Raw genomic sequence first — 121,896 nt, forward strand, 5'->3', positions numbered from 1 at the left:
CGGAAAGGTTTTGCCGCCAAAAGCATGGACGCCCCAAGTATATGTCGAAGCTCCGAGCGACGCTTTCCCCTCCGCAGTCCCGCGCCGCCTTGACGTCGCCACTGTATCTACAATTATTTGTTTTTGAATTACAACAAAATGAGAAAATCGCTACATGAGAAGTCTAATGAATATATTTAATGTTGTAAAAATTTGAATTCAAACGCTCATATAAATTCAATTTGACTTTTTCAGACATTTTTTTTTTAGACATTTTTGATTAAAGTAGATAATCTTAGAAGGAATCTTGTATTACATTTTAAAATATTTGAAAAAGAGAATTTATGACTTATGCAGTCCTTTTTAAACAAATTATAAAAACAATTTATTGAATTTAATGATTCACTAAAAATTTAATGAACCAATCACGGGCCACTAAATCTTGTTTAAGTGACCATTAGCTCACTATTGATCACGGACTTAGATATCTTAGTCCGTGCTATTGATTCATTCAATGTTTTGTGCAATCCAACATGGTATCATGTCTACACATAAACCAAAAATGCAGTTCAAATGTTTTTCTTGTATTATCATGTATTTATGTACGATTATATTGTTCTATGATCATAGTGCCATTGAAACACCACGGGGCACGGAAGATCTCAAGTCCGTGGATTGAATATGATAATATTTAAGTTATATTTTGTTACAAATGTTTGTATAATAATTCTTGTGAAACAACTAAACTATGGAACAAACATCCATTGGAATAATTAATATACGTCAACAAAATATGTATAATCATAGAATAATAGGTATAATGGTATAATAATATTACGCATTGAAACAAAATATGTAAATAGCACGATTAAAAATAATCATGATTCCTGGTAAAATAGGAATATTCATTATATAAACAAAGGTAAAATTTGGTAATTAATATCGTTGGAAGAAAATGACTTGGAAAACAATTTGTGGAACAAAAGGTAGTGATTCGAAAACTCTGTCTTCTATAAATTTATCGTGCAAAAAACATTTGTCAACCTGGATCTTATATGGTTTTATCACTTATCATGGCGTGTTTTTCAGACGACTGACTTTCAATTTCATATTATTTGAACACGTTGCTTGGTTGTTACTTGGTAATTATTACATCATCTGAGATTAACTGTAACAACTAAACACTGATTATTTGGTTATTATTACACTTAAGAGGACGCTACCCATACATTTGTTGTATTAGTCTTACATATCAAATTGTCGTTCACTAGTTTCAATAGTGTGCTGTTAGTTTTGATAGTAGAGTGAATAGGTCACTATTATAAAACTTTTAGATGAGAAGATTAAATGTGTTTCAGCGATTTTTTGAAATTTGCATTTTCAAGCAAAATATGCTTATGTGAAATTTCAAAAATTAAAAATGCTCATATCTCGCTTGAAAATTAAAATATTGAATAAAAACCAACGCTTATGCACAGATAATGTTATTATTTTAATAGTGGTAAATGAGGTATTTAAGCTATAAATATAAATACTTCAATAACAATACCGTGGACCGTGACCGCTAACGAGAACATTTTATATTTTATGTTATAAGTTAATGTATATTTGTATATTCGTAAAATATTGTTCATTATAATTTATAAATAAATCTCAGTTATAATTCATTTTCGATTATTGTTATTATTATTATGCATTTTGTAATAAAGTAATATAAATCATATAAAATAATATTAAATCAATACTAATTTTCTACTAGTTGCTGAAAATGTAACAATAATTGTTTTTGTGTCTATTAGTTACATCTCTTAATATAATAATATCTCTTTCGATACTTATATCATACTTATAAATTTGAATATCATTCTTGTGTCATTATTGTTCTCAGACAAGCTAAATGCGATGATTAAAGTATTGAAGAAAATTAACGTTCGAAGGTTGCACAACTAACAGGTATAGACGTATACTGAATACTACTTGTTCCAATTTATATAAATTTGGGTAGGTACACATCTTCAGTAACTACTAGTTTAAGATCATCAATATCAAAATTTTCTTTAATTTTCTTTAATTTTTACTGTGCAATTTTTGGCAACAAGCTATTTTTCTTATCTAAGTGAAATAATTTTTTTTTGATGTAAACAATTTGATGTTTTTTTTTTAAATTAAAAAAAAAATTCCCAATTTCTTTAACAAATAAAAATTCGTTATAGAAAAAAATCACAAATTTGTCGGCATTAAAAAAAAATTATGTATTTCATTAACTTGTTATGAATTATGAAAGGTTAATAAATATTGATTATATTAGAGAAGTAACACATAGATTTTGAAAATTGTATGAGGAGGCTGTGTCTTGAACACCACTTCACCCTGCTTGTTCACGTAATCCGAATAAGACAACGAATATATGCATTGAAATCCAAATCTTTCAACAGCTTTTGCAGTAAAATGACTGGAGCATTCCACGTACATCATTTGATACCCTAACTCCAATGCCAACTCTCTAGAAATTAAGTTATTATTGTATTAATATAAATCAAGTATAGGTATCACCAATAGTGTGTAAATATAATATGGTATGGTTGTATGGACATTGGACAATACATTATATAAATAATTGTATGTATTTTTTTAAATAAATAATTAGAAACTAATGTTTTAGTGTTTTTTTTTCGGCACTTACCACTTTTATAGTTTATTTCGGGCACATACACAGTCAAATATATTTTTTTTTCTGTTAGGGAAGGGGCTAATATTAATCATGATTCATGACCAATATATAAATTAAAAATTAGAATTTACAATAGCTATATACAGCCCATATAATATGTGCATAAGTGAAAAAACATTTTGAGGGTTTTGAAACATTGATTTCCAAAATCGGTAGAAGTCATAACGGCAATAACAAAATAATGGTGACTGAGAATGTTAAAAGCATTTGCCAGGCTCTGCTCATCTAGACAAGAGCTATTGAGTACTTACCTACCGACCTACCTACTGATAAATATTAACTGTCAACAATTTGAGAGCAATGACGGGTTATTGCCTAAACATAATCTAACTTAAAAACTCTGAGAATAAATAATATATACCATCATAATGTTTTTTATTTATAATTTTAACTAACACAAATAAAAAATTGCGAAAGATATAGATGAAAAATTGGTACTTAAAGTCAACAATAATATTATTGATGTCTAGAATCATGTATCAATATTGTCCTGCAATTATTATTGTTATGTTATTATAGGAACAAATTATTTTTGATATACTTGGACTTGTTGATGAGGGCTTTGCAAATCCCAAGTCCTCTATATTCCTCATTAACTGTAATAATCTTTAACTCCATCATACGATCTATGTTTGGATACTGCCCAAATACATCAGTTTCTCGTCCAGCTTTGTCTAAGATAACCATAATATCATTATATTTCGAACTTTTGTTCTCGTCACCGTATTGTTTTATTTCGTTACTCCTGCACACTGTGCTATTCAACGCGGCACCCATCATTTCACCTGTATCTACAGATATTGCCATAAACGATACTCCTAAATAGAAAAAAATCGTATTATTGCTTATGAATGATACCAACTTCAATTTAAAATAGACACACAATTCTTATTATTCGGCTACTTTTTACATAACTGTATTCATATTATTTGAGCCAAATTCAAAACATGTTCGATATTACTTAAATTACAATAAAATAACTAAAATCTAAAATAATATTTAATTCCATCCAAATTTTAACTTAAAATGTTTATATATTTTTGTTACAAAGTATTTTTTTCTGTAATCATATTTTTGGGTTACATAAGCGTTGTATAGGTAATCCAAAAAAATCCATCGGTCTTTGGTAAATAAAACGAGGAACATAATTCCGAATTTGGAACATAACACGTATAAAACCGACATTATAATTTATAATTCATCTATTTAAATTTTTCATCTCCCAACACCGAAACATATTAACACATTATGACATTATATTATTGTATTATTGTAGGTATAAGTGTATAAATAAGTATAGGTACATACAAATACAATAATGGCCATAGCCATTGATGTCGGCGTGTCCATTATCCTCCAAAAATGAGACACTGTTTTCCTCAAAACTTTTTTTTGTACTAGAATTGTGTCCATTTTCCATTTGCCAATATTCTTATAAAGAAAAACCAAATATGTGGTTCAATATTGTAAAACAAATTCAAACAAATATTTTTGTAAAATAAGAAGTATTCATATTCCAAAAAAAATTTAAAAACGAGCAAACAAACGGCGATCAATCAATATAATGTACCTAATTGTCCTAATTATTAAATTTGAAAACGAAGAATCTATTAAGTAACACAAAAAGTAAAATAGTTCATCTGTCTAATATTAAATTTTCTTTTCTTCAAACAGGTGTTGCCGAACTATTGTAAAATTTAAAAAATATAGGTACATAATAATTATATTAATAATTCATAGGTACATTTTTCTTTTAAATGTTTATTTGTTAAAACTTATAACTATTTTAATAACTATTATATTTGTAAACATAAACATAATTTTTATTCTTGATTCCTTATTGGAGAAAATGGTATCTCATTTTTGGATGAATAAAATGGACCCGCCCATAATAATATCATACATTCATACTAAGGTAAACCTACTACAAAGTGGATAATAATATATATTATTTATTATATTTTATAAAAGTAATAACTTTTCTTTAAAAGCTATATTAAAATAAAAAATAAATTTATGTATAAGCCATTAGATAATAATTAATATCTATTAACTCACCATATTTTATTAAATCAGTGCAAAAATTTTCAAATTCTATTAATGATTCTCTTTCTTCTATTAATTCTAAGCTTACACATAAAGGTTCATCGTGGAAAAAATACTGTCTTAACGAATTCTGGATAATTTGTTTATCATTATCTGTAATGGGGACTATGTTAAAAGAAACTTTGTTGTTTTTGATTTCATCCATATTATTTTTCAATATCTGAAAAAAATAAATAATATTTGGTTTACAATGTATAGCTCCGAACCACTTTTAAAATTCATATTTCAATACATAAAAATCGAATTTAGGATGAGTAGTTTACAAGTTAAAGGTATTTTAAGTAAAGATGAGTGGACCAACATGTTGTGCGATATAATCGCGCACCACTCCACACCCTTCATGTGAATTTGAGATTAGTAGTTATAAGTTATAACTCATAAACAACTCATCCTAAATTTGATTTTTATGTATCGAAATACTTAGGAAAATATTTTGAAATTAAAACTGTACCTATTTTGTCATTCAAAATAGTAAAAACCTTAAAAATGTTAAGGATAAAAAATATTAAAAAATATAGATACATATTTTAAAAATGTTGTTTTTAACGACTAGAAACTATGTAAGTGATTTTTTTTTAAACACATTGATATTTTTTGAAATATGAGTATCATTTGGTATACGACGGATGATAATAATATCATGTTTACTTTAGAGATTATTCAATTCTAATTGATGAAATATAATTCATAAGTACATATAGGTTTATCAATATCAATTTAATTATTGTATCGTTTATAAAACTCAAGTAGTGGTATTAAATTTAAATTCAGGTAAGTTTTTAATACGAATCTGTGTTGTATAATAAAATTGTATTTAGTTAGTCATAAAAACTTGTATTTCTTAAAACACGAATTATTATTTAATATAAGTATTTAATTAAGTAGGTATACAATGTTTTTCGAAAAAATATTATTTTGTATATACCTAACTAATAAATTATTTAAAACTAGTGTCAATTCACCTTCATTAGTTTATGTATAACCTCAGACTAAGTACCAGGATAAACTTACCTTTAATTTTCATAAATATTTATTTTTATTTTATTTATTTATTTTTATACTAACGCATGGTGGGAAATAGTACAGGGGACATAAGTATTAATATTCAATTGTTTACAAATTGTATACAATGTGGCATAGTAAATAAACATCATTATTTATTACAATAATAAAATTATAATTTATAATTAATAGGGCTATTTAGGACAATATTTTGTGTACAAGTTGGTATGGTGAACGTATTTTCTGTGCGATTGTTCATCATTGGAACCTAAAAATTAATCTCATTTAACAAGGTTAGGTTGAACATGAACCTCTAATAAACCAAGATTCCTAATCACCTTAGCACAGATAATTTCAATAAGACTTTCAAAAGATAAGTCAAATGATAGAATAATTCCTAAAGCTTTAATTTTATTAATAATCTGTAACATAGTTTCATTAATTTGGAACTGTAATTAACTGGATTTAGTTTACGGGAGAATGTAATTTTCCTGAATTTTTCAGCATTAAGTGACATATTTATACCGTTTATTTTGAGCCATTCAATTAAATTATCCTGGTAATTTTGGATTTTAGCACAGACATCTAGATTATTAATCGGTAAAAATATTTTTAGATTGTCTGCAAATAGTAAATAGTTAGAGAGTGTAACGACTGTAAAGACATTTTAAATACTAGGAATAAAAGTGGCGATTAATGTCCACCTTGTGATACACCAGAAGATAGGTAATGAATTTGTATGTTTAATTTGACTATCTGTGTTCTAGCAGAGATAAATTACGACAACCACTGAAGAAGTTTTCCATGTAGGACATAGTTATTCATTTTTTTTATTAAAATATTTTGGTCCACAGAATCAAAGGCCTTTTTTATGTCTGTACGTTGACTACGACTAGAAACATTATCAATAAGGTTTGTGTAAAACACTAATATATTTGTATCGACTGATTTCAATTTCGGTTATCAATGAAAGTATTTTTTAAAAAATCAGAGAGTTCACATTCTATCATGTTCACGTTTCTCGAATAGTTTTGGGATACAGCTCAGTTTAGTGATTGGTCGATAATTCGATATATTAAATTTGTCACCACTAGTCCACTAGGAGTAATGTATGACGATTTCCAAGCTGAAGGAAACACTCCCGTCTCTAAGTATATGCAAAATAATTTGTAAATTGGAGTTGTTATTCCGTAACAACTATATATGGCTCAGAAATAAAGCAGGTATCATAATATCAGGGCCTGGTAAATAAAGATCATATTTTTTTTAGTATAAATTCAAATTTTCTTTGTGTGCAGACTACTAATGTTTACCTTCATTTTTATTCCGCTATATTTTTACCATATTATAATACATTAGTGGATTACTTTTTTAGTTATGTTGTAGTCTTTCATTTAAATTAACGCTATTGTAACGAAATTAATTTCAAAAGTAACTTCTATGAAGTGATGCGTTATTTTCCACGTTATTAAAATAAGTTATGAATGTAAAATGTATAAGAAACCCTATTGGGCTAGGATCTTTGTGAAAAATTGAAATCACTTCAATTTATATTCGATTCTGAAATTGTTATATAATAAATAATAATCAACAATATTATCAAAGATCCCAGAAAATAGTATTACCTAAATTCTAAAGAATTCTTATTCAAAAATAAAATGTATTAACAATTTATTATAACTTATTAGTAAACTATAATAATAATTAACATTATTATTTTACATTTATAACTCAATATTATTCGACTTATATACGGTTATACCTCACCAGAAACCATATACGGCGTATAATAGGGTACTTATACATTTTGTTTGTGCATATATTAACAATGTACAATATAAAATATCAATGATATACCGCGCGCTTATAACTATAAACATGTATACAATTTATATAGGTTCGACACTATAAAGTATAACCTATAAAATTACATAATATTATTTAATAGTTACTTATCTAGTCGTTATGTAATTCAAATCAAAATATTTAATGTAACGACTAACGACATTTTATTTTCAAAAGTAATTTACCCTAACACTAATAAATAATAATACTACATGGTTCTGTTTTGTTATTTTATTGTAGGTACTTACCTACATCATTATAACCAGATAGTTAAACTCTGTTAAAGATCTAAAATCAAGTCCTCCCTTTAAATGGGATGTATTACATCAAGAACGTTCACATAAATCCATTGCTAGTTAAATCGTCGAACCAACTTCGAATAGAAATGTATGAAATTATCAAAATTTTTAATAATTCTGATTTAAATACGAATGTGTATATACATGGTGATATTTAAGTATTCTCACTCTACTTTTATCCTTACATTATGCATATATTCAAATTTTGATTTTCTGAAATTTTTAAATACGCACTTGAACATATTTTCGAGTACTTCAGATTTTTCAAGAAAATCGTCCACTAAATAATATCCCGTAAAAAAGGACACTCCTTAAAGTAGTACAAAAAATATCAGGAATTAGAATAAATGTACTATAAAATATAAAAACCGGGGTAATCATGCTTAAAAAATCACTTTGTATACCTATAGTATTTATGAAAACATAGTCTAGAAAACATAGTCTAGCTATTGAAACATATCTAGTGATTCTGAATAATTTTTTTTATATGATATAAACTTATATAAACAAAATATTTAAAAATACTTATTATTAAAAAATGTTAATAAACTAATATGTTAAATACATGTAACATTATGTTTTGTATAAACTTTTAAGTTAAATTTATCATTTTTTTTCGACAAAAATTGTTAGCAAAAATGTAAAATAATAATACTTACCTTAACACTATTGTCATTAAATTGATTAAAGTTCGTATCAACGCGTGACCGATGTATCGCTTCAACGACCAATCATTGAATTATAAATCATAAATTATAATACATTATAGTTACTTAGTAAAAGTTAAAGTACTTATTGGTTATCGTATACTCCTGCAAACAGTGCATCGGCCTCGAATATCTCTATACCGTTATCGTATTAGGTACTATTATCTGTTTAGGTTTTATTTTGATATAATATGCAGGTGAATTACAATTTCAGAGCTGATTGGTGTAGCAATCTCTTAAAATATTTAACATTTATCGTTTATGGTAATCGCCTCTGCTTTTTAGATAGAAACTATATAGCTTTAAACACAGACTATCAATTTTAGTTACTTTGTAATATAAAAATATTTTTCTTGGGTACTTGAAAGTGTGTTTTTTTAACGATTATGGATCGATGACATGGAATTTCGTTAAAATGAAAAAAGACGTGTTTCTTTATTTTTAACAGGCAATTTTTTTATAATAATTTCAAAATGTTTAATCACGCAGGTGTACCTATAGGAAAATAAACTTTATTTTTTCAAATGGCAACTACTATATTTTTAATGGATTCTAGTAAAGCTTTTTTATCTGAACATTTTGATAGTCAAATCATCAATTTTGGTTCGCTAGTTTATTAACTATGGCCCTCTAAAATTTAGTAAAATCTGCATTAATACTTTTAATTGAAATAATTGGTTAGAAAAGTATTGCAGTTTGAAGTTTCAGAAAATGCATCATTCCAGAAGAAAGACTTGTAGTAACTTTAAGGTAAATATTATTATTTGTATTAGTATTAGTATTATTGTTAATAATCATTACTTTATAATTTCTCAATTAATATATAAAATAACTAATGAAATGAGATAATTATAATTTTCCGAGCTATAATTACTTTTTTTTTTACATAAATTTAATTTAACATGAATAAAGTTATTGAACAAATATATCAGTATAAAATAGTAAAAACTTTTATTGAACAACTTGATAAGAAAAAAATAAAAATAACAATTTTTCGTACTTTCAATTTAAAAAAGAAATAATACATAACTTTTTAATATTATAATAAAAAATTAACTTGCTTATAAAATATACATTTTTTTTTTCGTTGTTAACGTTTTGCCAAGAAGATAAACATCTATTGATATAATTAATATTTATATAATTGTAAAATACTTAAATGTTAAACCTGTACTGTATTGTTTACACAAAAGGGTCTTTACCCGTTTATTATACAAATAAAAAAATAAAAATAAAAAAAAATAATCTCATTGTATAAGATAACGATTCTGAGCGAAAACGGTCAGTCAGCCATGTATTGCTAAATATATTTGATGATATTATTTTGAATAAAGTAATTTATATATTAACCTATTTACGTAGAACCTTGTTTTAAATTTTTAATCCTTAGCTATAAAAGTTGAACATTTTATACATTTTTAACTACAAAACAATTATTAAATTTAAAATTTGAAAAATTTTGTGAAAATTTGAACTTTAAATGCTTGTAAAAAAAAATTGTGCCTATGTATTTTTAATATTTTTTAACTGCTATTGTAACAATATATCAGGAGGCTTGCATTACATTTTCAAGATTTTTTACTGAACAAATAAAATTTTATTGACATTCATAGAAAAAAAAATAATAAAATTGGAGAGACTGAAAATGTCCCTAAACAGTTCAAAACAAATCAAAATATTTTGATCGAATTATATCGTGTATCGATAATACTAATTAGACAACCAGTGAAAATGTCATATATCTACGGTCCAGTGGCGTAATTTGGTCGTTTTTTTTTTTTGTGGGGGGGTAATTGAAACAATTATCTCCAACACTACCCGTCAAAAGAAAAAATACTTAATTAATAACTTTTCAGTCTAACCATTGTGATCTGTAATTAGTATAATGTAAGTAGGGTACATGTATAAATGCATGCATATATATATGAAAATAAAAAATTACATAATATTTAACAAAGATTTAAATGTACTTTTTCGAGTAGATTCGTGGAATAATCTGCGTAGACATAAAATACTCAAAGTTGCAATCTTTAAAAGATCCAATCGAACAAGATACTGAAGTTGAAACTGAAACATTATTTCTACTATACTTATCGTATACACACACAAAAAAAATTTAAAAAATTTAAAATAAAAAACACATATCATTGTTAAATCAATAAATTCATTGCTCCGCTCAGAATCTAAAACTAAAAAAAATTGTATTCGTTAGGTTAAAAAAGTTGAAATATGTAATACAAGGCTTCTTGCACAAATAATTGTTACAAGTTTAAACATATTAAAAATACATAATACATAATATGCATATACATTTATCATTTTTTTTTTAAGTTCAAATTTAGTAGTAAGTATTATAAAAATATTATTCCTGGGTACTTGAAACTTTAAGAAGTTCTTTAATTTGTTTTGCCAATAATTGCTTATTTTTTTCAAGGAAATGTATGTTTATTTTTTTGTATTTTTTTAGGTATCTATCTACAGGCACATCTTATCGAGCGTTGTCATTTTCATTCCGTATGGCCCATAATACAATAGGTAAAATTATCTACGAGACTTGTAATGCTATTTGGGAGGTTTTTTATAGCATTCATATGTCGTTCCCAAGCACTGAATTATTTGAACAAATTGCATATTATGATTTTGAGAAACTATGGAAATTCCCGAACTGTATTGGATGTATTGACTCAAACATATTCGTATAAAATGCCCAAATAACTCTGGTTCGATGTTTTATAATTACAAAGATTATTTTTCTGTCCACTTACAAAGAGTCTGTGATGCCAATTATAAATTTATATCGGTTGATATAGGAGCATACGGACGACAGAGCGATAGTGGAATATTTACCGAATCAAATATTTTTAAAAATTTGGAAGCTAAATCCTTCAATGTACCTAATTACAGACCATTACCGAACACAACTACTCCAGTGCCATTTGTTCTATTGGGTGATCAAGGATATCCACTGAAAGAGTATCTATTAAGACCCTATCCATTTGATAAAAATTTGAATTCGGCAAAAGAAACATTTAATTACCGTTTGAGCAAAGCTCGGCGTATGATTGAATGCACTTTTGGAATTTTGGTATCGTAATGGAGATGTTTAAAAACCGAACTTCAAATGAACCCGGAACAACATGTTGATATAGTTATGTTTTGCATAATATTATCATCAATAAAGAAGGTATAGATGAAACACTATTGGATCAGGTCCGTCGTGACCCAACTAACTATAAACTCAGAAAAACATTCAGTATCGTCAAACGTAATAACAGATCAAGAACGGAAGTATACATAATACGTGATACTTTTAAAGACTATTTCACAACTGTTGGAGCTATAAAATAAAAGTAAAAATTGTTAAATTGTACGTGTAATATATAATTCATTACCTAAATTTGTATTTTATTTATGATCTATTTATCAAATTTATTTCAGGTTTACCACCATCACAATAATAATAATAAACAATAATCTCAATTACAATATTTTATACATTTTCAAATTAAATTTATTTTAGATTCTGAGCGAAGCGATGAATGTATTGATTTTACAATAATGTGTGTTTTTTTTTTTATTTTTTTATTTTTTTTTTTTTTTTGTGTCTGTCATCACCTTTTAGGACAGTAAAAGTGCTTGGATTTTCTTCAATAGTAACTTTTCTGATAGGAAAGTGAATCTGGTTGGTACTTTGGGGGGTCAAAAGTAAAATTTCCCAGTAATTTTACAAGTGACGTGAAAAACAAAAGAAAAATTAAGGAAAAACGGGAATTTTTACGCAAAATCTGTTTTCGAGAAAATCGATTTTGGTTTTTGGTGTAACTCTTAAACAAATGACCGTGGGGACATGAAATTTTGACTGAATGTTTATATTAGCATTTTCTATACACGATAAAATTTATAAAATAATTTGACTCTTTTTGAGCTGTTTACGGACATTGTCAGTTTTCAATTATTTTAGTTTTTTTTTCTATAAATATCAATAAATTTTTATTTGGTGGGTAAAAAAGCTTGAAAATTTAATAGAAGGCTCCTGATATATCGTTCTAATAGCAGTTGAAAAATATTAAAAATACATAGGCACAATTTTTTTTTGTAAGCATTTAAAGTTCAAATTTTGACAACATTTATCAAATTTATAATTTATTAATTTATTTTGTGGTTAAAAATTTATAAATTTTTAACTTTTATGGCCAAGGATTGAAAATTAAAAACAAGGCTCTATGTAAATAGGTTATATATAAATTACTTTATTCACAATAATATCATCAGATATACTTGGTAAAATCATAGGCTGACTGACCGTTTTCGCTCAGAATCGTTTTTCTTATACAATGATATTATATCATTGAATTCAAATTTAACACCATCCATTACAGTGACCCACTTGTAACCTACTGTACAGAAGAGCGACATCCACTTATCCACCTTTTTTTTATATTTACTTACTTTTGACCTGCATTTCTTTTTCAATTTCCTGGTTATATCTGTATTATGGTGTTTTTTTGCTAGTAGAATCCCATATAGATTCTCTTTCAAAAACTAAACTAATGAGTCGTTTGCAATCAACCATTATTTCAAAATTCAAAGATACGTTTTTTAAATCAATAAAAATAACAATAAAACACAGGCAATGAAACACAAAAACTAGCGACGTACCATCTTCGTACTAGTGTTTGATGTAAATGATGAATAATAATACTGAAATCCAATGAAACTTAATAATAATAATTGTTCAACTATATTGGTATTATTTCGGATCGGTAGACGATGCGCGGGAAATATCCATTTTCGGCTTCAAACGGCCGATAAAAACAAATAATATTGTTTTTGCCCGTTAACGGTCGTCTACGGCCTAATTATTCTGAACTAGTGTAACCATTATAAATAGATTCAATCGAATTAGTATATTCGGACGTATACGGCCGAATTCGGGCGTAGTATGACCAATACCTTACCTAATAACAGAATATGACAGAAGCAGTGGCGTACATTCAAATTTGCTCTGGTGGGGAGGGGGGTTTAAATAGTTTTACTATTTATTTTACCTTCAAAACCTAAAATATATCGAATGATAATGATAATGATGTGATAATAATAATTTTTAACTTAACTACTAACTTACGAAATTTATTTTTTAATTAACGTGAAATTAACGAATTCATTTTTCATTAATTTTTTATTTCTAAGTTAATTTGTTTTGTTTTTAATTTTTTTACATTTCATTATTTGAGTCTATTTTGTTACCATGTCTTTGGTCAATTATATAGACATAATAATACAATATAGTTTCAGTTTGCCTATATATGCTATACAATTGTTATTATCGACAATCGACGATGCACGACGTCGTCATTTCGGGAAAAAATAAATACCAACACTAAAATCTAAAAATAAAAACCAATTACCTATTGATTTTACGATTTTACGGTTTTGTGCGATGTCGATGTGGTCCTGTAATTTTAACAGTATTCAGTTGTGAACTTTTGGTTTCACAGTAACCAGTATTCACGTTGATAGTTAAAACATTAAAATAAAAAAAACCTACTCATCGTATTATGATTTACACAAATAATATCGGTTTGAAAGACAACTAAATATACTACTAATTTGTTATTTTTGGGTATTTATTATTATTTATTAGTTATTACTTATTAGATAGGTAACTTCTGTACTTAAAAATACAATATATACTATATGTGTATGCATATTAACTTAACTGAGTTAAAAAAAATAAATAATTAACTCACCCAGTCCTGTGTATTTAGAATTAATTTTAATATTTTAAATGTTTAATGTATACTACTATATACCTAGATACATACACTCGGTACCTATATGTATCTATATACGTAAAATATATACAATGTATTATACATATAACTATATAACCCTAATAGATTGTTTAAGCATTTTTACTGCTCTAAAAGGTGTCCTCTGACACAAAAAAAAAACACACATCATTGTAAAATCAATACATTCATCGCTCCGCTCAGAATCTTATCTTCACTCTGTATATTACGTTTGCAACCCCACTTGTATCCCTGACTGGCGAGGAGAGATGTAGGTGATTTTCAACACACTAATTTTAATCATTAAAAATTCAATTTATGGTTACTGTTTTAAGTAATTATAAATATTGAAAAAATGGACATGGAGAGGATCCCCCTTTGCAACCGCTGTGCCAAATATAATTAAAAATTGTGAAAATATCTAATTAAAATTGTCTTAATTTATAAGAAAAATGATTCAATTCAAAAATGATACGTCCAAAATACTACATATGTCTGAAAATATTTAATTAAGGATTATATAAGTAACTTTGTAATAATTTCAAATGTTTTTATTTACAAATTAACATATTCAGGTTCAGATTAACGGAATTATAGGTTAAACAGAAACGACAAGTTGGATTGTTTAGAGAATAACCACTAAACACAAATTAGTGGCTAAAACAGCATTTTATTTTATTTATATTATTGTATTAATTTCTATATAACCTATTTACGTGGAGCCTTGTTTTAAATTTTCAATCCTTAGCCATAAAAGTTAAACATTTTATACATTTTTAACTACAAAATAATTAATAAATTATAAATTTGATAAATGTTCTCAAAATTTGAACTTTAAATGCTTATAAAAAAAAATTGTGCCTATGTATTTTTAATATTTTTCAACTGCCATTAGAACGATGTATCAGGAGCCTTATATTAAATATTCACGCTTTTTTGCCCAACAAATAAAATTTTATTGATATTTATAGAAAAAAAAACTAAAAAAATTAGTTTTACTTTTGACCCCCCAAAGTACCAACTAGATTCACTTTCCTATCAGAAAAGTTACTGTTGAAGAAAATCCAAGCACTTTTAGTGTCCTAAAAGGTGTCCTCTGACACAAAACAAAAAAAAAAACACACATCATTGTAAAATCAATACATTCGTCGCTTCGCTCAGAATCTAAAAGACTAATAAAATTGGAAACAGAAAATATTCCTAAACAGTTCAAAACAAATAAAATTATTTTAAAAATTTTATAGTATATAGAAAATGCAAATATAAACAATGTCATTTGTTTTAAAGTTACACCAAAAACCAAAATCGATTTTCTCGAAAATAGATTTTGCGTAATAATTCCCGTTTTTCCTTAATTTTTCATTTGTTTTTCCTAGCGCTTTTGAAAACTATTGAAAATTTGAAAATTTGACCTCCCAAATGCACCAACTAGATTCACTTTCCCAGCTCAGTAGTAATGTTTTTCCAATAAGTTTATCAGTATTATTTTGTTAAAGTGTAAACTAATTATTACCAAGCTACTTCAGCGTTATCGCCACGCTATACGACTTCCACTATTAGCTGTTGATATCATTGGAGTTGACTGCAAATAACTAACCGTAAATTAAGGCAGACCCAAAAGTATAGGATGTATTTAAATAACAAGTGAAAGAAACTATTATAATTCATATATTTGTCATATTCCTAATAACAATGCAATTTTTTTTCTATTCCGCTGGTGGTGAAGCATAGTAAAACAACTTTCTGAAAAATAATGCATACCTAGATAATAGTGGGATCTTTGTTTTAGAAATTGATTAGTGATTACCTTTTAAAATTTACAATTGATGTAAGAACTGGTGTGTTAGGGATAGCTTGTGTTGTATTTAATTTAATTAACAAAAATTTATTTTTTAATTTCTTACGATGGACCCGTCCAACGTGTGATCTACCGATAAATGGCTATCTACGATAAAGTGTTGTAGGTAGAACGTGTGATCTACCGATAACAGATACCTATATTTTACACTACAGTGCCTACTATGGATACGATATGGATTTTACGACTTAATCTATATAATTTATTATCAATAAGATATGGATTTTGTGACCGTATTGTATTTTTAAAATATAATTTAAACATTCAGTTACCATTTAGCATTTGTTCGTGACTCGTGTCATTTCGTTTGTTGGTGAATTTTTTCCATTTTTTTTTTCACGAGTAGCGGAATATCAGCTTTAATAAAAGCTTGACATAAATCGATGTTAATGTATTAGAAACTGAGGAAGACGTAGATGACAAAAAATTTTGTTTGAATGTCAGCTTTCTATTTTTGTTTTCTTTGTGCTTATTAGTTTGTAAACGTTGTGTTACCTGAAATCGTTGTTCAATCGCTATTGATTTTTCACATGCAGCACAATACAAAATTTGACCGTCACTTTGTAAATGTTCATCCGGAAATTCAGCAACATATTTTGTTGCTTTGCAAGTCTTAGATGATCGTACTTTCAGCATTATTGGTTACACGTAAATTAAGACGTTGTTTAATACACAGATTAAACCCACGAAATTAAAATACGGCCCGTTCGTTACTGTAGGTACACTGTCAACTGTTAGAACTTCAAACGCGAACACGTTTTAATAAATCGTTATCTTTATTAGGTCATAAATATCAAACATATATCGACAGTAGATTAGATTAAGTTTAAGAATTGGTATTATTTTGTTACTATTTTGTACTTTTGGAAACATGGGCAAGTCTGTATTAATAAATAATAAATCGTAAATGAAAAAATTGTCGAAATATGTAAGAAAAATGGAATTATTGAGAAATATGTAAAAACATGTACTTATGGCAATATGTAAAATCAAATATAGCTCATTTTATCAAAAATCTTGTGAAACGAATTTATCACTTGCCGAAATTAGTTTATCATGTCTCAGAGAAAATATGTATTTACATATAAATCCGAGCCCTAGTTATAATTAATACAAATTATTAGTTTTTTATAATGAAAAAACCGTAGCCGTTGCGGGACGCCTGCCAGATGTGAAACATCAAATAATATTTTCTTAAACTAGTTTTAAACAATAAAAAAAACTTTTAGTTTTGTATTTTTGATCAGTAGGTCCCTATAACTAAAAAAAATGTAATAAATAATTATCGTACCCATATTATAACGTTGCCATGTAAATTAACGTTTTGAAAATCAACAATTCGTATCTATGTCACATATTTACCACTTGTCAATATTTATCTCTTGCGTTCATTACTAATATTTTTTCAGTCAGCAGTCAACTAGTTAAAACGTATGTTAATTGTTCTGCCTATATAATATTATCAGAAAAATTAATATGTCCGACATCCACATCCAGTCCAAGAATGAAACAATGGAACAGGTTTTCAACGACCTCCGAAACAACCCACCGAAACCTTTGGCTGGAAGCTGCTATTTGAAGAGATTACGGGTGCATGAAAGATATGTCTTTACGTCGAACTTGGCCCTGGTCGATACTGATTCCACAGCCAAAGCGACAGTGATTGAGTATAGATCAATGCCGAATCTAAGGTTTCGGCCGGTCAGCAACGATGTACGAAGACTGGAATCATCGGAACACGGTGAATCCAAACGTTTGACGGACGGCAGGCAGTGTCCATCCACGCCGAATATCCCTGTGTGTCAACATTTGGATGGTGGCGAGACACTTGCAGAGATCGGCTGCAGCCGATCAACGCCAAATGTAGAGTGTATGCAGGTCACCAGTGATAATACGAAACATCATGATTCCGAGATTTCGCTAGATGGCATGCCGTGTGAATCCACGCCGAATATCCCCGTGCGTACAAATCCAGATGGCGATGCTCCAGAGTTGTTCCACAGTCCACATGGTTCGCCGGAGGGCAGCGGGTCATGCACTGTATCAATTCCGAATATCCCCGTGCCCGTGCCTCCAAGTCCAGCTCCCAAATTTGACTGTGAAGGATCCTCACCTGCAACTTCCCCGGAGCCCGACATCTTCGAGTTGTACGAGATGTACGGACCGCGGATCTACGGTCGTCCACGCCGCCGCCATTCGGTTTGGTATCACGTAAAAAAACATTTCAACCATTTAGTTAATTATTATCACATTCACGTTTTTGGTAGTGTACTTCTTATTATAATAGGTCTAATATTCATTTTCCCATAATATATAATTTTCGCGATAACTGCCAAGTAGATGTACATGGATGATATGTATGCATGTATTAAAGGGTTCGTCCCGTATTGTAAAATAAATAATTAATGGTTCTATAATAATGTAATAATGTATTAATGTACTAACAATGTAATAATTTAATAACATAATAATGTAATATCAATGTAATAATGTAATAAAAATGTAATAATGTAATAAAAATGTAATAATGTAATAAAAATGTAATAATGTACCCGACCGCGTTGTATTAACCTGTTGACGTAGACCGTAGACGCCGTTTGTGTAGTAGATTCACTGTGGTAATTGTCAGTATGCAGTAGCGTTTACTAGCTGATGCAATCCGCTAGCTAACTTTTCTCCTTTAAAAATATTAGCTTAATTTAGTGTGGTCTAATAATAATTAGAAGCAACTTGTAGAATAATATTCAACCATGGCATGATAGACGGTAATTTTGTATTAAAGTTTTTATTAAAGTGCGAGTGAAAAGATTCACATGTATTCGTAGTTAGCCTAAGACTTAAAGAGTTACATGCCCAAAGCTTAGGAGGAAAAGTCTTCTGAAATATAATGTTCAGTTAAATAATCGCAGCATTTTTTTGTACCTATAGGTACATCATTTTTCAAATTGTAGTATTTGAGAACATTAATTACCTGTGTATTTGGTATTTTCCATTTAACGCCATTTACCTAACATATATTTAATTTAGAATATGGAGCTTTTAACTAGAATGCATTTTGTTGTTTTTTTTTTTATATTAATAGACAGTGGTAACCAAAATGTTTTTTCGTTTACTATAAATAATATTTCTTTGGGCGAAAACCAAATCACTCTTTTTTGTGTTTGGGTAAAAAAGGTCATTTGGGCAAAAACCAAAAGGTCCATTTTGGGCGAAAACCGATTCGCCCCCCATGTGGTCAACATCAACGACTTATGGGGCAGCCGCAGGTGTAGGGACAAAGGTGACATAGCCACGGGTGTTCACTTCGCACACTCCCGCATTATAGGTCATTCTGTATACGTAAGGCATGAGGCAAGCACAGAGACAACCGACAGGTACAGTTTGGTTATGGCGGTCAACACCGAACACCAATCAGTCTGTTCGAATGCGGAAAGGTTTTGCCGCCAAAAGCATGGACGCCCCAAGTATATGTCGAAGCTCCGAGCGACGCTTTCCCCTCCGCAGTCCCGCGCCGCCTTGACGTCGCCACTGTATCTACAATTATTTGTTTTTGAATTACAACAAAATGAGAAAATCGCTACATGAGAAGTCTAATGAATATATTTAATGTTGTAAAAATTTGAATTCAAACGCTCATATAAATTCAATTTGACTTTTTCAGACATTTTTTTTTTAGACATTTTTGATTAAAGTAGATAATCTTAGAAGGAATCTTGTATTACATTTTAAAATATTTGAAAAAGAGAATTTATGACTTATGCAGTCCTTTTTAAACAAATTATAAAAACAATTTATTGAATTTAATGATTCACTAAAAATTTAATGAACCAATCACGGGCCACTAAATCTTGTTTAAGTGACCATTAGCTCACTATTGATCACGGACTTAGATATCTTAGTCCGTGCTATTGATTCATTCAATGTTTTGTGCAATCCAACATGGTATCATGTCTACACATAAACCAAAAATGCAGTTCAAATGTTTTTCTTGTATTATCATGTATTTATGTACGATCATATTGTTCTATGATCATAGTGCCATTGAAACACCACGGGGCACGGAAGATCTCAAGTCCGTGGATTGAATATGATAATATTTAAGTTATATTTTGTTACAAATGTTTGTATAATAATTCTTGTGAAACAACTAAACTATGGAACAAACATCCATTGGAATAATTAATATACGTCAACAAAATATGTATAATCATAGAATAATAGGTATAATGGTATAATAATATTACGCATTGAAACAAAATATGTAAATAGCACGATTAAAAATAATCATGATTCCTGGTAAAATAGGAATATTCATTATATAAACAAAGGTAAAATTTGGTAATTAATATCGTTGGAAGAAAATGACTTGGAAAACAATTTGTGGAACAAAAGGTAGTGATTCGAAAACTCTGTCTTCTATAAATTTATCGTGCAAAAAACATTTGTCAACCTGGATCTTATATGGTTTTATCACTTATCATGGCGTGTTTTTCAGACGACTGACTTTCAATTTCATATTATTTGAACACGTTGCTTGGTTGTTACTTGGTAATTATTACATCATCTGAGATTAACTGTAACAACTAAACACTGATTATTTGGTTATTATTACACTTAAGAGGACGCTACCCATACATTTGTTGTATTAGTCTTACATATCAAATTGTCGTTCACTAGTTTCAATAGTGTGCTGTTAGTTTTGATAGTAGAGTGAATAGGTCACTATTATAAAACTTTTAGATGAGAAGATTAAATGTGTTTCAGCGATTTTTTGAAATTTGCATTTTCAAGCAAAATATGCTTATGTGAAATTTCAAAAATTAAAAATGCTCATATCTCGCTTGAAAATTAAAATATTGAATAAAAACCAACGCTTATGCACAGATAATGTTATTATTTTAATAGTGGTAAATGAGGTATTTAAGCTATAAATATAAATACTTCAATAACAATACCGTGGACCGTGACCGCTAACGAGAACATTTTATATTTTATGTTATAAGTTAATGTATATTTGTATATTCGTAAAATATTGTTCATTATAATTTATAAATAAATCTCAGTTATAATTCATTTTCGATTATTGTTATTATTATTATGCATTTTGTAATAAAGTAATATAAATCATATAAAATAATATTAAATCAATACTAATTTTCTACTAGTTGCTGAAAATGTAACAATAATTGTTTTTGTGTCTATTAGTTACATCTCTTAATATAATAATATCTCTTTCGATACTTATATCATACTTATAAATTTGAATATCATTCTTGTGTCATTATTGTTCTCAGACAAGCTAAATGCGATGATTAATGTATTGAAGAAAATTAACGTTCGAAGGTTGCACAACTAACAGGTATAGACGTATACTGAATACTACTTGTTCCAATTTATATAAATTTGGGTAGGTACACATCTTCAGTAACTACTAGTTTAAGATCATCAATATCAAAATTTTCTTTAATTTTCTTTAATTTTTACTGTGCAATTTTTGGCAACAAGCTATTTTTCTTATCTAAGTGAAATAATTTTTTTTTGATGTAAACAATTTGATGTTTTTTTTTTAAATTAAAAAAAAAATTCCCAATTTCTTTAACAAATAAAAATTCGTTATAGAAAAAAATCACAAATTTGTCGGCATTAAAAAAAAATTATGTATTTCATTAACTTGTTATGAATTATGAAAGGTTAATAAATATTGATTATATTAGAGAAGTAACACATAGATTTTGAAAATTGTATGAGGAGGCTGTGTCTTGAACACCACTTCACCCTGCTTGTTCACGTAATCCGAATAAGACAACGAATATATGCATTGAAATCCAAATCTTTCAACAGCTTTTGCAGTAAAATGACTGGAGCATTCCACGTACATCATTTGATACCCTAACTCCAATGCCAACTCTCTAGAAATTAAGTTATTATTGTATTAATATAAATCAAGTATAGGTATCACCAATAGTGTGTAAATATAATATGGTATGGTTGTATGGACATTGGACAATACATTATATAAATAATTGTATGTATTTTTTTAAATAAATAATTAGAAACTAATGTTTTAGTGTTTTTTTTTCGGCACTTACCACTTTTATAGTTTATTTCGGGCACATACACAGTCAAATATATTTTTTTTTCTGTTAGGGAAGGGGCTAATATTAATCATGATTCATGACCAATATATAAATTAAAAATTAGAATTTACAATAGCTATATACAGCCCATATAATATGTGCATAAGTGAAAAAACATTTTGAGGGTTTTGAAACATTGATTTCCAAAATCGGTAGAAGTCATAACGGCAATAACAAAATAATGGTGACTGAGAATGTTAAAAGCATTTGCCAGGCTCTGCTCATCTAGACAAGAGCTATTGAGTACTTACCTACCGACCTACCTACTGATAAATATTAACTGTCAACAATTTGAGAGCAATGACGGGTTATTGCCTAAACATAATCTAACTTAAAAACTCTGAGAATAAATAATATATACCATCATAATGTTTTTTATTTATAATTTTAACTAACACAAATAAAAAATTGCGAAAGATATAGATGAAAAATTGGTACTTAAAGTCAACAATAATATTATTGATGTCTAGAATCATGTATCAATATTGTCCTGCAATTATTATTGTTATGTTATTATAGGAACAAATTATTTTTGATATACTTGGACTTGTTGATGAGGGCTTTGCAAATCCCAAGTCCTCTATATTCCTCATTAACTGTAATAATCTTTAACTCCATCATACGATCTATGTTTGGATACTGCCCAAATACATCAGTTTCTCGTCCAGCTTTGTCTAAGATAACCATAATATCATTATATTTCGAACTTTTGTTCTCGTCACCGTATTGTTTTATTTCGTTACTCCTGCACACTGTGCTATTCAACGCGGCACCCATCATTTCACCTGTATCTACAGATATTGCCATAAACGATACTCCTAAATAGAAAAAAATCGTATTATTGCTTATGAATGATACCAACTTCAATTTAAAATAGACACACAATTCTTATTATTCGGCTACTTTTTACATAACTGTATTCATATTATTTGAGCCAAATTCAAAACATGTTCGATATTACTTAAATTACAATAAAATAACTAAAATCTAAAATAATATTTAATTCCATCCAAATTTTAACTTAAATTGTCTATAAATATATCTGAGTTTGTAATGTTTATATATTTTTGTTACAAAGTATTTTTTTCTGTAATCATATTTTTGGGTTACATAAGCGTTGTATAGGTAATCCAAAAAAATCCATCGGTCTTTGGTAAATAAAACGAGGAACATAATTCCGAATTTGGAACATAACACGTATAAAACCGACATTATAATTTATAATTCATCTATTTAAATTTTTCATCTCCCAACACCGAAACATATTAACACATTATGACATTATATTATTGTATTATTGTAGGTATAAGTGTATAAATAAGTATAGGTACATACAAATACAATAATGGCCATAGCCATTGATGTCGGCGTGTCCATTATCCTCCAAAAATGAGACACTGTTTTCCTCAAAACTTTTTTTTGTACTAGAATTGTGTCCATTTTCCATTTGCCAATATTCTTATAAAGAAAAACCAAATATGTGGTTCAATATTGTAAAACAAATTCAAACAAATATTTTTGTAAAATAAGAAGTATTCATATTCCAAAAAAAATTTAAAAACGAGCAAACAAACGGCGATCAATCAATATAATGTACCTAATTGTCCTAATTATTAAATTTGAAAACGAAGAATCTATTAAGTAACACAAAAAGTAAAATAGTTCATCTGTCTAATATTAAATTTTCTTTTCTTCAAACAGGTGTTGCCGAACTATTGTAAAATTTAAAAAATATAGGTACATAATAATTATATTAATAATTCATAGGTACATTTTTCTTTTAAATGTTTATTTGTTAAAACTTATAACTATTTTAATAACTATTATATTTGTAAACATAAACATAATTTTTATTCTTGATTCCTTATTGGAGAAAATGGTATCTCATTTTTGGATGAATAAAATGGACCCGCCCATAATAATATCATACATTCATACTAAGGTAAACCTACTACAAAGTGGATAATAATATTATATCTATTTTATAAAAGTAATAACTTTTCTTTAAAAGCTATATTAAAATAAAAAATAAATTTATGTATAAGCCATTAGATAATAATTAATATCTATTAACTCACCATATTTTATTAAATCAGTGCAAAAATTTTCAAATTCTATTAATGATTCTCTTTCTTCTATTAATCCTAAGCTTACACATAAAGGTTCATCGTGGAAAAAATACTGTCTTAACGAATTCTGGATAATTTGTTTATCATTATCTGTAATGGGGACTATGTTAAAAGAAACTTTGTTGTTTTTGATTTCATCCATATTATTTTTCAATATCTGAAAAAAATAATATTTGGTTTACAATGTATAGCTCCGAACCACTTTTAAAATTCATATTTCAATACATAAAAATCGAATTTAGGATGAGTAGTTTACAAGTTAAAGGTATTTTAAGTAAAGATGAGTGGACCAACATGTTGTGCGATATAATCGCGCACCACTCCACACCCTTCATGTGAATTTGAGATTAGTAGTTATAAGTTATAACTCATAAACAACTCATCCTAAATTTGATTTTTATGTATCGAAATACTTAGGAAAATATTTTGAAATTAAAACTGTACCTATTTTGTCATTCAAAATAGTAAAAACCTAAAAAATGTTAAGGATAAAAAATATTAAAAAATATAGATACATATTTTAAAAATGTTGTTTTTAACGACTAGAAACTATGTAAGTGATTTTTTTTTAAACACATTGATATTTTTTGAAATATGAGTATCATCTGGTATACGACGGATGGTAATAATATCATGTTTACTTTAGAGATTATTCAATTCTAATTGATGAAATATAATTCATAAGTACATAAAGGTTTATCAATATCAATTTAATTATTGTATCGTTTATAAAACTCAAGTAGTGGTATTAAATTTAAATTCAGGTAAGTTTTTAATACGAATCTGTGTTGTATAATAAAATTGTATTTAGTTAGTCATAAAAACTTGTATTTCTTAAAACACGAATTATTATTTAATATAAGTATTTAATTAAGTAGGTATACAATGTTTTTCGAAAAAATATTATTTTGTATATACCTAACTAATAAAATATTTAAAACTAGTGTCAATTCACCTTCATTAGTTTATGTATAACCTCAGACTAAGTACCAGGATAAACTTACCTTTAATTTTCATAAATATTTATTTTTATTTTATTTATTTATTTTTATACTAACGCATGGTGGGAAATAGTACAGGACATAAGTATTAATATTCAATTGTTTACAAATTGTATACAATGTGGCATAGTAAATAAACATCATTATTTATTACAATAATAAAATTATAATTTATAATTAATAGGGCTATTTAGGACAATATTTTGTGTACAAGTTGGTATGGTGAACGTATTTTCTGTGCGATTGTTCATCATTGGAACCTAAAAATTAATCTCATTTAGCAAGGTTAGGTTGAACATGAACTTTTAATAAAACCAAGATTCCTAGTCACCTTAGCACAGATAATTTCAATAAGGCTTTCAAAAGATAAGTCAAATGATAGAATAATGCCTAAAGATTTAATTTTATTAATAATCTGTAACAGAGTTTCATTAATTTGGAACTGTAATTAACTGGATTTAGTTTACGGGAGAATGTAATTTGCCTGAATTTTTCAGCATTAAGTGACATACTTATACCGTTTATTTTGAGTCATTCAATTAAATTATCCTGGTAATTTTGGATTTTAGCACAGACATCTAGATTATTAATCGGTAAAAATATTTTTAGATTGTCTGCAAATAGTAAATAGTTAGAGAGTGTAAAGACTGTAAAGACATTTTAAATACAAGGAATAAAAGTGGCGATTAATGTCCACCTTGTGGTACACCAGAAGATAGGTAATGAATTTGTATGTTTAATTTGACTATCTGTGTTCTAGCAGAGATAAATTACGACAACCACTGAAGAAGTTTTCCATGTAGGACATAGTTATTCAATTTTTTTATTAAAATATTTTGGTCCACAGAATCAAAGGCCTTTTTTATGTCTGTACGTTGACTACGACTAGAAACATTATCAATAAGGTTTGTGTAAAACACTAATATATTTGTATCGACTGATTTCAATTTTGGTTATCAATGAAAGTATTTTTTAAAAAATCAGAGAGTTCACATTCTATCATGTTCACGTTTCTCGAATAGTTTTGGGATACAGCTCAGTTTAGTGATTGGTCGATAATTCGATATATTAGATTTGTCACCACTAGTCCACTAGGAGTATTGTATGACGATTTCCAAGCTGAAGGAAACACTCCCGTCTCTAAGTATATGCAAAATAATTTGTAAATTGGAGTTGTTATTCCGTAACAACTATATATGGCTCAGAAATAAAGCAAGTATCATAATATCAGGGCCTGGTAAATAAAGATCATATTTTTTTTAGTATAAATTCAAATTTTCTTTGTGTGCAGACTACTAATGTTTACCTTCATTTTTATTCCGCTATATTTTTACCATATTATAATACATTAGTGGATTACTTTTTTAGTTATGTTGTAGTCTTTCATTTAAATTAACGCTATTGTAACGAAATTAATTTCAAAAGTAACTTCTATGAAGTAATGCGTTATTTTCCACGTTATTAAAATAAGTTATGAATGTAAAATGTATAAGAAACCCTATTGGGCTAGGATCTTTGTGAAAAATTGAAATCACTTCAATTTATATTCGATTCTGAAATTGTTATATAATAATCAACAATATTATCAAAGATCCCAGAAAATAGTATTACCTAAATTCTAAAGAATTCTTATTCAAAAATAAAATGTATTAACAATTTATTATAACTCATTAGTAAACCATAATAATAATTAACATTATTATTTTACATTTATAACTCAATATTATTCGACTTATATACGGTTATACCTCACCAGAAACCATATACGGCGTATAATAGGGTACTTATACATTTTGTTTGTGCATATATTAACAATGTACAATATAAAATATCAATGATATACCGCGCGCTTATAACTATAAACATGTATACAATTTATATAGGTTCGAGTGGTTCGACACTATAAAGTATAACCTATAAAATTATACGATTACATAATATTATTTAATAGTTACTTATCTAGTCGTTATGTAATTCAAATCAAAATATTTAATGTAACGACTAACGACATTTTATTTTCAAAAGTAATTTACCCTAACACTAATAAATAATAATACTACATGGTTCTGTTTTGTTATTTTATTGTAGGTACTTACCTACATCATTATAATCAGATAGTTAAACTCTGTTAAAGATCTAAAATCAAGTCCTCCCTTTAAATGGGATGTATTACATCAAGAACGTTCACATAAATCCATTGCTAGTTAAATCGTCAAACCAACTTCGAATAGAAATGTATGAAATTATCAAAATTTTTAATAATTCTGATTTAAATACGAATGTGTATATACATGGTGATATTTAAGTATTCTCACTCTACTTTTATCCTTACATTATGCATATATTCAAATTTTGATTTTCTGAAATTTTTAAATACGCACTTGAACATATTTTCGAGTACTTCAGATTTTTCAAGAAAATCGTCCACAAAATAATATCCCGTAAAAAAGGACACTCCTTAAAGTAGTACAAAAAATATCAGGAATTAGAATAAATGTACTATAAAATATAAAAACCGGGGTAATCATGCTTAAAAAATCACATTGTATACCTATAGTATTTATGAAAACATATAGTCTAGAAAACATAGTCTAGCTATTGAAACATATCTAGTGATTCTGAATAATTTTTTTTATATGATATAAACTTATATAAACAAAATATTTAAAAATACTTATTATTAAAAAATGTTAATAAACTAATATGTTAAATACATGTAACATTATGTTTTGTATAAACTTTTAAGTTAAATTTATCATTTTTTTTCGACAAAAATTGTTAGCAAAAATGTAAAATAATAATACTTACCTTAACACTATTGTCATTAAATTGATTAAAGTTCGTATCAACGCGTGACCGATGTATCGCTTCAACGACCAATCATTGAATTATAAATCATAAATTATAATACATTATAGTTACTTAGTAAAAGTTAAAGTACTTATTGGTTATCGTATACTCCTGCAAACAGTGCATCGGCCTCGAATATCTCTATACCGTTATCGTATTAGGTACTATTATCTGTTTAGGTTTTATTTTGACATATGCAGGTGAATCACAATTTTAGAGCTGATATGTGTAGCAATCTCTCAAAATATTTAACATTTATCGTTTATGGTAATCGCCTCTGCTTTTTAGATAGAAACTATATAGCTTTAAACACAGACTATCAATTTTAGTTACTTTGTAATATAAAAATATTTTCTTGGGTACTTGAAAGAGTGTTTTTTTAACGATTATGGATCGATGACATGGAATTTCGTTAAAATGAAAAAAGACGTGTTTCTTTATTTTTAACAGGCAATTTTTTTATAATAATTTCAAAATGTTTAATCACGCAGGTGTACCTATAGGAAAATAAACTTTATTTTTTCAAATGGCAACTACTATATTTTTAATGGATTCTAGTAAAGCTTTTTTTTCTGAACATTTTGATAGTCAAATCATCAATTTTGGTTCGCTAGTTTATTAACTATGGCCCTCTAAAATTTAGTAAAATCTGCATTAATACTTTTAATTGAAATAATTGGTTAGAAAAGTATTGCAGTTTGAAGTTTCAGAAAATGCATCATTCCAGAAGAAAGACTTGTAGTAACTTTAAGGTAAATATTATTATTTGTATTAGTATTAGTATTATTGTTAATAATCATTACTTTATAATTTCTCAATTAATATATAAAATAACTAATGAAATGAGATAATTATAATTTTCCGAGCTATAATTACTTTTTTTTTTACATAAATTTAATTTAACATGAATAAAGTTATTGTACAAATATATCAGTATAAAATAGTAAAAACTTTTATTGAACAACTTGATAAGAAAAAAATAAAAATAACAATTTTTCGTACTTTCAATTTAAAAAAGAAATAATACATAACTTTTTAATATTATAATAAAAAATTAACTTGCTTATAAAATATACATTTTTTTTTTTCGTTGTTAACGTTTTGCCAAGATGATAAACATCTATTGGTATAATTAATATTTATATAATTGTAAAATACTTAAATGTTAAACCTGTACTGTATTGTTTACACAAAGGGTCTTTACCCGTTTATTATACAAATAAAAAATTAAAATAAAAAAAAATAATCTCATTGTATAAGATAACGATTCTGAGCGAAAACGGTCAGTCAGCCATGTATTGCTAAATATATTTGATGATATTATTTTGAATAAAGTAATTTATATATTAACCTATTTACGTAGAACCTTGTTTTAAATTTTTAATCCTTAGCTATAAAAGTTGAACATTTTATACATTTTTAACTACAAAACAATTATTAAATTTAAAATTTGAAAAATTTTGTAAAAATTCGAACTTTAAATGCTTGTAAAAAAAAATTGTGCCTATGTATTTTTAATATTTTTTAACTGCTATTGTAACAATATATCAGGAGGCTTGCATTACATTTTCAAGATTTTTTACTGAACAAATAAAATTTTATTGACATTCATAGAAAAAAAAATAATAAAATTGGAGAGACTGAAAATGTTCCTAAACAGTTCAAAACAAATCAAACTATTTTGATCGAATTATATCGTGTATCGATAACACTAATTAGACAACCAGTGAAAATGTCATATATCTGCGGTCCAGTGGCGTAATTTGGTCGTTTTTTTTTTTTGTGGGGGGGTAATTGAAACAATTCCCTCCAACACTACCCGTCAAATGAAAAAATACTTAATTAATAACTTTTCAGTCTAACCATTTTGATCTGTAATTAGTATAATGTAAGTAGGGTACATGTATAAATGCATGCATATATATATGAAAATAAAAAATTACATAATATTTAACAAAGATTTAAATGTACTTTTTCGAGTAGATTCGTGGAATAATCTGCGTAGACATAAAATACTCAAAGTTGCAATCTTTAAAAGATCCAATCGAACAAGATACTGAAGTTGAAACTGAAACATTATTTCTACTATACTTATCGTATACACACACAAAAAAAATTTAAAAAATTTAAAATAAAAAACACACATCATTGTTAAATCAATAAATTCATTGCTCCGCTCAGAATCTAAAACTAAAAAAAAATTGTATTCGTTAGGTTAAAAAAGTTGAAATATGTAATACAAGGCTTCTTGCACAAATAATTGTTACAAGCTTAAACATATTAAAAATACATAATACATAATATGCATATACATTTATCATTTTTTTTTTAAGTTCAAATTTAGTATTAAGTATTATAAAAATATTATTCCTGGGTACTTGAAACTTTAAGAAGTTCTTTAATTTGTTTTGCCAATAATTGCTTATTTTTTTCAAGGAAATGTATGTTTATTTTTTTTGTATTTTTTTAGGTATCTAACTACAGGCACATCTTATCGAGCGTTGTCATTTTCATTCCGTATGGCCCATAATACAATAGGTAAAATTATCTACGAGACTTGTAATGCTATTTGGGAGGTTTTTTCTAGCATTCATATGTCGTTCCCAAGCACTGAATTATTTGAACAAATTGCATATTATGATTTTGAGAAACTATGGAAATTCCCGAACTGTATTGGATGTATTGACTCAAACATATTCGTATAAAATGCCCAAATAACTCTGGTTCTATGTTTTATAATTACAAAGATTATTTTTCTGTCCACTTACAAAGAGTCTGTGATGCCAATTATAAATTTATATCGGTTGATATAGGAGCATACGGACGACAGAGCGATAGTGGAATATTTACCGAATCAAATATTTTTAAAAATTTGGAAGCTAAATCCTTCAATGTACCTAATTACAGACCATTACCGAACACAACTACTCCAATGCCATTTGTTCTATTGGGTGATCAAGGATATCCACTGAAAGAGTATCTATTAAGACCCTATCCATTTGATAAAAATTTGAATTTGGCAAAAGAAACATTTAATTACCGTTTGAGCAAAGCTCGGCGTATGATTGAATGCACTTTTGGAATTTTGGTATCGTAATGGAGATGTTTAAAAACCGAACTTCAAATGAACCCGGAACAACATGTTGATATAGTTATGTTTTGCATAATATTATCATCAATAAAGAAGGTATAGATGAAACACTATTGGATCAGGTCCGTCGTGACCCAACTAACTATAAACTCAGAAAAACATTCAGTATCGTCAAACGTAATAACAGATCAAGAACGGAAGTATACATAATACGTGATACTTTTAAAGACTATTTCACAACTGTTGGAGCTATAAAATAAAAGTAAAAATTGTTAAATTGTACGTGTAATATATAATTCATTACCTAAATTTGTATTTTATTTATGATCTATTTATCAAATTTAATTCAGGTTTACTACCATCACAATAATAATAATAAACAATAATCTCAATTACATTATGTTATACATTTTCAAAATAAATTTATTTTAGATTCTGAGCGAAGCGATGAATGTATTGATTTTACAATGATGTGTGTTTATTTTTTTTTATTTTTGTGTCTGTCATCACCTTTTAGGACAGTAAAAGTGCTTGGATTTTCTTCAATAGTAACTTTTCTGATAGGAAAGTGAATCTGGTTGGTACTTTGGGGGGTCAAAAGTAAAATTTCCCAGTAGTTTTCACAAGTGACGTGAAAAACAAAAGAAAAATTAAGGAAAAACGGGAATTTTTACGCAAAATCTGTTTTCGAGAAAATCGATTTTGGTTTTTGGTGTAACTCTTAAACAAATGACCGTGGGGACATGAAATTTTGACTGAATGTTTATATTAGCATTTTCTATACACCATAAAATTTACAAAATATTTTGACTCTTTTTGAGCTGTTTACGGCCATTGTCAGCTTTCAATTATTTAGTTTTTTTTTCTATAAATATCAATAAAATTTTATCTGTTGAGTAAAAAAGCTTGAAAATTTAATAGAAGGCTCTTAGGTTATTGTTTCAAAGGCAGATGAAAAAAAATAAAAATCTTTAGTCACAGTTTTTATTTATAAGCATTTAAAGTTCAAATTTTTACAAAATACGGAAAAATCACGAAAAATAGCAAATTATTTTGAGTTGAGAATTCATAAAAATTTTTCTTTTTAAATCTAAGATTTGAAAATGTAATATAAGATTACTCATAAGTTTGTCTACCTTTATCAAAAAAAAAATGTCTAGAAGAAACTTAAATTAAATTTTTATGAGCGTCTGAAATTCATATTTTTCCAACATTTGATATTCACTCGATTTCTCATGTAACGATTTTTTTGTAATTAAAAAACGAATGACTGTAGATACTTGAAAATTTCACTGAATGTTTATATTAGTCTTTTCTATATACACGATAAAATTTATAAAATAATTTGACTCTTTTTGAGCTGTTTACGGACATTGTCAGTTTTCAATTATTTTAGTTTTTTTTTCTATAAATATCAATAAATTTTTATTTGGTGGGTAAAAAAGCGTGAATATTTAATATAAAGCTCCTGGTATATCGTTCTAATAGCAGTTGAAAAATATTAAAAATACATATGCACAATTTTTTTTTATAAGCATTTAAAGTTCAAATTTTGACAACATTTATCAAATTTATAATTAAAATTTTATTAATTATTTTGAGGTTAAAAATTTATAAATTTATACATTTTTAACTTTTATGGCTAAGGATTGAAAATTTAAAACAAGGCTCCATGTAAATAGGTTATATATAAATTACTTTATTCACAATAATATCATCAAATATACTTGGTAAAATCATAGGCTGACTGACCGTTTTTCTTATACAATGATATTATATCATTGAATTCAAATTTAACACCATCCATTACAGTGACCCACTTGTAACCTACTGTACAGAAGAGCGACATCCACTTATCCACCTTTTTTTTATATTTACTTACTTTTGACCTGCATTTCTTTTTCAATTTCCTGGTTATATCTGTATTATGGTGTTTTTTTGCTAGTAGAATCCCATATAGATTCTCTTTCAAAAACTAAACTAATGAGTCGTTTGCAATCAACCATTATTTCAAAATTCAAAGATACGTTTTTTAAATCAATAAAAATAACAATAAAACACAGGCAATGAAACACAAAAACTAGCGACGTACCATCTTCGTACTAGTGTTTGATGTAAATGATGAATAATAATACTGAAATCCAATGAAACTTAATAATAATAATTGTTCAACTATATTGGTATTATTTCGGATCGGTAGACGATGCGCGGGAAATATCCATTTTCGGCTTCAAACGGCCGATAAAAACAAATAATATTGTTTTTGCCCGTTAACGGTCGTCTACGGCCTAATTATTCTGAACTAGTGTAACCATTATAAATAGATTCAATCGAATTAGTATATTCGGACGTATACGGCCGAATTCGGGCGTAGTATGACCAATACCTTACCTAATAACAGAATATGACAGAAGCAGTGGCGTACATTCAAATTTGCTCTGGTGGGGAGGGGGGTTTAAATAGTTTTACTATTTATTTTACCTTCAAAACCTAAAATATATCGAATGATAATGATAATGATGTGATAATAATAATTTTTAACTTAACTACTAACTTACGAAATTTATTTTTTAATTAACGTGAAATTAACGAATTCATTTTTCATTAATTTTTTATTTCTAAGTTAATTTGTTTTGTTTTTAATTTTTTTACATTTCATTATTTGAGTCTATTTTGTTACCATGTCTTTGGTCAATTATATAGACATAATAATACAATATAGTTTCAGTTTGCCTATATATGCTATACAATTGTTATTATCGACAATCGACGATGCACGACGTCGTCATTTCGGGAAAAAATAAATACCAACACTAAAATCTAAAAATAAAAACCAATTACCTATTGATTTTACGATTTTACGGTCTTGTGCGATGTCGATGTGGTCCTGTAATTTTAACAGTATTCAGTTGTGAACTTTTGGTTTCACAGTAACCAGTATTCACGTTGATAGTTAAAACATTAAAATAAAAAAAACCTACTCATCGTATTATGATTTACACAAATAATATCGGTTTGAAAGACAACTAAATATACTACTAATTTGTTATTTTTGGGTATTTATTATTATTTATTAGTTATTACTTATTAGATAGGTAACTTCTGTACTTAAAAATACAATATATACTATATGTGTATGCATATTAACTTAACTGAGTTAAAAAAAATAAATAATTAACTCACCCAGTCCTGTGTATTAAGAATTAATTTTAATATTTTAAATGTTTAATGTATACTACTATATACCTAGATACATACACTCGGTACCTATATGTATCTATAAACGTAAAATATATACAATGTATTATACGTATAACTATATAACCCTAATAGATTGTTTAAGCATTTTTACTGCTCTAAAAGGTGTCCTCTGACACAAAAAAAAAACACACATCATTGTAAAATCAATACATTCATCGCTCCGCTCAGAATCTTATCTTCACTCTGTATATTACGTTTGCAACCCCACTTGTATCCCTGACTGGCGAGGAGAGATGTAGGTGATTTTCAACACACTAATTTTAATCATTAAAAATTCAATTTATGGTTACTGTTTTAAGTAATTATAAATATTGAAAAAATGGACATGGAGAGGATCCCCCTTTGCAACCGCTGTGCCAAATATAATTAAAAATTGTGAAAATATCTAATTAAAATTGTCTTAATTTATAAGAAAAATGATTCAATTCAAAAATGATACGTCCAAAATACTACATATGTCTGAAAATATTTAATTAAGGATTATATAAGTAACTTTGTAATAATTTCAAATGTTTTTATTTACAAATTAACATATTCAGGTTCAGATTAACGGAATTATAGGTTAAACAGAAACGACAAGTTGGATTGTTTAGAGAATAACCACTAAACACAAATTAGTGGCTAAAACAGCATTTTATTTTATTTATATTATTGTATTAATTTCTATATAACCTATTTACGTGGAGCCTTGTTTTAAATTTTCAATCCTTAGCCATAAAAGTTAAACATTTTATACATTTTTAACTACAAAATAATTAATAAATTATAAATTTGATAAATGTTGTCAAAATTTGAACTTTAAATGCTTATAAAAAAAAATTGTGCCTATGTATTTTTAATATTTTTCAACTGCCATTAGAACGATGTATCAGGAGCCTTATATTAAATATTCACGCTTTTTTGCCCAACAAATAAAATTTTATTGATATTTATAGAAAAAAAAACTAAAAAAATTAGTTTTACTTTTGACCCCCAAAGTACCAACTAGATTCACTTTCCTATCAGAAAAGTTACTGTTGAAGAAAATCCAAGCACTTTTAGTGTCCTAAAAGGTGTCCTCTGACACAAAACAAAAAAAAAAACACACATCATTGTAAAATCAATACATTCGTCGCTTCGCTCAGAATCTAAAAGACTAATAAAATTGGAAACAGAAAATATTCCTAAACAGTTCAAAACAAATAAAATTATTTTAAAAATTTTATAGTATATAGAAAATGCAAATATAAACAATGTCATTTGTTTTAAAGTTTATACACCAAAAACCAAAATCGATTTTCTCGAAAATAGATTTTGCGTAATAATTCCCGTTTTTCCTTAATTTTTCATTTGTTTTTCCTAGCGCTTTTGAAAACTATTGAAAATTTGAAAATTTGACCTCCCAAATGCACCAACTAGATTCACTTTCCCAGCTCAGTAGTAATGTTTTTCCAATAAGTTTATCAGTATTATTTTGTTAAAGTGTAAACTAATTATTACCAAGCTACTTCAGCGTTATCGCCACGCTATACGACTTCCACTATTAGCTGTTGATATCATTGGAGTTGACTGCAAATAACTAACCGTAAATTAAGGCAGACCCAAAAGTATAGGATGTATTTAAATAACAAGTGAAAGAAACTATTATAATTCATATATTTGTCATATTCCTAATAACAATGCAATTTTTTTTCTGTTCCGCTGGTGGTGAAACATAGTAAAACAACTTTCTGAAAAATAATGCATACCTATATAATAGTGGGATCTTTGTTTTAGAAATTGATTAGTGATTACCTTTTAAAATTTACAATTGATGTAAGAACTGGTGTGTTAGGGATAGCTTGTGTTGTATTTAATTTAATTAACAAAAATTTATTTTTTAATTTCTTACGATGGACCAGTCCAACGTGTGATCTACCGATAAATGGCTATCTACGATAAAGTGTTGTAGGTAGAACGTGTGATCTACCGATAACAGATACCTATATTTTACACTACAGTGCCTACTATGGATACGATATGGATTTTACGACTTAATCTATATAATTTATTATCAATAAGATATGGATTTTGTGACCGTATTGTATTTTTAAAATATAATTTAAACATTCAGTTACCATTTAGCATTTGTTCGTGACTCGTGTCATTTCGTTTGTTGGTGAATTTTTTCCATTTTTTTTTTCACGAGTAGCGGAATATCAGCTTTAATAAAAGCTTGACATAAATCGATGTTAATGTATTAGAAACTGAGGAAGACGTAGATGACAAAAAATTTTGTTTGAATGTCAGCTTTCTATTTTTGTTTTCTTTGTGCTTATTAGTTTGTAAACGTTGTGTTACCTGAAATCGTTGTTCAATCGCTATTGATTTTTCACATGCAGCACAATACAAAATTTGACCGTCACTTTGTAAATGTTCATCCGGAAATTCAGCAACATATTTTGTTGCTTTGCAAGTCTTAGATGATCGTACTTTCAGCATTATTGGTTACACGTAAATTAAGACGTTGTTTAATACACAGATTAAACCCACGAAATTAAAATACGGCCCGTTCGTTACTGTAGGTACACTGTCAACTGTTAGAACTTCAAACGCGAACACGTTTTAATAAATCGTTATCTTTATTAGGTCATAAATATCAAACATATATCGACAGTAGATTAGATTAAGTTTAAGAATTGGTATTATTTTGTTACTATTTTGTACTTTTGGAAACATGGGCAAGTCTGTATTAATAAATAATAAATCGTAAATGAAAAAATTGTCGAAATATGTAAGAAAAATGGAATTATTGAGAAATATGTAAAAACATGTACTTATGGCAATATGTAAAATCAAATATAGCTCATTTTATCAAAAATCTTGTGAAACGAATTTATCACTTGCCGAAATTAGTTTATCATGTCTCAGAGAAAATATGTATTTACATATAAATCCGAGCCCTAGTTATAATTAATACAAATTATTAGTTTTTTATAATGAAAAAACCGTAGCCGTTGCGGGACGCCTGCCAGATGTGAAACATCAAATAATATTTTCTTAAACTAGTTTTAAACAATAAAAAAAACTTTTAGTTTTGTATTTTTGATCAGTAGGTCCCTATAACTAAAAAAAATGTAATAAATAATTATCGTACCCATATTATAACGTTGCCATGTAAATTAACGTTTTGAAAATCAACAATTCGTATCTATGTCACATATTTACCACTTGTCAATATTTATCTCTTGCGTTCATTACTAATATTTTTTCAGTCAGCAGTCAACTAGTTAAAACGTATGTTAATTGTTCTGCCTATATAATATTATCAGAAAAATTAATATGTCCGACATCCACATCCAGTCCAAGAATGAAACAATGGAACAGGTTTTCAACGACCTCCGAAACAACCCACCGAAACCTTTGGCTGGAAGCTGCTATTTGAAGAGATTACGGGTGCATGAAAGATATGTCTTTACGTCGAACTTGGCCCTGGTCGATACTGATTCCACAGCCAAAGCGACAGTGATTGAGTATAGATCAATGCCGAATCTAAGGTTTCGGCCGGTCAGCAACGATGTACGAAGACTGGAATCATCGGAACACGGTGAATCCAAACGTTTGACGGACGGCAGGCAGTGTCCATCCACGCCGAATATCCCTGTGTGTCAACATTTGGATGGTGGCGAGACACTTGCAGAGATCGGCTGCAGCCGATCAACGCCAAATGTAGAGTGTATGCAGGTCACCAGTGATAATACGAAACATCATGATTCCGAGATTTCGCTAGATGGCATGCCGTGTGAATCCACGCCGAATATCCCCGTGCGTACAAATCCAGATGGCGATGCTCCAGAGTTGTTCCACAGTCCACATGGTTCGCCGGAGGGCAGCGGGTCATGCACTGTATCAATTCCGAATATCCCCGTGCCCGTGCCTCCAAGTCCAGCTCCCAAATTTGACTGTGAAGGATCCTCACCTGCAACTTCCCCGGAGCCCGACATCTTCGAGTTGTACGAGATGTACGGACCGCGGATCTACGGTCGTCCACGCCGCCGCCATTCGGTTTGGTATCACGTAAAAAAACATTTCAACCATTTAGTTAATTATTATCACATTCACGTTTTTGGTAGTGTACTTCTTATTATAATAGGTCTAATATTCATTTTCCCATAATATATAATTTTCGCGATAACTGCCAAGTAGATGTATACATGGATGATATGTATGCATGTATTAAAGGGTTCGTCCCGTATTGTAAAATAAATAATTAATGGTTCTATAATAATGTAATAATGTATTAGTGTACTAACAATGTAATAATTTAATAACATAATAATGTAATATCAATGTAATAATGTAATAAAAATGTAATAATGTAATAAAAATGTAATAATGTACCCGACCGCGTTGTATTAACCTGTTGGCGTAGACCGTAGACGCCGTTTGTGTAGTAGATCCACTGTGGTAATTGTCAGTATGTAGTAGCGTTTACTAGCTGATGCAATCCGCTAGCTCACTTTTCTCCTTTAAAAATATTAGCTAAATTTAGTGTGGTCAAATAATCATTAGAAGCAATCTATCTACAGTGTGTTCACGCTAAGAGGTATCACTAAATATTTCAGTTCGATGACCTTGTATTGAAATGGGGTTTTCGCTGATAGTACATACCTAACCTAACCTGTACAGTAGGTGGGCAAGTGCATGTAGATCTGCTGTACAGTAGGTTACACGTGGGTCACTGTATAATGAATGGTATTAAATTTGAATTCAATTTCGTTACTCACGCAAGCGCGTAGATATACTAAAACGTCCAAACAATCACTCACGGAATTTGTGCTGATTTAAAACCAGCTCGCGCCCCGCACGTAAATATTGGCCTATCCGAATCAGAGTCGGTAGGTGTTATCGTGCGGTGAGCGCACTACACTTTCCGTATATGTACAACTATCCGGAAACATATAACATTTACGTTCAGCGTGTTTCGACGCATATCAGGCGTTTTTGACTTCGTGTTGGATATCTCCACCCACCTCTCGTCACCCATCATCACATATTTTCGGTAGTACGGACGGAGAAAATTATGCCATCATCAGTTCGGTAACTCGTAACGACGAAAAACCAACTACGAATTTTTTCCGTCACCACACCACCTATCGGCACCCACTCTTAAATCCCAAACCTATACCACACCACCACCCACCACACTCACCTCACCGGTGACCCATGTGGTCAACATCAACGACTTATGGGGAAGCCGCAGGTGTAGGGACAAAGGTGACATAGCCACGGGTGTTCACTTCGCACACTCCCGCATTATAGGTCATTCTGTATACGTAAGGCATGAGGCAAGCACAGAGACAACCGACAGGTACAGTTTGGTTATGGCGGTCAACACCGAACACCAATCAGTCTGTTCGAATGCGGAAAGGGTTTGCCGCCAAAAGCATTGTAATGATATGCTCACACACCATTATAATAAACTAAAATTTTACAGATTAATAAACAACAGCCAGACTGTCGCTTGTAGAAATCGGTCGCATCAAATAAAACCATTGACAACTAATAATTCGACACGCACTCATAACAATATTACGTAGGATGTGTGTGACCTTATTTTATGCTGACGCCAAAGAATAATCTAGTTCCCAGGCCCACAATAAGTTAGTGACAAAGCCACCCTCCACTCTCTGGTCAGCATCCTCGCGTCCGTCCCTTAAACCAGTGCATGAGCACCAGCCACCAAGTAACAACCTCTCAAGTATCAAACCGATTTCAACGAGCGACAACTGGACTTCTTATGCAAGCAATAATCAGTGCGTTCGTTAATTCAATTTGTGTATTTGAAGTAGTACTTTATCTTATCTAAAACCTAAAACTCTTACAATATTGTCTACGAACAACTGCGAATCAGGTAAGGCATATGATATAATATTTTATGTGGATTGCAGTCAATACGTTCTATGTGCTTTTTTTCATAAAATCATATTGTACGGTGTATTTGATATAATTCTCAAATACACGATCTCGAGAGCCCTCCGAACACCTGGAGGAAGGTAATAGCGTAATTTTACAATTCTAACTTTTACTATTTTAATATAACTATCGGCAGGAGCCGTATATATATTTTTATTTCTATTTTATCTTAATTCTACGTTATTATAGCATGGACGCTCCAAGTATTATCGAAGCTCCTAGCGACGCTTTCCCCCTCCGCAGTCCCGCACCGCCTTGACGTCGCCACTGTATCTACAATTATTTGTTTTTGAATTACAACAAAATGAGAAAATCGCTACATGAGAAGTCTAATGAATATATTTAATGTTGTAAAAATTTGAATTCAAACGCTCATATAAATTCAATTTGACTTTTTTAGACATTTTTGATTAAAGTAGATAATCTTAGAAGGAATCTTGTATTACATTTTAAAATATTTGAAAAAGAGAATTTATGACTTATGCAGTCCTTTTTAAACAAATTATAAAAACAATTTATTGAATTTAATGATTCACTAAAAATTTAATGAACCAATCACGGGCCACTAAATCTTGTTTAAGTGACCATTAGCTCACTATTGATCACGGACTTAGATATCTTAGTCCGTGCTATTGATTCATTCAATGTTTTGTGCAATCCAACATGGTATCATGTCTACACATAAACCAAAAATGCAGTTCAAATGTTTTTCTTGTATTATCATGTATTTATGTACGATCATATTGTTCTATGATCATAGTGCCATTGAAACACCACGGGGCACGGAAGATCTCAAGTCCGTGGATTGAATATGATAATATTTAAGTTATATTTTGTTACAAATGTTTGTATAATAATTCTTGTGAAACAACTAAACTATGGAACAAACATCCATTGGAATAATTAATATACGTCAACAAAATATGTATAATCATAGAATAATAGGTATAATAATATTACGCATTGAAACAAAATATGTAAATAGCACGATTAAAAATAATCATGATTCCTGGTAAAATAGGAATATTCATTATATAAACAAAGGTAAAATTTGGTAATTAATATCGTTGGAAGAAAATGACTTGGAAAACAATTTGTGGAACAAAAGGTAGTGATTCGAAAACTCTGTCTTCTATAAATTTATCGTGCAAAAAACATTTGTCAACCTGGATCTTATATGGTTTTATCACTTATCATGGCGTGTTTTTCAGACGACTGACTTTCAATTTCATATTATTTGAACACGTTGCTTGGTTGTTACTTGGTAATTATTACATCATCTGAGATTAACTGTAACAACTAAACACTGATTATTTGGTTATTATTACACTTAAGAGGACGCTACCCATACATTTGTTGTATTAGTCTTACATATCAAATTGTCGTTCACTAGTTTCAATAGTGTGCTGTTAGTTTTGATAGTAGAGTGAATAGGTCACTATTATAAAACTTTTAGATGAGAAGATTAAATGTGTTTCAGCGATTTTTTGAAATTTGCATTTTCAAGCAAAATATGCTTATGTGAAATTTCAAAAATTAAAAATGCTCATATCTCGCTTGAAAATTAAAATATTGAATAAAAACCAACGCTTATGCACAGATAATGTTATTATTTTAATAGTGGTAAATGAGGTATTTAAGCTATAAATATAAATACTTCAATAACAATACCGTGGACCGTGACCGCTAACGAGAACATTTTATATTTTATGTTATAAGTTAATGTATATTTGTATATTCGTAAAATATTGTTCATTATAATTTATAAATAAATCTCAGTTATAATTCATTTTCGATTATTGTTATTATTATTATGCATTTTGTAATAAAGTAATATAAATCATATAAAATAATATTAAATCAATACTAATTTTCTACTAGTTGCTGAAAATGTAACAATAATTGTTTTTGTGTCTATTAGTTACATCTCTTAATATAATAATATCTCTTTCGATACTTATATCATACTTATAAATTTGAATATCATTCTTGTGTCATTATTGTTCTCAGACAAGCTAAATGCGATGATTAAAGTATTGAAGAAAATTAACGTTCGAAGGTTGCACAACTAACAGGTATAGACGTATACTGAATACTACTTGTTCCAATTTATATAAATTTGGGTAGGTACACATCTTCAGTAACTACTAGTTTAAGATCATCAATATCAAAATTTTCTTTAATTTTCTTTAATTTTTACTGTGCAATTTTTGGCAACAAGCTATTTTTCTTATCTAAGTGAAATAATTTTTTTTTGATGTAAACAATTTGATGTTTTTTTTTTAAATTAAAAAAAAAATTCCCAATTTCTTTAACAAATAAAAATTCGTTATAGAAAAAAATCACAAATTTGTCGGCATTAAAAAAAAATTATGTATTTCATTAACTTGTTATGAATTATGAAAGGTTAATAAATATTGATTATATTAGAGAAGTAACACATAGATTTTGAAAATTGTATGAGGAGGCTGTGTCTTGAACACCACTTCACCCTGCTTGTTCACGTAATCCGAATAAGACAACGAATATATGCATTGAAATCCAAATCTTTCAACAGCTTTTGCAGTAAAATGACTGGAGCATTCCACGTACATCATTTGATACCCTAACTCCAATGCCAACTCTCTAGAAATTAAGTTATTATTGTATTAATATAAATCAAGTATAGGTATCACCAATAGTGTGTAAATATAATATGGTATGGTTGTATGGACATTGGACAATACATTATATAAATAATTGTATGTATTTTTTTAAATAAATAATTAGAAACTAATGTTTTAGTGTTTTTTTTTCGGCACTTACCACTTTTATAGTTTATTTCGGGCACATACACAGTCAAATATATTTTTTTTTCTGTTAGGGAAGGGGCTAATATTAATCATGATTCATGACCAATATATAAATTAAAAATTAGAATTTACAATAGCTATATACAGCCCATATAATATGTGCATAAGTGAAAAAACATTTTGAGGGTTTTGAAACATTGATTTCCAAAATCGGTAGAAGTCATAACGGCAATAACAAAATAATGGTGACTGAGAATGTTAAAAGCATTTGCCAGGCTCTGCTCATCTAGACAAGAGCTATTGAGTACTTACCTACCGACCTACCTACTGATAAATATTAACTGTCAACAATTTGAGAGCAATGACGGGTTATTGCCTAAACATAATCTAACTTAAAAACTCTGAGAATAAATAATATATACCATCATAATGTTTTTTATTTATAATTTTAACTAACACAAATAAAAAATTGCGAAAGATATAGATGAAAAATTGGTACTTAAAGTCAACAATAATATTATTGATGTCTAGAATCATGTATCAATATTGTCCTGCAATTATTATTGTTATGTTATTATAGGAACAAATTATTTTTGATATACTTGGACTTGTTGATGAGGGCTTTGCAAATCCCAAGTCCTCTATATTCCTCATTAACTGTAATAATCTTTAACTCCATCATACGATCTATGTTTGGATACTGCCCAAATACATCAGTTTCTCGTCCAGCTTTGTCTAAGATAACCATAATATCATTATATTTCGAACTTTTGTTCTCGTCACCGTATTGTTTTATTTCGTTACTCCTGCACACTGTGCTATTCAACGCGGCACCCATCATTTCACCTGTATCTACAGATATTGCCATAAACGATACTCCTAAATAGAAAAAAATCGTATTATTGCTTATGAATGATACCAACTTCAATTTAAAATAGACACACAATTCTTATTATTCGGCTACTTTTTACATAACTGTATTCATATTATTTGAGCCAAATTCAAAACATGTTCGATATTACTTAAATTACAATAAAATAACTAAAATCTAAAATAATATTTAATTCCATCCAAATTTTAACTTAAAATGTTTATATATTTTTGTTACAAAGTATTTTTTTCTGTAATCATATTTTTGGGTTACATAAGCGTTGTATAGGTAATCCAAAAAAATCCATCGGTCTTTGGTAAATAAAACGAGGAACATAATTCCGAATTTGGAACATAACACGTATAAAACCGACATTATAATTTATAATTCATCTATTTAAATTTTTCATCTCCCAACACCGAAACATATTAACACATTATGACATTATATTATTGTACTATTGTAGGTATAAGTGTATAAATAAGTATAGGTACATACAAATACAATAATGGCCATAGCCATTGATGTCGGCGTGTCCATTATCCTCCAAAAATGAGACACTGTTTTCCTCAAAACTTTTTTTTGTACTAGAATTGTGTCCATTTTCCATTTGCCAATATTCTTATAAAGAAAAACCAAATATGTGGTTCAATATTGTAAAACAAATTCAAACAAATATTTTTGTAAAATAAGAAGTATTCATATTCCAAAAAAAATTTAAAAACGAGCAAACAAACGGCGATCAATCAATATAATGTACCTAATTGTCCTAATTATTAAATTTGAAAACGAAGAATCTATTAAGTAACACAAAAAGTAAAATAGTTCATCTGTCTAATATTAAATTTTCTTTTCTTCAAACAGGTGTTGCCGAACTATTGTAAAATTTAAAAAATATAGGTACATAATAATTATATTAATAATTCATAGGTACATTTTTCTTTTAAATGTTTATTTGTTAAAACTTATAACTATTTTAATAACTATTATATTTGTAAACATAAACATAATTTTTATTCTTGATTCCTTATTGGAGAAAATGGTATCTCATTTTTGGATGAATAAAATGGACCCGCCCATAATAATATCATACATTCATACTAAGGTAAACCTACTACAAAGTGGATAATAATATATATTATTTATTATATTTTATAAAAGTAATAACTTTTCTTTAAAAGCTATATTAAAATAAAAAATAAATTTATGTATAAGCCATTAGATAATAATTAATATCTATTAACTCACCATATTTTATTAAATCAGTGCAAAAATTTTCAAATTCTATTAATGATTCTCTTTCTTCTATTAATTCTAAGCTTACACATAAAGGTTCATCGTGGAAAAAATACTGTCTTAACGAATTCTGGATAATTTGTTTATCATTATCTGTAATGGGGACTATGTTAAAAGAAACTTTGTTGTTTTTGATTTCATCCATATTATTTTTCAATATCTGAAAAAAATAATATTTGGTTTACAATGTATAGCTCCGAACCACTTTTAAAATTCATATTTCAATACATAAAAATCGAATTTAGGATGAGTAGTTTACAAGTTAAAGGTATTTTAAGTAAAGATGAGTGGACCAACATGTTGTGCGATATAATCGCGCACCACTCCACACCCTTCATGTGAATTTGAGATTAGTAGTTATAAGTTATAACTCATAAACAACTCATCCTAAATTTGATTTTTATGTATCGAAATACTTAGGAAAATATTTTGAAATTAAAACTGTACCTATTTTGTCATTCAAAATAGTAAAAACCTTAAAAATGTTAAGGATAAAAAATATTAAAAAATATAGATACATATTTTAAAAATGTTGTTTTTAACGACTAGAAACTATGTAAGTGATTTTTTTTTAAACACATTGATATTTTTTGAAATATGAGTATCATTTGGTATACGACGGATGATAATAATATCATGTTTACTTTAGAGATTATTCAATTCTAATTGATGAAATATAATTCATAAATACATATAGGTTTATCAATATCAATTTAATTATTGTATCGTTTATAAAACTCAAGTAGTGGTATTAAATTTAAATTCAGGTAAGTTTTTAATACGAATCTGTGTTGTATAATAAAATTGTATTTAGTTAGTCATAAAAACTTGTATTTCTTAAAACACGAATTATTATTTAATATAAGTATTTAATTAAGTAGGTATACAATGTTTTTCGAAAAAATATTATTTTGTATATACCTAACTAATAAATTATTTAAAACTAGTGTCAATTCACCTTCATTAGTTTATGTATAACCTCAGACTAAGTACCAGGATAAACTTACCTTTAATTTTCATAAATATTTATTTTTATTTTATTTATTTATTTTTATACTAACGCATGGTGGGAAATAGTACAGGGGACATAAGTATTAATATTCAATTGTTTACAAATTGTATACAATGTGGCATAGTAAATAAACATCATTATTTATTACAATAATAAAATTATAATTTATAATTAATAGGGCTATTTAGGACAATATTTTGTGTACAAGTTGGTATGGTGAACGTATTTTCTGTGCGATTGTTCATCATTGGAACCTAAAAATTAATCTCATTTAACAAGGTTAGGTTGAACATGAACCTCTAATAAACCAAGATTCCTAATCACCTTAGCACAGATAATTTCAATAAGACTTTCAAAAGATAAGTCAAATGATAGAATAATTCCTAAAGCTTTAATTTTATTAATAATCTGTAACATAGTTTCATTAATTTGGAACTGTAATTAACTGGATTTAGTTTACGGGAGAATGTAATTTTCCTGAATTTTTCAGCATTAAGTGACATATTTATACCGTTTATTTTGAGCCATTCAATTAAATTATCCTGGTAATTTTGGATTTTAGCACAGACATCTAGATTATTAATCGGTAAAAATATTTTTAGATTGTCTGCAAATAGTAAATAGTTAGAGAGTGTAACGACTGTAAAGACATTTTAAATACTAGGAATAAAAGTGGCGATTAATGTCCACCTTGTGATACACCAGAAGATAGGTAATGAATTTGTATGTTTAATTTGACTATCTGTGTTCTAGCAGAGATAAATTACGACAACCACTGAAGAAGTTTTCCATGTAGGACATAGTTATTCAATTTTTTTATTAAAATATTTTGGTCCACAGAATCAAAGGCCTTTTTTATGTCTGTACGTTGACTACGACTAGAAACATTATCAATAAGGTTTGTGTAAAACACTAATATATTTGTATCGACTGATTTCAATTTTGGTTATCAATGAAAGTATTTTTTAAAAAATCAGAGAGTTCACATTCTATCATGTTCACGTTTCTCGAATAGTTTTGGGATACAGCTCAGTTTAGTGATTGGTCGATAATTCGATATATTAAATTTGTCACCACTAGTCCACTAGGAGTAATGTATGACGATTTCCAAGCTGAAGGAAACACTCCCGTCTCTAAGTATATGCAAAATAATTTGTAAATTGGAGTTGTTATTCCGTAACAACTATATATGGCTCAGAAATAAAGCAGGTATCATAATATCAGGGCCTGGTAAATAAAGATCATATTTTTTTTAGTATAAATTCAAATTTTCTTTGTGTGCAGACTACTAATGTTTACCTTCATTTTTATTCCGCTATATTTTTACCATATTATAATACATTAGTGGATTACTTTTTTAGTTATGTTGTAGTCTTTCATTTAAATTAACGCTATTGTAACGAAATAAATTTCAAAAGTAACTTCTATGAAGTGATGCGTTATTTTCCACGTTATTAAAATAAGTTATGAATGTAAAATGTATAAGAAACCCTATTGGGCTAGGATCTTTGTGAAAAATTGAAATCACTTCAATTTATATTCGATTCTGAAATTGTTATATAATAAATAATAATCAACAATATTATCAAAGATCCCAGAAAATAGTATTACCTAAATTCTAAAGAATTCTTATTCAAAAATAAAATGTATTAACAATTTATTATAACTTATTAGTAAACTATAATAATAATTAACATTATTATTTTACATTTATAACTCAATATTATTCGACTTATATACGGTTATACCTCACCAGAAACCATATACGGCGTATAATAGGGTACTTATACATTTTGTTTGTGCATATATTAACAATGTACAATATAAAATATCAATGATATACCGCGCGCTTATAACTATAAACATGTATACAATTTATATAGGTTCGACACTATAAAGTATAACCTATAAAATTACATAATATTATTTAATAGTTACTTATCTAGTCGTTATGTAATTCAAATCAAAATATTTAATGTAACGACTAACGACATTTTATTTTCAAAAGTAATTTACCCTAACACTAATAAATAATAATACTACATGGTTCTGTTTTGTTATTTTATTGTAGGTACTTACCTACATCATTATAACCAGATAGTTAAACTCTGTTAAAGATCTAAAATCAAGTCCTCCCTTTAAATGGGATGTATTACATCAAGAACGTTCACATAAATCCATTGCTAGTTAAATCGTCAAACCAACTTCGAATAGAAATGTATGAAATTATCAAAATTTTTAATAATTCTGATTTAAATACGAATGTGTATATACATGGTGATATTTAAGTATTCTCACTCTACTTTTATCCTTACATTATGCATATATTCAAATTTTGATTTTCTGAAATTTTTAAATACGCACTTGAACATATTTTCGAGTACTTCAGATTTTTCAAGAAAATCGTCCACTAAATAATATCCCGTAAAAAAGGACACTCCTTAAAGTAGTACAAAAAATATCAGGAATTAGAATAAATGTACTATAAAATATAAAAACCGGGGTAATCATGCTTAAAAAATCACATTGTATACCTATAGTATTTATGAAAACATAGTCTAGAAAACATAGTCTAGCTATTGAAACATATCTAGTGATTCTGAATAATTTTTTTCATATGATATAAACTTATATAAACAAAATATTTAAAAATACTTATTATTAAAAAATGTTAATAAACTAATATGTTAAATACATGTAACATTATGTTTTGTATAAACTTTTAAGTTAAATTTATCATTTTTTTTCGACAAAAATTGTTAGCAAAAATGTAAAATAATAATACTTACCTTAACACTATTGTCATTAAATTGATTAAAGTTCGTATCAACGCGTGACCGATGTATCGCTTCAACGACCAATCATTGAATTATAAATCATAAATTATAATACATTATAGTTACTTAGTAAAAGTTAAAGTACTTATTGGTTATCGTATACTCCTGCAAACAGTGCATCGGCCTCGAATATCTCTATACCGTTATCGTATTAGGTACTATTATCTGTTTAGGTTTTATTTTGACATATGCAGGTGAATCACAATTTTAGAACTGATATGTGTAGCAATCTCTCAAAATATTTAACATTTATCATTTATGGTAATCGCCTCTGCTTTTTAGATAGAAAATTAGAAACTATATACAGCTTTAAACACAGACTATCAATTTTAGTTACTTTGTAATATAAAAATATTTTTCTTGGGTACTTGAAAGTGTGTTTTTTTAACGATTATGGATCGATGACATGGAATTTCGTTAAAATGAAAAAAGACGTGTTTATTTATTTTTAACAGGCAATTTTTTTATAATAATTTCAAAATGTTTAATCACGCAGGTGTACCTATAGGAAAATAAACTTTATTTTTTCAAATGGCAACTACTATATTTTTAATGGATTCTAGTAAAGCTTTTTTTTCTGAACATTTTGATAGTCAAATCATCAATTTTGGTTCGCTAGTCTATTAACTATGGCCCTCTAAAATTTAGTAAAATCTGCATTAATACTTTTAATTGAAATAATTGGTTAGAAAAGTATTGCAGTTTGAAGTTTCAGAAAATGCATCATTCCAGAAAAAAGACTTGTAGTAACTTTAAGGTAAATATTATTATTTGTATTAGTATTAGTATTATTGTTAATAATCATTACTTTATAATTTCTCAATTAATATATAAAATAACTAATGAAATGAGATAATTATAATTTTCCGAGCTATAATTACTTTTTTTTTTACATAAATTTAATTTAACATGAATAAAGTTATTGAACAAAAATATCAGTATAAAATAGTAAAAACTTTTATTGAACAACTTGATAAGAAAAAAATAAAAATAACAATTTTTCGTACTTTCAATTTAAAAAAGAAATAATACATAACTTTTTAATATAAATAATAAAAAATTAACTTGCTTATAAAATATACATTTTTTTTTTCGTTGTTAACGTTTTGCCAAGAAGATAAACATCTATTGGTATAATTAATATTTATATAATTGTAAAATACTTAAATGTTAAACCTGTACTGTATTGTTTACACAAAAGGGTCTTTACCCGTTTATTATACAAATAAAAAAATAAAATAAAAAAAAATAATCTCATTGTATAAGATAACGATTCTGAGCGAAAACGGTCAGTCAGCCATGTATTGCTAAATATATTTGATGATATTATTTTGAATAAAGTAATTTATATATTAACCTATTTACGTAGAACCTTGTTTTAAATTTTTAATCCTTAGCTATAAAAGTTGAACATTTTATAAATTTTTAACTACAAAACAATTATTAAATTTAAAATTTGAAAAATTTTGTGAAAATTCGAACTTTAAATGCTTGTAAAAAAAAATTGTGCCTATGTATTTTTAATATTTTTTAACTGCTATTGTAACAATATATCAGGAGGCTTGCATTACATTTTCAAGATTTTTTACTGAACAAATAAAATTTTATTGACATTCATAGAAAAAAAAATAATAAAATTGGAGAGACTGAAAATGTCCCTAAACAGTTCAAAACAAATCAAAATATTTTGATCGAATTATATCGTGTATCGATAATACTAATTAGACAACCAGTGAAAATGTCATATATCTACGGTCCAGTGGCGTAATTTGGTCGTTTTTTTTTTGTGGGGGGGTAATTGAAACAATTACCTCCAACACTACCCGTCAAAAGAAAAAATACTTAATTAATAACTTTTCAGTCTAACCATTGTGATCTGTAATTAGTATAATGTAAGTAGGGTACATGTATAAATGCATGCATATATATATGAAAATAAAAAATTACATAATATTTAACAAAGATTTAAATGTACTTTTTCGAGTAGATTCGTGGAATAATCTGCGTAGACATAAAATACTCAAAGTTGCAATCTTTAAAAGATCCAATCGAACAAGATACTGAAGTTGAAACTGAAACATTATTTCTACTATACTTATCGTATACACACACAAAAAAAATTTAAAAAATTTAAAATAAAAAACACACATCATTGTTAAATCAATAAATTCATTGCTCCGCTCAGAATCTAAAACTAAAAAAAAATTGTATTCGTTAGGTTAAAAAAGTTGAAATATGTAATACAAGGCTTCTTGCACAAATAATTGTTACAAGTTTAAACATATTAAAAATACATAATACATAATATGCATATACATTTATCATTTTTTTTTTAAGTTCAAATTTAGTATTAAGTATTATAAAAATATTATTCCTGGGTACTTGAAACTTTAAGAAGTTATTTAATTTGTTTTGCCAATAATTGCTTATTTTTTTCAAGGAAATGTATGTTTATTTTTTTGTATTTTTTTAGGTATCTATCTACAGGCACATCTTATCGAGCGTTGTCATTTTCATTCCGTATGGCCCATAATACAATAGGTAAAATTATCTACGAGACTTGTAATGCTATTTGGGAGGTTTTTTCTAGCATTCATATGTCGTTCCCAAGCACTGAATTATTTGAACAAATTGCATATTATGATTTTGAGCATATTATTAACTGTATTGGATGTATTGACTCAAACATATTCGTATAAAATGCCCAAATAACTCTGGTTCGATGTTTTATAATTACAAAGATTATTTTTCTGTCCACTTACAAAGAGTCTGTGATGCCAATTATAAATTTATATCGGTTGATATAGGAGCATACGGACGACAGAGCGATAGTGGAATATTTACCGAATCAAATATTTTTAAAAATTTGGAAGCTAAATCCTTCAATGTACCTAATTACAGACCATTACCGAACACAACTACTCCAATGCCATTTGTTCTATTGGGTGATCAAGGATATCCACTGAAAGAGTATCTATTAAGACCCTATCCATTTGATAAAAATTTGAATTCGGCAAAAGAAACATTTAATTACCGTTTGAGCAAAGCTCGGCGTATGATTGAATGCACTTTTGGAATTTTGGTATCGAAATGGAGATGTTTAAAAACCGAACTTCAAATGAACCCGGAACAACATGTTGATATAGTTATTAAGACTATATGTTTTGCATAATATTATCATCGATAAAGAAGGTATAGATGAAACACTATTGGATCAGGTCCGTCGTGACCCAACTAACTATAAACTCAGAAAAACATTCAGTATCGTCAAACGTAATAACAGATCAAGAACGGAAGTATACATAATACGTGATACTTTTAAAGACTATTTCACAACTGTTGGAGCTATAAAATAAAAGTAAAAATTGTTAAATTGTACGTGTAATATATAATTCATTACCTAAATTTGTATTTTATTTATGATCTATTTATCAAATTTAATTCAGGTTTACCACCATCACAATAATAATAATAAACAATAATCTCAATTACAATATTTTATACATTTTCAAATTAAATTTATTTTAGATTCTGAGCGAAGCGATGAATGTATTGATTTTACAATGATGTGTGTTTTTTTTTTTTTTTTATTTTTTTTTATTTTTGTGTCTGTCATCACCTTTTAGGACAGTAAAAGTGCTTGGATTTTCTTCAATAGTAACTTTTCTGATAGGAAAGTGAATCTGGTTGGTACTTTGGGGGGTCAAAAGTAAAATTTCCCAGTAGTTTTCACAAGTGACGTGAAAAACAAAAGAAAAATTAAGGAAAAACGGGAATTTTTACGCAAAATCTATTTTCGAGAAAATCGATTTTGGTTTTTGGTGTAACTCTTAAACAAATGACCGTGGGGACATGAAATTTTGACTGAATGTTTATATTAGCATTTTCTATACACGATGAAATTTATAAAATAATTTGACTCTTTTTGAGCTGTTTACGGACATTGTCAGTTTTCAATTATTTTAGTTTTTTTTTCTATAAATATCAATAAATTTTTATTTAGTGGGTAAAAAAGCTTGAAAATTTAATAGAAGGCTCCTGATATATCGTTCTAATAGCAGTTGAAAAATATTAAAAATACATAGGCACAATTTTTTTTTGTAAGCATTCAAAGTTCAAATTTTGACAACATTTATCAAATTTATAATTTATTAATTATTTTGTTGTTAAAAATTTATAAATTTATAAATTTTTAACTTTTATGGCCAAGGATTGAAAATTTAAAACAAGGCTCCATGTAAATAGGTTATATATAAATTACTTTATTCACAATAATATCATCAGATATACTTGGTAAAATCATAGGCTGACTGACCGTTTTCGCTCAGAATCGTTTTTCTTATACAATGATATTATATCATTGAATTCAAATTTAACACCATCCATTACAGTGACCCACTTGTAACCTATTGTACAGAAGAGCGACATCCACTTATCCACCTTTTTTTTATATTTACTTACTTTTGACCTGCATTTCTTTTTCAATTTCCTGGTTATATCTGTATTATGGTGTTTTTTTGCTAGTAGAATCCCATATAGATTCTCTTTCAAAAACTAAACTAATGAGTCGTTTGCAATCAACCATTATTTCAAAATTCAAAGATACGTTTTTTAAATCAATAAAAATAACAATAAAACACAGGCAATGTAACACAAAAACTAGCGACGTACCATCTTCGTACTAGTGTTTGATGTAAATGATGAATAATAATACTGAAATCCAATGAAACTTAATAATAATAATTGTTCAACTATATTGGTATTATTTCGGATCGGTAGACGATGCGCGGGAAATATCCATTTTCGGCTTCAAACGGCCGATAAAAACAAATAATATTGTTTTTGCCCGTTAACGGTCGTCTACGGCCTAATTATTCTGAACTAGTGTAACCATTATAAATAGATTCAATCGAATTAGTATATTCGGACGTATACGGCCGAATTCGGGCTTAGTATGACCAATACCTTACCTAATAACAGAATATGACAGAAGCAGTGGCGTACATTCAAATTTGCTCTGGGGGGGGAGGGGGGTTTAAATAGTTTTACTATTTATTTTACCTTCAAAACCTAAAATATATCGAATGATAATGATAATGATGTGATAATAATAATTTTTAACTTAACTACTAACTTACGAAATTTATTTTTTAATTAACGTGAAATTAACGAATTCATTTTTCATTAATTTTTTATTTCTAAGTTAATTTGTTTTGTTTTTAATTTTTTTACATTTCATTATTTGAGTCTATTTTGTTACCATGTCTTTGGTCAATTATATAGACATAATAATACAATATAGTTTCAGTTTGCCTATATATGCTATACAATTGTTATTATCGACGATCGACGATGCACGACGTCGTCATTTCGGGAAAAAATAAATACCAACACTAAAATCTAAAAATAAAAACCAATTACCTATTGATTTTACGATTTTACGGTTTTGTGCGATGTCAATGTGGTCCTGTAATTTTAACAGTATTCAGTTGTGAACTTTTGGTTTCACAGTAACCAGTATTCACGTTGATAGTTAAAACATTAAAATAAAAAAAACCTACTCATCGTATTATGATTTACACAAATAATATCGGTTTGAAAGACAACTAAATATACTACTAATTTGTTATTTTTGGGTATTTATTATTATTTATTAGTTATTACTTATTAGATAGGTAACTTCTGTACTTAAAAATACAATATATACTATATGTGTATGCATATTAACTTAACTGAGTTAAAAAAAATAAATAATTAACTCACCCAGTCCTGTGTATTTAGAATTAATTTTAATATTTTAAATGTTTAATGTATACTACTATATACCTAGATACATACACTCGGTACCTATATGTATCTATATACGTAAAATATATACAATGTATTATACATATAACTATATAACCCTAATAGATTGTTTAAGCATTTTTACTGCTCTAAAAGGTGTCCTCTGACACAAAAAAAAAACACACATCATTGTAAAATCAATACATTCATCGCTCCGCTCAGAATCTTATCTTCACTCTGTATATTACGTTTGCAACCCCACTTGTATCCCTGACTGGCGAGGAGAGATGTAGGTGATTTTCAACACACTAATTTTAATCATTAAAAATTCAATTTATGGTTACTGTTTTAAGTAATTATAAATATTGAAAAAATGGACATGGAGAGGATCCCCCTTTGCAACCGCTGTGCCAAATATAATTAAAAATTGTGAAAATATCTAATTAAAATTGTCTTAATTTATAAGAAAAATGATTCAATTCAAGCACCACCCATTCAAAAATTTTACAATTTTTTTTTACAGGAAATTAGCATGTAATTAGCATGAATTTGCATGACTATCGCCAAAATTTGCATGACAAAATATACAACTCTATGACAAAAAATGATGTGCGGTGCTGGAGAGACGTCTCACCAGCACCGCCCAACGTGAAAAATTAAAAATAATAACAAACTCGATATACCAAAATGTAGCACGTGATTAGCACGAATTTGCACGATATACCCCGAAATTCGCACGTGTCTGGTCCGCGAACAAACCACGTTCGACTATTTCGCGCGTCTCGCCAGCACCGCCCAAAATGGAAATTTTGCGAAAATCAAAAAAATGTTTATGCCAATATTTAGCACGTGATTAGCACGAATTTGCACGATATACCCCGAAATTCGCACGTGTCTGGTCCGCGAACAAACCACGTTCGACTATTTCGCGCGTCTCGCCAGCACCGCCCGAAATGGAAATTTTGCGAAAATCAAAAAAATGTTTATGCCAGTATTTATTAAATTTTCATTTTCCATTATTTTTTAGTTTTATTTCTAGAAATGTTAATAAAATTTTATTTGTTGGTTAAAAAAGCTTGAAAATATAAAATAGAAGGCTCCTAGTATATTGTTTCAAAGGTAGATGAAAAATATTAAAAATATTTAGTCACAGTTTTTTTTTATAAGCATTTAAAGTTCAGAAATCACGAAAGTCAGCAAATTATTTTGAGTTGAGGATTCGTAAAAATTTTTCTTTTTAAATCTAAGATTTTAAAATGTAATACAAGATTCCTTATAAGATTATCTACCTTTATCAAAAAAAAAATGTGTACGAGAAAGTCAAATTAAAGTTTTATGAGCGTTTGAAATTCAAATTTTTACAACATTTAATATTTACTCGATTTCTCACGTAGCGATTTCCTTATTTTGTTGTAATTGAAAATCGAATAACTGTAGATACATGAAAATTTCACTGAATGTTTATTATATTAGCATTTCCTACACACCATACAATTTTAAAAATATTTTGACTGTTGTGCCAAAAAGTGTAAAAATTGTATACAAGGCTCCTGATATATTGTTACAATAGCAGTTGTAAAATATGAAAAATACATTGGCACAGTTTTTTTTATAAGCATTTAAAGATCAAATCTTGACAAAATTTATCAAAATATCGAAAATTATCAATCATTGTAATTAATAAATTATAAAATGTTCAGTTTTTATAGCTAAGGATTCAAAATTTAAAACAAGATTCCATGTAAGTAGTTTATTCTGTTACCAAAAAATCAAAATAATACACAAGCACAGTTTATTTTTATAGTAATTTTAAGTACAAATTTGGACGAAATTACATATTAAAATACCTAGAATAACTATTTTAGTTATTTTGTTGTGATTGTATAATATTATTCGTGGTTACTTGAAACTTCTAAAGTGTACTATTATATATCTATGATAGTATCACGGTTTGTTGTTGATGTATAACGCGTTATAAGTACCTAATGGATATTGTGATATGATTAATTTGGAATTTAGTATAGGTACCTATTATAAGTCAATTTTTTTTTTAATACCATAAATATGTATAATATGTCTTAAACCTAGACTGACATACCGTCTCCGCTCAGAATCGTTTTTCTTATACAATGATATATCATTAAATTAAAATTTAATACCGTGCATTATACAGTGACCCACTTGTAACCTTCAGTACAGCAGAGCACCTTTTTATTAATATTTTCACTGTAGATTGAATAATTGTTAAGTTGATAGAGCTAATTATTTAACAGTGGTAGACATAATATAATGCTCATGTTGTATCCCTTGTTTTTAATTTGGTTAGCTCGTAGGTAGTAAAATATTTGAATGTTTTGATTAAAATAGGATATATTATATCTAAAATAGTTTAACTTGAATCATCTCTAAAGGAGGGTTCCCACGGCGCGTGGCTCGGCGAGCCACGAGTAAAATTCGCTGGCTTGGTAAACTACACGCGCCGTGGGAACGCTCTTGCGCGTCTAGGCGCGGTATAGCTCGGCCATGCTCGCGTCTATCCGAAAATTGTCGGTCCGATGTGTCCGCGCCAAAGTAAACGAGCCGCGCATTTAGACAGCGTTCCCACAGGCGTGCGGTTCGGAGAGCCATTGATAGTTGTACCTATACGTTTTTTGGTGTTTTATTTTGCAATTTGGTGTTTTTTATTTTTTAATCAATATTAATATTTACTATGACGGAATGGTCAAATGATGAGGTAATAGAGTTTTTGCAAGGAGTTTTTGAAGGATATCCACAAATTTGGTCCATACCATTTAGCCAGATGGATATGGCTAAGGCCATATATTCTTTAAAGCTATACATATTTAAAGATCAATTTAAATTAAATAGCAAAGAAGAAAAGGCGTTAAAAGATATTTGTTGTTTTATAGTTAAATGTTACGTTCAGGCTTGGTTTTCGTCACCCAATGCAATTGAAGCTCCACTTAATGATATATTATTTTTAAAAAAATTAGAAGAATATAAATTGTACAAATAAAGAATTTCAGACGTAGCTATAAAGAGCAAAAACAACTTGTTTTACAGGTAATATATTTTACTATTTTCAAAATAAATTAAACTTAAAAATGTTATTATATTTTCTATTCTGTTCAAGACTACCGGAAAAAATACCCGCAAAGTGACAGACATACGCTAAAGAAACCATTTTAAGTGTCATTAATTAATTATACCTACAATTTGATGAAAAAAATTCATATTGGTAATTCTATTTTTATGTTGTAAAAATTACATGAAAATCAAGTAAATAAAACCAAAACGTATATTACAGAATCTTAAGACTTTTTTAGTCGTAATGTTTTTTTATATTATTTAATTCTGTATAATTGTTACTCAACATATTTTGTCATATATCCAACCGTACGTTGTACATATTTAAAAACAAAAAAAATCCAATTTCGTTAAATATATACAATATTTTGTAAATTAATGAGTTTTCTTAAAAATAAATGGACTTACGAGAATTTATGTAATATGCTTTTTTATATACAATGTTAAAATCTATCATTTAGTTCTTTACATATTTTCACTAAATACTATACATTCTGAGTTAAATAAAAAAAACAAAAAACTACCCTCTTTTTCCATATTTCAACCCTAATGCGGCACCAGAAGGGGTTGAGTGAGATCTTCCAAATTTTACCCAAATGACTTATTCATATAACTTAGCAAATTAGGGGGGTACTGTATTAAAAAAATCACATTGAAAAAATAAGGACCACCCTTATTTGTAGGTACTAAATATTGTTTTATACATAGAAGATATTAATTTTTTTTTATTAAAATGCTTATAATACATTCTGTATTATTATTTATTAATTTTAAATATTATTAAGAAAAAAAGTGTTTATTATTCTAATAAAAGATATGTTTTAAAATATAAATACTTTACCATGATTTCATTTTTCAACTCCTGATTTAACGCCTTACAAACATCTTAAATACACCTGGAAACAGTTTGACTCGAACAAGTATGATAAGCTCTTAAAGCTATCTCCTGTGTCTAAGAACCTTAAGGTAACAGCTAGCCTTTCCTGGACCGAAATACACTTTCTCATATTTGTATCAGTTTTACATATGGTTGGACCAATTTTTTGAATAAGATATTCAAAGTCTGTGGCAGACATTCTACAGAAGTTTTGAAACTTGTTAGATGGTCCTCGTTTTAAATCTTCTAACAGATCCGTTGCATTGTACCTATATTGTAGTTGTAGTATAATATATTATTAATAATGTTAAGTACAACTATAGTATAATATTATTTTATTTTTTAATTTAGTATTTTCTGTCAAAAACTTGTTAACTATAAAAAAACTAGCTTGTAATAAATTATAAACTGTTATGCTCTTGTATGTACTTACATTTAAAGTTAAAACTGTTAAAAAAAGGTAGTCAGTAAAAACTAAATATAAGCAAATTAAACTAAAATTAAATTTAAAAAACCTAAAATTAAATATTAATTTACATAAGCATACTTACCTAGCACGGCTTTTGTAAACTTCATGCATCCAATACCTTCTTTCCTTGCAGGATTTCGTTTTTCTTTTTCAACTAATTTTTCTTTTAAATAATCACCGCCTACAATTACAATATACCTAGTACCTACGCTGCTGCACAATCAGCAATTTGCGTGTTATCCAAAGAACGACTCATTTTGAACTGAGACTTTTGGCGTTTAAATAATTTTGTAGGAACTCTGATCGGCTCGGATAAGCTTGTGGCTCGCCAAGTCACGCGCCGTGGGAATGCTGTTGACATTGTAGGCTCGTGATATGCCGAGCATACGTTACAACAACCGCGTTGCGCGAAGTTCGCCGAGCCACGCGCCGTGGGAACCCGCCTTAAGGTTTAATACGATCATGTTATTGTTTGGGTGTGATTGTAATATGATTTGTACCGTGGTATGACGGGTGAGCTGGGGAATTCCAAACAGAAGTTCATCGATATCCCATCGTATTATTGTTATTGCTCATTGCCTATTGGCCAATAAAAATAAACTGCGCTACTAATATTGCTACTGTATTATCATTAACCATTTTTAGTATCCAGGATTTTTTTAATTCATTATTCCGATTTCACCGTTGTTGAAATAAACGTTGTTTCCACGCCGTTATGAGTTTGGTTATTTAGTTTGCACCTAATAGTTAGTTTATGTATAATTTTTCTCTATTAATTCATTACTACCTGAATAATGGCGGGTCGAAAAACAGTTATCCCGTCTCATCAAATTGTGGAAGCAGTTCTTAAGTTTAAAGACCGTATAATAACTGAAGTCAATGGTGAAAAAAGTAAGTAGACCTAAATTTTTATAAAAACTTACAGTAATAATCAATTTAATACTAAATTAAATTAATTTACGTAGTAAATTATAACTTTATTGTGTGTATTCACTAATATGTAGGGCTCGGTAGTTATATAGATGTTAAAAAATTAAAAATATGCTTGAAAAAATGTGAAATATGAAAAACAAATTTAAGTATTTAATATAGAAATTTAAAATTATTCAAAATTCCAAAAATACTACTTTTTGTAATTAATTTTCACTAAAAGAAATAAAAGATTGATAAATAATTAGGTATATAATATTCAAATATTTGAATTTTTTAATTTTTTTGTGCTGAACAAATAGTTTTCATCGTCGTGGCGCGAGCTAACCTTAAGTAAAAAAAAATAAAGCGGCGGCACGACAGTGTATATTATTATCTCGAAGCAGGAGTTGCCCATTTCAACATTGTACATTTTGGTGTTTTTTTTAACCGGACCTAACTAATTATCTACTAAATCAATATATTTCTAATAAATTGGAAAAATTAGAAAAATCGTGCAGATGATCTTTTTGAATAAATCATCAAAATAGTACTGTAAGAAATTACGTTATTAAAGGAAATGTGCAAACTTTTTAATGAGAAATTATAATGAAATCTGGAATCACGGCGGCCGCATCTCGCATTGTCGTGCCGACTGATTCCCCCACTCAATTTCATGTACGCGACGCATTTCATTATTGCTCTTTCACGACTTCACGTATATTTTAACTTAGATTCTCGCCACTACCTATACGTAGCTATGGATTATTTGTTTCAATTCGTTATAAACTATATCGCTTCATTGAATTACATTATAGCTTAAATTTTTTATATTTTATTTAATGTAGTTTGTTAAATTGTAATTAATACTATAGTATTACACTATTACCTAGTGTGTTATACTGTTGATAATTATTCCTATGTTCGTACCTATATTATGTTCGTACGATAATATATTGGTATTATTTAATTATAAATATGCCAAACAAAGTGTACAAAGAAAGAATAAAAAATAAATAAAAGTACTTATTGAATAAAAAAAGGAATCTTAGTGATAAAATAAATTTCCCAAAAATACTGTTGTCTTGACAATTTTCTAAATTAATGGTTATATCACAACTCAGTGCAAAAAACGGAAGAGTAAAAAAAACAGATCTTTAAGTACTGTAACGATGTGATATCATAAATAAATACTAAGTAAATTGAATAAAAAATATACTTATTTTGTTTCAATAATTTATTTACTCGGTGAGAAACTATATGACGTAAACTTTATACGACACAGCACATGAAATAACGTGAATAAAATAAACAAAATGCATTAGAAAATCAATGTAATTTAAAATATTATATTATAATGGACATTTCTGCTCAAAATAATTTCTCGCCAAGTAAATAAATTATTAAAACAAAATAAGTGTACTTTTTATTAAATTTACTTAGCATTGATTTATGATAGCCGATAGGTATCACATCCTTAAAGTGCTTAAAGATCTATTTTTTTTTTACTTATCCGTTTTTTACACTGAGTTCGACGTAATTTATAATTTTATTGTATTCTCTTAACATTTTTTATTCAAATTACCTTTTTCCATATAGTTCGTTCTATAACCAAAAAATACAAATAATATTACCTATATAAACACAGTTATTGTTTACACAAATTTTAAGTTAAATTTGGACGAAATTAGGTAAGTACATGAAAACCTAGAACACCGATTTTAGTTATTTTGTTGTAATTTAAAAATATTATTCGTTGGTAAATGGTAACTATATACTTGAAACTTTTAAAGTATATTATTATATTCCATACTGACATCAAATACAATTTTTTCAGAAAATTAATTTTAACCTACTCGTAAAATAAATTTCTGTTTGACCAATATTAATATAACATCCAATATGGTTAGTGTGATAAAATATTATGTTTCAAATTTTCAACCCTAATATTATTTTAATTTTGTATTTTGTAAATTGAGTTTTTTCCAAAGAATAATCAAATAAAATACATTATTATTAATATGAAATAAAAACAACAAGAATATTGTGATTATAATTATTGTATACAGAATTATCATTTATGCTAATTTATTCTTAAATAATAATAATACAAAATATATATTGTATATTATACTTCGTACCGTGAGTAGGCTATTATTATTGGAGGGTTGTGCAAAAATAAGGATTTAAACAAAATTCATAATTTGACGTAACATTTTACAAATTCTATTTTTACAAATATTCTTTTCAGAAATTATTGTAGCTACTGACACTGTTTGGAGTGATATAAGCATTTATTTAAATAGTCTTATGAGTAAAAGTGCTATTCACACTTTTGTGTATAAGGGACGCCATGAGATAAAAGAAAAGCTCGGATTTTGTTCTAGTCCCAAGATTGATCCACCAGAAGCCATCTTTAATTCTTCCACAGAATATGGTCGGTATTACTTTTTACACGTATTATTCGAATATATTACTTATATAAGTACACTTTTATTTGATTATTTCATAATGATAAGGTATTATTACACAATACATATCATCTAAATAAAGTTTTTTTTATTTAACTATATGCACTTACATCATTAAATTATCTGCGTTACAATTGACATATATTAATAACTGTTAACTTTTTTTTATACAGGTAGTTCGGATGAAAATTCCAGCAGTAATCTGGATTTTCCTAGAAGAAAATTTGTGGTAACTTTTTCTTCAGAAGAATGGAAAAAAATAAAACCTGATGATGTGCAATACAGACTGCATGATAAAAAACGACCATCACAAAGTTTTAAAACGTACTATGCATTAACCAAAAATCAATGGACACCTATTTTGGCTGAACATTTTTGGGTGCATACACAACTTCCATGCTGCTTATCATTCCGCAAAGCAAATGTTCATCCACATGGAACAAACTTTGTGACCGTATTTGGACGATGTAGTGTATGCAGCTCATGCTTTAAAGGGATTATTTCTGAAAAACCATTAGATAATGAAAAGTAATATTTTTATTAAATTTTAAGCAAATTTTTTTCCTAAATTTTGTTATTCCATACAAAGTTGTACATTTTAATTTTATTTTTTACAGGGTATTAATGCAATGCACGTATACGGGGAATTTTGACATGTTGCACGAGCCAAATAAAAACGCCGTTTGTTGGGAACAGCAAAGGAAAAAGTAATAACAGCCATTGTTCAAAAAAATATGTCTAGCGCCACACACCGTGAAACAGAAGCTGTACGACTGATGAAAACAGGTGATTTTAGTCCGTAATAATAAGTATAAAAAAAAATCCTTTTCAGGAGGAGGGTGTTGGAGGGGGAGCGTTAAATTTGAAAAACTACAATTTTATTCACCTCAATCTTTTGTAACGTTAGGTTAGTAAAAAAAATTAAAATCGTTATTTTAGATTAGTAGTGAAGCGATTCATTTTACAATGATGTTTTTTTTACGTCTGTGAACAATTTTTAGAGCTGTTATGCTTGAGTCATCGACTTAGGACTTGTTCTGTTAGGAAAGTGAATGTTTGTTCTTTAAAAAGAACAGAAATGCATCCTAATATCCAAGGATGGGCAAGTTAACGATTTTTTTTAACTTGTTAAGTTAAGTTATTTTAAAACAATAAAGTTGAGTTAAGTTAAAAGTTACTCATATTTTTTTTCGTTAACTCGTTAAGTTAAGAATTAACTTTGAAAAAAAAGTAACTTAACTTAGTTTAAATTTAAAATTTGCTAATTTACAAAAATAAAAAATTCCAGATACAAAATATAGATTATTAGATAGTTTTTCTTTACGCTCAAGAAAATTACTGGGGAAATTTAAAATGATACATCAAAGCAAAAACCCATTCAAAAATTTGCATTATTCTTCGGACAAAAATTAACTTAATATAGATACTTTTGTTCAAGATTAACGTGTTACCTGTTAATCTTGAAAAAAAGTAACTTATTAAGTTAAAAGTTAATTTGAAAAAAAAAGTAACGCGTTAATTAACTTAATTAAAATTCACTTAACGTTTTAACTTAATTTTAACTTTTAACTCGTTAATGCCCAGCCTTGCAGTAATACCTACATATTCAAAATAATTGGGGGAAAAGTAAGGGTACAACAAACATTTTTACAAGAAAAAAAATGTTCAAACCATCAATCAAATATTTCATATTTTCAGGTTATTCTGAACCACCTATTATACCATCGGGGTTATATAAATCATTGTTTTAAAACGATCTGTCAGCCTAAACATATTTTACTATAGGTATATGTATATTGGTACCTATATGGTATTTCTGTAAGTAATTTATTTTTCTATCAGTAGTACCAGGTTGAACTAACTCTTGACAAAAACTAATTTTCTATATTATAAATTATAATATTATTTTATACGATCTTGCTAGATGTTATTATTACCTAGTCAATAGTAAATACAATACAAACATACGGTTTTAATAGATTTGTGGTAGCGAATAGCATAAAATAAATCTAAATATTTTGAAAATATTGTGACGTGCAATAAAGGTGCTTTTAAGTATTCCACTTATATTACTTGTATAATAAAAGTATTCATGTTAATATTAATTATGTTGAAATTTACATATGTAATGTCTTTGGAATTAAATTGGCCGTGTATTATATTTTAAATTTTGAACAATATTATATTATTTTGTTGTCATGGAAATATTCGTTTGGATGTTTATTCATACGACCGATTACATATTTTGAATCAGTTTATATTTCGTAACGAACCGCTTAACGAATTATTTTATTTTCTATAACATAAATATAATTTAATAATCAACTTTTGAATGTATTACTTATATCTTATTGTTTAATAATTTTTCTATAACCTTGCGTGAGGTAAAAAAAAAACGCTGAGGAGTCAACCTTATAAAAATCAAAAAAAGTTTTGCAAAACAACGTCACTACGTCAGGACGAGTGCAGAATAACCCGGCTGTTGGAAATTCGCAGAATTACGAGTTTCGCACCCATAGCGGATATCCGTCGAAAGACAACACTCACATGATGGCAGACGACGGAGCATATACGGCAGACGACCCTACGCTGACCGTGGGGCCGAAAATTGTCTGTATCACTGAGCTCTGTGACCAACAACCGTCGGCGACGACATCCACATTGCAGGTGGAGGCCGATCAGAGGACGTTAGATTTAGCACCACTACTATCCCTGTGTCCAAATGACGAACTGTTGGAAGCTCCTGTTGGAATCTTGCAGGAGTGCGATTATCCATCGACAGACAACGTATATATGGTGGACAACAATAAATACACGACGAAAGATGAGCTTGATTCTCACGTGACACCGGTTAAAATCCAGCTGTTAGATGCACTGGCCGCCGATAGCGATTTTGTTCCGGATGAGGCAGCCGAAAGCACGACCATAGTTCCTATAGTCGTGGCCAAAAGTGATGGCGACGGGTTGGAGCCAGCGACAACTACGATCCAAGTAAAGTCAGCGGTGACTGAACAGCTTGATTCTTACGTGGCACCGGTTAGAATCCAGCTGTTAGATGCACTGGCCGCCGATAGCGATTTTATTCCGGATGAGGCAGCCGAAAGCACGACCATAGTTCCTATAGTCGTGGACAAAAGTGATGGCGACGGGTTGGAGCCAGCGATGACTACGACCCAAGTAAAGTCAGCGGTGACTGAACAGCTTGATTCTTACGTGGCACCGGTTAGAATCCAGCTGTTAGATGCACTGGCTGATGTTAACGATTTTGTTCCGGACGAGGCAACCAAAAGCACGACCATAGTTCCTATAGTCGTGGCCAAAAGTGATGGTGACGGGTTGGAGCCAGCGATGACTACGATCCAAGTAAAGTCAGCGGTGACTGAACAGCTTGATTCTTACGTGGCACCGGTTAGAATCCAGCTGTTAGATGCACTGGCTGATGTTAACGATTTTGTTCCGGACGAGGCAACCGAAAGCACGACCATAGTTCCTATAGCCGTGGCCAAAAGTGATGGCGATGGGTTGGAGCCAGCGACGACTGCGGTCCAAGCAAAGTCAGCAGCAGCAGAAAAACCCCGGCAAGGTCGTCGTAGATCATTCTTATCGGCAGTGGGGAGGCGGCTCCTCAAGTTCGGGAGGACGTTATGCTGCTGTTGCTGTTGCAAATAGTGTGGTAGGTACACCGATACCGCCATATGGTGCGCTCGATTGCATCTGTGAGATGACAACGAGTTGAGAAGACAAGAGGGATGCAAAAAGAGATGTTGACTGGTGTCATCAATCCAAAATTTAAGTTTATAATTTATTAAAATTCATTTTGTTTAATTTTCGTTTTGTTGAAAAACTTTAATATTATAATGATTGTTAATTTGCTCATATTATCAAATAAACAATGAAGCATAACATATGTAAATATTAATTATACATGTAAATTTTTACTTCGAATACCGTCAAATTTTTTTCTGATTGTTATAAAAAATAAAAATGTGAGAAATAAAAAAAAATGTACATAATCATAAGTAATAACAATAAAACAAATAATATAATTTAATGTGTACATTCGTCTTGAACACTAATTACTTTATATTTTTATGATTATTATATTTATAAGTCGTATTTTATTGTTGAATAAGGCCTAACACGGGAGATACTGGACAAATAGAACCATGACAGAGGTATAGCTAAATTGCCTATCCATAACGCCGTGTAATCATAACAATAATATTGAAATACACGAAGAAAAAAAACTAACGGCATTACAGAAGAAGATAAAAGTATAACAATATTTTTAGACAATTTGATTTACAAAAAATTTTTTATCGTGGAAGCCCATGCAGTAAATAATATAACTAATTTTTTAAAAAAAAAACGTCAAATTTACAAGTATACGAAAATGTAGATAATAATATTAAATATTCATATACCAATAATTATTAAGTTTACATAGGTACCCAAGATAAACAACTGTATAATTCATTCAATGTTTAAGGTTTACATTTTAACATTTTTTCTGCGGAATAATAAAATATTTTTTTAAATAAAATGTTTTAACTTGTTTTTATCTACCTATATAATTTTGTCGTAACCAATTTCCACAATTTTATCTAACTTTAAAATTAAATTTCATATTTTAGTTACTACCTCAATTATAATACTTTTTCAGTTTTCTATAATTTATAATCTACTGTTAGATGCCCAAAAAAATGCAAAATTAACTTTCTTATTCTTATTCAAATGTACATAAAACAAATTTGTGACAAGACGAGCATTGCACAGTAAGCTTTGAAAAACAATGCTAAGTGCATCGAAATCCCAGCCCTAGTTATAAGTATAGACAAGCGGAGTAGTGGACAAACATTTTGTGGGGTAACCCCGCGTACCACTTCACTCCACCATCTAAACTTTTTTATTTATTAAATTTTCATTTTCCATTATTTTTTAGTTTTATTTCTAGAAATGTCAATAAAATTTTATTTGTTGGTTAAAAAAGCTTGAAAATGTAATAGAAGGCTCCTAGTATATTGTTTCAAAGGTAGATGAAAAATATTAAAAATATTTAGTCTCAGTTTTTTTTTATTAGCATTTAAAGTTCAAAAATCACGAAAATTAGCAAATTATTTTGAGTTGAGAATTCGTAAAAATTTTTCTTTTTAAATCTAAGATTTTTATTTTGGTAATAATACAAAACTGTGTACAAAGTTAAATTTGAGTTGCACCAAGTTTATATTTTTAAATTAAAGGTTTTCGAAACGTAATTTCTGGTTAAGAAAATTTTGAAATAAAGTTCCCCATTTTATATTTTAATTAATTTAACTTTAGTTTTACTCAGACGCATCCACGTTGAATCAAAATTAACATATAATTTTGCTTTATTATCCCAATTTAATAAGTTTTCGGACTCTTCTCAGGCAGCTGAAGCTGGTTGAATCATAAAATACCTCCATTGGTATAGGCACCTATTGTATAAGTACAGGTATGAAGTATTTTATTCCCCACTCATTACACTTCTGCAGTATTATATTTAAGTATTTATTAGAACTTTACACAGAGTTTTTCAAACGTTTAATAGAAATTTCGTAAACAATCTTATTAAATTTTATTTTTTAAAATTGGTTACACTTGGAGGTTGGAATTTTTTTTAATAGATAACAATATATTGTCAAGTTATTTTAATGTAGTACCTATAAAATTTGAATTCAGTTAATCAAAATATTTTATTTGTACATTTTATGGTATACAAATGCTTTGATAATTTATTTTATTATACTGTATAAATGAGAAGCTCACACAATACAACTGTATTTTGATTGACTACTTTTGACTTTTTGGTAGTGTCATCAAATAATTCCCAATTGTTAGGCCCTCTTTTACAGTACGCTACATAGTGACCAACAGATGTGCGCAATCTACTTAGCCCTTTCCGATAGTCACATACACCTCGCAATTCATATGCTGTGTTATAATGTGTTAGAACTTGTGGGATATCCTTTAGAGGTATTTGTAGCTGTGGAGCAGCTTCTGTTGATTGATCTTTATAGTTAGTAATATCTCCTGCAATTAAAAAATATGATAACATAAATAAATGTATATAGTGTTTATAGGTTATATTTTAGTTAATGTATTTACTGTAAGTACCTTCCCATTTTAAAATTTCTATAATTAAATGTTTTGTAGATGCTTCGGTCCTTATAGTTTTATCACCATTACATGGGTTTGTTTGATATTGGTTTATATTTCCACAAGTCAAATAGTCTATCAATAATCTTTCTAATAAAAAAATTTGTAAACCATCTAGATTATTTTCTGTGTGGAATGTGATGTATGTCACTGGTTTTTGTTTTTCCGTTGAGTAGTCACATTTAGGGTTTGAACATAATATATAATCAAATGCCGTAGGTATATCTTGAAATAGCTTTTGTATGACAAATGCTGTTGTTGCATGGCAAGAAACTAATGTAATGTCATAGTCAATTTTGGTTGCTTCTGGTTCGAGATAAGTTAATAATATCTGAGCTCTTTCTTTGTAAGTTGTAGGGTTGATTCTTTTTTTAACAATTGACGAAACAAAAGAAAGAAATTCATTTGGGTTTTCCAGGCAATTTATTTCTTCGGAATATCGCTTACTTGTACAATAAGACACCATGAATATTGAAGCCAGTGCATCAAAAGCACAAGTATTACTAAGTGCAACTTTACCATAACCTTTTAAATTCCTACTTTTTAGATCAGTTACTTTTGAACCATTTTTTAAATTAGGTAACGATGTAATGCTGCGTGAATTATTTAAGTCTATAGGACGCAAATGTGTGTTAGAGTTAAAGTAAGAATTTGTTATACGTTGCTTTTTAGATTTTCTATCCCACCCTTCTTTAGCAGTATTCTCATCACAGTTAACTGTTATTGATTTGTTTATTGTGATTTCATTTTCAGTGTCCATTATAATATCATTAATATTGTTTTCATCAATAGCAATAAAGTCATCTTCATTAGTTTGATCAATCAGTATAACTTCTTTAAAGTTGTTACTTTGAATGGTATGTGTGTAATTTGAAGAACGCAAAAGAGAATTTCCTCGTAGAGATATTATGTGTCTTTCTAAAAACAAATCAATATTTGTAGGAAGGTCTATGTCTTTGAAAGTTACTACTTTTAGTTTTTTAAAGCTTGATTCCACTCCTGCAGAACTGGCTGTCATTTTTCCATATTTAAAAATAGGTATCATTAAACCTGACCACAAAGGTAAAAACTGCATGCATTTAATTATTAATGGCACTAATGTGGGCAAATTAATGCCATTACCCTCTTGAATATATTCTTTGCTCTTTTCAAATATTTCCTCAGCCCAACTCTGAAATGGATTTTTTTCATTATCAAGATCAAAATTTTGTGATTCATCCACTTCCTCAATTGAATCATGAATGTCTTCCTCAGAGTCAATAGTTGATAACACTTGATTATACCATTCTTCGTAATTTATATGCATTAATACCCTGTAAAAAATAAAATTAAAATGTACAACTTTGTATGAAATAACAAAATTTAGGAAAAAAATTTGCTTAAAATTTAATAAAAATATTACTTTTCATTATCTAATGGTTTTTCAGAAATAATCCCTTTAAAGCATGAGCTGCATACACTACATCGTCCAAATACGGTCACAAAGTTTGTTCCATGTGGATGAACATTTGCTTTGCGGAATGATAAGCAGCATGGAAGTTGTGTATGCACCCAAAAATGTTCAGCCAAAATAGGTGTCCATTGATTTTTGGTTAATGCATAGTACGTTTTAAAACTTTGTGATGGTCGTTTTTTATCATGCAGTCTGTATTGCACATCATCAGGTTTTATTTTTTTCCATTCTTCTGAAGAAAAAGTTACCACAAATTTTCTTCTAGGAAAATCCAGATTACTGCTGGAATTTTCATCCGAACTACCTGTATAAAAAAAAGTTAACAGTTATTAATATATGTCAATTGTAACGCAGATAATTTAATGATGTAAGTGCATATAGTTAAATAAAAAAAACTTTATTTAGATGATATGTATTGTGTAATAATACCTTATCATTATGAAATAATCAAATAAAAGTGTACTTATATAAGTAATATATTCGAATAATACGTGTAAAAAGTAATACCGACCATATTCTGTGGAAGAATTAAAGATGGCTTCTGGTGGATCAATCTTGGGACTAGAACAAAATCCGAGCTTTTCTTTTATCTCATGGCGTCCCTTATACACAAAAGTGTGAATAGCACTTTTACTCATAAGACTATTTAAATAAATGCTTATATCACTCCAAACAGTGTCAGTAGCTACAATAATTTCTGAAAAGAATATTTGTAAAAATAGAATTTGTAAAATGTTACGTCAAATTATGAATTTTGTTTAAATCCTTATTTTTGCACAACCCTCCAATAATAATAGCCTACTCACGGTACGAAGTATAATATACAATATATATTTTGTATTATTATTATTTAAGAATAAATTAGCATAAATGATAATTCTGTATACAATAATTATAATCACAATATTCTTGTTGTTTTTATTTCATATTAATAATAATGTATTTTATTTGATTATTCTTTGGAAAAAACTCAATTTACAAAATACAAAATTAAAATAATATTAGGGTTGAAAATTTGAAACATAATATTTTATCACACTAACCATATTGGATGTTATATTAATATTGGTCAAACAGAAATTTATTTTACGAGTAGGTTAAAATTAATTTTCTGAAAAAATTGTATTTGATGTCAGTATGGAATATAATAATATACTTTAAAAGTTTCAAGTATATAGTTACCATTTACCAACGAATAATATTTTTAAATTACAACAAAATAACTAAAATCGGTGTTCTAGGTTTTCATGTACTTACCTAATTTCGTCCAAATTTAACTTAAAATTTGTGTAAACAATAACTGTGTTTATATAGGTAATATTATTTGTATTTTTTGGTTATAGAACGAACTATATGGAAAAAGGTAATTTGAATAAAAAATGTTAAGAGAATACAATAAAATTATAAATTACGTCGAACTCAGTGTAAAAAACGGATAAGTAAAAAAAAAATAGATCTTTAAGCACTTTAAGGATGTGATACCTATCGGCTATCATAAATCAATGCTAAGTAAATTTAATAAAAAGTACACTTATTTTGTTTTAATAATTTATTTACTTGGCGAGAAATTATTTTGAGCAGAAATGTCCATTATAATATAATATTTTAAATTACATTGATTTTCTAATGCATTTTGTTTATTTTATTCACGTTATTTCATGTGCTGTGTCGTATAAAGTTTACGTCATATAGTTTCTCACCGAGTAAATAAATTATTGAAACAAAATAAGTATATTTTTTATTCAATTTACTTAGTATTTATTTATGATATCACATCGTTACAGTACTTAAAGATCTGTTTTTTTTACTCTTCCGTTTTTTGCACTGAGTTGTGATATAACCATTAATTTAGAAAATTGTCAAGACAACAGTATTTTTGGGAAATTTATTTTATCACTAAGATTCCTTTTTTTATTCAATAAGTACTTTTATTTATTTTTTATTCTTTCTTTGTACACTTTGTTTGGCATATTTATAATTAAATAATACCAATATATTATCGTACGAACATAATATAGGTACGAACATAGGAATAATTATCAACAGTATAACACACTAGGTAATAGTGTAATACTATAGTATTAATTACAATTTAACAAACTACATTAAATAAAATATAAAAAATTTAAGCTATAATGTAATTCAATGAAGCGATATAGTTTATAACGAATTGAAACAAATAATCCATAGCTACGTATAGGTAGTGGCGAGAATCTAAGTTAAAATATACGTGAAGTCGTGAAAGAGCAATAATGAAATGCGTCGCGTACATGAAATTGAGTGGGGGAATCAGTCGGCACGACAATGCGAGATGCGGCCGCCGTGATTCCAGATTTCATTATAATTTCTCATTAAAAAGTTTGCACATTTCCTTTAATAACGTAATTTCTTACAGTACTATTTTGATGATTTATTCAAAAAGATCATCTGCACGATTTTTCTAATTTTTCCAATTTATTAGAAATATATTGATTTAGTAGATAATTAGTTAGGTCCGGTTAAAAAAAACACCAAAATGTACAATGTTGAAATGGGCAACTCCTGCTTCGAGATAATAATATACACTGTCGTGCCGCCGCTTTATTTTTTTTTACTTAAGGTTAGCTCGCGCCACGACGATGAAAACTATTTGTTCAGCACAAAAAAATTAAAAAATTCAAATATTTGAATATTATATACCTAATTATTTATCAATCTTTTATTTCTTTTAGTGAAAATTAATTACAAAAAGTAGTATTTTTGGAATTTTGAATAATTTTAAATTTCTATATTAAATACTTAAATTTGTTTTTCATATTTCACATTTTTTCAAGCATATTTTTAATTTTTTAACATCTATATAACTACCGAGCCCTACATATTAGTGAATACACACAATAAAGTTATAATTTACTACGTAAATTAATTTAATTTAGTATTAAATTGATTATTACTGTAAGTTTTTATAAAAATTTAGGTCTACTTACTTTTTTCACCATTGACTTCAGTTATTATACGGTCTTTAAACTTAAGAACTGCTTCCACAATTTGATGAGACGGGATAACTGTTTTTCGACCCGCCATTATTCAGGTAGTAATGAATTAATAGAGAAAAATTATACATAAACTAACTATTAGGTGCAAACTAAATAACCAAACTCATAACGGCGTGGAAACAACGTTTATTTCAACAACGGTGAAATCGGAATAATGAATTAAAAAAATCCTGGATACTAAAAATGGTTAATGATAATACAGTAGCAATATTAGTAGCGCAGTTTATTTTTATTGGCCAATAGGCAATGAGCAATAACAATAATACGATGGGATATCGATGAACTTCTGTTTGGAATTCCCCAGCTCACCCGTCATACCACGGTACAAATCATATTACAATCACACCCAAACAATAACATGATCGTATTAAACCTTAGAGATGATTCAAGTTAAACTATTTTAGATATAATATATCCTATTTTAATCAAAACATTCAAATATTTTACTACCTACGAGCTAACCAAATTAAAAACAAGGGATACAACATGAGCATTATATTATGTCTACCACTGTTAAATAATTAGCTCTATCAACTTAACAATTATTCAATCTACAGTGAAAATATTAATAAAAAGGTGCTCTGCTGTACTGAAGGTTACAAGTGGGTCACTGTATAATGCACGGTATTAAATTTTAATTTAATGATATATCATTGTATAAGAAAAACGATTCTGAGCGGAGACGGTATGTCAGTCTAGGTTTAAGACATATTATACATATTTATGGTATTAAAAAAAAAATTGACTTATAATAGGTACCTATACTAAATTCCAAATTAATCATATCACAATATCCATTAGGTACTTATAACGCGTTATACATCAACAACAAACCGTGATACTATCATAGATATATAATAGTACACTTTAGAAGTTTCAAGTAACCACGAATAATATTATACAATCACAACAAAATAACTAAAATAGTTATTCTAGGTATTTTAATATGTAATTTCGTCCAAATTTGTACTTAAAATTACTATAAAAATAAACTGTGCTTGTGTATTATTTTGATTTTTTGGTAACAGAATAAACTACTTACATGGAATCTTGTTTTAAATTTTGAATCCTTAGCTATAAAAACTGAACATTTTATAATTTATTAATTACAATGATTGATAATTTTCGATATTTTGATAAATTTTGTCAAGATTTGATCTTTAAATGCTTATAAAAAAAACTGTGCCAATGTATTTTTCATATTTTACAACTGCTATTGTAACAATATATCAGGAGCCTTGTATACAATTTTTACACTTTTTGGCACAACAGTCAAAATATTTTTAAAATTGTATGGTGTGTAGGAAATGCTAATATAATAAACATTCAGTGAAATTTTCATGTATCTACAGTTATTCGATTTTGAATTACAACAAAATAAGGAAATCGCTACGTGAGAAATCGAGTAAATATTAAATGTTGTAAAAATTTGAATTTCAAACGCTCATAAAACTTTAATTTGACTTTCTCGTACACATTTTTTTTTTGATAAAGGTAGATAATCTTATAAGGAATCTTGTATTACATTTTAAAATCTTAGATTTAAAAAGAAAAATTTTTACGAATCCTCAACTCAAAATAATTTGCTGACTTTCGTGATTTCTGAACTTTAAATGCTTATAAAAAAAAACTGTGACTAAATATTTTTAATATTTTTCATCTACCTTTGAAACAATATACTAGGAGCCTTCTATTTTATATTTTCAAGCTTTTTTAACCAACAAATAAAATTTTATTAACATTTCTAGAAATAAAACTAAAAAATAATGGAAAATGAAAATTTAATAAATATTGGCATAAACATTTTTTTGATTTTCGCAAAATTTCCATTTTGGGGGGTGCTGGCGAGACGCGCGAAATAGTCGAACGTGGTTTGTTCGCGGACCAGACACGTGCGAATTTCGGGGTATATCGTGCAAATTCGTGCTAATCACGTGCTAAATATTGGCATAAACATTTTTTTGATTTTCGCAAAATTTCCATTTTGGGCGGTGCTGGCGAGACGCGCGAAATATTCGAACGTGGTTTGTTCGCGGACCAGACACGTGCGAATTTCGGGGTATATCGTGCAAATTCGTGCTAATCACGTGCTACATTTTGGTATATCGAGTTTGTTATTATTTTTAATTTTTACGTTGGGCGGTGCTGGCGAGACGTCTCTCCAGCACCGCACATCATTTTTTGTCATAGAGTTGTATATTTTGTCATGCAAATTTTGGCGATAGTCATGCAAATTCATGCTAATTACATGCTAATTTCCTGTAAAAAAAAATTGTAAAATTTTTGAATGGGTGGTGCTGGAGAGACGTTCGTGTTTTTTGTACGATTAATTTATAGTAGACAGAGTTTTCGAATCACTACCTTTTGTTCCACAAATTGTTTTCCAAGTCATTTTCTTCCAACGATATTAATTACCAAATTTTACCTTTGTTTATATAATGAATATTCCTATTTTACCAGGAATCATGATTATTTTTAATCGTGCTATTTACATATTTTGTTTCAATGCGTAATATTATTATACCTATTATTCTATGATTATACATATTTTGTTGACGTATATTAATTATTCCAATGGATGTTTGTTCCATAGTTTAGTTGTTTCACAAGAATTATTATACAAACATTTGTAACAAAATATAACTTAAATATTATCATATTCAATCCACGGACTTGAGATCTTCCGTGCCCCGTGGTGTTTCAATGGCACTATGATCATAGAACAATATGATCGTACATAAATACATGATAATACAAGAAAAACATTTGAACTGCATTTTTGGTTTATGTGTAGACATGATACCATGTTGGATTGCACAAAACATTGAATGAATCAATAGCACGGACTAAGATATCTAAGTCCGTGATCAATAGTGAGCTAATGGTCACTTAAACAAGATTTAGTGGCCCGTGATTGGTTCATTAAATTTTTAGTGAATCATTAAATTCAATAAATTGTTTTTATAATTTGTTTAAAAAGGACTGCATAAGTCATAAATTCTCTTTTTCAAATATTTTAAAATGTAATACAAGATTCCTTCTAAGATTATCTACTTTCATCAAAAATGTCTAAAAAAAAAATGTCTAAAAAAGTCAAATTGAATTTATATGAGCGTTTGATATACAAATATACCGTACAATATGATTTTATGAAAAAAAGCACATAGAACGTATTGACTGCAATCCACATAAAATATTATATCATATGCCTTACCTGATTTGCAGTTGTTCGTAGACAATATTGTAAGAGTTTTAGGTTTTAGATAAGATAAAGTACTACTTCAAATACACAAATTGAATTAACGAACGCACTGATTATTGCTTGCATAAGAAGTCCAGTTGTCGCTCGTTGAAATCGGTTTGATACTTGAGAGGTTGTTACTTGGTGGCTGGTGCTCATGCACTGGTTTAAGGGACGGACGCGAGGATGCTGACCAGAGAGTGGAGGGTGGCTTTGTCACTAACTTATTGTGGGCCTGGGAACTAGATTATTCTTTGGCGTCAGCATAAAATAAGGTCACACACATCCTACGTAATATTGTTATGAGTGCGTGTCGAATTATTAGTTGTCGTTGTCAATGGTTTTATTTGATGCGACCGATTTCTACAAGCGACAGTCTGGCTGTTGTTTATTAATCTGTAAAATTTTAGTTTATTATAATGGTGTGTGAGCATATCATTACATCCACCCTGCACTTTTTTGTGTTGTGCCCTCACAACACCACTCGTAGGCGAGAGTGAGAGCAATACAAATATTCATGTAGAGGAGAGATAAAGTTAGAAAAAGTTGAAAGTTGAAAAATTAAAAGTTTAAGTTGAAAGTTGAAAGTCGAAAGTTGAAAAAAAAGTTATACAATTTAAACTGGACATTTATATATATATATATATATATATATATATATATAAAGAAAACAAATTTTACTATACAATCTAAAAGGGGCAATGACGTAAGTAATATTAAAGTTTACATATTACATTGGAAAACAAAAAATTAGGAAGATAGAACTGAAACCGAAAGTTCGTATTCCCCGCATTCCATTGATGTGTTTCTATTCTTATATATTTTATATTTTAAGTTCCCTATCTGGTGTTGTAATGATAGCTATACAGTTTTTTTTTTTTTTCTTAATTTTAATATTTGTGTACAATATATTGTCATGTTGACATGTTATGAATTTTTACATATTTTGGTTTTTATCCTATATATTCTACATAGTTTTAACTTTTAACTAATCTAATTATACATTTTTCATATTTACTTTGCTTACAATGTATTTAGTTCATAGACATTTTTTTTTTTTTGTTTTTATTATAACTTAAAAGTTAAACAAAGTTAATTTTTTTTTTTATATATATTTTTTTTTTTTGGTATTTCTTATGCTTAACATTTATTTTCTTATTAGTACTAGCTTAAAATTAGGTTTATTTTTTGTATTCACTGCTTTAAATTGATCTTATACCTTATACTAACTTAAATTAAGTTAATCATTTAACATTTTTTTTTTTTTTTTAATTTTGTTTGTTTTTTACATTTGTTTTCAAGCTTATGCTGACTTAAATAAGTTAGAAAAAATTTTACACATTGTTTGTACTTGACTTGCTTTAACATTTTTTTATATCTTATACTAACTTAAATTAGGTTAATCATTTTACATTTATTTTTTTTACATTTTTTTTTTTACATTTGTTTTCAAGCTTATGCTGACTTAAATAAGTTAGAAACAATTTTACACATTCTTTGTACTTGACTTGCTTTAACATTTTTTTTTAAATTTCTTATACTAACTTAAATTGGGTTAATTTTTTTTTTACATTTTTTTTATACATTTACTTGCTTTAACATTTATTTTTGTGCTTATGCTGACTTAAATTAGGGGTTTTAGTGCTTAGGTAAGTAACTTAAGGTATGTTATTTGTATTTGTTATTATTATTCTGTAACTCTTGTACAATAGTTATATAATAGTTATATAGATAGTCTTAATAATTCGTAATTTTTTTTTTTTTTTTAAAGTTATGTTAGTAAAACAAAACATTTATTTGGGGTTTTTATTATTAGTCCTGTAGGAGGTTGATAGTATGATTGAGTCTCCCATAAGATTTGGTATTAATATTTTTTTTGTTTTCATAATATATAGGTTGGATACTTGTCAGGGTAGTATTTTTATTGTTAATTGGTTTATTTTACAAGTGTTGTGTGATTTGTGAATTAAAGATTAATGATTTTTGTATTTTTAAGAGTGTTGGTTTGTTTGGCCTTTTATTATTTATTTTTTTTGTTTGTATATCAATTGGTTTGTTAGGGTATTTTCTTAATTCTTTATTTCTTTTTGTATGATTTTCGATCGAAGTTATTTGTATTTTGTTTATTTTAATCGTTGTGTTTTTACCATCGTTTATCGTATCTTTAAGTTTTATATTGTGTATCAATGAAGCGAGTGTCTGTATTTCTTGTATGTGAATTTTATCATATTGTTGGGAATTTTATTGGACATTTTTGTTTTAACGGTATACAATCCACGATTCCCATCGTCGAGGACGTTTTCTCCTGGTTTGAATATAGGACATATATTATTGGCTTGATTTTTAGGTTGTATCATGTGTTTTATTTTTGTTTCATTTTTATTATTATCATTAAAAAATGTATGAATGTTATTTATTATGTTAATGTGTTCTTTTGATTTCCAATTGTGTGTTATTTTTTGTTCATCTTTATAATATATATGTATTTTAATGTTAGTATTTTGAAATTCGGAGTATATTAATTGTCTTATTATAGACCAATTTAATTTGTCTATTCGTGAAACTAAGGTGCAGGGTATTGCAATTTTTGAAATATTTAGTTTTGTAGCTTCAAGTTTTAGATTGTGAATTGAAGATTTTAGATCCTTATATTTGGGCTTGTGATAGTGTACATTTTTTGTTATTAAGTGAAATATAGTTTTATAGTTATTGATTATAGGTATTGTGTCCCCCACATTTATTTCTTGTAATGCAAGTTGTGGTTTAGTATCACCGTATACTTTAGATAATAAATTTGTTATCCCCTTATTCATTTTGAGATCTGCAGATATACAGTGTGCTATAGCGAAGTTATCTGGGCAATTAAATATGCTACCTGTTAATTCTATAATATTGTTGGTATTATCTATACTATTGAGCGCGTTTATATTATTGTTGATTTTTAATTGGATATTTATATTATTATTTAAAATAATGTTACTGTCTTTGAAATTGATCAGGGCATTATTTTTGATCAAAAAGTCATTTCCAAGTAAGATTGCGCTGCTTAATTTTTTTACTACGTGAGCGTCAATATTGAAATAGTTATTGTCGATTTTGATTTTAATTTTGGTTATACCTACCACGCATAGTAGTTCATTATCTGGTCCTGATAGCTGTAGCGTACTCGGCGTTATTGTATAATTACTAGGTAATAGTTCTTGTCTAATACAACATATGTTTGCCCCCGTGTCAATTGTTATTGGTAAGGTACAGGGGCGGAGTGGCCGGTCTGGAAATGGGAATTTTCCAGATGGCCTGGACCATACTATGGCCTGGTGGCCTGGCCATTTTGTTAGATTTTTTTTTTTTAATTTAATTTAATTTACAAAATATTAGTTAACGCTAAATGCTAAATGTGTCAAAAATGTGTGTCTATTAAACTATTGTATTACAAATATTATTAATGTAATAATAGAACATTGTAATAGCCTCGTACAATCGTATACTCGTATGAGAAAGCTTTGGATATAAAATTACAAAATATTTGGTACATAAATATAGACATTAAATAAAATTAAAGCAATATTATATTGATATAGGCTGGTTATTTTTATAACATGACACCCAGATTCGACGTATTTCCACCTGTTGAACCGACAAGTTGTTTATCTGTACCCTTTATCTGTAGACTGTAGTAGGACTGCAGAGTGGCGACGAATATAGCAATGCGCCAATGCCTAATGGCTAATAATAACTAATAATACTAATAATGTCTAAAATATTAGTATTTATAATAATATAATCAATATTAATGATAATACATATTAATTTTGTATTATTGGTCCCTTTACTTTGGTCATTGTTATTTTTATAAATAATATCTATAATAAGCCCAAACAAATTAGTCATTAGTGTTTGATATTTGTACACTGTTCACTTGTTGTTGAGGGTGTCGACAGTGTCGTTTATCCACGTTTTTCCTTTTATTAATCCAGCTGTTGTTAACATGTTAATTTGTTTGCTATCTAATGAAAATTTAAGTTTTATATTATTGATCGTACGATATTATATTGTAATTATGAATAAAAAAAGGAAAGGAGTGGCAGGAAGAGATCGCGAAAAAAACAAAAAATTACTTGCAAAATGTGCTGAAAAATGTAATCAATTAGATTCATTTTTTCTAAAAGGTACACCTACTTAAGAACTGTGTAATATGTTGTTATAATGTTTTAATTAAATATAATTTATTTGCAAATGCTTACCCGACATTAACTATAGCATATCAATATATTTTAACCCTCCCTGTTACGCAAGTTTCTTGTGAAAGGTCATTCTCAACATTGAAATATTTAAAAAACCGGCTGAAAAATTCAATGACCAATGAACATCTTGAGTCTTTTATGCTAATGGCCATTGAAAATAAAATTCTCATGGAAATTGATAATAATATTATCATAAATGCAGTTGGTGATAATAGTAAACTATTATTTAAATTATTATTATAAATGTATTTTTATTATATTGTTTATAATTTATGTATTTATTTATTACTTATTACCTTATACCTACTATACCTAAACCATGAAAACACAATATATAATTATTAATTATTAATATTTCGTTAGTTTCAACTATTAAACTATGCCTACAAATTTTATATTTCAGACATTCAGGTATTAGTAGTATATTAATAAAAGGTGGGCAATTTAATGAAAATAATTAAGTCTGGCTAGTTAAGTTAATTCAATTAAATTGCTTTCAGGCTTCAGTTAAATTTAAAAGTAAACAAAAAAAAAAAAATTAACTTAACTCATTGAAAAAAATTAATTTTTTTTTCAAGTTATAAATTGCACTAGAATTAAATCTACTTATATAATAGTTATGAAATAGGTGAATAGAAAAACAAAATTCGAGCGTAGCGAGAAAAAAATTTTTGGTGGGTGGCCTGGATAAATTTTAAACTCCCGGCCTGGATTTGGTTCCCACTCCGCCCCTGGTAAGGTAATATTATTAAATTGAGCTTCAATATAGATAGCATCGGGTGTACAGTTAATTTTATTTATATTTTGTTTCCGTATTTCTGTATTTAAAGATGAGCAATTATCAGAAGAATTTAACCTTGTATTTAATTTTTTTGGCTTGTTAGTTGAACTTGAACGACAAGTGATCGCGGAATGTCCAAATTTATTGCATAATTGACATATTATATTAGTTTTGTTTTTAAAGTAACATTCATATTCAGTGTGGTTACTCTTCGAGCATATCGAGCATTGTTTTGTGTGTGCTGAATTATTATTATTATTGATATAATTACTGTTATTTTCGTTATATCTCAAAATTGGGTCGTATTTAGTAAAATTGTTTTGATAATTATTATCATTGTTTATCTGAGATAGTTTTAACTGACCTATAGTTTCTTTTAAATTTTCTATTTCCTCTCGTAATTTACTATTTTCGTTGGTTTTTAGCTTGTAGTTTGTATTTATTTGCTGGATTTTATTTTCAATTGTCTCTGTTTCAATTTCATATGGGTTTTTATCTATACTATCTGCTGTCATAAACTCTATAAGTTCATTTTTGCGAACGTTATTTTTAAGTTCATCAAGTGTTTTATTTCCTAATATTCCTATACATCTCAATATTGTGGGTTTTAAGCCTTTCATTATACTTCGTACCATTTCTCCTTGTGAAATATCTTTGTCAATTCGCCTACACAATGACTCTACTTCATTAATGTAAGACACACTTTGTTCATCCGGTTTCTGTTTGCGTTTTTCAAGCATTATTCGAAGCATATGAGTTTGGGCAATGGGTTCAAATTCTAGTCTAAATTTTTTTTCTAGATCGGACCAATTAATGTTTTCAACGGTATCCATTATATTGTCATAAAATATGAGAGCAGTGCCTTCTAAAAATACGGGAATATATAGACTTTTTTCAGATTCGGACCATCCGTTAATAAGTGCAGTTCTTTGATAATTTTTTAAGAAAGAATCGACGTTTTCAGAATTATTTCCCATGAATTTTCCGGGTTCAAAGTAAGGTTTTTTATTGTCTCCCATATTTAATTACCTATTTGTATTATTTTAAAAAAATAGATTTATAATAAATAATGTACCATTATTTAATTGTAATATTTTTGCAACTAATTTAATAGATTTAATTAATATATTTATTACTAAATAAGTAAATTTTTTATTTTAATGAATATAAATTAATTGGTTTTGTTTTTATAATAAATGATGATACCTATGTTAAATCGTAAATCGTAAATTAGTATGTTTTATTAATAAATAAATCACTTTTTGTTATTATTGTTTTTCTAAGTTTTATTTTTAATATTTTTTTGTATTAATAATATAATTTTTTTATTAATTCTTAAAATTAATATTAAAATATTATAATCTTATACAACGAATATAATTTTGTAAAATGTATTTGATCAATTCTCAGTTTATTTATCTGAATAAACTGAACTTGTGTTGGGCGCCACTTTGTAATAACGTAAAATAGGATAACATATAAATAATTATAAATATACGGCTCCTGCCGATAGTTATATTAAAATAGTAAAAGTTAGAATTGTAAAATTACGCTATTACCTTCCTCCAGGTGTTCGGAGGGCTCTCGAGATCGTGTATTATTATTATTGTTTTATTTTACTAGGCAATTTTTGGCAACAAGCTATTTTTCTTATCTAAGTGAAATAATTTTTTTTAGATGTAAACAATTTGATGTTTTTTTTTTAAATTAAAAAAAAAATTCCCAATTTCTTTAACAAATAAAAATTCATTATAGAAAAAATCTCAAATTCGTCGGCATTAAAAAAAAAATTATGTATTTCATTAACTTGTTATGAATTATGAAAGGTTAATAAATATTGATTATATTAGAGAAGTAACACATAGATTTTTAAAATTGTATGAGGAGGCTGTGTCTTGAACACCACTTCACCCTGCTTGTTCACGTAATCCGAATAAGACAACGAATATATGCATTGAAATCCAAATCTTTCAACAGCTTTTGCAGTAAAATGACTGGAGCATTCCACGTACATAATTTGATACCCTAACTCCAATGCCAACTCTCTAGAAATTAAGTTATTATTGTATTAATATAAATCAAGTATAGGTATCACCAATAGTGTGTAAATATAATATGGTATGGTTGTATGGACAATACATTATATAAATTGTATGTATTTTTTTAAATAAATAATTAGAAACTAATATTTTAGTGTTTTTTTTTCGGCACTTAACACTTTTATAGTTTCTTTCGGGCACATACACAGTCAAATATATATTTTTTTCTGTTGGGACAGGGGCTAATATTAATCATGATTCATGACCAATATATAAATTAAAAATTAGAATTTACAATAGCTATATACAGCTCATATAATATGTGCATAAGTTAAAAAACTTTTGAGTAAAACATTTTGAGGGTTTTGAAACATTGATTTCCAAAATCGGTAGAAGTCATAACGGCAATAACAAAATAATGGTGACTGAGAATGTTAAAAGCATTTGCCAGGCTCTGCTCATCTAGACAAGAGCTATTGAGTACTTACCTACCGACCTACCTACTGATAAATATTAACTGTCAACAATTTGAGAGCAATGACGGGTTATTGCCTAAACATCTAACTTAAAAACTCTGAGAATAAATAATATATACCATCATAATGTTTTTTATTTATAATTTTAACTAACACAAATAAAAAATTGGGAAAGATATAGATGAAAAATTGGTACTTTAAGTCAACAATAATATTATTTATGTCTAGAATCATGTATCAATATTGTCCTGCAATTATTATTGTTATGTTATTATAGGAACAAATTATTAACAAATTATTGATATACTTGGACTTTTTGATGAGGGCTTTGCAAATCCCAAGTCTTCTATATTCCTCATTAACTGTAATAATCTTTAACTCCATCATACGATCTATGTTTGGATACTGCCCAAATACATCAGTTTCTCGTCCAGCTTTGTCTAAGATAACCAAAATATCATTATATTTCGAACTTTTGTTCTCGTCACCGTATTGTTTTATTTCGTTACTCCTGCACACTGTGCTATTCAACGCGGCACCCATCATTTCACCTGTCTCTACAGATATTGCCATAAACGATACTCCTAAATAGAAAAAAATCGTATTATTGCTTATGAATGATACCAACTTCAATTTAAAATAGACACACAATTCTTATTATTCGGCTACTTTTTACATAACTGTATTCATATTATTTGAGCCAAATTCAAAACATGTTCGATATTACTTAAATTACAATAAAAATAACTAAAATCTAAAATAATATTTAATTCCATCCAAATTTTAACTTAAATTGTCTATAAATATATCTGTGTTTGTAATGTTTATATATTTTTGTTACAAAGTATTTTTTTCTGTAATCATATTTTTGGGTTATATAAGCGTTGTATAGGTAATCCAAAAAAATCCATCGGTCTTTGGTAAATAAAACGAGGAAATAATTCCAAATTTGGAACATAACACGTATAAAACTGACATTATAATTTATAATTCATCTATTTAAATTTTTCATCTCCCAACACCGAAACACATTAATACATTATGACTTTATACTATTGTACTATTGTAGGTATAAGTGTATAAATAAGTATAGGTACATACAATAATGGTCATAGCCATTAATGTCGGCGTGTCCATTATCCTCCAAAAATGATACACCGTTTTCCTCAAAACTTTTTTTTGTACTAGAATTATGTCAATTTTCCATTTGCCAATATTCTTATAAAGAAAAACCAAATATGTGGTTGAATATTGTAAAACAAATTCAAACAAATATTTTTGTAAAATAAGAAGTATTCTTATTCCAAAAAAAATTTAAAGACGAGCAAAAACGAGCAAACAAACGGCGATCAATCAATATAATGTACCTAATTGTCCTAATTATTAAATTTGAAAATGAAGAATCTATTAAGTAACACAAAAAGTAAACTAATTCATCTGTCTAATATTAAATTTTCTTTTCTCAAACAGGTGTTGCCGAAATATTGTAAAATTTAAAAAATATAGGTACATAATAATTATTAATAATTCATAGGTACATTTTTCTTTTAAATGTTTATTTGTTAAAACTTATAACTATTTTAATAACTATTATATTTGTTAACATAAACATAATTTTTATTCTTGATTCCTTATTGGAGAAAATGGTATCTCATTTTTGGATGAATAAAATGGACCCGCCCATAATAATATCATACATTCATACTAAGGTAAACTTACTACAAAGTGGATAATAATATATATTATTTATTATATTTTATAAAAGTAATAACTTTTCTTTAAAAGCTATATTAAAATAAAAAATAAATTTATGTATTAGCCATTAGATAATAATTAATATCTATTAACTCACCATATTTTATTAAACGAGTGCAAGAATTTTCAAATTCTAATAATGATTCTTTTTCTTTTATTAATCCTAAGCTTGCACTTAAAGGTTCATCGTGGAGAAAATACTGTCTTAACGAATTCTGGATAATTTGTTTATCATTATCTGTAATGGGGACTATGTTAAAAGAAACTTTGTTGTTTTTGATTTCATCCATATTATTTTTCAATATCTGAAAAAAATAATATTTGGTTTACAATGTTTAGCCGAACCACTTTTAAAATTAATATTTCGATACATAAAAATCGAATTTAGGATGAGTAGTTTATAAGTTATAAGTATTTTAAGTAAAGATGATGAGTGGACCAACATGTTGTGCGATATAATCGCACACCACTCCATAACCTTCATGTGAATTTGAGATTAGTAGTTATAAGTTATAACTCATAAACAACTCATCCTAAATTTGATTTTTATGTATCGAAATACTTAGGAAAATATTTTGAAATTAAAACTGTACCTATTTTGTCATTCAAAATATATAAAACCTAAAAATTGTTAAGGATAAAAAATATTAAAAAATATAGATACATATTTTAAAAATGTTGTTTTTAACGACTAGAAACTATGTAAGTGATTTTTAACACATTTATATTTTTTTAAATATGAGTATCATCCGGTATACGACGGATAGTAATAATATCATGTTTACTTTAGAGATTATTCAATTCTAATTGATGAAATATAATTCATAAGTACATTAGTACATATAGGTTTATCAATATCAATTTAATTATTGTATCGTTTATAAAACTCAAGTAGTGGTATTAAATTTAAATTCCGGTAAGTTTTTAATACGATTCTGTGTTGTAATAAAATTGTATTTAGTTAGTCATAAAAACTTGTATTTCTTAAAACACGAATTATTATTTAATAGAAGTATTTAATTAAGTAGGTATACAATGTTTTTCGAAAAAATATTATTTTGTATATACCTAACTAATAAAATATTTAAAACTAGTGTCAATTCTCCTTCATTAGTTTATGTATAACCTCAGATTAAGTACCAGAATAAACTTACCTTTAATTTTCATAAATATTTATTTTTATTTTATTTATTTATTTTTATACTAACGCATGGTGGGAAATAGTACAGGACATAAGTATTAATATTCAATTGTTTACAAATTGTATACAATGTGGCGTAGTAAATAAACATCATTATTTATTACAATAATTTACAATTCGATTAATAGGGCTATTTAGGTTAAGTTGCTATGGTAAATGTATTTTTTGTGCGATTGTTCATCATTGGAACCTAAAAATTAATCTCATTTAGCAAGGTTAGGTTGAACATGAACCTTTAATAAAACCAAGATTCCTAGTCACCTTAGCACAGATAATTTCAATAAGACTTTCAAAAGATAAGTCAAATGATAGAATAATTCCTAAAGCTTTAATTTTATTAATAATCTGTAACATAGTTTCATTAATTTGGAACTGTAATTAACTGGATTTAGTTTACGGGAGAATGTAATTTGCCTGAATTTTTCAGCATTAAGTGACATACTTATACCGTTTATTTTGAGTCATTCAATTAAATTATCCTGGTAATTTTGGATTTTAGCACAGACATCTAGATTATTAATCGGTAAAAATATTTTTAGATTGTCTGCAAATAGTAAATAGTTAGAGAGTGTAAAGACTGTAAAGACATTTTAAATACAAGGAATAAAAGTGGCGATTAATGTCCACCTTGTGGTACACCAGAAGATAGGTAATGAATTTGTATGTTTAATTTGACTATCTGTGTTCTAGCAGAGATAATTCACATTCTATCATGTTCACGTTTCTCGAATAGTTTTGGGATACAGCTCAGTTTAGTGATTGGTCGATAATTCGATATATTAGATTTGTCACCACTAGTCCACTAGGAGTATTAAATGACGATTTCCAAGCTGAAGGAAACACTCCCGTCTCTAAGTATATGCAAAAAAATTCTTAAATTGGAGTTGTTATTCCGTAACAACTATATATGGCTCAGAAATAAAGCAGGTATCATAATATCAGGGCCTAGTAAATAAAGATCATATTTTTTTTAGTATAAATTCAAATTTGCATTGAGTGCAGACTACTAATGTTTACCTTCATTTTTATTCCGTTATATTTTTACCATATTATAATACATCAGTGTAGATTACTTTTTTAGTAATGTTGTAGTCTTTCATTTAAATTAACGCTATTGTAACGAAATTAATTTTTAAAAGTAATTTCTATGGAGTAATGCGTTATTTTCACGTTATTAAAATAAGTTATGAATGTAAAATGCATAAGAAACCCTAATTGGGCTAGGATTTTTGTGAAAAATTGAAATCACATCAATTTATATTCGAGTCTGAAATTGTTATATAATAATCAACAATATTATTAAAGATCCCAGAAAATAGTATTACCTAAATTCTAAAGAATTCTTATTCAAAAATAAAATGTTTTAACAATTTATTATAACTTATTAGTAAGCCATAATAATTAATAATAATTTACATTATTATTTGACATTTATAACTCAATATTATTCGACTTATATACGGTTATACCTCACCAGTAACCATATACGGCGTATAATAGGGTACTTATACATTTTGTTTGTGCATATATTAACAATGTACAATATAAAATATCAATGATATACCGCGCGCCTATAACTATAAACATATATAAAATTTATAACCTATAACATTATACGATTACATAACATTATTTAATAGTTACTTATCTAGTCGTTGTGTAATTCGAATCAAAATATTTAATGTAACGACTAACGACATTTTATTTTCAAAAGTAATTTACCCTAACACTAATAAATAATAATACTACATGGTTCTGTTTTGTTATTTTATTGTAGGTACTTACCTACATCATTATAATCAGATAGTTAAACTCTGTTAAAGATCTAAAATCAAGTCCTCCCTTTAAATGGGATGTATTACATCAAGAATGTTCACATAAATCCATTGCTAGTTAAATCGTCAAACCAATTTCGAATAGAAATGTATGAAATTATCAAAATTTTTAATAATTCTGATTTAAATACGAATGTGTATATACATGGTGATATTTAAGTATTGTCACTCTACTTTTATCCTTACATTATGCAAAATTCAAATTTTGATTTTCTGGAATTTTTAAATACGCACTTGAACATATTTCCAAGTACTTGAGATTTGTCAAGAAAATCATCCACTAAATAATTTCCAGTAAAAAAGGGGGTTCTCGTTTGAAAAAGAGAAAATTTTATCGTCACAGGACACTTCTTAAAGTAGGTAGTACAAAAAATATCAGGAAATAGAATAAATGTACTATAAAAGGTAAAAACCGGGGTAATCATGCTTAAAAAATCACATTGTATACCAATCGTATTTATGAAAACATAGTCTAGCTATTGAAGTGATATCTAGTGATTCTGAATAATTTTTTTTATATGATATAAACTTATATAAACAAAATATTTAAAAATACTTATTATTAAAAAATGTTAATAAATTAATATATTTAATACATGTAACATTATGTTTTGTATAAACTTTTAAGTTAAATTTATCATTTTTTTTCGACAAAAATTGTTAGTAAAAATGTAAAATAATAATACTTACTTTAACACTACTGTCATTAAATTGATTAAAGTTCGTATCAACGCGTGACCGATGTATCGCTTCAACGACCAATCATTGAATTATAAATTATAAATTATAATACATTAGAGTTACTTAGTAAAAGTTAAGTGCTTATTGGTTATCGTATACTCCTGCAAACAGTGCATCGGCCTCGAATATCTCTATACCGTTATCGTATTAGGTACTATTATCTGTTTAGGTTTTATTTTGACATAATATGCAGGTGAATCACAATTTCAGAGCTGATTGGTGTAGCAATCTCTTAAAATATTTAACATTTATCGTTTATGGTAATCGCCTCTGCTTTTTAGATAGAAACTATATAGCTTTAAACACAGACTATCAATTTTAGTTACTTTGTAATATAAAAATATTTTTCTTGGGTACTTGAAACTTTTTAAGTAGGTATATTATTATATACTAGCTGAATTACCCGGCGTTGCCCGGAAAAAAAATCTGATTGTTCAACTCCTTTTGGGTGTAACATACTGTGGAACTAATGTCTTTTTAAGTGTAAATTATACTATATTTTAATGTACAGCCATCACTCGACCGGTGTTGTCCGTGAAATTCGCAGCAGTATATTTTATCAGGTAGGCAATCTACTTGCGGTAGATCGTGGACCCCTTGCGGCCTTGCTGTTTATAGGTACATAAATGTATAATTTAACTCTAAAGTATCTGAGTTTGTCGTTTTTACTTAATTCAACCTACGGCTTCCAAATTAGTCTTTTGTCTAACGTTTCGCCGAGGTATTTGACACTATCGCGGCTGCTAAGATATTATGTATTAATAATCAAATTTCAGTGGGTTGGGAGTACGGTAACGACGTAGACTGATTATGACGCCTGTGCTCTTGGAAGCGTTTCATTGAGATCCGCATGTATAAATAGATGCACATGTGTAAAAGTGCACTTTTATTTAAATTATAAATTATAATTTTTACGAAATTGTATACATATTATATTCAAACAAAAAAATAAGATTTTAGTTAGGCAGTTATTTTATTGCAATGTGCTATAGTAATAGACTTAAAACTTAGAACTTAAAACTAGTACTCATGCATGTTACGTTGCAAGTGTTAGTTATCAGTGGCGTATCCGAGTTGTAACCCCAAACATTGTTTCTGGATACGCCACTGTTGTAAGTTACAACCATATATGTAATATCATATATGATTGACCAGTGGTTGACTGATGTTGATTTTAACGTCAATATGAATTCAATTGAGAAACACGGACATTAATGTTTCAAAATAATGACAATTGGATGATATGAACATAAAAATATGTATCATACAATTTATATATACAGGGCGTATCTTATGTCATTGTACGCGGTGTTTTTTAACGATTATGGATCGATGAAATGGAATTTCGTTAAAACGAAAAAAGGCGTGTTTCTTTATTTTTAACAGGCAATTTTTTTATAATAATTTCAAAATTTTTAATCACGCAGGTGTACCAATAGCAAAATAAACTTTATTTTTCCAAATGGAAACTACTATATTTATGTGAAAATTGCTCTGCTCAGAATCTAAAACTAAAAAAAAATTGTATTCGTTAGGTTAAAAAAGGTGGATAAGTGGATGTCGCTCTGCTGTACAGTAGGTTACAAGTGGGTCTCTGTAATGGATGGTGTTAAATTTGAATTCAATGATATAATATCATTGTATAAGAAAAACGATTCTGAGCGAAAACGGTCAGTCAGCCTATGATATTACCAAGTATATTTGATGATATCGTGAATAAAGTAATTTATATATAACCTATTTACGTGGAGCCTTGTTTTAAATTTTCAATCCTTAGCCATAAAAGTTGAACATTTTATACATTTTTAACTACAAAATAATTAATAAATTTTAAATGTGATAAACTTCGTCAGAATTTGAACTTTAAATGCTTATAAAAAAAATTCTGCCTATGTATTTTTAATTTTTTTCATCTGCCTTTGAAACAATAACCTAGGAGCCTTCTATTAAATGTTCAAGCTTTTTTAACCAACAAATAAAATGTTATTGATATTTATAGAAAAAAAAAACTAAAAAAAATGGAAACTGAAAATGTCCGTAAAGGTTTCCTAGCCGCGGCTAGTCGCAACCGCTGGCCGCAGCGACCGGCCGCACCATACTGCTCACGGACGAGTACAGACGCCGGCCGCAGCGGCTATAATGCTGTTCCATAGCAGAGCAGTCGTTGCGGCTCGACGCTGCGGCCAGCCGTTGCGACTGGCCGCGGCTAGGAAACCGTACCTTATACAGCTCAAAATAAGTCAAAATGTTTGGAAAATGTTATGGTGTATAGAAAATGCTAATATAAACATTCAGTCAAAATTGCATGTACCTACGGACACCAAAAACAAAAATTTTCTCAAAAACAGATTTTGCATAAAAATTCCCGTTTTTCCTTCATTTTTCTTTTGTTCTTCACGTCGCTTTAGAAAACTACTGGGAAATGTTTACTTTTGACCCCCCAAAGTACCAACTAGATTCATTTTTCTATCAGAAGTTACTGTTGAAGAAAATTCAAGCATTTTTACTGTCCTAAAAAGTGATGACACACAAAAATAAAAAAATAAAAAAAAAACACACATCATTATAAAATCAATACATTCATCGCTTCGCTCAGAATCTAAAATTTAGTTCCAGATTAAAATAATAATAGTGTAGAAATTCTAGCTAGACTAAGCCGGCGTGAAAAATAATGCACCGGCATGTTTGGACCATATCATTTACATGGTTCATTATCCCGCTGCGGGATAATTTTAAACCGATTTAGTCTAGCGAATTTCTACAATGTATTGTATATTGCTTGCTATTGGTTACAGGCATGTTTGTTGATTTGTATTATTATTTTTTTTTATATAAAATATATATATATATATATTCTATAACTATACAAATGTGAAATGAAAATCTTTGTACAGGGTAAACTCTGGAACTACTAATCAGATCTTCTTGATTTTTTCTTTAAACGAAAGAGTATATCACGGAGAAGGTTTCTATGAAAGAAAATTTTAGGCAAATCCACTGGAAAAGTAGAAAATCTGGCCTGTTTACGGACATTGTCAATTTTCAATTTTTTTAGTTTTTTTTTTCTATAAATATCAATACAATTTTATTTGATGGGTAAAAAAGCGTGAAAATTTAATGCAAGGCTCTTGATATATTGTTACAATAGCAGTTAAAAAATATTAAAAATACATAGGCACAATTTTTTTTTATAAGCATTTAAAGTTTGAATTTCGACAACATTTATCAAATTTAAAATTTAATAATTAATTTGTAGATAAAAATTTATAAAATGTTCAAATTTTTTAGGCAAGGATTGAAAGTATAAAACGAGGTTCCACGTAAATAGGTAAATATATAGATTACTTTATTCACAATAATATCATCAAATATACTTAGTAATATCATAGGCTGACTGACCGTTATAGCTCAGAATCGTTTTTCTTATACAATTATATTATATCATTGAATTCAAATTTAACACCATCCATTACAGTAACCCACTTGTAACCTACTGCACAGCAGAGCGACATCCTCTTAACCACTTTTTTTTTTTGAAAACTTTATGTTGCTCAGTTACTGCTTTTACACGGAATATTCACAACTCCGCAAGAAATCAAATGCGTTCAATTTTAAACGAATGTTTACACCAATTTTAAACGTATATTTCAAACATTTGCTACGTGTGAAACCGGCTTTATAAAATCCTAAGAAGAGCCTCAGGCCTCCACCATCAACTGCTTTCCAACGCTTTCTTAATTAATTTACATTTACTTTTTCCTTATATCCAATTAATTGGTATTTTTAATTGAATCAATGATAATTCGATTGCATAATAATGCCATAATGGTATTAGAAGACGTTGCTGCAATGCTGCTAATGGATAGTTACTCTACAGCCATGACCGACGTCCAATCAAACACTTGAATATGGATAATTTTCTATCTGTTCGTTAAATTGTATAATAGTATTATAATAGGTACCTATATAATAATATTTTTGAGAACAATTGATAATTATTAATTGGTTAAATATTATGATATAAATAGTACAAACCAAAGGTTTGAGAAAAAATATTAAATTTATTTATACACCATTGTAGTTTATAAATACAAAGGCAATGAATAGGAACTTTTTTTATCATAAATATACACACAAACACACTATAATTCATAAAGAATACATCAGATAAAAATGACGTCAATATGTATACATTATTTATCTACAAATTTAAATTGTGGTACGATATGACGTAATGTATGGCGCGTTCTATTTTTACAGACATATATTTAAACTTAGTAGAGTATAATATTATGTATATTATAGATCAAACTATTAGTATACAATTATAACTATTAAATAGTTTTTAAAAATACTTGCCACATTAATTATCAAATTTAAATTTGATTATCTATCCTTTAATAAGATTTTTTTTAATAGGTTAAGTAGACATTAATATCTCTTAATTATTAGTGATTATTTTTTTTATTATTATTAGTTTAATACTATCTTACAAGTCAGTGGCGTAAACATGGTTTCTGAAAAGGAGGGTGAAAAAAAAACAGCTAAATTGGAAAATCCCCCACCCTCTCAAAACTTTTTATTAAGGTAATAAAAAGCCAATGGGGGGACCTGACCCCTATGCCCCCCTTGACTACGCCACTGTCACAAGTTGTATATTGACTTTAATCATCGATTTCAAAATAGACAATTACTAAATATTATGAAATCTACGCTATACCACTTTTGATATTTGAATGTATCATAAAATTAATAGTTTTTCAACTAAACCAAGATTATTTACACGTATCCATAAAAAATTGAATATATTCAATTGTAGTTCTTGAGTACCAATGCATTTAATATCAATAAAAAAATTGGGGTCATTCTATATTCAGAATTATACTTAATTTTCCAAAATATTATATCAGCTAAAATTATACTCATATATTAATATTATAAGTCATGTTTTGAATTTATTATCAAATAAGTTATATAAGGTACCTACAGAAGAAGGTAATAAATCAGTTTATTTTACATATGATTATAAAAAAAAATATATATATTCAATTGATTCAATTTATTATATTTATAAAAATGTATTCTATTTGATGTTTGAGATAAAGAATTTATGAAACAATTGAATAATATTGTTTCTTAATCTTCCAAGAAGAAGTACTGTCCAGCTCTTTTTTGTTCCACATCCTAGAAAATAAATCAAATATTTTAACTCAAGATAAAAATAATAACATAGGTTAATCTTGTTAATATGACCATGGAAATGTACAAAGCTTTAAACAGTTCAGTACCAATCTTAATGCAGAGTAAAATACGTTATCAGATTCATATTATCGAAACACTAGTCTTACTAGGGATTGGAATTTGTAGAAGTTCCATAATTAACTATAATATGCAACTTAAAACATATAAAATATTATTTCTAGACCTATTTATTCAATTTTTAGGCGGACAAAAGTAGAAATCCATTTAATACAGTAATAAGTTTAAAAAAAACAAAAATTTAATATTCATCAATGCATCAAGGCAATATCGTCAATTTTAGAACGAAATAGCATACTTCTTACATTTCTATATATTTATGCATATTTTATATTTTATAAACAAATTTTAATGTAATATCTATGTAGGTATTTCATACTTCATTGCATAATATACATATCTTTTTCTTTTTCTAATAAGTACAAAATAGCAAAAAGTCAATTTTTCCACTATAATAGAACTTTAAATACCCGATACCGACACGTTGATGTATTATTATTATTGTCCAATCAGTTTTCCACATTTCTTTAAATCAGTTATTTAAAGAAAATAATAATTTTGGATTATACTAAGAAACTATAATATGTAACTCATAATAAGTTAATGTTTTGACTAATATTGTTTTTTTTGCATATTATTTAAAATTTTTGTTTGAATAATTTACATTTTTTTAAGTGCATATTTTATCAATTATGACTTTGTAACTTCCTCCATCTCATGACATAATATTATTATTGAAAAATGCTCCCGCTCACCTTCACAGAGTTTGTTTTATTAATTCGAGGTCTGAAGTTATTAGGATCCCTTCTAAAAGTAATTCCGAGTAGCTCCAAAAATCTGTTCATTCCAGCTAATAATCCTTGAGGAGTATCTGCTGTAGATGATACTGATGGTTGGCCTTCTAATACTATAACTCGATCCGCCAAATAAGTTGCCATAATAAAATCATGCTCTACCACAAATCCTGTCTTTTTAGCATGCAAAATGAATCGCTTAATAACTTTAGCAGCCACTAAACGTTGTTCTGAGTCCAAATAAGCAGATGGTTCATCAATTAAATATATATCTGCAGGTTTTCCTAAACAAAGTGCAATAGCAACTCTCTGTAATTCTCCACCAGACAAATTTTGAACTTCTTGATCCATAATATCATCAATTTTTAATGGTTTCATAACTTCTGTTATAAACTGTGGATGTATATAAGCATCTCGAATCTTTTCATGTAAAAGTACTCGCACCATACATTGACTTTTAGGACTGATTTTTTGAGGTTTATAGCTTACATTCAACCTTGGTAATTCAACTGCAACATTATGTTAACCAATTGATTTAATTATAAAAAATAATAAACTTAAACAATCAAATACAAATAAAAATGTATAATACCTTTGGCACCATCAGCTGGCATAATACCGGCCAAAAGTTTAATGAATGTTGTTTTTCCAGTACCATTTTCACCCAACAGAACTAAAATTTCAGAATCTGTAAATTGTCCTGTTTCCACCTTCAAATAAAAATTGCCCAATGTTTTGGACATCTCTGGATATTCATAATGAGTCATGCGTTTAACTTCTTCTTCAGTAGCACTTTCTGAGACTTTAAAAATAAGACTTTCATCTCGGAAACGAAGATTTTCAGTTGGCACAAAACCATCCAAAAATATATTGATGCCTAAATATATTTAAAACAAATATAATATGAACAATAAGTTATATTTAAAATAAATATATGAAAAGTAAAATATTAAATTAATAAAAAAATATTTCTTACCTTCACGTACTGAAAAAGGCATAGTGACAACTCCATAAGCTCCAGGTACTCCATAAAGAACACAAATATAATCAGATAAATAATCTAACACTGATAAGTCATGCTCTACTACAATAATGTATCTAGAAAATTATTTTTTAAAAGATTAGATTTTGTATTTTCAAGAGAATTTTCAAAATATAACTTACTTATCAGGAGCAATTAAGGACCGTATAGTTAAAGCCGCCTTTAAACGCTGTTTAACATCTAGGTAACTAGAGGGCTCATCAAACATAAATATGTCTCCATTTTGGATACAAACCATTGCACATGCAAAACGTTGCAATTCTCCACCAGAAAGTTGTTCGATGGATCTATCTCTTATCTTATCCAACTCTAAAATAAATGCATAACATATTGTTATTGATGTATATTAATATTTATATATGATTAGTATTTTATACATGAATAAATAATTATACTATAAGTACTAACATACCAAGGAAATCACATATTTCTTCAATATTATTCCGTTCATTTTTCTTATCCAACAACTGTTGAACAGTACCTTTAACAGCTTTGGGAATTTGATCAACATATTGAGGTTTTATCATTGCTTTTAAATCATCTTCTAAAATTTTGGTAAAATAATTTTGTAGTTCTGATCCTCTAAAATGATTTAATATTTCAGACCAATCGGGTGGATCCTATGAATATTTCAAGATAGTAAAACTTAATTTAAATATCTGCGAAAATAACATTGAAAGAATTCCCTATTAAATTTATATCAACTCACTGAAAAACGTCCAAGATTTGGTTTTTGTTTGCCGGCAAGTATTTTTAATGCGGTAGACTTCCCAATACCATTAGTTCCAACCAAACCTAAAACTTCACCCTGTCTTGGCGTAGGTAATCTATGCAATTTAAATGAATTTTTGGAATACCTATGTGTAGTATCCTTTTCCAAATTGCTAGGCAAATTAATGATAGTTATTGCCTCGAATGGGCATTTTTTGACACAAATACCACAACCAATACATAATTCTTCTGATATTGAAGCTATTTTATCATTTGGTGCTACTTCTATACATAATTTGCCCATCCTCACGACAGGACAAGATTTTTTGCATTCTTGACGACATCTTTTGGGCTTACATTTATCATTATTCACAATAGCTATTCGGATTTGTTTATCCGTCTCTTCGACAGCTTTGTTTCGCGGCATTTCAAGAGTTTTTAAAGCTAAAAAAAAATCTTTTAATATTATTCAATAATGTGTTTGGTAAATTTCTATTAGGTACAAGTCAGAAGGCACTCAATATTTTTGTTAACTTTCACAATAAAATAGTTATAAGAATGTACAACAAATAATGACGAAGTGTTCGTACCTTATGAAATTATTAACTAGTAACGACTAACAAGTGTAGAAGAACTGATATTATTGACTTAACTAATAACTAAAGAACCTGTTACAATTCAAGAATAAATATAAAACAGAAATTTAGAACATTCACCTATAGAAATAGGTGTCTCACAGTGAAAAAAAGAAAAACACAATATTATTCAATTTTATTAAAGATAAAAAAAAAAAAAAAACACGTTGACGTCGGCTTTCGATAACCTCAAAAAATTCTAAGAGTCGTTTTCCAAAGAGTATGAACTTTTTATCAAGCGGCTGACTCTGTGGTATTATTTAACGATTTGAAAATATTTGTACCGCGGTACAGCATAGAATAGATATAGTACAAGCCTAATGATAATACGAGATGATAGGGAAAAGGAATAAAATAAATAATAATATAAATAACTTATTATAATGATTGGGCGAATAATTCAATTTATCCATTAAAAATCAGTACAATATTTTAGGTACTATATTATAATCACTTCCAGACATTCCGACTTCGTAGTCATTTTTGTACTATTTAGTATTTAATAAGTAAATAGTTCCATTCAATTTATTTAAAATGACAGAAAACAAAGAATTCAAAGAAACTAAATTTAAAGGTAATTTTCTACTACTGTTTAATATATCTTATGAATAAATAATATTTAGAATAAATTTTTTGATAAATATGATGCACAATATTCGTAGAATTGGTATCCTACAGTGAACCGGCTCTTCGCAATAATTCTTCAGTCGTCGAATACTGCCGTACTTCAATGTCTGCTTTATCTGGGTGTACTGCTGGCATTCTAGGATTGACTGGACTATCTGGATTCATATTCTACATATTTTCCGTTTTAGCATTATGGGTAACTCATTTTGATAAAATATTATTTTTTTTTAATTTATATTATTTTGATAACTCAAGTGGTATGTCATAAGTCTTCTATTCAACTTATTAAAAAATCGTTTTTTAAAATAGATTAATGTTTTCAAGTCAGAATAATAAGATTTAAAACAATTATTAATTTATTTAAATATGTATTTGTCTACTTTAATAACTATTCATGATTTGAATAACAAGACAAACAATTTCATAACCCTCAGCCAAACTTTTAACCTAATTTTGGACACTACTTTTCAACCAATATCAATTAACCATAACAACATTTTACCCTTTTCAGAACAAAAATTAATTTTATTTCTTTTTACTAAACATTCACATTTCTTATTATAATTAACTAATGAAATAATTATAATGATATACAAAATGCATTTACATCAAATTTTCAGTTATATTTGTATTTTACGAAAAAATGTTGTTTTTACAAAACCTTTACTTTTGAAACGTGTGGTCTTAAATCAGGGTATTAAATAGTCTGGAACCATAGAACTATGTGTATAGTTTTAAAATTGTATTGCCTACATCTTTTGCTACAGCTAAGTTAAGTTTCTTCACATTGAAAATTTATTATAGCCGGAGTTCCCCAAGGCAGCGATATTGCTCCCTTTCTCTACAATATTTTTATGCACGACATTCCTAAAACTTTCTTTACTGAACTCAGTTCCTACGCGGATGACACGATAGTTGTGGCTTCCAATGAAAACCCAATCATTGTTTCTAGTATGTTACAAAAAAACCTCAACATAATTGACCTCTGGATAAAAATATGGAAAATTAAAATTAACGAATCTAAGTCGTCCTTTATTACATTCTCCCCAAGAAAAGGATCTTGCCCCTTAGTCACAATGAACAACATCCCAATCCCCTCCTACTCAAAAGTTAAATAATATCTTGATCTTATCCTCTATAATAAACTTACCTGGAATCCATCCTCACCTAAAAGTCAAACGAAAAGCCCTTAATACCCGTCTCCACCTCCTTAAACCCCTACTGAAATCTAAAATGAATATAAATACCAAACTACTAATTTACAAGTCCTTACTCAGGCCACTATGGACCTACGGCGTTCAATTATGGAGTGCCGCTAAACCTTCTAACACCCGTACAATCCAAGCCTTTCAGTCAATATGCCTTCGCCTAGTTTTATCTGCACCCTGGTACTTAACCTGTAACAATTTCCACAAAGATCTTAAAGTCCAAAATCTTAACCAAATCTCCAAATTATATTACACCAGATTTCACAATAAACTTCAACAACACACTAACCCTCTAATCTCTAAATTATCAACGAACACACTCCCCGATAACCCACGCCGCAGACTTAAAAGACAATGGTGTAGAGATCTGCTTCTTTAGTAGGCGAGCAGAATAAGTGCTGGATGTTGCTATCAGGTAACATCTCTCAAATTTTAAAAATGTTCATTGTTACTGTCAATTTATAGGGTGTTACCACTAGGTACCCTCCTTAATCATAAGATTCATGTCACCCTATTTTGACTGTCAATTATCAAACCTACTTATTGTACATTAAAAAATTTTATAGATTGTATATATATTTCAATATAATAAATAAAAAGACATTGAAAATTTAATTGTTATAAAAAATATATGAAGATTGATTTTTAGAAGTAGTTACTCACTATTGAAAGTCAAAGTATAGAGGAATTAGACCCAAACAATCTAATACAACTTCATTATGACAAAAAAATATACAATCAATTTAAGTTTTTAATATTGTGATGTTTAAATGTATAATTAAAAACCTTTTTTAATGGATATACTCGTATATTATAACTAATTTTAATTTAAATATTGGAGATTGAAAAAAGAAAAGACTTACTATACATATGAATTTAATTGACTTTTTTTTTTTTAGGGTTTGTTATTGTTCAAAGCAGGAAACTTGTGGCAAAAATATTTTCTTAATAGACATAGTCTATTCACTGGAGGTTTTTTCAGTGGACTTTTTGTATCCTTTTTATAAAATATATTATAAAAATTGTTAAAATATTAGTTAATATAATAATATATTCAGGGTCAGATTAATATTATCCTTAATATTATATTGATAATTTATACCTATAAACTATTATAATCAACATATGAATAGCATATATTTATTTACTAAAAGATTAAAACATGTTAAAATATTTTAATTAATACTTTAAATACAATTATGAAAATTCTATGTAAAAAAAAAATTATTGACTGTAAACATGTTCTTTATATTGTCCCCCTGCACGAAAAAAATATTACATCATATTATATTTGTTTTTAAAATTATGATTAAATAAAATTGTATAAATGAGGTCACTTTGGTAATGTTTTACCATTAATAATTATTTAATACATCGCTTGCTATTGGCAACTTAGGTACTGTAATGCAAAATTATAATGTTTTATAGTTAATACAAACAATGTATCACAATACGAATAAAAATTGTATCCAGCTACCCAAAAAAATATTTGTGTTATAAAAATAAAATTGTAAATAGCTGCAATCACCACACAATTTTTTATGTGAGACATAAAATGTAGTTTGTTTCACGTGATTGACTCATATTTTAAAAATTTGGTGCAAACACAGCTGTAACATGATGCTATAGCCACACCTCTATTAAATTAAAATGCACTTATAATATGTTATGTACTTATGTATAAAAATAAAATAAAATCCTGTTTTGGCCACTAATTTGTGTTTAGTGGTTATTCTCTCAACAATCCAACTTGTCGTTTCTGTTTAACCTATAATTCCGTTAATCTGAACCTGAATATGTTAATTTGTAAATAAAAACATTTGAAATTATTACAAAGTTACTTATATATTCCTTAATTAAATATTTTCAGACATATGTATTATTTTGGACGTATCCTTTTTGAATTGAATCATTGTTCTTATAAATTAAGACAATTTTAATTAGATATTATCACAATTTTTAATTATATTTGGCACAGCGGTTGCAAAGGGGGATTCCCTCCATGTCCATTTTTTCAATATTTATAATTACTTAAAACAGTAACCATAAATTTAATTTTTAATGATTAAAATTAGTGTGTTAAAAATCACCTACATCTCTCCTCGCCAATCAGGGATACAAGTGGGGTTGCAAATGTAATATACAGTATGAATATTTTTTCATGAAACACTCATTATTTCAAAAAGTATTAATGTTTTTGAAAATATTTTTAACATAGCTTAAAGTTGTTAAAAAAACAACATTTTTATTAAAAAAAAATTTAATATTTTTTATCCTTATAATTTTTTTACTTTATTGAATGTCAACATGGAGTTTTAATTTCATATTCCAAAGCAGAATATTTTTCTAAGTATTTTGATTCATAAAAATCGAATTTAGGGCGAATAGTTTATGAGTTATAAGTATTTAAAGTTTAAATGGGCGAAGTGGAGTGGTATGGGATTACCCCGGAAAATATTTGTCCACCACTCCGCTAAACTTTAAATACTAATAACTCATAAAAAGTATTTAAAAATATGATTTTTTAATAAAAACGTTTTTAACAACTCAAAACTATGTAAAAAAATATTTTCAAAAACATTAATACTTTTTAAATAACGAGTGTTTCATGATAAAGAATGACCTTGTATAATATATCCAATAAAAGGTAATTTTGTTATTATTATTATTTTATAATATGCATGTATGATGAATTCACTATAAAAATTTAATGCCTATGATTTTTTGTACTAAAAGTACATTTTTCCGTTTAGCCCCTCCTGTTCTACATTTCTATATCCATGCCTGCTCACTGGCCCACCCACCCAGTAGCGCCAAACTTATAACTTAAGAGGGGCGACCGTCCACCCTTTTTTTCGGTGGGTGGGGCCCGTGGGTAACCCAACAAACTATTTATGAATTATGATCCTAACTCCTAAGCTATTAATGTATATATATGCAGCAAAATTTTTTAAACAGGGGTGGTGGTCTGTATAACTTTTTACTAGCCCCCCCCCCCCTTTTAAAATATAGTTTGGCGCCACTGCACCCACCCATTACTATATCATTGACCGCCACTGATTTGGCATATATTAAAACTTGTTATAGTGGTTTTATTCTATCATTTCAAATATGTTAATAATGGGGTGTACACTTTTAGCAAGGATATATTACATAATTTTTATAACTACAAGTTTCTAAAGTTGCAAAAAAAAAATGACATTTAATTTTCTGATAACCTTCTATTTTAATTTAAAATTAATATATTTATCTAGAAAATTCATTACAGTTTTAAATATTGCATATAACATACATTGGATTACATTTTACATGAATTATTACTACATTATTTTTTTTTATAAAATAACAATTTAAATTTTAAGTTGACATAATTTTATTTTCAGTAGGACTTAAGAGGATGTCAGCGGACTATTTGTTTTCTCTCTCTGGCCCACGCGCATCATAGACAAAACACATTAACACAGAATCATTTTTTCTATGTTTTTAAGTTATCTTTGAGTAAAATCATCCATTACCAAAAAGATAGAAAATAATATTTCTGAGGGAATGACATATCAATTTTAAATTTCATTGTTATTTGACTTTGTATTCGACTTTTAAAATAAACAAAAAAATGTTGTAAATTTAAATTATGTTTAAATTGTTTTGAGACAATATTTAGACAAACCGATATGTCATTCCCTCAAAAATATTATTCTCCATCTTTTTTGTAATGGATGATTTTACTCAAAGATAAAATAAAAACATAGAAAAAATGATTCTGCGTAAATGTGTTTTGTCTATGTTGCGCGTGGCCTAGAGAGAGAAAACAAATAGTGCGCTGACATCTTCTTAATGAATATTTTAAAGCATTAAATAAGCAATATTTTAGCAGTTATGTGTATGTTTTTAATACATTTGATGAAATCAATACTTATTAACTTGAATTTAATTTATATAGGAAGAAATTAATAGTATATAATATTTATTCATATATTTACATATAACCAATGATCAATTATTGGGTAGAGGTGATGCAATGGATATTTGCCTTAGAGATACTCGGCTTGGTAAATTTATAGTGCTCGGATATTAATTAATAAAAAAAAAATTGGCTTTTAATATTGATTTATTTTTATCTATCAATGTATAGCCGTTTGGGTGGAAATAAGAGTAGTTTTGACGTGGTTACATGAAAAAATTTTAAATGTACTTTTTGCCAGCCCCTTCCATGCAAATTTTTTATTTGAAAATATGCAACACTCATTCTGTACTAACAAAAATTTTTTTTTTTTAATTTCACACATTTTCTCAACGTTTAATTTCTAAACTTATTTTTTGATGTTGTACATATCCCCGCCCATACAATTATATTTGCAAGTAGAAAAAGTAATGGCGCACAAATGTATATTGGAGCTCCAATGGTTTTGAAAATATTATTTTTGATAGAGGAATTCAATATTTAAAAAAAATCCTATTAGAACTAGTGGTGTACATATTTTGACCTTAGTGGCACAAAATCACCTAATGGCATACTAATTAATAATTATTAACAACAAAACTATTTCAAAGTTTATATTTTATTTTTTATTTTTGGTTGGGGGGATAATTTTATAAATAATTTTGTTTACAACTTGAAGCTATGTTTTATGATTTGGCAGTCCTCGTTTTACCCCTCATAATCCCATCCATATGGAAGGGTAGGAGAAAAGTTTTTACCCTTAGGCACAAAATGGCTTAAGGAGGTTAATGAAAGGCGACCGCCTGGTGGGTGGGTAAATAAGTTATTGTCAATATGATATAATTTATTATTAACTACAGTACTTATTTTATTAATACGACAGGTAGTTACAAATATTTCAGTGAATGCCTTTATCGAGTTATTGGGGCTGCAGGATAGGTAAAATATTAAACTAGCCTCTGAAAAATGTCAAATTTGCCATCCCATTATCTACATCAATGGTTATAAGTTTTAATTTTTAAGCTGATAACTAACACTTAAGACTGTTGATTTTAGAATTTAGTATGTTTTCAAAAAATAAATCATTGACTAACATATTAACCACAAATCAATGGATTAAGTATTTAGTAGTTAAGCTACACATTTAGATGTACTAACTTCAAAACAGTTATGTATATTAGACATCTGCCAACTCTGCATCATTGTAGTCTATAGACATGCCTATATATTATAATGACTTAGTATTAAGGTTCCATATTACATAAAAATGTATTAGTACTTTGAAATTAATAATTATTCTTAACTTTATATTAACAGATTTTTATATGGTATGGTACATGTCTATTAATTATTTTTCTTCTTGTATTCTTATGATTTTTTTTTTTAAAGTCTGAAATAAATTGTGTATCTTAGATGTATTATGCTGTGAAAATTAATAATAAAAACAATTTATTGCTTTATAAGGTATTATAATAATCATGTTTAATAATTTTTTTGTAATAATAATAATATATAATAATAATAATAATAAATTATCACTAATTTAACAACATGAAGGTAATTTTTATTAAGTTTACCATAAATGGTAATAAATTGTTGGTTAGGTATGGTATAATATATAGTAGAATTAATGTTGTAAATAATAAAATTTTAAACAGTCAATCATTACTTAATTAGTCTAGATTCTACATTAGAACACCAGCCTTAAAAAATCAATATTTAACAATATTTTTGAGACCTAACAGCTATGTAATAAACAATTATTTGAGGTCATATATTTCACCGAATCCAGTTTTTGTATTGTCTGTTTGGCCATCATCATTGTTTTTGACAATCTCGTACTCTTGTAGTTCTGCCTCCAACTCATTTTCCCAATGTTCTTCTACAAACCGGGTCCGTAAATTTTTAATAAACACACAAGGATAGGAAAAGTACTTATAGATCTTATGGGTATAAATTATTATTGCACATTAAGGATATAGGAAAAGCGTTTAGAAGAGAAAATACGCTTTTTGGGGGATTGGAAGCGAAGCGCTTAAAGAAAGTCGTCTTGTGGTTGCAATTTGTTGACATCGTTTCAAGCTGTTAACACAATACACACACACACACACATATTTGTTTAAAAATACATTCAGTCTACACACATACTTGAATGAATTTCATGTATGTTAGAAAATAAGCATATACTGAATGTTAATCCTAGTATGATAATTAAGAAGGGGGTATCTACAAATATAGTCATTAAACCATTCAGTAGTAAAATTATTTTACTTACCAATTGCATGTATCAATTAATAAAACGAGAACTTTTAGGAATTTAATAAAAAATAATTTGTATAAATTTAGAATATTAGAAGTAAATGTATAAAATAATAGCATATGAATTATAAAGTCACCATGCATTTAAGATGATAATGTGATGATAATTTCAATAAATTGGATGTCAAATAAAAAAAAACAAGGATACATAATAAAATATAGTGCAATTCCAAACTATAAACAAATATAACATAAATAACAAATCACGCAAATGCATTAATTCAATAACGAATTAATAAAAAAAAAAAATGTGCAATTGGTCTGATGTTTATTTAGATTTTAATAGTAAAAAAAAACTGTATTCTAAAGTTATGATATAACCATTTTTTCAATATTATGGAAAAATGAATACATTTTGAACCCAATGTCCATGCATAAAGTGGTTGTTAATTTAAATTTCCATAATTAATGAGAATTTTTCACTAAGTGCATTCATACAAAAATTAAAATTAACTAAGGCAAATATTATTTACATTTATGATAATACAAAACTATTTTTAAATGTACATTTCAATTAAATTTCCACCTTACGCTTTTTTTTCCAATAAAATAAAATAAAAAAGTAAAACAGTCTATATCGAAATAAAAAGAAAAAATAGGCAGTAATTTCATTCAAATATGTTTTAAATACTTAATAGACTTTTTAGAACAGTATAAAACTCATGGGTATAATGGTCCATTACTAGCACTCCATTTTAAATTTATAATTACTTTATTATAGGTACAATGTATGATGTACCAGAATTTTGAACTTATTATGTAAAATAATAAAACAATCGGTATTAGTATAAGCCTATATTTAAATAAATTTTTTAATTAATTTCAATAAAATAATTTATGATTCTTTTGATATAGACTTTTTTTCTTTGACTTACCATTTTCTGAAGATTCAACGCCCAAACTTTCTTTCAAGCTCTTCCTTATTTCATTTATTTCATTTGTATCATGTTCTGCAAATGTGTCGGATACAAACTCTGATTCTTTCATATAAGTGTCATTTTTCGTGGAGTCTATTGTTACAATAATAATTTTTAAAAAAAGCAAAATAAAGTGTATGCTAAACTAAATAATAATATGTGCATTATTTCACTAAAATTTGAAGTAAATGGCATAAGAACAGGTACTTTTAGGTCCAAAGATAACTTCATGCAAAAACAAAACATTATCACATTTTTATGAAAATAAACAAAGCCTTATGTTTAATTTTCTATGGTCATTTGTCTAATACATAAATTAAAATTGAATTTTAAACGTGTTTCTAAATATTAAAATTTAAAAATAATTATTTAGTAATATTAAGGGTTTTTTTTATATGTATAAACCTACTATCTATATATTATAATATTTTATATTTTATACTATTTATCCTAATTTAATTACCTGTCAAATCAGAATTGACATTTGATGATGCTGTTTTGTAATCTGTTGTTTCTAGTGATTCCAAATTGCTTGCATTGCAAATTAAATTGACTCTGTAGAAATAGTTTTGCCAGAAACTTTCTTCATTTATTCTAAATAAAATAATTTCAGATATAAGATACATATAATTGTATTATGAGAATTAGAACTTACATTTTGGGAACAAGATCAAACCGCATTTTCTCTAAGTTTGGGTCTTCAGCTAAAATAGCCAAAGCAACAGGATATGAAGTCTCATAATTGAAACTGAAATCTACACCTACTGGAGGACTGCGTACAAAATTACGCTTATCCTATAAAAAAAAATAAGTATAATATCTTATTATACAAATAATTTTAAACATACATGTACAGTAAATTATCGTTTCGTCAAATCTCAAGGGAAACAGAAAAAAGTTGAAGATATCAAGTCTTGTTGTAATGGTAATTTAAAGGTGATTTCAATTTAGTTTAGAGATAATAAAACATTTGAGATATCAATGTTTAACATAATAACATCTACTGTATTTATAAAATTACATTTCACATAATTTATACTAATTTCAAAACAATTATGATAATTTGTGTTATTTAATTTATCAACATTAACATTATGGTGCAGAAATGAGAACAATAATGCTACCGAAGCATGCACTTAAATAAGTGGATATTTATACTAATCGATACAACTTATAAACTAAAGACTGGATTAATATGCAAGTTATTTGACTTCTTTAACTGTGGTTGTATTAAGTTAAATATTTTCTATTTTAAAAATATGAGAAACCAAAATAAAAAACTGTCTCAAAAGAAATTAATTATCTAGTATTAAAAAATCTTAATTCAAATTAAGTGTTCTCATAAAGTAATAATAATAAACATATTAGTAACGTAGTAATAATATGGTATACATAAAAATAATAATAAAATGACAGGCGGGTATCTAGTATTTAGGAGATTATAATCTGGTGATGTGTATCCATCCAAGGGAACTAAGAAAAAAAAAAGTGAGAATCTTGTTTTGGAGAGAAAATGAAAGTCAAACAGTATTAGAATATGGTTGAGATTTCTTAAGATAGAGATACTCTTAGGCCTCTTTCACAGCCGCGCGTACGATACGTCGCGTACCGTACGCGCGGCTGTGAAAGAGGCCTTAAGGGTCCCAATGTCAGTTTTTCAAATTTTCCAGGTTGAGAATAAAATATTGAAAAACAAAGATCTATGTGGGCTGTAGAATATTTCCTTTTAGCAATTAAAAAAAAATTATGAAATTTGGTTGATTCTACAAGACGGTATCATTATTCCCACAGAGTGTATTTTCAAGGACAAAATGGCATCGGCACTGGGCGCCTTAATTAAAATGTTATAGTTTATACTAACTGTAGATAAAGCAAGACATTCAGCTTTAACGGCTTCTTCATTTGGGTGACCAATCCAAGGTGGAACAGCAGCAACCTCACTATCTTTTTTATCCTTTAAAAAAGACTCTTGTTCTTTGTTTAATTCCCCAAGTATACCCTATACAATCATACAATCATTACAGTCAAACATATATTTTATAATAATTATAATAATCAGGATACAGTTTAATATTCATAATGCAATGCCAATATGTACTGTAAAGAGTATGTTCTAATTTAATTTAAATACTTAAGAAGACATGATACCCGCATGTGTTGTCTCCGTCTTACAAGTGCGTAACATAGCAAATTCTATGCAAAGCAGAAAACGTGTATCTTCGTTAGTTTAAACATTAGAGTGAATTGACCTCTTATAAAATCTAAAGCTAAGATTATTATCTAGACAACCTCATAGGCTTTTTATTATATTTTAATTTTTAAGCGAGTTATGAGTACTTTAAGATGTATAAACAATTTACAGTTTTTAAATATTCAGCTCGCTTTAAAATTAAAATTTAATAAAAAGCCTATGAGGTTGTCTAGATAATAATCTTACCTTTAGATTTTATAAAAGGTCAATTTACTCTAATTTTTAAATTAATGGAGCTACACGTGTTTTGCTGAGCGTAAAATTTGCTATGTTACGCACTTGTAAAACAGAGACAACCATGCGGGTATTATGTCCTCCTAATCATATCAGACATAGGTACTATGTATTCCTTAAACTATTTTACAAGGGATTTAAAATTGGATATAATCTGATTCGGCACAATTTACTTGTTTGTTTACACCACTTCACAAATTATAATTTGTCACCGAGTAAACAAAATGCTATTTTTACGGTTTTTGAAAGTTGTTAATTATTTTGTTTACATATATTAGAGGCTTTCCTAACCCACTGGATGGTTTATCTACCTAAAATACTTTTTATATTTTCAATGCTCCTCTTTAATTTAATAAATATTATTAATATATTTTTTAAAACTTTATTTATAAAATAGACAGATTTAGGAGAATTTTAGAATAAGGGGTTTATTGAGAGATATTTGTATGGTACAATGATATACAAATAAAATTTAGTTGTAACATAATATGATTTACTGATTTATAACGTTTTGGTAAAATTTAAGTTTGTATAACTCAATAAATTAAAAATTCATTAATTTTTTGAGGATTCAGTGCGATTCAAGGAATGCACTAGTTCTAAAAGTTGTTTTTATTGTATTTTATTATTTTTTTAGGAGTACATTATAACTTAAATATGACTGGTATTATAATTTATAGTGGTATCTACTAACTCAAAACAATCCATAATTGGTACTTAAAATAATTACTAAACATGACAATCCTAAAATTTAGAGACATTGATACTATTTTAACTATAACTAAAATAATCTTAATGTCAATTGTTTATTAATTTAAAAAAAAAATCCTTGTTATTACCAATTATATCTAAATTTTTCAATAAATGATAAGATATGACAATTTAATAAAAAGTGTTTGGTCATGACAAACATAATAATTTTAAAAAGTTGTAAATTACAATTTTTATTTAAATATTAATTAACAATTTTATTCTTAAATTAAATTGGTGTATTTACAAGTATAATAACTATATGAAGTAAAACACTTGTGTATTTGAGCATCAAAATCTTTTTTCCCAATAAGATAGTAGATATATCAGTATTCTATCTGAGTTTTTATAAATAAAATTTGGATATATATTATGTTCTTGAAATTATGGTTTGCAAGCATTGTTTAGCCTTAAATAACATTCATCAAAAGAGCAGGTTCATTCTAATTAGTAATTATAAGATATATTTTATATTTAAGAATAAATGTGTAAATGTTTTAATAAATCTAATAACTTATACAGAATGGATAAATATTAATATTGAATAATAAGTAATAGCTTAAATAGATATTTATAAATATTTGTTTTTAATTTTATTATTATTAATTTTAAAATGATGTAATACTATTATGCAACACAAAATTATTTTTATATGAACTTATTTCAAACAATATAATCAATACTAACTAATAATATTTTTATACTGATTAATATTATTTACATATTATTAATCAATTAAATTAACGTACATTGACAAATTTTAATTTCTATATTTATTGCATATATTTTTTTGTAGTAGGTCAAGGTTGGGAGTAGTTGCTTAAAGCCGTACAATGAGTAGGGTTGGGAAATGCAAGGGGATAGGATGGATCAATAAACTGCTACTGCTATTAAACAGCATCCCTCCCCTTTGAGCACTTCCGTTATATTTATATACCACAAGAGGGTGGCATAAATGAGCAAATGATACATTTTTTAATATAATGCATTCACGTTTAAGTAAAAATTAACTAATTTATTTTATAAATTAAATTTAAAATTGCCATTTAAACTACTTATCATTTTAATCTTATAAGAAAAATGTTAATTATTTAAAACCTTAATGCAACTTAAAATTAATAAAAATTGTTAATCTTGTTTAAATAATTTGTTTGACCGAAATTTAAAAAAAAAACAATAATATTAAGATGTGTACCTATGTATTAATTATAAAAAGCTCTCATCAAGTTTAATCAATAGATAACCAATATACAATTTAATAAAATAAAAATAAAGATATTATTTAGTTTTGGAGAAAGTATTTATATTACTTTTAAATTAATGGCTTTTAAAAATTGTATTTTACTATAAAAACTTTTTTATTCACAAATATGATAAATAACTGTTCTTTAAAATAGATTTACAGATCTCAAGTGAAATAACAAAATTTAAGATTCTAGATACAAGCAAATAGATAATTACTACTAACAAATGTTAATTTTTATATAAATTTGTATATGTAATTTAAGAGTGATTTATATTTTACTAAAATAAATGTTACTTAATAATACATAACTAATCATAATTACTTCATTTTCACCAAAATATTTTTAGAATTTAATAACATAATTTAGTTAATTTTAATTAACATATAGAATCTACATGAAAGTATCATGATACTTACGTTTTCTCCGACAGTTTTCTTTATTTTAGCTCCTGCTTCACTGACTGTTTTTCCTGCTTTATTCACAGCACTGTATAAGAAGCTTCCTATCGATTTTGCTCCTTGTAAAGCTTTAGTTGATACTGGAAATACAAAAGAAAAATAAATATTTTAATAAATGGTATAAAAAATTGTAAGCATTAGAATACCTGATTATGTTTAAGATTTAAACAAATGTTGAAGAAATGTTATTAATTTAACTTATTAAGTATAATATTTCAATTTAAAATGTAGGATATTCATTTTATTACATAAATGTATAATCAAATAAATAATACTACCTATAATATACTTTTTGTTTATTTATTTGTACCTACAATATTGTATACTATTTTAATAGTACTTAAACCAAAACCCATTGATTAATATAATCAACTCTAAAAAAAATTTAAAATTCTAACCATTTCCTCCTTGAGTATTGCTCAAATCATCCTCTCCTTCTGAAATAGGGGTATCTGGATCTCCAGTAGCACTAAAACATGGTAAATTAAAATAAATATTAGGTAGATACTAATTAAAGAAACAATTAATTTTTAATTCACCTGGAGTTATCGTCTTCTTTCTCTTTAAAACTCTCTTTGGCAGCTTCTTGTAAAAGTTCTGCGGGGGGATCTGGTACAACTTCGCTGTCACTTTTACGCAAACCGGATATACCACTTCCCAACCAACTGGACATTTGATTTTTCACATTGCCCAACAGCTCTAGTTTACTGGGTGGTTTTGTTGGACTAAAAAAATAAAATATATCAGTTGTGCAAATAACAAAAATCAGTCACACTTACATTTTCTAATGTTTTAATTTTGAATTACTCACCTTAAATCTTCTTTTTTTTCAATGTACTCCTCGGGCTGTTCAGTCTTTGGTGATGGTACGGTTTCTTCTACGTCCTCTTGCTTTTTACCAATCCAGCTACTCATTTGACTAGTGATCCCGTTAAACATTTTGACAACTGTTTTTTTTTTTTACACTGAACGAAAACTTATACGTAAAATATATCTTCCGTTTAAAGTCTTGTATAATATGTATACGTATTGCTTAACAGAAACGGTAATTATTGCTATCGATGTATAGAAAACTGTATGAACACAGAGGGATTTTAAAACGTCTAAGTATAAATGCAGTTAACAGCTACGGAACGGATGGCAATATATTATTTTTTTGAAATGTCGAAAACGTAATGCGAGCGCAGCGGCAACAGAACGACGACTGACGCCCGACCAGTAGTGCGCCAGAGACTTGACTGTTCAGTCGACACGGGAGTGCTGAGCAGTGAGTAGTAGCGTAGTACGCACGGGCGGTACGGGAACAACAGTACGCGGCAATCGATTGAAATTTAGAGGAAAAGATTCGGTGCGGTGGTGTACTGTGTAGTCGTTAGTTCTGTGGCACAGATTTTACGTCATTTTGCCGGTTATCAGCGTGTGCCGTGATAAACTGTTAAAAATCAGCTCGCGACAAAGTAAATTGTTTAAAATTAAAATTTAATTTGTCACGACTCACGAATCAGCTGCAGCTATTATAGTTCCGTGCCATCATAGCGATTCGATGAAATCGTTGAACGATTATTATTGATTATTATTTTTAAATCTGAAGGGTTTATAGTGTTTCAACTTTCAAGTATTTGAACACTGTTCTGAATACCAATATTATAATTTATGCGTAATTATTACTAATGAGTAATGACCAATTATCACTTAGTAATGGTATCGCAGTGTGCAGACATCGCCATATCAGTCTGTACCTTGTACCTACCTACTGCATATTGTCACAGTCGATATATGATACACAATTTTACTATAGTCGCATTCAACTTTGAGTGTAGCCGTGGAAGTTAAAGTAACTACTTTGTACTATTGCATTGGCGCAACTTGGTGGGGAGGGGGGCATTTAGCTTCCCCGAGTTCTAATTTAGGACCTCCAAGTTCGAATTTCGCACCCTTTGTTTTTTCTAGGCCTACGTATAACTATAATTATTATAGTGAAATACCATCAATTTTGTTAGTCATAGTCATATGTCATAAAGTCATAACTATGACTTAAGTCTTAATATTAATTCGTTATAAATTATTACATATTCCCATAATATTGTAAGACGATTAGCATTAAAAATTAAGATACGTTACGGAGAAACGGATTACTTACGGTACATTTTTAGCTAATGGGTTACATCAAAAAGCATTATTATATAGATGTACGCATGTGGTGGACTGTGTGTAGGCATATGTGTATTAGTAGTTACTGGTAAAGTTTTATATTTATTATTTTCTTAGGTACCGGTATGAATATATTTAATGTTTTAATATTTTAATTACTTTAGTACTTGTTAACTACAAAATAATTTTTAAATTTTCGTCATCAAATTAAAGGAATTAAACGTTTAAAATTAATTTTTTTATCGACATTTATAGAAATAAAATAAAATATGTCAAATATCTATACGACTATACCTACATAGTTCAAAAAACATTAAAATATTTTTAACATTTTAGTATTTCACCATGTACATATAGGTATAAAAATTTAAAGAGGAAATTGTTAGTGTGTTCCCTACTATAATGGGTACTTCTTCCTCAACATGACGATCATTGAATCGTATCATTTTATTCTTGTAAATATCATATTTGCTTATTATTGTAATAGTACCTATTATCTGTACAAATTGTAAATTTTTCTATTTATTAATAATAAAAAAAAGGTAGGTACAAAAAATGGTAATTTAATATTTGGTGAAAGTGTCAAGTACCTATCAACAGTTTTTCGTTTTTGAGTAACGCCAAAAAAACAATATCGATTTTGTCAAAAACTGGTTTTGCGTAAAAATTCCAGATTGTATTCTTATTTTTCCCCTAGATATTTTTAAAAAATACTGCGAATTTTTAATTTTTACCTCTCAAAAGTATCAACTAAACCCAATTTGGTATCAGGAAAGATAGAATAGTAGAAAAAATGCTTCAATCTTCAACTTTGGGGTACAAAAGAAAATCATTATAAACTCAATACCAGGGCCGGCGCAAGGGCAGTGCCACCGGTGCACCTGCACAGGGCCCCACGAAAATGTAGGTCCCCGCTTTTAGGAAATGGATCTCACTTCAGAACAGCAAATCATTACTGAATGAATATTATAATTTTTAAAAGATAACATCTTTCAAACTACAGTTGAAATAATAGTTCTGTGTTATACGCGTATTTTAAATGTATTATATAATATTATAATTTGTGTAAGTATAATAATATTCAACAAAATATAATTTTATATTATTTTGCACCGGGCCTCGTATTTCTAACGTGGGCCCTGCTCAATAGTCAATGCATTCATCGCTTCACTCAGAATTTAAAATTAGGTAATAATAATTTCATAATTCAGTTACCTACCGTAGGTAAAGGTAATAGGTACAAACACTACAAACTACAAGGTACACACATTTTAATTTCATAATGCACATTCAACATTTTCGTAGTGCACTAAGTGTGTCACACACTTATACAGCAAACAATTTTAGTTCCTGTCCTGCGTGGCAGTGTCCCATGAAATATATTAACTTAAATTTAAACTAACTTCTAACTATATTATGTATATTATTTATTAATCAATACGAAAATACTACATTACTTCGTTTACTGGACTCTATATTTAGTTACTACTCGCAGCACAGATTAAATTAACCATTAATTTGATTTTAAAAAGGTACCTATGCTTTCAATTTTCTATCGTAATAATTTTGGTGAGCAAAATACTAAATTAAAACACACATTTTTACGTGAGGTTTACCAGTTACATTTACTCAAACATCATAGAGAAGCCGAGAAGGTATAGCCTAGGTTCATAAAAACATGGTATTATTTCATTTTTATAAAATGCAGATCTTGTTATTTATATTTAATTACATGGGCAATAGGCTCGTACAATACACTTCACGTTTTATACTATAAGATAAGATAACTAAAATTACCAATTAGTGATATTTTAACTACCTATCTACTTATAGGTAATCGTTATAATAGCAAAAAACTAAAAACAAAACATCGTAATATTTTTTAAATATTTTATATAAGTAATAATTATGTATAGGTATTTAGGTAGGTATTCGATTAAGATAAATTAACCAAGTAAGTCACCATATATGCTAACTAAAATCATTATTTTTCTTTAAAATATATGATTTTAAACGAGCTAAAATATTTTTTGAATTATGTGAAGTCTAGAAAAAGCATATTTATAAATATTTGGTAACAAATTCAAGTCCAAGCAGTTATTTATTTTTGATTTGCAACAAAATCGCAGACTATTTTTGCGTATAATTAATGTCCTCATTTCCCTAGTTGTTATTTTTTTGTTTTTTTTTCTATTTGTATGATAATATAGTATACAGACATTTAGGTTCTGGGAATATTTTAATTATAATCCTTATAAAGTACCATCTATATAACAAATTTTCTAGATACCATTAAGCACCTCAAAGTTGATGCATTTTACTGCTCTATAATAATACTATAATAGGCATGTGATGACAAACACAAAAAAGCACATCATTGTAAAATGTAAATTTTTGCTCCGCTCGGATTTCAGAATATTAAACGTAAAGCCATACAATACATTTTGATATTGAAATTTTTTAATAATGTTTTAAATTTCTGGTGGGATGTTGTCAGAGTAGTGGGTAGTTTTTATCCCATTGACCCCCTCCACCTATATTTCTGTGCAATTTCTGTAGCCGCCAGTCCATTATTTTGTTTTGTACTTAAGCTGACGGTCAGCTTGTTGACCGTCTCACCTGTGGTATTAGCACCACAAATCGATGCCTTGGAAGAATAACCGTCAGAAAGATAACGCGGAGCAATTTACTTCAGTAGATCAATAAACCAGCTTTGAGCTTTGTGCATATAATATAGGGGAAGAAGAGAGTTTCGTCATGTTTTTTATTGTCCAATGACGTACTTTTTCCTCAATCAAACAATCCAAACGCACAATTACGCGTATAGACTATAATATTTATAATACCATATATGTATAATATTCAAGCCCGGATTAAGGATCAATTTGGCCTCGGGACACCATACACTTAGTGAGCCCCCTTTCAATTTTAACTTCAAAATGATTGTATCATTACATATTAACGATTTCATATTATTGTATAATTTTTTACTATACAAAAAATATACAGGGTGTATCTTATGTCATTGTACGCGGCTTTCTTTTATAACAATTATGGATCGATGATATGGAATTTCGTTAAAACAAAAAAGACGTGTTTCTCTATTTTTAACAGGCAATTTTTTTATAATATTTTCAAAATTTTTAAACACGCAGTTGTACCAATAATAAAATCGACTTTATTTTTTCAAATGGTAACCACTATATTTTTTTATACATAATTTACAAGAGCTAAATATATTTTTCTTTATAACTACCTTTTTATATACTTAAATAATTAAATCAGTAATCTAAAATGCTCAAAAAAAAAAAAACAAACAAAATTGTTGGCAAACATAGTTCATTATTTAATATTTATAGTAATTTTTCGTGATATAAAATTGAGAACAATTTTATTTAATAATTATTTGTAATAATTTACCTACGTACTTACATATTTTTTTTTAAAAAAACTGTATTGGACGCGTTAAAAAAATATACTTTGGGGATAAATATGGCCCCCCAAAATACAATTACGTAATATCTGTAATCTCTGTGGTTATTTCGTTTGTTTCTAACCTACCCTGCAGCAGTACACTATATAATATTGTTATACATTGCTCGTTATATTAACCGAAATATTTAAATAAAATATATATGTATCAATATATTAATGCGTCCTGGTGCGTTTGTCATTTATTGTATTATAAGTATTATATTGGCGGTATTATACGTCAAAGTGCCTTAAATTCGGACGCGTGTATTAATACGGTATTATATCGTTTATTATTATTATTACACGTGGATGAGCAGAGGATTAAATGAGCTATCGTGGAAAGTCGCCGTTTGCAAACCTTGATTACAATAATAATACAATATAAACGTGGGCCGGGGAATGAGAATTCGGTGACTAGTTGCACGTGCTCGGCCGCTTGGTTGCCAGGCTGCTGTAGAAAGGGCGTGTTTCCCAGGGTCATTATTGTTTTACTTTTCACAGCGGTAACCTATATAATAGGGGAAATCGCGGTTCCGCGTAAATGACGGAACGCAGTATATTGTACAAAATATGTAAATAAATAATAGGTACCTACCACCTATATTATGGCTGTATGCGATCAAAGTAAACAAATCAACATAATAATATAATGCGTGGGCATTATAATAGGCGTACATGCGATAGTAATCGTATACGTTGACACGTCGACTATACACGATGTACCGTAATTATTTATTTGAAGCGCAACATAGGTAGGTATTTTACTCAGCTCTAATCAGTGGCGGAACCAGTGGGTGTGGGGGGGGGCTTTTGCCCCTACCCCCAATCGCCATAGTTTCCCTTTGTTTTACACTGTGCTTAGCCAATTGTGTAGCAAAGGTATGTACTTTTTGTACTTTTGCCCCCTCCATGCCCCACCACCCCCCTCCCCCCCAAAAAAAAAATCAAGCCCTGCACCGGCCACTGGTTAGGTTAGGTTAGGTTAGGTTACTAATAGGTACTACATTATTTTAGGCACCCGGTATTAAGAGGACGCTATACCCGCATGCGTTGTCTCCGTCTTACAAATGTACAACATAGCCAAAAACGGTTTTGCGCGGGATAGAACCACTCCCTCATCGGTATTTATAGTAGAATTACCAAAATTCCACAACGCATAGGGAAAAACTTTATCTGTGTCGTAGCGTTTTTATTATTTGGATAACATAAATAAAATTAAAGTTATAAATTTGAGAACATTAGGATTTTTTTTGTTTTTTTTCATTTAATTATTAAAAATTATTGGTAAATTCTAACAAAAAAATAAAAACGCTACGACACAGCTAAAGTTGTTCCCTATGCGTTGTGAGATTTTGGTAATCCTACTATAAATACAGATGGAGTGGTTCTATCCCGCGTAAAACAGTTTGTTGCTATGTGCCTATGTTGTATATTTGTAAGACGGAGACACCGCATACGGGTATAGCGTCCTCATGAAACTCTAAAATATACTGATCAGGTACCTACATTCACGATTCTTTGTAATCTTTGGTGCATAATTATTGCATTAAACATTATTAGGTACACATCATGGATTATTCAAAATACATAGGTATACCTACTATTATTTAATTATAATTGATTGTTGCTATAGTGTTTCCATCTGTACCAACACACTGCACCACTGTCGGAAAAACCACAGACAGAATGAACATAGATTTATGGTCATACACTCATACCTATATGATATACTAATATAGTAATATGGTATACGGATTTATGATATTTTTGAATACTTCGATAGTTCGATGTAACATTATAATTTAACGCACCTGGTGCCAATGTCACTTTGAGCACAAAAATACACTCTACGCCCTACGTAATGATCCCAGGTGTGGATTTATAGGGGGAGGGTGATTTAGTGGTAGCCTTTCTGGTTTTTTTTAACGATTTAATTACGGTCAAGTCTTCATTTTAATTTATACATCACTCAAAAATATTCCAACTCGCCCCCTACCCTCTTAAACTAGCTTCAAATCTAAATAATTCTATCCTGTAGAACCGACCAAATTTGAAAAAAAAAAATGTTTAACTAATATGAGGTAATATTCTCCAGCTCCAGGCCACATTAAATTCCGTTTTTCAATATTTTACTGTCAAACTTTATAATATGTCTTTAAAAATAAGAAAATTTTAGATTTTGTTTACATATTATTTTATTTTAAAATAAAATAAAAAATCGGAGTTTGCCTGTAGGTTAGGCCTTCTTCTTTCAGATAAAAAAAAAATAGTTATTAAAATTCGACGATTTTACAAAGCCCGAGAATTTTTTCTATATAATAGACTTTTCATGTTGAAGAACCCTGGATGTTGCCATGTTGAGCATCAACCTTCCAAGATCGGTAACCACGCGTCCGCTTGACCGCTGCCGTCACCAATAACCTGACACGAGCACCAATAAGTTTAGCCTCGTGTCTAACTGGACCCCGATATACCTCATTGAGCCATTGAGGACTTCACTGGGATTTGTTTCCAACCTAAGGTGAAGATAGGGTTCCGGTACGCCCTTATTTTGGTCAGGACAACCGCTTCAGAATTCTGCAACGCCACCTGCAATCCGTTCTCCTGCATCCATTGGTCGACTAGTTCCAGTGCCGGATTGCTATGTCTAGGACTACTAAGAGGTCTGCACTAGAAGCCGAGATGACCAGCGCGATGTCGTCCTCATATATTAGAGGTACCTACCTACACAAAAAATGTATACAATAATACAATATATTTTATTAATATTCTACCAATTACCATTTTTAACAAAACTGTTGGAGCAACAATGCATATTTTGAACTAATAAGCATATCTAGAACGACTAGAAGACGTCTAGAACGGTATAATCCAGTTACGATATTCTCACCTGAGGAACAAGATACTTTTTTATTCATATAATAAAAAATGTATGAAATAACATGTTAATGTAATAATGTAATTCACAAAGTTAATGTTTTAATATTTATGTATGCTAACAAGTAAAATTGCATACAAGTTCTACTACACCTTTAATAATTCATAATTTATATGACATCATTGGTAATATTTTAAATCATGAAATCAATTGTTTAAATACAAACATAGTTTTAATTTTTTTAATCAAAAAAATAAAATGTATTAAATCTGATAAACTAATATTTAGGTATAGTTATAATTTTCAAAATGTTTAAATTTATATTAGTATTGTTCTTTGGTTACTCCCCATTAAATGTAGGAATAATACTCAAATATACTTCACAGTGAATTCAAATATAATCATATTATTCATATATAAACTACTGGATCTACAAGTTTGGGAACAGTAGGAAGTAGGAACATTTATAGTATATATTCTAAGCCAAGTGATATTGCGATGATTTGTATTTTTTAGATTCTGAGCGGCTCTGATGAATTGTATTGATTTACAATGTGTTTTTTTATTTCATTTTTTATTTGTCTGTCATCAGTCATCATGTTAGTAAATAAAAAAAATTTGACCGTAAATCCACAATATTTTTTTATGGGCGTCTGAAGTTATACTGTTGACTAAATTCATCAAAATCATAAAAATTGGCAAATTATTACACCAAAAAAAAAATGTTTACCAGAGTCAAACTAATTTTGTACGAGCTTTTTAAAACATTGGATAACCTGTAAATTAACAAAATATAAAACAACCATTTTTTCTTAATTATTTATCCTTATTCAAAAACTAATAACCGTAGGTATTTGAAATTTTTATCAAATGTTCATTTTATCATTTTCTAT

At 27.9% G+C, this 121,896-nt stretch overlaps 11 protein-coding genes and 1 pseudogene across 13 annotated transcripts; 5 read left to right on the top strand and 7 right to left on the bottom strand.

Annotated features, from left to right (window-relative positions):
• Positions 1-1,642: 1,642 nt before the first annotated feature.
• Positions 1,643-8,771, bottom strand: LOC132944818 (arylalkylamine N-acetyltransferase 1-like). The gene is made up of 4 exons (XM_061014333.1): positions 8,622-8,771; positions 4,769-4,976; positions 3,252-3,528; positions 1,643-2,482 (listed from the first exon to the last, which is right to left on the bottom strand). The coding sequence occupies exons 2-4, from the start codon at positions 4,959-4,961 to the stop codon at positions 2,284-2,286; spliced, it is 669 nt and encodes a 222-aa protein (XP_060870316.1). The 5' UTR covers positions 4,962-4,976; positions 8,622-8,771; the 3' UTR covers positions 1,643-2,283.
• Positions 8,772-21,952: 13,181 nt separating this feature from the next.
• Positions 21,953-28,544, bottom strand: LOC132944894 (arylalkylamine N-acetyltransferase 1-like). Its single transcript, XM_061014430.1, has 4 exons — positions 28,395-28,544; positions 24,535-24,742; positions 22,998-23,274; positions 21,953-22,228 (listed from the first exon to the last, which is right to left on the bottom strand). Exons 2-4 carry the CDS (start codon positions 24,725-24,727, stop codon positions 22,030-22,032), a joined length of 669 nt encoding a protein of 222 aa, XP_060870413.1. The 5' UTR covers positions 24,728-24,742; positions 28,395-28,544; the 3' UTR covers positions 21,953-22,029.
• Positions 28,545-31,164: 2,620 nt separating this feature from the next.
• On the top strand, positions 31,165-31,533 carry LOC132945665 (putative nuclease HARBI1). Its single transcript, XM_061015431.1, has one exon. The coding sequence runs from the start codon at positions 31,165-31,167 to the stop codon at positions 31,531-31,533; it is 369 nt and encodes a 122-aa protein (XP_060871414.1).
• Positions 31,534-42,507: 10,974 nt separating this feature from the next.
• On the bottom strand, positions 42,508-49,639 carry LOC132944867 (arylalkylamine N-acetyltransferase 1-like). The gene is made up of 4 exons (XM_061014391.1): positions 49,483-49,639; positions 45,634-45,841; positions 44,117-44,393; positions 42,508-43,347 (listed from the first exon to the last, which is right to left on the bottom strand). The coding sequence occupies exons 2-4, from the start codon at positions 45,824-45,826 to the stop codon at positions 43,149-43,151; spliced, it is 669 nt and encodes a 222-aa protein (XP_060870374.1). The 5' UTR covers positions 45,827-45,841; positions 49,483-49,639; the 3' UTR covers positions 42,508-43,148.
• Positions 49,640-52,252: 2,613 nt separating this feature from the next.
• Positions 52,253-52,702, top strand: LOC132945666 (putative nuclease HARBI1). The gene has a single exon (XM_061015432.1). The coding sequence runs from the start codon at positions 52,253-52,255 to the stop codon at positions 52,700-52,702; it is 450 nt and encodes a 149-aa protein (XP_060871415.1).
• A 6,501-nt stretch (positions 52,703-59,203) lies between these two features.
• On the bottom strand, positions 59,204-60,111 carry LOC132944422 (uncharacterized; annotated as a pseudogene).
• Positions 60,112-60,454: 343 nt separating this feature from the next.
• On the top strand, positions 60,455-63,873 carry LOC132944075 (uncharacterized). Its single transcript, XM_061013235.1, has 4 exons — positions 60,455-60,641; positions 62,911-63,096; positions 63,304-63,658; positions 63,748-63,873. The coding sequence occupies exons 1-4, from the start codon at positions 60,545-60,547 to the stop codon at positions 63,839-63,841; spliced, it is 732 nt and encodes a 243-aa protein (XP_060869218.1). The 5' UTR covers positions 60,455-60,544; the 3' UTR covers positions 63,842-63,873.
• Positions 63,874-65,680: 1,807 nt separating this feature from the next.
• LOC132945667 (uncharacterized) lies at positions 65,681-67,116 on the top strand. Its single transcript, XM_061015433.1, has one exon. The coding sequence runs from the start codon at positions 65,681-65,683 to the stop codon at positions 66,797-66,799; it is 1,119 nt and encodes a 372-aa protein (XP_060871416.1). The 3' UTR covers positions 66,800-67,116.
• Positions 67,117-83,829: 16,713 nt separating this feature from the next.
• On the bottom strand, positions 83,830-90,215 carry LOC132945149 (arylalkylamine N-acetyltransferase 1-like). Its single transcript, XM_061014806.1, has 4 exons — positions 90,058-90,215; positions 86,429-86,636; positions 84,884-85,160; positions 83,830-84,106 (listed from the first exon to the last, which is right to left on the bottom strand). The coding sequence occupies exons 2-4, from the start codon at positions 86,619-86,621 to the stop codon at positions 83,908-83,910; spliced, it is 669 nt and encodes a 222-aa protein (XP_060870789.1). The 5' UTR covers positions 86,622-86,636; positions 90,058-90,215; the 3' UTR covers positions 83,830-83,907.
• A 4,863-nt stretch (positions 90,216-95,078) lies between these two features.
• Positions 95,079-98,687, bottom strand: LOC132945929 (protein Pixie). The gene is made up of 8 exons (XM_061015754.1): positions 98,505-98,687; positions 97,913-98,358; positions 97,616-97,823; positions 97,326-97,512; positions 97,138-97,259; positions 96,754-97,038; positions 96,123-96,670; positions 95,079-95,292 (listed from the first exon to the last, which is right to left on the bottom strand). The coding sequence occupies exons 2-8, from the start codon at positions 98,339-98,341 to the stop codon at positions 95,245-95,247; spliced, it is 1,827 nt and encodes a 608-aa protein (XP_060871737.1). The 5' UTR covers positions 98,342-98,358; positions 98,505-98,687; the 3' UTR covers positions 95,079-95,244.
• A 193-nt stretch (positions 98,688-98,880) lies between these two features.
• On the top strand, positions 98,881-105,801 carry LOC132945931 (ER membrane protein complex subunit 6). Its single transcript, XM_061015759.1, has 5 exons — positions 98,881-99,123; positions 99,212-99,372; positions 101,284-101,376; positions 102,255-102,274; positions 105,642-105,801. The coding sequence occupies exons 1-5, from the start codon at positions 99,084-99,086 to the stop codon at positions 105,670-105,672; spliced, it is 345 nt and encodes a 114-aa protein (XP_060871742.1). The 5' UTR covers positions 98,881-99,083; the 3' UTR covers positions 105,673-105,801.
• A 62-nt stretch (positions 105,802-105,863) lies between these two features.
• Positions 105,864-113,803, bottom strand: LOC132945930 (synapse-associated protein of 47 kDa). 3 transcript variants are annotated; one of them, XM_061015755.1, is made up of 9 exons: positions 113,312-113,803; positions 113,040-113,225; positions 112,899-112,969; positions 112,459-112,580; positions 109,422-109,559; positions 108,216-108,355; positions 108,024-108,154; positions 107,519-107,653; positions 105,864-106,206 (listed from the first exon to the last, which is right to left on the bottom strand). In XM_061015755.1, the coding sequence occupies exons 1-9, from the start codon at positions 113,437-113,439 to the stop codon at positions 106,085-106,087; spliced, it is 1,173 nt and encodes a 390-aa protein (XP_060871738.1). In that variant the 5' UTR covers positions 113,440-113,803; the 3' UTR covers positions 105,864-106,084. The 3 variants fall into 3 exon arrangements, with proteins under 3 accessions (XP_060871738.1, XP_060871741.1, XP_060871739.1); XM_061015756.1 differs by having other exon boundaries at positions 105,866-106,406; positions 113,312-113,799; XM_061015758.1 differs by lacking the exon at positions 107,519-107,653 and having other exon boundaries at positions 105,865-106,206; positions 113,312-113,799.
• Positions 113,804-121,896: the final 8,093 nt, after the last annotated feature.

The sequence above is a fragment of the Metopolophium dirhodum genome, chromosome 5, assembly GCF_019925205.1.
Source record: "Metopolophium dirhodum isolate CAU chromosome 5, ASM1992520v1, whole genome shotgun sequence".
In the NCBI taxonomy this organism is placed as follows: domain Eukaryota; kingdom Metazoa; phylum Arthropoda; class Insecta; order Hemiptera; family Aphididae; genus Metopolophium; species Metopolophium dirhodum.

Excerpts from the sequence above, each read along its gene's own strand:
- LOC132944818 (XM_061014333.1), bottom strand. The coding sequence starts at position 4,961 with ATGGATGAAATCAAAAACAACAAAGTTTCTTTTAACATAGTCCCCATT. Across the intron at positions 3,529-4,768 it reads CACTGATTTAATAAAATATG|GAGTATCGTTTATGGCAATA; the intron begins GTGAGTTAATAG and ends TTTTCTATTTAG. Across the intron at positions 2,483-3,251 it reads GCCCTCATCAACAAGTCCAA|AGAGTTGGCATTGGAGTTAG; the intron begins GTATATCAAAAA and ends CTTAATTTCTAG.
- LOC132944894 (XM_061014430.1), bottom strand. The coding sequence starts at position 24,727 with ATGGATGAAATCAAAAACAACAAAGTTTCTTTTAACATAGTCCCCATT. Across the intron at positions 23,275-24,534 it reads CACTGATTTAATAAAATATG|GAGTATCGTTTATGGCAATA; the intron begins GTGAGTTAATAG and ends TTTTCTATTTAG. Across the intron at positions 22,229-22,997 it reads GCCCTCATCAACAAGTCCAA|AGAGTTGGCATTGGAGTTAG; the intron begins GTATATCAAAAA and ends CTTAATTTCTAG.
- LOC132945665 (XM_061015431.1), top strand. The coding sequence starts at position 31,165 with ATGTTTTATAATTACAAAGATTATTTTTCTGTCCACTTACAAAGAGTC.
- LOC132944867 (XM_061014391.1), bottom strand. The coding sequence starts at position 45,826 with ATGGATGAAATCAAAAACAACAAAGTTTCTTTTAACATAGTCCCCATT. Across the intron at positions 44,394-45,633 it reads CACTGATTTAATAAAATATG|GAGTATCGTTTATGGCAATA; the intron begins GTGAGTTAATAG and ends TTTTCTATTTAG. Across the intron at positions 43,348-44,116 it reads GCCCTCATCAACAAGTCCAA|AGAGTTGGCATTGGAGTTAG; the intron begins GTATATCAAAAA and ends CTTAATTTCTAG.
- LOC132945666 (XM_061015432.1), top strand. The coding sequence starts at position 52,253 with ATGTTTTATAATTACAAAGATTATTTTTCTGTCCACTTACAAAGAGTC.
- LOC132944075 (XM_061013235.1), top strand. The coding sequence starts at position 60,545 with ATGGCGGGTCGAAAAACAGTTATCCCGTCTCATCAAATTGTGGAAGCA. Across the intron at positions 63,097-63,303 it reads TAATTCTTCCACAGAATATG|GTAGTTCGGATGAAAATTCC; the intron begins GTCGGTATTACT and ends TTTTTTATACAG. Across the intron at positions 63,659-63,747 it reads AAACCATTAGATAATGAAAA|GGTATTAATGCAATGCACGT; the intron begins GTAATATTTTTA and ends TATTTTTTACAG.
- LOC132945667 (XM_061015433.1), top strand. The coding sequence starts at position 65,681 with ATGGCAGACGACGGAGCATATACGGCAGACGACCCTACGCTGACCGTG.
- LOC132945149 (XM_061014806.1), bottom strand. The coding sequence starts at position 86,621 with ATGGATGAAATCAAAAACAACAAAGTTTCTTTTAACATAGTCCCCATT. Across the intron at positions 85,161-86,428 it reads CACTCGTTTAATAAAATATG|GAGTATCGTTTATGGCAATA; the intron begins GTGAGTTAATAG and ends TTTTCTATTTAG. Across the intron at positions 84,107-84,883 it reads GCCCTCATCAAAAAGTCCAA|AGAGTTGGCATTGGAGTTAG; the intron begins GTATATCAATAA and ends CTTAATTTCTAG.
- LOC132945929 (XM_061015754.1), bottom strand. The coding sequence starts at position 98,341 with ATGCCGCGAAACAAAGCTGTCGAAGAGACGGATAAACAAATCCGAATA. Across the intron at positions 97,039-97,137 it reads GCCTTTTTCAGTACGTGAAG|GCATCAATATATTTTTGGAT; the intron begins GTAAGAAATATT and ends AAATATATTTAG. Across the intron at positions 95,293-96,122 it reads ATAAAACAAACTCTGTGAAG|GATGTGGAACAAAAAAGAGC; the intron begins GTGAGCGGGAGC and ends TTTATTTTCTAG.
- LOC132945931 (XM_061015759.1), top strand. The coding sequence starts at position 99,084 with ATGACAGAAAACAAAGAATTCAAAGAAACTAAATTTAAAG. Across the intron at positions 99,373-101,283 it reads TTTCCGTTTTAGCATTATGG|GGTTTGTTATTGTTCAAAGC; the intron begins GTAACTCATTTT and ends TTTTTTTTTTAG. Across the intron at positions 101,377-102,254 it reads GTTTTTTCAGTGGACTTTTT|ACATATGTATTATTTTGGAC; the intron begins GTATCCTTTTTA and ends AAATATTTTCAG.
- LOC132945930 (XM_061015755.1), bottom strand. The coding sequence starts at position 113,439 with ATGTTTAACGGGATCACTAGTCAAATGAGTAGCTGGATTGGTAAAAAG. Across the intron at positions 112,970-113,039 it reads AAAGAAGACGATAACTCCAG|TGCTACTGGAGATCCAGATA; the intron begins GTGAATTAAAAA and ends ACCATGTTTTAG. Across the intron at positions 106,207-107,518 it reads CGTTGAATCTTCAGAAAATG|AAGAACATTGGGAAAATGAG; the intron begins GTAAGTCAAAGA and ends CCCGGTTTGTAG.